The 143,420-nt window shown below is 40.4% G+C and overlaps 1 protein-coding gene across 1 annotated transcript; it reads left to right on the forward strand.

Moving 5' to 3' along the window:
* The first annotated feature begins 52,130 nt into the window (after window positions 1–52,130).
* LOC132822983 (DNA topoisomerase 1-like) lies at window positions 52,131–121,567 on the forward strand. Its single transcript, XM_060836479.1, has 21 exons — window positions 52,131–52,269; window positions 52,455–52,479; window positions 64,559–64,697; window positions 79,763–79,889; window positions 82,803–82,867; window positions 83,468–83,560; window positions 84,311–84,380; window positions 88,162–88,250; window positions 94,332–94,447; window positions 101,120–101,241; window positions 102,099–102,221; window positions 102,566–102,753; window positions 104,128–104,272; window positions 104,961–105,104; window positions 105,966–106,151; window positions 107,625–107,693; window positions 109,279–109,393; window positions 112,292–112,419; window positions 115,198–115,292; window positions 116,651–116,800; window positions 120,245–121,567. Exons 1-21 carry the CDS (start codon window positions 52,246–52,248, stop codon window positions 120,345–120,347), a joined length of 2,316 nt encoding a protein of 771 aa, XP_060692462.1. The 5' UTR covers window positions 52,131–52,245; the 3' UTR covers window positions 120,348–121,567.
* The last annotated feature ends 21,853 nt before the right edge of the window (window positions 121,568–143,420 follow it).

Consider the following 143,420-nt stretch of genomic DNA (forward strand, 5'->3'; position numbering starts at 1 on the left):
TGAGAGATCGTCTCTTGCAGCAGGAGCACCTCGATAGAATTTTACTCCCTTTGTCCAGTAGCAAAGGCGTCAAGATGACAACATCAGTCATGTCCATCTCTGATTCAGAGGACTCAGCAACGCTCGACAGAGAGGGTGCTCCATGGGTTCCAGCAGCCCTTCCAACTGTCCCAAGGGGCAGGATACATTTTCTCTCACACTGTTTGTGAATTCGGGGCTTTCATGTGATCCAAATGCTTGTTCAGGACTGTCGCACCTACCCAAACTTTATACATCACTGTCCTGATCTCACTTCAGCCATGCCTCTTAGCATTTCCGTGATTGCTACACCAAACCTTGTCCACTGTATCAAATTGTCCCTCTTGCTTAGTGGAGACTTGAGTCCAGCAGTAGGGTTCCTGATGTCATTTTGCCCTCCCTCCCCAGGCCCGAGATGATCAGACTTAATCTGGTATGGAATCTTTCACCCATTAGCAAGTATATTGGTGCTACCCTTGTGGTTGCATGTGGGTTGGATCCTATTATCAAATAAGACCATTGACATATTGGTATTTAACAAAGATGTTGGTTGTTTCTTCAAGTTTGGACAGCTCTTTCTGCCAGCCTACTGGATGATGGGTGGAATGGATCTGTCATTTTTTGTTTAATACCCAAATTCCCTGCTGGTAAACAATGGTCCATTATCTGTGACCAGCACTTCTGGGAGTCTGCGTGTTGAAAAATATGCACAGTGTTTCTGTCGTTGTCCCCATGTTTGATGAATGGACTCTCTGCACATCCAATCACTTTGAGTGGATGTCTACAATGACTAAGAATGTTATGCCCATGAAAGTACCTGCAAAGTCGATGTGCAACTGAGTCCAAAGTTTAGCTGGCCATTCTCACAGATATGGGAAATCTGCTGGCAGTAATTTTTTGCCATTGCTGGCATTTTGGGTACTGCCCCACTAACACAGCTATGTCTGCATCAGGCTTAGCTACCAGACCCCTGCCCCAGGGTCGACATGGCAGCTGAGTGGTTAGCACTGCTGCATCACAGTACCAGGTTCCCAGGTTCGATTCTAGTCTCGGGTGACTGTCTGTGTGGAATTTATACATTCTCCCCATGTCTGCATGGGTTTCCTCCCACAATCCAAAGATGTGCAGGTCAAGTGAATTTGCCATGCTAAATTGCTCATAATGTTAGGTGCATTAGTCAGAGGGAAATGGGTCTGGGTGGGTTACTCTTCAGAGGGTTGGTATGGACTGGTTGGGCCAAAGGGCCTGTTTCCACATTGTAGGGAATCTAATCTAATAACTTCCCACCAACTTTTTTGTTTTGGAGAACCTTGGAAGGCTCTTGTGGAGGTCAGCCAATATTTGGCAGTGACCTTTCTTTAGGCCAATCACTCTTGCTGCCCATAACAATGTGCCAACCTCTACTTCTCTCCGGGTCCAAAAGGCTTTCAATTCTGGCTGTGAATGCATTTTTTCTGGAATGTGCTTTACTCCTTTTGCCACTAAAATCCTCCAAATAGGCTGGTTTCCCATCACCAAGTCACCCTTTCCTTCTTATTCATTCATGGAATGTGGGCGTCACTAGCTAGGCCAGCAGTGCCCATCCCTAATTGCTGAGAAGGCAGTGAAAAGCCAACCACATTGCTGTTGGTCTGGAGTCACATGTAGGCCAGACCAGGTAAGGATGATAGCTTTGCTTCCCTCAAGGGCATTACTGAACCAGATGCGTATCTTTCCCAACAAATGGCAATGGTGTCATGATTATCATTACACTCTTAATTCCAGATTTTTTACTGAATTCAAATTTCACCATCGGCCATGTCAGATTTGAGGCGGTGTCCCCAGAAGATTACCTTGTTCTCATGATTAATCTTCTGGTGATAATACCACCAGGCCATTGTCTCCCTCTTAATTTACACATGAACAATCCTTGACTTTGTACTGCCTCTACAGAGTCAGGTATCAGTGTGCCAAATCTCTCTCACTCCTCTTTTGATCCATGAGTCAGGGCTCCCTGACTGGTCCAGATTAACAGCCCCAATCAGGGGACATGTATTCTTAGAGATCCGGATGGCTAATCTTGTTACAATCACTACACCGTCCACTGGAGTGCAGGTTTGTGGTCATCAGAACCAAACAAGAATCATACCAGACTCAGACTATTAATTCTGGTTCTCTCTCCACAGATGCTGTTGGATTTATTGAGTTTCTCCAGTACTTTCTGTTTTCATTCAGGATCTGGGATGCATTGGTTGAGTATGTGAGGGATGCAGATTCAAGCATGGCTTTTGTAAGAGCGTTTAATCATTATCTACAAAGAAAGGTTTGCAAAGCTAAGGGCAAAAGGCTTGGGAGAGTAGGACTGGGTGAGTTGATCTTAAAGAGAGCCAGCACAAACTTGACAGGCCAAATGGCTGTAGAGACAAGCTTTCAAGGAGCCATTGGAGGGTGCTGTGATATAACAGTGACCACAGCAGTCATGTGGAAAAGGCTGTAAGAAAGTTGAAACTAGAATAGTTTAGGAGAGAGACATCAACTACAATGCCATCAAATATATCATGTACATAAGGGCTGCTTGAGGAAACATGCTGAAATTTGGTCTGAGCTTATCTGAACAGTCAAACAACAACCAAACCAATGACCTCCTCCGTGAACTGTAACCAGTCCATGATTTTACGGTTCCTCATTTGGTTAAGATTACTTAAGAATACCAAAGTGTCCAGGTTCAAATCTCACCTGCCCTCGATGTATGCATTTACACATCCATGCACAGAAAACAGAACCAGGCATTGGCCATTCAGCCCACTTCGCAAGTGTAACCTCAATCCCTGAAGTGGTTTGTACTCACCACCCTGGCAGTTAGATGGATGGCAATTATAAATAATTCATCAATAACCAGTCAATCTAAGGGCACAGCAAGTGATCTGAGTCATGACTGACCAACTTGCTGACCATTAACCTATTATCAGTGGGTGAAATGTCAGAACTAGCTGTGTAGAAGCTGTTACAATGTGAATAACTGGTTCGAATCAGTGGGTGGCTTTGTGATGAGTATTTCTAAAGTCTCTAAAGTCGCTTCTTAATGTAACCAGCATGTGGGTGTTCTGAGAGGATAGGGAGGGCGTATGTAGAAGATGCTTCTATGTTTAACAGCCCACAGCCATCTGATTTTGATTATAATTAAAAGGGAATTATAACTGTTCTGAACAGGAATTTAGAGATAGAGCTGTGGTGCAAGAAGCGAATGCAAGAGATCAAACAGTAAAAGTTTGAAGTAGGGAAGGGGGGAAACCTTCTTTACACAGAGGCTGTGGAATGTACTGCTGAATCTAGTAATTCAGACTGTGACCATACATCATCTTTTCAGAATATTTTAGATAAATGTTTGAAGGAAAGCTTATTCACAGTGTGAAGGATAGGAATAGGTACATGAGATTCAAACCACTGCTTGTGTGGAGGGTACAAAATTAACATATGCTGATGGAGACAAACTGCCTGTCTTCATTTTGTCATTTTGATGAAATTTTATATCTGTGGGGAAAGGTTGCCTCCTATATTCAGGAGCTGTGTGTATGGTCTGTGCTGACACAGAATGTGCTCTTTAGTGTAAGTAACAAACACACATTAAACTCTTCTGTCCATTATTTTAATGGAGGCATTAACTTGAAACGTTTGTTAAAAAAGCACGGAGAGCAGTTTTACTTCAGTGCATTAATTCATTTGTTACTATATCACTCAGAATGATTTCAACTGGAACAAGGATCCTAATATAATATTCCATTTACTCATGTGCTGCTGAAGTGGGTGTGTTTCTACGCTAGCTGAGACACGGGTGAAGTTTAATATGTAAAACAACAGAAAATTATGCAAAATTAAGAAATATGGTCCAAATGCAATAAAGACTGAATGATTAATTACTCTGATTTGGAGAAGCCCTCAGAGCCTTTTATGATATAATTAGCATTTTCAATTATTTAATCTCAACCTATCTTCCATGCACAATTCAGAATTCTTCAAAAGTATTCTCTGCAATGTTAATTTCCTCTTGGAGTTTAATGCACATTTTTATGACATGGGGGAGAGGTTTTCAACACCCATAATTAATGTCACACATTTGGTGTCAGACAATTAAGAACACTTCCTGGCTTCTGCCAAAATCGTTCTTTCTTTTAACAGCAAGAATATGGTAGAAATTTTACTGTAATGCATTTATTGCATAGCACTGAATTCACAAGAAATTTCTTTTGTAACTTTCCCATTGCAACACTTTCCATCATTTGGATCCATTGTTATTAACAAAGTGATACAGCAAACTCAGTTACAAATCCATTGTATTATAAAACACTTGTAAGAAACTATTTTAAAACATGTTTTAAGTATCACAACTGAGTGTTTCTGCTTATCAAGAAAGATTTACAGGCTGTACTGGGAAATCAAATGATGACAGGTCAGTGTTTAACGAGGTTGATATAGTGTATGTTAAGAAAATGTTGCCAAGACCAAAACTAGTGTTCAAAACTGTGATAGTCATTAACAAATCCAGTAGGGAATTCAGTAGAATCTACACAGAGTGTGTTTAAGATGTGGAACTCACTATTATAAAGGATAGGACCGGAGAGTAGTATTTAAGAGAGACCTAGATAATTAAATTATGCAGAAAGGCATAGGAGGGAGTTTAGATGAAGAGGAGTGAAAAGAGACTTATGTGCAGCATAAACAATGGCATTAATCTGATGGGATGAATGGTCAATGTCTGTGACGTACAGTATCTGTCAGGGCTTGGAACAGCTTTTTCACTTTAACACCATGCATTATCTCAAGAGTCTTTCTTTGAAAATGAAAACCACTGTTTTTTGGAAGCATTTCTTCTCACAGTTCCCCATTTATTGGAGAGTGGGCAGTTGTCCATGCAGACCCAGTTTGATTCCTGAGTCTGCTAATCGAGAACAATTCCAACTGGTAGCATGGATTAAGGATTAAGAATTCAGGAAGGCAATAAATAGTTCTATGTCCCATTGATAATTACTTTCCAATAACCACTGCAGGAACAGTGCATGCACTCCCTTCTACAGCCAAAGAGTCTACTGACATTCATTGTGAAGGATGGCCACTTGGTCAAAGTGCCAGAAGTTCCAGAGGGACCTGCCGTCATACTGATTGGAGGGAGAGAAAATGAGCTGAAAAAGAGAGAGAAGTGTTAAAAGTCACTCCTATATCTCATTGGCACAGGCAATATATTTGCAAACTGAAAGCCACCAATTCTTCTCACATTTATAAATGGCAAATCTAACTGAAGCTCAGTTTCTTTTTTTACCTATTTGTGAATGCATCAAACATGTGAATGTGAAAGGTCAAAGACAAGAACAGAGCAGCTGACAGATTAATTAAACCTGCCTCATACTTAAGATGGCCAGAGAATTCCACTTAATTAAAGCTCCACCAACCTCTAATCACCACCAGCCAAGTAACCTCCTTCGAAGCATTAATGAAAAGGGAAAGCTCTGAAAACCTTTCCCTAATACTGGGAGAGATCGATGTGGAATAGACAAAAACAGAAGTGACTGGAAAAGCTCAGCAGATCTGGCAGCATCTGTGGAGAGAAATGAGAGTTAACGTTTCAGGTCGCGTGTCCCTTTCTCTGAAGCCTGGCTTGACCTGCTAAGCTTTTCCAGTCATTTCTGTTTTTGTTTCTGATTTACACAGTTCTCTTGGTTTTCAGTATCTATGTGTTAATAAGTTCTGCAGTCGATTCTACTCCACCCTACATAGCCTGTCAGAATAATTAGCACTAAATTACCAATTTGATTTCAGAGATCATCAGGATGGCCTGTGCAGGCAAACTTTGAATAAGTCATCATAAAGTGGGACAGGGAAGAGTATCTCCATGTCACTCAGCCAACAATGTAAGCTATTCGAGTAGATTTTGTTTTGAAACCTGGATACAGATAGTACCTTACAGAACAACAATAATGCTTTATAGCCAATGGAGCACAAAATATAATCACAGCTGCCAATTTGTGCACAGACAGCTCTCACAAACACTGATGTAATAATGACGAGAGAACCTGTTTTAGTTACATTGAAAAAGACAGGGAGAGTCCTGGACAATATTTATCCTGTAATCAAAGTAATGCCACAGAGAAGGCAGACAGGGTCTCAATTTAATTTCTCATCTGAACAACAGTACCTTTGACCATATAGGAGACAGTGAGGACTGCAAATGCTGGAGATACCATAGTTGATCATCTTTGACCATTTAGCATTCCTTCAAAATTGCACTAGAATGTCAGCCACACAAGTCTATGGAGTGGGACCTAAATCCAGATGCCAGTGTACTCCTGAAAAAACCCCAGCAATCACAAAGATCACTTGAGTCCCTAAGAGTTCCAGTACATCCATGTTGCCCCAACATTTTTATGCAAGACGTAAAAGTGAACTTCTACTCTATCTCCATTTTTTGACACAATTCCTTGCCATATAAACAAAGAGGTGCTGGGATCTACCTGGAGTTTATGTTGCGTTCAGGCAGTGACATTTGCATTTACTATGTAACTGCATATTGTGAACCTAAATTCAGGAATCTCGTCATTGTGTCAGACTTTGAATGTGCTTATCAGCTTTTGACAGCTTTGCAAGTTACTGAGTGGTTCTGTGGCTAGGACATGAAGGCATACTTTTCAGATCCAGATCCAGGAATCCACAAGTATTGGAGGAAGTCAAAAGTATCTTCATTCCAAGTACTGATCTCTGTAAGATTGACTCTAACAGACCCATGGGACCAAAAGAATAAAAACAGAAAGTGCTGGAGAAACACAGCAGCTTCTGTGGAGGGAAAAAAACAGAGTTATCGTTTCAAGTTACCTTTCTTTTCAATTACTGGATTGATAAAATGACTGCATTTCCCATTCTCTGCTGCTGTGGAAATTAAAGGAGATATGAGGCACAATTAAAGATTCTTTTCACTCTGAATAACAAAACTATTAAATGGCAACAGAATTTATTTTTAATCTGAGCATGGAAGTGTTATAACTGTACTATCAGTGATGAAGGATTAATGGCAAATGCTGTATTGCAACCTTCATCTCACTGAGAAACCTAAAGCCAGATACAAAAGATTTTCCAGGTTTTGAAGACACATTTTAAATCACACATTAACGTTACTTGTAAACAGATTAGTTCACCATTAAAGCTCAAGGAGAGAGAGAGGCTATTGATCATTGCGTGACAACAATACATCTAGTTGAATCTTGTGAGTTTGGACAGCTGTAAACTAATCTCAGAGATTGGATTGTCTCAAGTTTAAGAGATCCTGGGTTGAGAGCATGTTTATTAATGGAGGAGAAACATACACTCAAGTAAGCTATTGGTATGTGCAGAAGCTCTGAGATTGGCAATCATCAGCTAAGGCATATTAATGACAGAAGTAGTGAGGTTTTGCATTAATGATGAAGCATGTTCCAGCCTGAGTGAGAACAACATATTAGAGAATAGGAATAAATATTTGCAGAGAAACCAGCGGGAAAAAAACAAGCCCAAGGAGTTGTATCATACAAAAGAAAGGAAACCATGTCTAGAATGGGAACGGCAGTGTTCTAAGTGCAAGAAGCATGAATTACTTTGTACACAAATGCTAAGCTAAATGTTTATGTCTATTGGAATGATAAATGCAAACGAGAGCATCAAGTGAATGTGAAGTATCAGTTAGAGACTGGTTCTTCACACAACATGTAGTTTTGCAGATCTGCAGAATTTCCTGTTTGTTTCAGATTTCCAGCATTCATTGTATTTTGTTTTTATCCTATTATTTCTTCTCAGTCAAGCCCTGCCTTGATGCCAAGGGCAATCCCTCTCACCTTACCTCTGGACCTCAGTACTTGGAATTAGACCAGTCAATAACTACCAATGACTTCATTTAAAACAAGTTTGGAAGCCTAGTTTTTGAATGGGAGGGTTTTTTTGTGAGTATTGACAGGGTTTTATGACAAAGCAAGATAAACAAGCTCCAGTTTAGATCAATTGCAAACTTTTTAAGTTTAAGGGGAACACTAATAGCTCAGAGAACAATGAAGCTTCTTTTCATCTTATCTTGAAATTTGTGCACTTCTATCAACTCCTGGCTGAAGGTGCCTGTATAGACCAACAATTCTGAGAAGAGAAGCATATAGTGCGCCATACCTTAGAATAAATAGTGTTATTTCCAAATCATAATTGTTGGGATAAAACCCTGAAGAGGTTAGTTAGGGCTATAATAAACTAAAGTGTATTATAGCTCCAGGAAGAAGTTATCAGCATTTCCAGTTGAGGGGTTAAAGTCACAGTTAAACCTATTGAGGGATTAGAGACAGAGACTCTGGTGCGACCATGGTATGAGTGGTGATTTTGTGTTTTGGGGTGCTGTATCAGTGATATATTTTAGGTAATATACAAATGCATGTCTTATTTTCCTTTTCAATTTATTGAGGACTGTTTATGATTAATGGGATTATGCCGACTGTGTGTTTAAAACTCTTTGGATTTAAATTATAAGTGGTTTGGTTTATCCTATTTTATCTTTTTTTGTTAATAAACTCTATTTTGTTGTTAAAGAAAAATGGGCAGCATGTGTTTCAGTGAAAGACCATTGTGTTGAAACCAAAATAAATCAAACTATGATCTATCAAGCCAGATTTCTGTCTAAGAACTGACTTGTTCAGAGATGGCATCATCTGGAGTCACAATAATGTGAATAATCAGATATATCACAGCAGTTGCAGATATCCACTTACAATAAAGAAGCTGTCCCTTGACTCTAGGCAGCAGACCAAGAAGAAGTGATCTCAGCACCTGCACAGAGTACAGCGTGGCCTTCACACCCAGAGGTCCACTGTCCCCCAGCAAAGAAATGGTTTAGCAACAATGGTTACCAACATTACAGCATTCACCACAGCAATGATATATCCGGGGAAGGAACATTGTGCTAGGAATGAACAGATACCAAAAGAACAGCCAGTGACAATGTTCAAACCTGTCATTAGGAGACTAGCATGCTTTAAAGAGTATGTATGCAATACATTTGCAGACACAAACAAAAGAACTGACTAGTGTTAACATTCTGTTTTCTAATGAATGGTAATTTTCTTTCTGACCATGTATGATGAGCAATGTGAATAATTTGTATTTGCAAATTATAGTGGGTTTTTTCGATATGGAATCAGGATGTTTGAAGAAATGCAATTGTACCTTTATTGTACTGATTGGCATGCTACAGTCACCTTTGCTATAAGTACCTGTATATGCAGTCTGCGACAGCCATTAAGCACATATCACATAAAATACTTATCAAATACGAAGCCTTCTCCAGCCTTGGTATAAAAAAAGCAAATTACATTTAAGCTTGAATATTGTAATATAATTTACTTTGTTACTAAAATGGCCTGTGAACAGGAGGGCGATGCAAATGAGGGTTTTCATCTGGCAGAAATTGGAGGAGTATGGACCTTAGAAGTTAATAAGGCTGTTGGAGATATTAGACATAGGAAGGGTTGAGGTGATAAAGCAATTTGAATACAAGAATGATCATATCAAAAATTAAGGCATTGCCTATTGGAAGCTGATGCAGGTCAGTGAAACAACCTCTCCACTCACCCTTCACTTATCAGCAACCCCGAACCTGAGCTCCCCAGAAACCCAGCAATAGACAGAGACCAACTTTATTTTGACCTGCACTTAGAATAGATATTTTATCCTGGTCCATAAAGGTTGGCTTGATGATCTTCATCCCCGGTAAACCTTTTCTCATAATTAGGATTATGCATACAGCAATGACCACTGATCTGAATTATTAATCAGTGTTTTCTTTATTAACAAATCAGAGCAACTCCCTGGGGTATTTAGCGAGGACAAGCTGTGATAATTAAGTGGCATGAAGAGAAACACTGCAAGGCCATTTAAATATTTATTAAATGTCATAACAAACAAAGCACACAACACCATCCAAAATTATGAGGTTACACTCTCACCAATTTGCAGGACTCCATCAGCATTGCCTAAAATACTCTGGAATATACAAAGTCCAGACTGGAAAGGGAGAGATTTTCATCATGTACAATAAACAGGGGATAAAAATGAAATTGAGCATTAGGTTCACAACAAAAGAGCATCACCAAAACAGCTTTTAAAAGGATTCCCATTTGGAAGGTTATGCATCCTTGTTGACTTTCTTGAAGTAGCAGGGATTATCCTGTGTGTTCTTTCAGAAGCTGGTTGATATTGCCGGCCTTTCTAGTTTTATATTTTTCAACCATGATGATGTCAAATGGAAGGACAAACAGCAACAGGATGGACACCAGTATAGATGTGATAGGTATAGCCAGTTCCTGGTCTGTAAATTCTATGTAATTGTTTAGGTCATCATTTATTTCTCGCACACTAACACAGATGATCTGATTATCTCCATGCTGTAGTTTGCCATTCTATAGTTCCAACATTAATTCAAAATCAATGATGTTATGTGTATAACCTTACCAGATTAAGTCATAGAACAAGTACAAAGGACTTTGGAGGAGGGGAAACTTGTCCTCAGCAACATCTGCGAAATGTTGTGAGGAATTAAAATGTTAACAAAAGACTAGAGTACATAGTCAAAACTTTTGAATGAGGTTATGCTGAGGCTGTGCCATGCATTGACTAGACAACAATTGGAGTATTGTGTATAGCTTTGGTTACCACTCTCTAAAAGACAGCAGAAGGAAGCAACAGTGAAGAATAGCAAGAATGATTCCAAATGTAGAGGGGGATGAGCTATAAGGAAAAGGTTAGGACAGCTCCACCTCGATACCAGCAAAATCATTGATAGTTCCACGATGAAAATGATTCATGTATCTCAGTAAAATAAATAAAACATTAGCAGATACTTAAGATCATTCTTAAATATTGATTTAAAAAGAGATAGGAAAATCAAACCAGTGGAAAAGAATATGGAAGATATAGACTGCAGGGAAATAGATGGTGACACTTTGCAAAATGTCCAGATTTACAGAGGAGAAAGTGCTGGATGTCTTGAAACGGGTAAAGGTGGATAAATCCCCAGGACCTGATCAGGTGTACCCAAGAACTCTGTGGGAAGCTAGAGAAGTGATTGTTGGGCCTCTTGCTGAGATATTTGTATCGTCAATAGTCACAGGTGAGTTGCCAGATGACTGGAGGTTGGCTAACGTGGTGCCATTGTTTAAGAAGGGTGGTAAGGACAAGCCAAGGAACTATAGACCAGTGGGCCTGACCTTAGTGGTGGACAAGTTGTTGGAGAGAATCCTGAGGGACAGGATGTGCACGTATTTGGAAAGGCAAGGACTGATTTGGGATAGTCAACATGGCTTTGTGTGTGGGAAATCATGTCTCACAAACTTGATTGAGTTTTTTGAACAAGTAACAAAGAGGATTGATGAGGCAGAGCAGTAGATGTGATCTATATGGACTTCAATTAGGCGTTCGACAAGGTTCCCCATGGGAGACTGATTAGCAAGGTTAGATCGCATGGAATACAGGGAGAACTAGCCATTTGGATACAGAACTGGCTCAAAGGTAGAAGACAGAGGGTGGTGGTGGAGGGTTGTTTTTCAGACTGGAGGCCTGTGACCAGTGGAGTGCCACAAGGATTGGTGCTGGGCCCTCTACTTTTTGTCATTTACATAAATGGTTTGGATGTGAGCATAAGAGGTACAGTTAGTAAGTTTTCAGATGACACCAAAATTGGAGGTGCAGTGAAGTGGACAGTGAAGAGGGTTACCTCAGATTACAACAGGATCTGGACCAGATGAGTCAATGGGCTGAGAAGTGGCAGATGAAGTTTAATTCAGACAAATGTGAGGTGCTGCATTTTGGGAAAGCAAATCTTAACAGGACTTATATACTTAATGGTAAGGTCCTCGGGAGTGTTGCTGAACAAAGAGACCTTGGAGTGCAGGTTCATAGTTCCTTGAAAGTGGAGTCGCTGGTAGATAGGATAGTGAAGGAGGCATTTGGAATGCTTTCTTTTATTGGTCAGAGTATTGAGTACAGGAGTTGGGAGGTCATGTTGCAGCTGTACAGGGCATTGGTTAGGCCACTGTTGAAATATTACGTGCAATTCTGGTTTCTTTCCTATCGGAAGGATGTTGTGAAACTTGAAAGGGTTCAGAAAAGATTTACAAGGATGTTGCCAGGGTAGGAGGATTTGAGCTACAGGGAGAGGCTGAGCAGGCTGACGCTGTTTTCCCTGGAGCGTCGGAGGCTGAAGGGTGACCTTATAGAGGTTTACAAAATCATGAGGGGCTTGGATAGGATAAATAGGCAAAGTCTTTTCCCTGGGGAGGGGGAGTCCAGAACTAGAAGGCATAGGTTTAGGGTGAGAGGGAAAAGATATAAAAGAGACCTAAGGGGCAACTTTTTCACACAGAGGGTGTTACGGGTATGGAATGAGCTGCCAGAGGATGTGGTGGAGGCTGGTACAATTGCAACATTTAAGAGGCATTTGGATGGGTATATGAATAGGAAGGGTTTGGAGGGATATGGGCCAGGTGCTGGCAGTGGGATTAGATTGGGTTGGATATCTGGTCGGCATGGACGGGTTGGACTAAAGGGTCTGTTTCCATGCTGTATATCTCTATGACTCTAAGTCACAAAAGTAAACTAGCAAAATATACATTTGGAACAAATAGAAGAAAGTTTTATCATAAAAGTTGAGGAAAGGTCACTGGATCCAAAACATCAACTCTGATTTCTCTCCACAGATGCTGCCAGACCTGCTGAACTTTTCCAGTGACTTCTACTTTTGTTTCTATATGGGAGTGCCAGGCTGCAAGTAATTTTATGCTTAGACCTCGATGAAGGGTCTTGTCCAAAAGACTGGATAACCTGGGCGTTCTATCTCCATCTTGCAAAGTAAAGGCCCAGGGACATGATACCCACTGCATATCAGTCAATGCATAAATGGCCAGTGGAATTAACACTCATTCAACCATCATGTACTCGAGCAAACTGGATCCACTACATACCTCATACCTGTGAGACCACTCAACAACAATGAACCACGTCAGATGTGTGTCTACAGCTTATCTGGCTATGAGGGACTATAGCAAACAATCCCAATTTTATTCTAAACATTTCTCTAATTAAACTGTGTCAGAAACGTTATGACACATCTCTGGAACAGATGGGACCTGACCCTGGGTATGCCTGATGAAGGCTTATGCCTGAAAACTTGATTCTCCTGCTCCTCAGATACTGTCTAGCCAGCTGTGCTTTTCCAGGACCACACTCTTCGACTCCTAGCTCAGAAGTGAAGACACTACCACTGTGCCACAAGAGCCCTCTCCATTCTATTCTATCTGAATACAGGAGTTACATGATAGTAATTGAGGCTCCCTTTAGCTTAAGCAGCTCTGATTTCTGTTGTTTTTTTCCCAAATACCACCATGAGCTAACTCATTATTCCAAAGGAACTGAATTTAACTCGGCAGCTTTGTCCGGTTCACTTCCACAATGAATGATGCTTTCGTCACCTGAGCCATTGGGAATGTTATATGTTTAACCACTACTACACTCCCAGTCAACACAGAGCCACATGCATTCACTCTCAGAGTATAGCTCTACGCCGGAGAGACAATGGAGTCTTTCAATTGTATAGTAATGAACTCCTTTAACCTCAATCTGTTCTCTATTACATGTCCCGGCAGAGGTACCCAGCATTGGCACAATTACAAAAATGTGCTGTGCATTTGGGCAAATCAGTCCCATCCCACTAATAAACAGTACTGGCTTTACACTCTAAAAGCTAGGTTGTTGTTGGATTAGTTTCTTTGAAGCAATTTTTCAGTTTATCGTCTTAAGTATTAAAGGCCCATTCATTTTGGCCAACTGCTTTATTATGGTCTGCTCACCCAACTCTACTACATTGATCTGGTGAGGACCAGAGAATGACATTTCAATTGAAGGCCTTTGGGCCCTGAATTGTAATCTCCTGGTCATATCCTGAAGAGGCTGCTTCTAAGTGAACCCTGCTGTTATGCCTGGAACTATTCCAGAACAATCACTACGCTGCTACTCAAAAAGCTAAGGTATCCAAGACAACACAGAAGCTGTCATTAGAATTCAAATAGAGTGAGTAGGACTGACAGGACCAATCTTCATTCAGTCAGCAGTATTGCTGCTGAGCCACTCTTGATGGTGGACATTGTAACCTCCACCCAGAGTGTGTTTTGCGCTCTTGTTACCTTCAGTGCTTCCTCCAAGTGTTGTTCAACATAGAGGAGTACTGTTTCATCAGCCAATGGAGGAAGGTACGTGTTAATCAGCAGGAGGCTTCCTTGCCCAGCTTCACATTGAAGTCATGAGACTTCATGAGGTCCAGAGTCAATGTTGAGGTCTCTTAGGGCAAATCCCTTGCAACTGTATACCACTGTGCTGTGCTAGCTCTGTTGGGATTGTCCTGCCAGTGGGACAGGACATATCCAGGAATGGTGATAGGGGTCTGGGAAATAGTAAGGTATGATTCTGTGGGTATGACTACAGGCTGTTGTTTGACTAATCCATGAAACACATGTTCCAATTTTGGCACTGGCCCCCAGATGTTAATAAAGAGGACTGACAGAGCTGTTCTGCCATTGTCTTTTCCAGACCCAAGGTCAATGCCAGGTGGTCCATCCGGTTTCATTTCTTTGTTGAGACTTTGCAGTGATTGACAGAACTGAATGGTTTGATAGGCCATTTCAGAGGACAGTTGAGAGTCAACACATTGTTGCAGGTCTGGAGTCACATGTAGGCCAGACCAGGTAAGAATGGCAGATTTCCTGCCTTGGAAGTCATTAGTGTGCCTCGTGATTCTTGAAAATTTGCTTTGTCTGTTTAGAAATCTGGCTGCAGACCCAAGGCCCTATGCTGGATGCTACTAACCTTGAAGGAAATGTACGATCAATCTGTACCAGATTGAAGAAGGTCCGAGGCACCATGCTTGATTTCAGACCTTTCGGGGTTAGGTAATGAAAAGCTAACCAGGTTTCCTGCCTGATTACAGGTCATTCTGCTATAATGTGTGTTTCGTCAATGCGAATTCGCTGTACCGCAATTAATGAATTGGGGACACGGTTTCTAAAGCAGGATCATTTAAAGCACGTGCTGGTAATAATGCAATTCCGGCCCCATTATTTTCAATGGTGCTGCTATTACACAATTTTCTTATAAGACAGGTTTGCACGAGAATTATCGCATTATGGCAGAGCCAACTGTACCTCCTTCTAGACTCAGAGAAGCCCAAATAATATCATTCCTCGAACGTGAAGGTGTCGGTGCTGGACAAAGTTAAAAATGTCAAAAACACTTAACACCAGGTTATAGTCTAACAGGTTTATTTGGAAGTTCAAGCTTTAGGAGCGCTGTTCCTTCATCAGATAACAGCATTTCAAAAGCTTGTATTTTCAAATAAACCTGTTGGACTATAACCTGATGTTGTGTGATTTTTAACTTGTCCACCCCAGTCCAACACTGGCACCTCCAAATCAAAGTTAAAAATCACACAATACCAAGTTATAGTTTAACAGGTTTATTTGAAAATACAAACTTTTGGAGCACTGCTCCTTACTATTCCCAAAGCTCAGTCACTGGTGAATGGGTCTTCTCCTAGCCTTGATGGCAGTCCAGAGAAGATGCAGTAGGTTGGTCCAGGATATGTTGGGATTTTCTTATGAGAAGAGGTTAAGTAAGTTGGGCTTATTCTTTGAATTTAGGAGAGTGACAGGAGACCTTAATAAACATATAAAATTTTAAGGGAGTTTGATAGGGCAGAAAGGTTGTTTCCCCTTTTTTGGTGAGTCTCGGATCAGAGGGCAAAATCTCAGAATAAGGAGTCACCTGTTTAAGATAGAGATGAGAAGGACATTTTTTTGCTCTTAAAGGACAGTGAACCTGTGGAATTCTTTACTGCAGAGGGCTGTTGAGTCAAAAAGTGTGGTGCTGGGAAAGCACAGCTGGATGGGTAGCACCCCAGGAGCAGGAGAGTCAGTGTTTACGCATAAGCTCTTCATCAGGAGCAGAGGGCTGTTGAGACTAGGTCAATGAGTATATTCAAGACTGAAATAGACAGGTTATCAATCAGTAAGAGAATCGAGGATTATAATGAACAGGTTGGAAAGTGGAGTTGAGGATTATCATATCAGACATGAACTTATTGAAAGATACAGCAGATTCAGTGATCGAATGGCACACGTCTGCTCCTGTGATTCATGATGTGCTGAGCCATCACTCCAGGGTCTCCTGGTTACAGTACCCTGACATAGCTTATCCCAACTGGTAGACAGAAGAGCTGATAATGAGATGCAGTGTTCCCAGCCTTGCCAAATTCTTTAGCCATTTCCAGCAACCTCCACATGGTTTCAGTATGTATCAAATCCTATGATTCTATGACGCCAAGAATCCAGTATGATTTACTGCAGTGCATTCATCAATTTGTCAAGGCACACTTAAATGTTTCTTAAATCCACCTCCCACCCCACTCATTCCCCCTCCCAGTCTTGGAACCTTCTATGCTCGAGGCCGTGGGGACTCAGTAATTATGTTGAAGATTGATAAATTCAATTCCTTTGGAATGATGAATGAGCTGATGGTGGTGTTTGGGAAGAAGGAACAGAAATCAGAGCCACTTAAGCTCTAGATAGATATGGGGATAACATGGGAAACAGCACTGAAGTGGATGATCAACCATAGCATGGTTAAACACTTACTGTATGGCCTACTCCTGCTTTTATGTTTCTCTGCCTCCTTTAAAATTGTGATGTTTAGTGCATCAGAACATAGGGACAGGAGTAGGCCATTCAGTCCACCAAGCCTGCCCCATCAATCAATACAATCATGAAGATCAAACACTTCAATGAGTTTATCCATTCCATTCCCATAACTCTGTACAATACTGATAATCAGAAATCCATAATTTCTCCCTTAAACATATTCAAAGACTGAGACTCCACAGACCTTTGTGGTAGAGAATTTCAAAGGTTCACAAGCCTTTGAATAAGAACATTTCTTCTCATTTCAGGTCTATGTGGCATCACTTTATTGTTAAATTGTGTCCCTTGGTGCTAGACTCCCCAAACAGAGGAAACATCTTCCCTGCACCTACAATGACTATCCCTTTAAGCATTTTGCAAGTTTCAATTAGAACACCTCTCATTCTTTGAAACTCTAAAGAATACAGGTCCAGTTTGCCCAATTTCTCTTCATTGGACATTCCCACCGTCAAGAACAAGTTTGGTGAACCTTCATTGCATTTACTCTATGGCAATAATTTCATTAAGATAAGGAGACCACAACTGCACACAGTAATCCAAGGTGCAGTCTAACCCATCTAGACAGAGGAAACATATTACTTTTTAGAAATCTGCATTTCAAAGTACATCTCTTCATATATATAATTCTATCTGCGGTGTGTTTGTCCATTCTCTTCTGTGGGCTCCTCAAGTCTCTTAAGATTCTTGGGCCTATACCCCTATTTCCAAAAGAAACTTTTATGCTTGAGTAAGTTCTATTTTTAAACAGAACAAAGCACTGTATCACGAAACCTATTGTGTCATTTGAGTCAGATGTGATTGTGACAAGAGTGGGAGCATGGCTGCTATTGCTTGAAGACAAAAATAACTTCTGACACATGCTCTCTCACAAGAATGACTACTCACAGCCGTCACTTGTAGAATTACCGCCTACTGAAACCATCAAGCTGGTTGATCAGCTCTCCGGTATGGAATGCCGCCCCCAGAATCAGATGAGAGAAACTATAATCCATCACATTGTTCCCCACAGACAACCCTCTCACAAGAGGATGTATCTGGGTCACTATCCAATGCCACACTCATGTCCACTGACTGTAAGTGGCACTCGTCATCCTCCAGATTTCTTCCCATTTCCCCGTCCACTCCCTTCCCAGCGAATGAGTTGGAAGTTTATAAAAGGCTCCCAGTGAGTGGGATTCACATGGTGAGCAGTTGATTCGGCAGAGACGAAGTGAAATCAGACTGCAAAATGTTTCATTTCCTTATTCTTTAACAGACAAGGGAATAGGAAATCTGTTAAGCATCACAATTGCCAGGAGGTGGTGCTGTAACACACAGAGTCGTGGCTGACCCATACAAAGTGTAAAATTAGAGAGTTACGCTGAGGCAGTTTCAGCTTCACCATCAGAAACTGGCTTCCTATTGACCTCAGAGCACCCTGTTTGAAGCAATCAGGATTTGTGATGTGAGGGAACATCAGGTTGGGCATGAGCTGTATCACAGGAAATCGGCGAGAACAAGAGCTAAAGCATTGCACCTGGCCTGTCACATTTTTAACGTCCCTGGTATCTCAAAAACAGTCAATGACACTTTCTGATTGACTCAAATTTCCGTTAAAACTTATCGTCTAACACAAACAGTTGTGTAAATTTTAGTCAATCGGTAAGACACATTGTCTATTTGGTTTGGCTCAGATTCAATGAGAAAGGAACGAAATAGCACTCTTCCAAACCACAGGACATCACAAAGTGCCTTGTCGGCATTGAAATACTTGTGCAGAGACCTCTTGTACTGCAAAAAGCATTGTGCCAAATTTGTGCATACACCCAAGCTCCCACTGTGGTAATGATCACACTTGCGGTGAATGCGTGGCTCAAAGATTAGTGAGAGGTTGGGTGAATTGGCCATGCTAAATTGCACGTAGTGTTCAGGGATGTGTAGGTTAGATGCATTAGTCAGGGGTAAATGCAGACTATTGGGGAATGGGTTTGAGTGGGATATTCGTTGGAGGAAAGGCGTGGACTTGTTGTGCAAACAGCCTGTTTCCACACTGTAGGGATTTTATGATCTATGATCTATAGAGAAATAGGTTTGAATTCGTGGGACATTAACACGAGTTCTGAGGAAGGAGGGAACTGTTCCGATGGCTCAGACTCCTTCTGAATCTTTCTGAGACCAGACCCTGGCAAGTTGCATTACGAGTTGAGAGTGTGTTGCTGGAAAAGCACAACAGGTCAGGCAGCATCCCAGGAGCAGGAGAATCAGCTATTCTTGACGAAGAGCTTATGCCCAAAACATCAATTCTCCTGCTCCTCAGATGCTGCCTGACCTGCTGAGTTTTTCCAGCATTACACTCTCCACTCTGATCTCCAACATCTGCAGTCCTCACTTTCTCGAAGTTGTATTACTAGGGCTGCGGATACGGCGTTAAACTAAATAGTGGAGGGGTTGGGGGAATGGGTTCCAGTTGCATGGAAAATTATGAAACAAGTTAAAGGGGGAGAGGGTTCAGCGGAGGGCTCACCAGAGAAGACAGAACAGAGAGCATGGAAAAAGTCAGCAATCTAACTTCAGGCCCAGCAATTCAAGGTATAACCATGAGAAGGGGGGAATAGTCAATGCAGACTGAGGATGTTGTACTTATATGCCTGCAAAATATGAGCTTGTAGCACAGATTGAAATTGGTGGGTACAATGTGGCTATCACAGATGTGACTGAACTAAACATCCAAGGATACACATTCTATCAAAAGGATGGGCAGATGAGCAGAGGGTCTGCAAATGGCTTTGTTACTAAGAAATGAAATTATATTAGTAGCAGAAAGTGAGATAGAGTCAGAAGGCATAGAATCTGTATGGGTAGATTTGAGAAATCGCAAAGGAAGAAAGACCCTGATGAAACTTGTGTGCAGGTCTCGTAGCAGTAATTGGGATGTAGGGCAGAGAATAAATCAAGAGGTAGAAAAGACATGCAAGAAAAGCACAATTACAATAATCATGGGGGACATCAATATGCAAGTCGACTGGGAAAATCAGGTTGGTGTCAAATATCAAGAAAAGGATTTGGTGGGATGTCTATGAGATTTTTTTTGGAGCAGCTTGTGGAGCAGCTTGGGCCCACTAGGGAACAGGTAATGCTGGATTTGCTGATGTGTAATGAGGTAGAGTTGATTAGGTAGCATCAGGTAAAGGAACCCCTTGGGAACAGTGATCAGAATATGATAGAATTCACTCTGCAATTTGAGAAGGAGAAGCTGAAAAATGATATTACAATTGAGTAAAGGCAACTACAGAGACACGAGGGAGGAGTTGGACAGAGTTGATTGGAAGGTGAGCTGAGTAGGGAAAATAGAGGAGCAGCAATGGCAAGAGTTTCTGGGGATAATTCAGGAGACACAACAGCAATTCATCCCAAGGAAGAAGAAACATGCTTTGAGGGGACAAGGCAGCCATGGCTGACAATGGAAGTCAGGGACAGCTTAAAAGCAAAAGAAATAGCATACAATGTGGCGAAGATTAGTGGAAAGCCAGAGAGTTGGGAAGCCTTTAAAAACCAACAGAGGATAACTAAAAAAAACAGTAATGTGTAAGAGAGGAAATATGACAGCAAGTTAATTAATACTAATACTATAAAAGAAGATTGCAAGAATTTTTTTAGATACTTGAAAGACGCAAGAGTGGAAATTAGACTACTCGTAAATGAAGCTGGAGAAGTAGTAATGGCGAACGAAGAAATGGCAGCAGAACTGAATAGATATATTGCAACAGCCTTCATGGTGGAAGACACCAATAGCATACCCCACTTTCAAGAAAGTCAGGGGGCAGAGGTGAGTGTAATGGCCATCACTAAGGAGAAGGTACTGGGGAAGCTGAAAGGTCTGAAGGTGAATGAATCACCAGAACTGGGTGAACTATCTCCCCCAAGGTGTGAGGTGGATAGCTGAGAAGATTGTAGAGGCATTGATGGTGATCATTCAGGAATCACTGGAGTTAGGGGAGGGTCCCAGAGAACTAGAAAATGGGTAATGTAATACTTCTGTCTAAGAAGTAAGGGAGACAGAAAACAGAAAACGAATAGCCTGACCTTGATCATGGTAAGATTTTAGAGTCCATTTTTAAGGGTGAGATTGTGGATTACTTGCAAATGCATGGTAAAATAGGCCCGAGTCACCACAGCTCCATCAAGGGGAGGTCACGCGTGACAAACCTATTAGAATTCTTTGAGGAGGCAACAAGCAAGTTTGACAAAGAAGAACAGATGGACATGATCTATTTAAACATCCAGAAGGCTTTTGACAAGGTGCTGCACAGAAGGCTGCTAAATAAGATAATAACCCATTGATTAGGGACAAGATACTGGTAAGGTTAGAGGATTGGCTGATTGGCAAAGGCAGAGAGTAGGGATAAAGGGGTCTGTCTCAGGATAGCAGCTGGTGACTAGTAGAGTTTTACGGAAGTCAGTGTTGAGGTCACAACTATTCACATTATATATTCACAATCTCGAGAAAGGAACTGAGGATGCTGTTGCTAAGTTTCCCGATGACATAAAGGTAAATGGAGGGACAAGTGGTATTGAGGAAGCAGGAAGGCTATAGAATAACTTGGACAGGCTAGGAGAGTTGGCAAAGAAGTGACAGATGGAACACAATGTTGGAAAGTATGGGGCTGTGCACTTTGGTGGGAAGAACGGAGGCCAGGCTATAGTCGAAACGAGGAAATACTTTGGAAATCAGAAGTACTAAGAGACTTGGGAGTCCTAGTTCAGGATTCTCTTAGGGTTAATATGCAAGTTCAGTTGGCAGTTAGGAAGTCAAATGCAATGTTAACATTAATTTCAAGAGGGCTAGAATACAAGAGCGAAGATGTACAGTTGAGACTGTATAACCTTCTGGTCAGACAGCATTTGGAATATTGAGAGTAATTTTAGGCCCCTACCTAAGGAAGGATGTGCTGACATTGGAGGGGGTCTGGAGGAGGTTTACAAGAATGATGCCGGGGATGAAGGACTTGTCATATGAGGAGCAGTTGATGACTCTCAATGGAGTTTAGAAGGATGAAAGGGGATCAGATTGAAACAGAATACGGAGAGACCTGCATAGAATAGATGTTTCCATGAATAGGAGAGACTACAACCTAAGGGCACAGCCTCAGAGTGAAGGGACAACCCTTTAGAACTGAGACAAGGAGGAATATCACCAGCCAGAGGGAGGTTAATCTGTGGAACTCACAGCCACAGAAGGTGTGGAAACCAAGCCATTTCAGACAGAAATGGATAGTTGTTGATTAATAAGGGGATCAAGGGTTACAGGGAGAAAGCAACAGAATGGGTTTAAGAACCACATCATCCATGATTGAATGGCAGAGTAGATTGATGGGTTGAATGGCCTAATTCTGTTCCTATGTCTTATGGCTTAACAGTCTACATTATCTATTTTTATAATGTTGATTGAGGGGTAAATACAGATCCATGTATTTGGCAAAAGTCATAGATTTCAGGCCCTACTGTGAATTCTGGATAATTACCATTGATTCCACACATCCCTCTCCCAACATTTGCCCTTAGTCTGGCCAGTATATTCAACTCCTGATGAAGGGCTCTGGCCCGAAACGTCGAATTTCCTGTTCCTTGGATGCTGCCTAACCTGCTGTGATTTAACCAGCAACACATTTTCAGTTCTGATCTCCAGCATCTGCAGACCTCACTTTTTACCAGTATATTCAATCTAAATCTAAAATGTAACCCTCATTTCCTATCCAATGTCAATTACTTCCAGTTCTACAATGTTGCCACATTCCCACCCACTTTTCAAACACTTTATTATTTCCTACTGCCCTTCAGTCTTTCCTCACCCATTTTCTCCACATTGCACTGTCTCACATACATGTCCAAAACAACACTCTGCTCATCCATCCACCCTGGTCCTCATGGCTGCTTCAATGCATTAAGTTTAAATCCTTTCATTTTTAGATAGTTCCATGAACTTTTCCTGCATACCTATACTATTCTGGCCAATACTTGTCCCTCCCCTAACTCTTAGAAACGGATTCTCTGCTCATTGCTTCTTTGCTACTTGTGGGAGCTTGCCGTGCATTTGGCTGCTGGGTTGTCTACATTCCAACAATGACATCACTCCAATAGCATCCCATTGGCTTTGGATACATTAAGATAGTGAATGGCAAGACATCAATGCAATGTTGTTTCTGTCACTTCTTCTTTTTCCTTTTTCTCTTTTACCATAATATTGGGGCAGTCTTCAGCCACCTAGGAACCCTCTCATGGAACCTCTGGTGATTTTAAACCTTTAAGATCTTTTTTGAAAACCATGTCTATAATATAACGTTTAATCTCTCTCATCCTCTCCCATCTGCACTCCACACACACACACACACACACACACACACACACACACACACACACACACACACACACACACACACACACACACACACACACACACAACCCTCTCCTGCCCAACATCCAAATCTCTCATATACGAGATTGTCATTCACTTGTTTTATATCCTGCCAGTGTTTCTTTATGTTAAAGACATTGTGCAAATAATGTTACTTTACTGGGTCTCTTTATCCTCTTAGAAACTATATCCTGCATTCACTGCTTCCTATGACATAGCTTCTGTGAGTGTATTATGTCAGTTACTAATGAATGTCTTGAGACAATATTTTCTACTATTCAGAACTACAGTGTGGAAATATCAATTAAATTGACACCTCAGAGTACATCTTGTGGCACAAGTGAACATGTGGAAGAACTGGCAACTGTGCTTTTTACATGGACAGTGGAGGATGCCAAACCACAGTTTTATCACCTTTTGCCCACCTCTCCCCCAGAGAGATTGTTAGTGACTGTCACTCCCAGGAACTTGATGGTCTCTATCATCTCCACCTCAGCACCATTGATGCAGACAGGGGTGTGACCTCTACTCTGCTTCCTGAAGTCAATGACCAGCTCCTTCATTTTGCTGACGTTGATGGAGAGATTTTTGTCTTTACACTACATCATTAAGCACTCAATCACTTTCCTGTATTCTGTTTCGTCGTTGTTTGAGATTCGACCTACAATGGCAGCGTCGTCAGCAAACTTGTAAAGGAGTTGGGGCATAATTTGGCCACTGAGTTTGTAATCTCACCTTCGAGTTGATAATTAATGCAATGACTGCACTGGGTCTGATAGTCTTGTCTCTTTATTTCAAAATAGAAAACTGCTACAGCAGATTAACTTTAAAAATGGTCAAATTTATATTAGTATCAAATTGCGAAATAGCAAGGCACTCAGATTCTGAACTGGGCCAGAACGCAAGATGGTGTTCAATAAAAGTGATCTCAGCTAATATGGTCTCCACAATAACTATTGTCCAAGTATCACTCATGATCTCCTTGGTAGGACAACTTTAGCTGATTCAGAAGGCTAACCTTAACGCCAGCCTGAACCCTAATCCTAAATTGCACTCCTCTGAGTTGAGCCTAAAATCTATGCTGAAGGAGCACTGTATTATCTGATCTGTCAACTTTCTAACGTGAAGTTAAACTATGGAGTTATCAAACAGACATTACAGAAAATAACAGATTTTTCTTGTGCAGTATGCAGACCCACAACAGATGAATCGCTAGGTAAAGAGACAATGTTGTATATGCACACAGCACAGTGTCCTTAAAGTGAGTCCATAAAGGTGAGCACTTTTAAAAGCAAAGCTACCTATTCGTCAACATTGCGATCCTGAAGTACCTGTTCGCTTAGATATGGATTTAAACACCAGTGACCTCACCAATGTGCTTGCCAATATTTAACTATCTATCAAAGTGAATATCCCATAAATAGATTGTGCTCTGATTGCTGTTTGGAGATCATGCTACGCAGAAATTCCATTTCCTCCATTAGAACGGTGACTATACCTGGAGTTAGGGAAATGTATTATATAAATCAGGTTGGAACTTTATTCCTGGTCTACTAGAGATTTATACAGATTTATATTTTAAAATGTCAACATTTCAACTTTGGTCAGAGGAACTCAATGTCCTGTGATATGATTTTAAGAGGAAGTTTTGCACCAATGTGTTATAATTAATATTTTATTATATTATTAATAATTGTCAGGGCTGTAAAGTGACTACCATTAAGAGTATTATGAGAATATTTTACTTCAGGGGAAGACTGGAAAACTTTATTTTCTACTTATTGTCTAGAATATTCGGGAGTTTTGAAATTCCACCTTGACTAGCTAAGAAGCTTTCAACCTTTTAATTTGTGTAGTTTGCGACCTATTCATTAACGGCCAGTTAACTTCATAATTCACCTAAACAATAATTTGTTTATTTATGAAAATGAACAACAGATTGCCTTGGAGTATTCAACAATCATCTTGTTCCTGCCCTTGCCTGACATCAAGACACTCATACTTCTCGGCAGAATGCATGAAGTAAGAGACCGATGCTTTTACTGTTCTTAACAAGTTTCAACCCTGCCATCAGCAGAGTTAGAAGTCACACATCACCAGATGGAAAGTCTAACAGGTTTACTTGAAATCACAAGCTTTTGGATTACTGCCCCTTTGTCAAGTGAAGTGAAGAAAAGCACACAGGCACACAATTTATAGGCAGAGAGACCAATAGATCATACAAATGATATGAGTGGAATTTCCACAGACTGAATAACAAGTCTCTGCAGGTGATCAAAATTGTCAGTGGTATGAGTAAAGTGTTAATAGCTGAGTAGCAAGTAATGGGTTGTCCTATGATCCAATTAATTGAAAAAGAGAAATAATTACAAAAAAATTAAAAATATGATGAGGCTGGAGACAACCAAATGGCTGGAATAACACTATAGGTATAAGAGTCGCTTGTCGAGGGTCTAACTGAAGCAGAATTAGCATTATAAATTCAAATATTATCCCAAAAATATACAAGATAAAAGATACTGCCTAATATCACACTGTCTGGTCTGTGCTCGTGGTAGAATTAGGATGATATGATTGATTTTAATGAGGGAGGAAGGAAGGGAGGGAGGTGAGGGGTGAAAGAAAGGAGGGAAGAGTGGGAGGAAATTGTGGTCTCAAAGAGCATAGCACTCAATAAAGTACCATTTAAACTGTAGTCATTGTTGCAATATAGGAATTGTGATGGCTAACTTGCAAGCAGCAACTCCAATAAACTGCAATCAGAGAATGAACAGGTCACTTTTTGGTGATGTCAGTTAAGAAACAAACATAGCTCGGGATCTTATACAACTGAGCAACTAGACAGGACCTCACTTTAATTCCTCAATTGGAGGGTGGTGCCTCCACCTCAGGACCAGTGTCAACTACAGCATGTTCCTGAGGCAATGTGGTGATTCTGGCAGCTTTAATTGTGCTGAGGCATCTAAAACAATGAATAACCAGTGGTGCAGTGGCCCAGTGGTTAGCACTGCTACCTCACAGCACCAGGGATCCAGGTTCAATTCCAGCCTCAGGTGACTGTCTGTGTGGAGTTTGAGTGTTGTCGGCGTGGGTTTCCTCCAGGTGCTCCAGTTTCCTCTCACAGTCCAAAGATAAGCAGGTTATGTGAATTGGCCAAGCTAAATTTCCCATAGTGTTCAGGGATGTGTACATTTGGTGCATTAGTCAAGGGAAATGTAAAATAAATAGGGTAGGAGAATAAATCTGGGTGGCATATTCTTCAGGGGGTTAGTGTGGACTTGTTTGGTCAAATGGCCTGTTCCCACACTGTAGGGATTCTTTACCTCCTAGATTGGCTTCTATTATCAGGGTCATGTAACGCTGAAGATCTTCAACTCTCAGACTAGATTGTCTTGCAGTTAGGGGCAGCATCACAACAAGGAGATGATCTTCAAAAATGTAGTGACCCTTCAGCACTATCTAACTCTGACTCACGAAACTAGGATTAAGATGAAAAGCCAACTCGCTTTCGTACTCTCACTTATTATTCTGCAAATGAGGTCAATGCGTACAGTGAAAGAAATGTATTGTCGCCCTACAACATGTCAGCATCTTCTAGGAAGGAGAGAAAATGGCCACAGAATTACCCACTTCAACCATCATTAAAATAAGCAGTACTGTGGAACAATTCCAGCAGCCAGCTTTCTCAGGATTGAGAGATAAGAGTTTGTTTAGACACACTGTGTTTCCAAGGATGAAATCCATCTTGATTACCAATAATTCTTACTGTTTGTCAAGGACTGCAAATTCAAGGAAGCTGCAACTTTTTGGAAAGCATAAGGGCATTAAAATAGTTGTGAGATGTGCAGAAAGCAAGTCTTTCAGGTTGTGTAGTATATGCGCATAAAAGAGATATGTATAACTTCTGTACCAAGTTCAGAAGAGCTGAAGTCAGTACGTCAAGCATGTTGCATCCTGCTCAATGCTCTGGCTCACTGAGATGGAAATCACTGCCACAATGAGCATTATATTGAGCAATCATTCTCCTTGACACATGGTCCTATGGTGTTTATCCTGATGCCAATCAAGTGTATTCCTTTAAATGCAATTCCTGCTGCACAAGACTAGCTTTCTCAAAGTTTCTAAATTTAAATTGCAGTTACAAAGATAAACATTCTACTAACTCAAGGCAACTGGCAGAAGTATCATGACATTCCTATTATCACATTACGCCACCAAACACCAGGCTAATGTTCCAATCAAACTAAAACAGGAAGTGCTGTAGAAACTCAGCAAGACTGACAGCTTCTGTGAACAGAGAAACAGAATTAATGTTGTGAATCTGGTCTGACTCTTTTGTCTGAACTGGGAGTTCTGGAGAAGAGTCATACTGGACTTGAAAGTGGATCAAGGGGACATTACAAATAATGCAACTCTTTTCAAGGAATAATGAACATTTCCTGCAATGATCAAGCAAGGGTTTCCGAGTCATGCAGCTAACAGCGAAGGAACTAACTGCTCAGCTACAGACCAGAATGAATCATTATACTAGGGGTATAAGCAAAGTTGTCTGAGAGATAATGGGGGAAATGAAAAAGCAAGGAGCCAGTTGTAATGGTACTGCTGTGTTCCTAATGATAACCACATGTCGCTTCTATTTATGACTTGATCGTTTACAGATGAAAATATCCCTTGAAGTAGCCCTTCCAGAATCTAGTGCCACTGGCTCCCAGGTGCATATTTATAAGTTTTACAAAACATGAGGCTTCTTAAAGGGTGAAATGCAAGGACAGAACACAACTTAGGAGTGTGGGTCCAGAGAGGTTCCTGAACAATCTGTTTACATTGGTGTATGTGCAACAATATACATATAAAGTGTCTTTAATTATGGTAAAACAGCTCAAGGAGTTTCTCAGGGGTGTCATAAAACAACAATTGACACCAAATCACAAAAGGATGTTTGAGGACAAAAACTTGATCAAAGGGAAACATGTTGTGGAGTGCTTTGAAGGAGAGAGGTGGAGTGGCATAATTCCACTTGAAGTGCTTGGCCACCAAGAATAATACACCTTAAAACAGATAATGTTATGATCCCAGCTGATGGTAATACCAGATAAGTCAGATATCAAAATGAAATATGGGTTAATAAATTGTAAGGTTAATTTCTGCACATGATTATATGACAGTTATTCAGTGCACTTATGCACATGAGGCTGCCAATGTCTCTTTAACACAACAGCATATGATTATTAGACCAAAGAAAAGAAAACAAACAAAGCTATACGAATGTAAGTCAATTTGAAAAGATCTTAGCATTAAAAAAATGTGCTGATGTACAATTCGGCTGCTGTTGATGGTCCACAGTGTCTCATGGATAACCTGTCTTGAGTTGCTAGAACTGTTTGAAGTCTGTCCCATTTAGCACGGGGACAGTGCCACACAACATGAATGGAAGTTATTCTCAATGTGAAAGCGGGACGACATCTCCACAAGGACTCTGCAGTGGTCGCTCTTACCAAAACTGTCATGGACAGATGTATCTGCAGCTGGCAGATTGGCAAGGATGAGGTCAAATATATTTTTCCCTCTTGTTGGTTCCCTCACCACCTGCTGCAGGGGCAGTCCAGCAGCTATGTCCTTCAGGACCCGACCAGCTCAAGCAGTCATACTGCCGCAGAGCCACTCTTCATGGTGGACATTGAAACCCTCCCAGAGTGTATATTTTGTGCCTTTGCCATCCTCAGTGCTTCTTCCATGTGTTCTTCAATATGGAAGAGTATTGAATCATCAGCTGAGGGAGAAAGACACATCGTAATCAGAAGGAGATTTCCTTGCTTATATTTAAGCCATGAGACTTTATGGGATCCTGAGTCAATGGTTCAGGACTCCCAGGGCAACTCCCTCCTGACTGTATCCCACTGTGCCACCATCTCTGCAAGGTCTGTCCTGCCGAGGGGATAGGACATATCCAGGGATGGTGATGATGGTGATTGGGACATTTTCTGTAAGGTATGAATTCATCAGTATGACTATGTCAGGCTGTTGCTTGACAAATCTGTGAGACAGCTCTCCCGATTTTGACATCAGCCCCCAGATGTTAGTGAGGAGGACTTTGCAGAGTTGACAGGGCTGTTTCTGCCATTGGCTTTTCCAATGCCTAGGTTGATGCCAGGTGATCCCTCCAGTTTTATTTCTTTGAAATTTTGTAGTGATGAATACAACTGAATGGCTTGTTAGGTCATTTTGGAGGCAATTGGAAGTTAACCACATTGCTGTGGCTCTGGACTCACATGTAAGCCAGACCAGGTAAGGATGGCAGATTTCCTTCTATGAAGGACATTAGTGAACCAGATGAGTTTTTGCGACAGTCAACAATAATTTCATGGTCATCAATAGATTCTTTATTCAAGATTTTTTTTAAAATTGAATGTAAATTCCATGGCAGGATTTGAAGCCAGCTCCCCAGAACATTACCTGGGGTCTCTGGATTATTACTTTGGCAATAATGCCCACTAAGCCATCACCTTCCCTAAATATAAAATAATCTGAAAGATATGTAGTGACTTCACCTTCACAACACTTTGTGGTTTTGAACTCCATTGTTTCATTATCCTCTGAGTGGAGATTTTTCTCCTCATCTCAGTCTGGATGTTTCTGTGTTCTGGACTACAAACTGCACCAGCCCCCTGCCCGCACCCCCCAGCATCCAGCCAGGAATCATCATCCCTGCATCCAGTCTATTCAGCTATCAGAATGTTATACATTTCAATTAAATCCCCTTTCATGTTTCTGAAGTCCAAAAAATGCAGGCCCAGTCAACTCAATCCCTCCTCATACGATAAACCTGTAATCTCAAGAATCAGTTTGGTGAACATTCCCTGCATTTTCTCTATGGCAAGTAATTATTTTCTTAAGTAAGGAGACCAAAACTACACACAACATTCCTGATGTGGTCACACCAAGGCCCTGTAAGGCTTCCTTGCTTGCACACTCAATCCTTCTTGCAATAAATACGAACATAGCAATTGCCTTCCTACTGGTTTGTTGCTCCTACATGCTTGCTTTCAATAACCAGTATTCAAGGATACAAGGGTCCCTCTTTACATTGACATTTCACAATTAATGGCCATTTAACTGATACACCAAAGTGCAGCTTCACACTTATCCATGTTGTATTGCATCTAACATGCATTTGTCCACCCATTCAACTTATCTAAATTGAGGCTTCATTATATCCTCATCATCACTCAGAATTCCAGTTTGTATTGCCAGAGAACTTGGGAATATCACTTTCCCCCTACTAAATCATTGATGTATGTTGTGAATAACTGGGGCCAAGCACTGATTCTTGTGCTACATCACTTATCACCACTTCCACTCTAAAAAAGATTCATTTCCTCCTATTGTTGTTTTATATCTGCTACCTAATTCTCAATCTATCACCAATAGAAAAATACAGTGCAGTACAGGCCCTTTGGCCCTCGATGTTGCGCCGATCCAAGCCCACACCTACACTAGCCCACTATCCTCCATATGTCTATCCAATGCCTGTTTAAATGCCCATAAAGAGGGAGAGTCCACCACTGTTACTGGCAGGGCATTCCATGAACTCATGACTCGCCGAGTAAAGAATCTACCCCTAACCTCTGTCCTATACCTACCACCCCTTAATTTAAAGCTATGCCCCCTCGTAATAGCTGACTCCATATGTGGAAAAAAGGTTCTCATGGTCAACTCTGTCTAAACTCCTAATCATCTTGTACACCTCTATCAAGTCACCCCTAAACCTTCTTTTCTCCAATGAAAACAGCCCCAAGTGCCTCAGCCTTTCCTCATACGATCTTCCTACCATACCAGGCAACATCCTGGTAAACCTCCCCTGCACCCGTTCCAGTGTCTCCACATCCTTCCTATAGTATGGTGACCAAAATTGCACACAATACTCCAGATGCGGCCACACCAGAGTCTTATACAACTGCAACATGACCTCAGGACTCCGGAACTCAATTCCTCTATCAATAAAAGCCAATATGCCATATGCCTTCTTCACAGCACTATTTACCTGGGTGGCAACTTTCAGAGATTTGTGTACATGGACACCAAGATCCCTCTGCTCATCCACACTACCAAGTATCTGACCATTAGCCCAGTACCCCATCTTCTTGTTACTCTTACCAAAGTGAATCACTTCACACTTACCTACATTGAACTCCATTTGCCACCTTTCTGCCCAGCTCTGCAGCTTATCTACATCCCGCTGTAACCTGCTACATCCTTCCTCACTGTCAACAACCCCACCGACTTTCGTATCATCCGCAAACTTGCTCACCCAACCTTCTAGCCCCTCCTCCAGGTCATTTATAAAAATGACAAACAGCAATAGTCCCAAAACAGATCCTTGCGGAACACCACTAGTAACTGCACTCCAAGATGAACCTTTACCATCAACTACTACCCTTTGTCTTCTTCCAGCCAGCCAATTCCTAATCCAAACCTCCAATTCACCCTCAATGCCATACCTCCATAAATACTATGTACTTTGATTTTGCACATTAACCTCTTATGTGGGACCTTATTAAAAGCTTTCTGAAAATCCAAATATCATCTATTCTATTTGTTTTGTCCCCAAAATCTCCAGTAGGTGTGTTTCCATGCTGTATGACTCGATGACTCTAGTTATAATAATGCTTGCTTGCGCAAAATATCAGTTTTATCCTTTTTTTTGCTCCTCAGGCAAGAACTTTATTTTTACATGCCATGTTTTTCACCCTTTCTTAGAGGATTCACACCAGGAGTTTGATATTGATAACTTTTATCTTTTATTCATTCATGAGCTTTCCTGGTTGGGCCCAAGAATTTATTGCCTGTCCCTAGTCACCCTTAAGAAAGTGATGGTGAGCTGCCTTCTTGAACCACTAGTGGTCTATTTGCATTCTCGGGCTATGATTTGGATTTCTACCTTTAAAGCATTGGTAAGACAGTGTTTGGTCTTCACCAGCTTTCTCAAATACGTTTCTTTGATTCAAGGTGATTTGACCTTTTAGAGGCAAGCTTCATTTTGCTTTAGCTCCTGCAGCCTTTTACTGCAGGCTTCCACTTTCACAAAAGCTGACTAACTCTGTATGTTTTTAAACTGCTGAAATTTAAAGATAGAGACAGTTTTCTGACTGGGATTTTCATCTTCTTTCTTGAAGTTGTGTACAGTGATGCTGAATGAAAACTTCATATCCCCACTCATTAGACCATAAGACCATAATATATAGGAGCAGAATTAGGCCCTTTGGTCCTTCAAGCCTGCTCCACCATTCAATCAAGACTGACAAGTTTCTCATCACCATTCTCCTGCCTTTGCTCCTTAACCTTTGATCCCCTGAACAAACAAGAACCTATTTCTGTCTTAAATACTTTTAATGACTTGGCTTCACAGCCCTTTGCAGCAATGGGTTCCACAGATTAAACACCCTCTGGCTGAAGAAATGCCTCCTCATCTCAGTTCGAAAGGGTCGTCCCTTCACCCTCAGGCCCTGCCCTTGAGTCCTAGTCTCTCTAACTAGTGGAAACATTTTCTCCACATTCTCTCAATCCAGGCCTCTCAGTATTCTGTAAGTTTCATTCAGATAACCCTTCATCCTTCTAAACTGCATTGAATACAGACCCAGAATTCTCAACCGCTCCTCATATGACAAACTCTTCATCCCCAGGGTCATTCTTATAAACCTCCTGTGGACCTCCAAGGCCAGCACATCCTTCCTTACAGGAGATACAGGACTCAAAACTGCTCACAGTATCCCAAATGTAGACTAACCAGAGCCTTAGAAGTACATCTCTGTTCTTATATTCTAATCATAGAGCCATAGATTCATAGAAATGTACAGCATGGTAACAGACTCTTCGGTCCAATCCGTCCATGCTGACCAGATATCCCAACTCAATCTAGTCCCACCTGCCGGCACCCAGCCCATATCCCTCCAAACCCTTCCTATTCTTTTTAAATGTTGCAGTTGTACCAACCTCCACCACTTCCTCTGGCAGCTCATTCCATACGTATAGTCCTCTTGAAATGAACGCTAATATTGTGTTTGCTTCCTAACTGCCAACTGAACCTGCTTGTTAACCTTAAGAAAGTCCTGAGCTAGGACCTCCACATCCCTTTATGCTTCAGATTTCCCTGTTTAATAGTCTATGCCTCTATTCTTGCTACCAAAGTGCATAACCTATGTTTTCCCAAATTGTATTCCATCTGCCAATTCTTTCCCCACATTCCTAGCCTATCCAAGTCCTTCTGCAGCCTCCCTGCTTCTTCAACACTACCTGGCCCTCCAACTAGCTTTGTGTCATCTGCAAAATTAGCAACAATGTTCTCAGTTCCTTTGTCCACAGCGAGAAGGTATAGTGTGAATAGTTGTGATCCCAACACTGACTTGTGCAGAATTTTACTAGTCACCGGCTGCTATCCTGAGTTAGACCCTATTATCTCTACTCTCTGCCTTTGTCAATCAGCCAACTCTCTATCCATGCCAGTACTTGCCTTTAACACTACAGGTTATTATTTAGTTTAGCAGTCTCCGATGTGGGACTTTGTCAAAGGCCTTCTGGAAATTTAAATAGATTATGCTCCCTGGTCTTCCTTTGTCAAATGTGTTTGTTGCTTCCCTAAAGAACTGTAATAGGTTTGTCACAGATGTCTCCCCTTGATGAAGCTGTGCTGACTCAACTCTATTTTACCAAATGCTTCCACAATCTCATCCTTAATAATGGACTATAAAATCTTACTAATGACCAAAGTCAGGCTAACCAGCCTATATCTTTCTGCTTTCTGCCTCCCTCCCTTCTGAAATGGGGGTGTTACTTGATAAATGTTAGATTTTCTCTTAATTTTACCCAGTAGCTAGTTACATTGCATCTGAGATACCTGTTTGTTTCTTGTGATATGTCAAAAATCAACCTAAGAGTAAATATACATTACCACTTTCGCTACATGCTCCTAACAATAAGGACAATCACAGGAACAGTATACACATTCTGGTGACCACGTGGAGAATTCTCAATGGAGTACTCCTTTGGACGCTGGTTAGCTTGCCTCAGAAACAGTGGGCTATCGATATTCACTAATCAGAGACATTATTGCATACGTCTGGACCAGGTAAGAGCTCAACCTAGGTCTCGTGGCTCAAGATAGCTAGGGCTTGTCTTGTGATGTCAGTTAATCCTTTTATTAAATCCGTTTTTTTTAATTTGCTCTCAGGACATGGGCATCATTGGGCATACCTATCCCTAATTTCCCACAGGGCAGTTAAAATTCAACCACATCCCTATGGTCTGAAGTCATGTTGGCCAGACCAGGTAAGTATGGTAGGTTTCCATCTGTAACTTAGTGAACCAGATGGGCTTTTGACCATTGACAATGGTTTCATGGTTATGAGTCCTAGAATCATAGAATCCCTATAGTGTGGAAACAGGCCATTCAGCCCATTCAGCCCGTCCAAAGAGCATCCCACTCATACCCAACCCCTACCTGAACCCTGTAACCCCACATTTCCCATAGCAAGCCTGCACACAACTCTGGGCACTATGTAAAATTTAGCATGGCCAATCCACTTAACCTGCAATCTTTGGACTGTGGGGGAACATCAGAGCACCAGGAGGAAACCCAGACAGATATGGGGAGAATGTGCAAACTCCGCATAGACATTCACCCGAAGGTAATTGTAGGTTCTTATTAAATTCATTGGTATCATCTGTCTTGGCAGGATTTGAACTAGGTATAAACAATGACTGCAGATGCTGGAAACCAGATTCTAGATTAGATGGTGCTGGAAAAGCTGATGAAGGGCTTTTGCCTCAATTTTCCTGCTCCTCAGATGCTGTCTGAACTGCTGTGCTTTTCCAGCATAACTCTAATCTAGAATCTCTTGGCAGGATTTGAACCCAATCCCCAGAATATGACCTGGATCTCTGAATTAATTGTCTAACGATAGCAACACTAGGCCATCACTTTCCTAATTGTCACCTTCTAACTGTCATTTAGAAAAGGCTCATCTGGAGCAGTTGGCCTGTTTTTGTGCTTTACTTTATAATATTTTGCTAGGTGGCTCTGTATATGCTTGGTTAATTCTGATGAATAGTGTATTGCCTGCAATGAGGTTGTTGACAATTACACAGGCAGACTAGAGCAAGTTCATACCTGCAAACACAAGATCATCTCAATATACTCTCTACAGTCAGCTTTGTGTTTGCTATGGCAGACAATAAGTTACTGGGACTGTTTGTAAGTGGGATGGCTTTCTTGGTCATGACGTATGAGTCTGTTGTTTTATTTGTCTCAGATTTCCTTTACTTCCTGTTAGCACAGCACTGCTGCTTCCATTTTCTCTTTCTCTTTGATTGATATTAAGTTAATTGTTTGAGTCTAATTTGGGGAGAAAACTGGCTGAAATAGTGAAAATAAAATATAAAATGAAAGTATGAGAACACTTGCTCCAAAAACAGGTAGACTTTAATGCAACTTGAGATGTCTCCTGGTTCAAATTACAAAGCTCTGAGCATTTTCTATTTTTAAAACTATACAGAGGAATAGGATTTTCTTTTGAAAGAGCTGGTTGCATGATCATTTTACATTAAAATTCTCATAACTACCTGCTGAAAACTGTGCCGTGCTCTCTTTAAGAGACACTAAATTGTATGGTATGATAATTGGTCAGTTATGGAACTGCTGGAACAGATTTGCTTGGTTGCTGCACTCCGTGAACTCAAACAAACAATCAATTTTCAGCCACAAAAATCTGTGACAAAGGACCTTTGCCTCTTTTGCATTGCTCCGCGATGGCTCCCTAAAAGGACCAAGCTCCAGACTGTGGCCATGATCCATGGTCTACACTGATGATCATTGCTGGATTCCTGAAGATTGAGGAATTGGACAGGAAAAAAGCAAGGAATTGAAGAGAGGGAATGTCAGATGCAAGGGCAAGGCTGTTGTTATGTTCAGAGTTATCCTGTACATCCTGAGACCAGGCCTCTTGATCGAGAGGAAAGCCTACAAGGTTGAAGACCACCTTGACAGGCATTGAGGGATGGAAATCAGGAGCCAAGAGAGACCAGTGCAAATCCCTGAGCTACCACTAAATTCCCATGAGCACAGAGATAAATGACTTCAAGTGGCTCATTGTGAGCACTAATGGTGAGAGTTTATTATGTAAAAATTGGTAATGTAGGAGAAAGAAAATAGAATCATCTATAGTGTACTCTTGTGGTACAGTGCTATAATGCCGACCTCTGAGCCTGGGTTCAGGTCTCACCTACTCCAAAGGTGTTTGAAAACATATCTGAACAGGTTGATTAGTTAAATATTGATTTTTAAAAAATGAAGTTTTCAACACGATTTCTTTGGGGCTGCAAGCTTTGTCTAATTCTTCTCGAATGAATTCACTTTTTTTTCCTCTGCTCTCCTTAGAAAAAAAATGTGATTACATTTACATAGCACCTTTCACAACTTCAAATTGTCCAAATGCACTTTACAGCCAATGGAGAACATTTGAAGTGTAATCATTATTATGATGCCACAGCCAATCCATGCACAGCAAGTTCCAACAAACAGCAGTGTCACAATGACCGGAAAATGTGATTTAGTGATGTTGTTTGAAGGATCAGTGTGAGCTAGAATATCAGAGAGAATGGTCTTGTCTGTGTGTGAACATGCCCTGGAAATTATTTTCATTTAACTGAGAGAGGAAAGACTGCGTGGCTGACAGTGCGGCACTCAGCACAACATTGGAGTGTCAGCCTAGATTATGTACTCAACTCTCTAAAGTGACAATTGACCCCTTGACCGATGCATTATAATACGAAGACAGGGTTCCATCGATGACAGCACCTCTGACACTTCACAAATTTGAGAAGGGACGATTAATGGCATCAATGTAACAAACCCAGTTGCTTCCTGTTCATGACCAGCAGCAGTCACTGGGTGGCAACCATGAACGGATGCTGGGAGATGTTTTATCTATTCCTCCTCAAGCCAGTACATCAAAGACCAATTTTAACAGCTTTTATCACGCTGGTGATGACTATTCCAAATAAACCTGTTGGACTATAACCTGGTGTTGTGTGATTTTTAACTATGAAGACCTGAAATGTTCTGAAAATGTGAGACACAGTGAACAACATGTATTGTGTTTAGCTACTGAGCTAATTGATATGTCAGATGGAGAAAATTCTTGAACTTTTTTTTATTCTTTGGATTTGTTTTGTGCTGCATCGTTTGGGCTAATGGTTATTATAATGTGTCTCTATGGTCAGCAGGTTTCCCCAGAAAGCTAGTTTTATTTAACTATGTATTTGTAATTGTAAATTTTGTTTCACAGCTTGACTCTTCTAGGAACTGCTTCTGAAAGTTTCTAGGATTTAAGTGCTGTTCTCAACTAGGTTAATTGTATACAGTAATACATCTCAAGGACGTATTGTCTATAAGTTGAAACAAGTTATTTAAAACCTGTATAGATCATTGAGTGCTGGAGGAGAAAAGATTCATGGATTTTGCTCAGTTTTTTAACCTTCATTTCTTCCAAGGGGAAGAAAGAGTATTACAAACTAGAGTGATGACAAGAGTTGTCAGTTGGAAGAGACTTGTGCAGTGGAGAGGCAACTGCTTTCAGACAATCCTAGCTGCCACGCCACCAATAGGCATGGTCAGGTTTACCAAAATAATTACAGGAACTGTTTAATTCATCCATTCAGGATCTTTTCCAGGTACCCCAATATTCAATGCAGCACCTCTTAGCTAGAAATCTATGTCATGTGTTACTCACTCAAAGAAGAAAATGTCTTGATATCATTCTTAATTTATACTTTACTAACTCAAACTTGCCTCCTAACCCTGACCCCATCTTATGTTTGCATTTATTTGAAAGTGAATTTTGAGATTTGTATTTTCCATTCTCTTAACTATCTGCAACAGCTTTCGGATTATCTCTCATCTACAGTCCCATGTTTCCTTTCCTTGTCATCTGGAATCAGGTGTATTGGCTCCTCTCTTCACTTCTTTTGGCACTTGAAAGTCTCTCTTGTTTCTGGGTGACCAGAACTGAACAGGTGTGCATTGCCTTGAATATAGAATGACCATCTCCAATAACAGACAATCTAACCATTGCCCCTTGACATTCAATGGCATCACCGACTATCACTATCACTGAATCCTCCACTATCAATGTTCTTGGATTTCAAAAATTTCTATTCTACAAAGTTATAACATAATAAAAAGTTATATTTTTGTTTCAGGTTTTCAGCATCCACAATTCTGTAATTCTCTCTAATTTTGTAATCAAGCCTACCAACGAGGGTAAAACTAGGTAAAGGGCTTTTACCCAAAACGTCGATTTTACTGCTCCTTGGATGCTGCCTGAACTGCTGTGCTTTTCCAGCCCCACTCCACTCCAGAATACCCCCCTTACCAACAGGGGTAGTGCTGTTGTCGCCTGGTGTCCCGACTTGTACATTGCAGAGGCTGAGCATCAGCTCTCGGACACCTCCTTCTATCTTTCATGGACCATGACAACACCATCAAACATCAAGTTATTGTTTCCTCAATGGTCACTAATCACATTTCATCATGTGATCTCCAACCCACTACCTCCAGGCTAATAGACCCCCAACCCCACATTGCTGGCTTTTACCTCCTTCCCAAAATCCACAAACAGGACTGCCTTGGCAAGCCCATTGTTTCTGCCTGCTCTTGCCCCATAGAACTCATCTCTTCCTATCTCAACTTGATTTGTTCTCTCCTTGTCCAGTCCTTTCCCATTTACATCTGCATACACTTCCTGGAGCAGTAATGCATTTGCACATGATATTACACATAAAGTCTACATGATGACATCAGTGCTTGAAGCCAAGCATTCCCCAATGAGTGCATATGCTTAGTTGCCTGCAGTTGCTGGGGTCAGAAAGCACTCCTGTACTTTCTTATTTTACAGTCATGACTACACTTCAAAAATACTTCAACGACTGTAAAGTACTTGGGATATGCAGTGCTCTATAAGTGCAAACATTTCTTCTCCTTTTTCAGTGCTCCTTTTAGCATTTGCACATATGATTACTTTGCATTGAGTTTTTGAATCCAAGTCATTGATATAAATTACAAACAGTAGTGGTCCCAGGATTGAGCCCTTGGGCACCAACTGCCTCGTTCTCCCATCTGGTGACAATCAGATAGCTTGCTCCCTCTCTATCTCAGCAAATTGTAATTATGGAAATGCTGCATTTTAAAAATCCCATCAAGAATAAAGAAGAGTGTCTAGAATTCCCAACTAAACTCCTGCCAACCAGCCCAACCCCCACTTCTCATTCTCTACAACCCTGCTCAAGACACGTTTTAAACTCACTTCCTCAATCCACCTTTCCTCATATCACTTTCTTTATTTGGTTATCCAATTTATTTGAGTACAACAAAGTGATATGGCTTTGAGTTTTTTCTTTAATTAAGGCCATTCTTGTTCTCTTCTATTAGCAAATCTTGTTTATGTGTTTGTTTTCTCAATTTTCTTCAGTGATGAGAGGAATAGAAAATATTTTCACTGTGCTGTAATGTCTGTAATTTCTTTCCAAAAGATATTGTGAAAGTTTTCTCAAGACAACATTGGTAATTTCAATATACTCTTCTTTTTGATGTTATGTATCTAAGAGGCCCAATAAAATCTTCTACCAGCTGCACCTTGACCAGTTGGATGACAGAAGATGCTACATGAACTCTTTTTGCAAACACAAGATTGCTGAAGTCAAGACATGCATGGAAACATGAGAAGTATTGCTTGCAAATTCCATGCACATTTTCAACTTTCTTATGCTCTTTGTGTTATAGCTTCCCTTGCTCTTACGAATTACTCTACTTGTGCCCTGTAGTTTCATGTCTGTGGGCAGTAAATTTAGATTCTTCAGCCATGTTATTTGAACAGATAGGACAGTAACACTTACAACTGCCTCAAGATACAGATCACATGACACCAGGTTATAGTCCAATAGGTTTAATTGGAAGTACAAGCTTTCAGATTGTTGCTCCTTCGTCAGCAACCTCCAAAAGCTAGTACTTCCAAATAAACCTTTTCGACTATAATCTGGTGCTGTGTGATTTTTTAAATTCTATTCACTCCAGTCCAACACTGGCATCTCCACATCAAGATTAAGATTCATGGAAAAGAAGTTCTGTCAAATTTGAAACAGTTGGATCACCAATTTCTCCAAGGCATCGCTTCCAATGGAGGTCCATCTTTTCTAAAGGAGAAGGTTCTACCACTTTGACCTTCTGATATGAATTAACTCTAACTGTTCTGAAACTGTGTTCCGACTTCTGCATGTTTTCCTATTGTGACCTAAACCTTCATAGATGTGGCATTTTTCAGGCTTTTGTCAGTGAAACTTTGTTCCTCCACAGTACTGAAGCTGACTGTAATTATCTGCTGTTTGGCCTCCTCTTGATATTGACTTATCACAAATGCCTGGAGAGGGTTTATGCCTTAGAAAGTGGCTGGCTTCTGTTGGCTGCATGTACCGAGGTTATTCTTCTCCTCTCAGGATATATCTGTAAGATCACTTGGTTTCTGGTACAGACAATTTGCTGCCTCACAGCACTAGGGTCCCAGGTTCAATTCCAGCCTCACTTGACTATCTGTGAGGTTTTCCTCTGGGTGCTTCAGTTTCCTCCCACAGTCCAAAGATGTGCACGTCAGGTGAATTGGCCATGCTAAATTGCCCATAGTGTTAGGTGCATTAGTCAGAGGGAAATGAGTCTGGGTGGGTTACTCTTCGGAGGGTCGGTGTGGACCTGTTGGGCCAAAAAGGGCCTGTTTCCATGCTGTAGAGGGATCTAATGATTGCATTTGGCAATGAATGCCTCATTCTTGGTTTAAAGAGTTATGACTAAATTCTTTTATTTGGCTTTTTTGTGTCTAATTTATATTTGTGTGCCCTTTATTTTACATTTACCACAATTGAAACAATCTCTCCATGTGCACTTTATTGAATTCATTCCACCATTATAAACACTTCCTGTGAGTGTCCTCAATCTTGTTTTTCCAAAAGGTTTCTGCAGACCATTCAATTTGTTGCTGAATCGGATATCGGTCTTTACGATTCTGGCAATATTCTTGTAAATCTCTGCTCCAGTGCTTCAATATCATCTTTGTAATGTAGAGACTAGAACTATACACAATATTCTAAGTATGATTAAAACAAAGTTCTATGTATAGTTAAAATTACTTGCTGTGCAATCGTATTCTGGCCATCGGAAATGAATGTCAGTACTTTGTACACTTTATGGTCTTATCAACTTGTGCTGCTCATTTTAATGAGTTATCTATCTTTATTCTCAAACCTTTTTTATTACTCTACCCTGATTAATTTCTTACCCTCAGGAAAAAGTGATCCTTAATCCCACTCCTAAAACTAGTCAACTTATGCCCCATTTGATGCTCATCTGCTACTCTGATAATCTATTTATTTTTTCCTATACTTTGCACAGTCCTCATCATTATTAATCGTATTGTCCTTCTTTCTCCCCGCTCAGCCCCACCAACAATTCAGGATCAACTGTAAATTTGAACACCATACCTCCAATTTATTAGATTTGATCATTTATGTGCACACAAGTAATAATGGTCCCAGCACAGGAGCCTGTGAGTCTCAGAGAATTCATCTTCTATTTGCTGTTATCTTTAAATCCATGCTGCTACCTGCCCCGACTCCACATGCTCTGACCTTTGCAAAGAATCTCTTAATTGACACCTTGTAAATAACCCTCTGAAAGTCTATGTGTATTGCTTTTACTACAGTGGCGTTGTCTACCCTATCTGTTACTGATTCAGAAAATTCAATAAGGTTAATAAGCTTGACCCTCCTTTTAGCTCTCCATGCTGATTATTTCATTATATTCCATCTCTAGATTTTTCAACATCATGTCTTCTAGCAAAGATTCTAATATTTTTCCTTTCACTACTATTAAGCTAACAGGTCTATAATTATAATTATTTTGGGTTAATTCTATCTTTTCACAGTTACAAATTAGATCTGTTTCAGCTGATCCTCCAGTTTGAATGACTTTTTTATAGAATTTTACAAATGCACACTTTTTTTAAAATTTCCTGCATACCCTCTTCGAGTATTCATGGATGCAATCTGTCTTCACCCTTCTACTAATCTGCAATTTTTCCTGCTATCTTCCTTTGAATCCTTTGAGCTATCATTAAAAAAAGTCCACATTGAAATTATATTATGATGATCATGATGTGGAAGTGCCAGTGTTGGACTGGGGTTCACAAAGTTAAAAAAAAATCACACAACACCAGACCATATCTGTTGCACTATAACCTGGTGTTGAGTGATTCTTAATTATGATGATCATCAGAGATCAATGATCTAATTATATCTTGTACATTGAAAAGCATAAATTAGGATTTAATCTGACTCATCTTGAACAAATCTGTGTATTATTTAATATATATTGAACAAGACCATTTCAAATTGATCTACTCTATGTTATTTTTTGTTTGAAAATGTAGATTAGGGTATGTGATGTATTAAATCTGTACCTGTGGAGTCTCCAAAGTATTTATCCACACTCCCTTCTTGCTTATCTACAGTACAACTCTCAGCATTATCATTCAAAATCACACTGATTGTTTGCAAGCTCATTGTCGTATTTCACTCTCAGATGAGTTTCTGATTCTACATACTCCTCTTTCTCAAGACAGTTGACTTTGACCTTTGTAATATCACTCATCCCCAGCTTTGCCTCAACCCATATTCTGCTAAAAGTGCCATTCAATGCTGTCCAGACCACTCTGCTATCGTGGATGAACATGAGCTCATCAAAGCTTGTCTCCCTACATCATCACTCACACGGTCACATTTTACACATTGTGCTTATATTTGCTAACTTCATTCAAGGTTGTTTTACTTATAGACTTAACAATTCCAAAGTACTCCTGGCTGGTCGCCCACATTTTAGCCTTTGTAACCTTAAAGCCATCTGAAACTTGCTATTTAATTCGCACCAGTTCCTATACCCCGATTGTCCCTGTTCTCACTGACCTTCAATTGCTCCCAATCAAACAATGCATTGATCTTAAAATTTTTTTTCTCTATTCCCTCCCTGGCCTTGCCACTCCCTGTCTCAGCAGTTTCCTTTAGCCTCACAACCTTCTGCGATCCTTGAGTTCTTCTAACTTTAGGCCCTTGTACTTCTTAAATTTTAATCTTTCCACCAATGTTAGCCGTGCCTCCAGTTGTCTCCAGGTCTGGAATCCCCTCCCTACACTTTTTCCTTCCCTCATATTTTTTCCTTTAAGACACTCTTTAAAATCTACTTCTTTGAATAATTTACAGGTCATTTGACCTAAAATATCCCACCTGGCTTTGTATCATAGTTTGTTTTGTAATGCAAAGCACATTGAGACAATTTATTCTATTTGATTTAGACTTTCCTGCATCTAGAGATATGAGGCAGAAAATACCCATCCCTACATCTATTTTTATAGCTTGTTTCTCCTGGAGTAAGCCTGATCGATTCAAAAATTGATTGAAATATAGCTTGATTGATGAAATTCTGCATTAAGTATAATTGATCAGGAGCCTTGCTGTTGTAGGTGTAAGAGAAGGATTTTCAGGTTGACAATCGACCTGTTTGACTGCAGTTCAAATTCTGTGGTCTGAGGACTATAATAGCACTTGATGCTGAAGTTTCTGGCCCAGAAGTAGGTGTTCTTTGCACTGTGCACATGAGACCTCCTTTTCTTTGACATTAACAATGTGACAAAGGATCTGTTTCCGTGCTGTACGTCTCTATGACTCTATGACTCTACAAGTTGTAATTGTTGACCCATATTTAAAATGCCCATCCTCCTGGTTGAATTTGCATGATTTCATCTCGCCCAATTTCTGTAACCTACTCAGTTCAAGAACTGGGGAATCCATCAGAATTTTTGACTAGGTTGAGACAACTGACAGAGACATGTGACAACTGGCAGAGACCCTTAATGAGATGCTGAGAGACCATTTAGTATGTGGAATTAATGATACATCCACACAAAAGCACCTACTAGCTGAAGCCCAACAACTTCAGGCAGGCACTACAACTGACTTTAACATTAGAAATTTTGGCGAGTGAAGTATATGAGTTAACGTGTACTGATGGAAGTAGACACCCTTGTCAGGCCAACTGACCTTGGGGGACACCACATGAGAGAAAGAATCTTCTGAACAGAGGGAGTCTAGGTCAATCCACAGCAAAACTCCAAAGCAAAGCCAAGTCTCGGTTAAATAGTTAACATTTTGATTTGATTTGATTTTATGTATTTATTGTCACGTGTATTTTGTTACAAAATACAGTGAAAGGTGTTGTATAGTGTCACCACTCTCGGCGCCATCTTATAACACAGGAAATAAACCAAAACATAAAATATAAAGGCAAAAGAATAAAGAAAGAAATAAAAAATGTTCATGTTTACAATTCTTCTTGTTGTGTGCTCTGCCATGGGCCATGGTCCTGGTAGCCAGGTACAAGTCCCTTTGCTATGCCACTGCTGGAATGAAAGTCACCACTCTTTGGTGCCATCACACTTCACCACTGTGACTCCTCAATGGACCTCACCAAAGCAAACACCACCCATGCCATTGGATACCGCCCCAATCCAAACTCAAGTCCACCACTGCCATGAGTTCACTCTGGGTCCACTTTGCAATGCAGCCGCTGCAGATGCCTTGGAGTTTTGTACAGGGCCCAAACTCACCTCCACCACCACCTCCATGAATCTGCGCTGGATGCACATGCTTGCTGGGAACCTGACTTGCCCTTTACCTAGCAGAAAAGAGAGTCAATGCTAGGACTACCTCATCAAACTTAGTTTTATGAAAACACTTGCAAGTTAAAGAAAATCTCACACAACAAATTGTTAACTTTTCTCCAAACTGGGCTGACTACCTGAAAAACGCATATATTACCTGCTCTGGTGAACTTGTTGGGGCTGCTGGATTCTGTTCACTGAACTCCATTGGCAGGGCACCCAGGATCTTCTTAGTGAAAAGGTGGGTCTCACACAGAGTCTTCACCGGCCAAACCTTCAGGACTTCCTTCAAGATCTGAGCCAGAAAGCCATTGTAGTTGCTGTGGACTTGATTCAGCAAAAGAGTCCCATTAGGCCTGAACTGAGGAAGAGAACTCATTGGCCAAGATCTAGGAAAGTGCAAACCCTGGAAAGTCCACCTACATCTGGTTTGGAACAATTAAATTGCTTAACAACATCCAAAACAGAACCAATCAAAGTAAACATCTGGTTAAATGGTCACCTGGTTCTAATGAAGGCTGATACTGGCGCTTCAGTGATTGCGGAATTAGTCTTTTACAAAATCTGCTCTGGACTCGAACCCTTAAGTTTATGTAAGACCTCAACTAGATGGAGAACCTATACCAGGGAACCTTTGCAGATTAAGGTAAATTTTGGCTCCGGTCTCATATGAAAAGCACCTGGTTCAGTTTCACTGATTGTAGTAAAAGGCTCATGCCCAAGCCATGATGGAGCAAAATAGATTGAGTAAGATTCACCTTGATTGGTTTAATATTTTTCAAATAGAAAATGGCTGCCGGAGTGAAGTCATAATTAAATACACTGAGGTTTTTCAGGAGCCAAGGCCACCTTGGATGTTCACCAGGAAACCACTCCATGATTCTGCAAGCCACACCCAATATCATTTGCCTTATGGGCAAAAGTAGAGGTGGAAATCCTGAGGCTGGAAAGCAAAGGAATCATCAAACGAGTCCAGTTTGCAGAACGGCATCATCAATCATACTGATTGTGAAGCCCGGTGGATCAGTGCACCTTTATGGGGATTTTAAACAAACGATGAACTATTTTGTGCAGCTGGATTAATACCCAATCCCTCGCATAGAGGACTTCTGTGCAAAGCTTGCAGGGGAGCTGTCCTTCATGAAGCTGGACATGAGCCACGTGTACCCACAATTGCAGTTAGATGAGGATCCATACAAGCATGCAACAATTAATACCCATAAGGGTTTGTACCAATGTACAAGACTGCCATCTGGGGTGTCATCAGGCTGTACCCCATTTTTCAGTGCACAATGAAGAACATTTTATAAGGTCTACCCCAGGTCACCATTTATCTGGATGATGGACTAATAATAGAATAATAGAATAATATAGGGGCGACATGGTGCCTCAGTGGTTAGCACAGTTGCCTCACAGCAACATGGTGGCTCAGTGGTTAGCACGGTTGCCTCACAGCAACATGGTGGCTCAGTGGTTAGCACAGTTGCCTCACAGCGGCAGAGACCCGGGTTCGATTCCAGCCTTGGGCGACTGTCTGTGTGGAGTTTGCACATTCTCCCTGTGTCTGTGCGGGTTTCCTCCGGGTGCTCCGGCTTCCTCCCGCAGGCTAGGTAACTTGGTTATGCTAAGTTGCCCATAGTGTTAGATGCTTTAGTTAGAGGGAGATGGGTCTGGGTGGGTTACTCTTAGGAGGGTCGGTGTGGACTTGTTAGGCCAAAGCACCTGTTTCCACACTGTAGAGATTCTAATAATTGGGTAGACCAAACAAGAGCATGTGGAGAACTTGGACATTCTTGGCAGAAGAAACCTTAGAAATGAAAAATGTGTGTTCCAGGCACACCAAGTGACCTACTTTGGTTAGAGTCGACAAAACTGGATTACACCAGTTGGAAGATAAAATTGGACAATCAAAGATGCCCCGGTTCCAATATCTGTATCAGAGCTTAGGTCTTTCCTTAGATTGGTGAATTATTACGGAGAGTTCACACATAACCTGGCCTCCATCCTAGCACACTATTGAAAAACGTCAGCCTTGGAAATGGTCTTGTCACCAAGACATACCCATTAGGGAAATGGAAATGTAGTTATCATAATTTAAGGCATTGAAATACTACAATCACAAGCGAGATCTGGTGATGTCATGCGATACCTCCCCATGTGGTATCAAAGTAGTGTTGGCTCACAGATGACCCAATGGAGAGGAATGCCCAATAGTGTGTACTTCCCGGACTTTGGATGATGCAGAGCATAAATACGCCCAGGTAGAGAAGGAAAGTTCCACCGATCACTTTACAAACATAAATTTGTAATAGTAACTGACCGCTACCCCTGCTAGGGCTACTCAAAGAGGAAAAGGCCATGCCACCCATAGTTTAAGGTTGAATTCAGTATTGGGCTTTCATTCAAGAGCATACAAGTTGGAACACTATCTGAGAAGCCAAGTAGCAAATGCAGATTCCTTGAGCCGCTTCTCACTGAAAGATACACCACTGGTGGAGTCACCACTGGAAGGGTCCGTTCAGGTTTTAAACTTTCCCGACACCCTTCCAGTCACCACTCACAACATCAGAATGTGGATGCAAAATGATCTGGACCTGGCAAAACTCAAACAATTGGTAGTAATGTGGGATAAACAAAGGCCTCAAAACCAGTTTTGAAACCTGGATCCAGCGAGACCAGATCACCATAGAGGAATACACGTTACTATGGGGAGCAAGAGTGTTTGACCTGAGCAAATGTTGCAGTCAGATACTGGCTGAACTCCACTAGGATCATCTAGCGGTGTCCAAAATGAAGATTTCGGTGAGGCGTTATGTCTAGTGGCCAGGAGTGGATGCAGACATAGCCATGTTGGAGCAGTGCCCAGTGCCCAGACAAAAATTATCCCTAGCAGCTTGCCCACATTTCTCAGAATGGCCGGGTAAATGTTAACTATTCTGGCCCTTCTATGGGCTCAAAGTTCTTCGTCATTGTGAATGTTCACTCAAAGTGGTCGGACATAATTAAGTTCATTCGTCAAACATGGGGACAATGAAAGGAAAGCTGCGGGCATATTTTGTAATACATGGTGTCCCAGAAACACTAATGACAGGCAATATTTACCAATAGGGAATTTGAGTTTGGTCAGTAAGTTTGTAGATGACACCAAAACCAGTGATATAATGGACAATGAAGAAGGTTGTCTAAGGTTATAACAAAATCTTGATCAATTGAATCAGTTGGCTGAAGAATGGCAGATAGATTTTAATTTGGATAAATGTGAGGTATTGCATTTTGGTAAAACAAACAAGGGCAGGACCTACACAGTTAGAAGTAGGGCCTTGGGTAGTGTTGTAGAACAGAGAGACTTAGGGGTTCAGGTACATAATTCTTTGAACTTTGCAACACATATAGGGAAGATCATTAAAAAGGCATTTAGCACACTTGCTTTCATTGCTCAGACATTTGAGTATAGAAGTTAGGACATTATTTTAAGGTTGTACAGAATATTAGTGAGGCTTCTTCTGAAATACTGGGTCTAGTTCTGATAACTGTGCTGTAAGAAGGATATTATTTGGCTGGAGAGGGTTCAGAAAAGATTTACTAGGATGTTGCCGGGAACGGAAGGTTTGGGTTATGGCGAGAGACTGGACAGGTTGGGACTTTTTTCACTGGAGTAGGAGTTTGAGGTATGATCTTTATAGAGGTTTATAAAATCATGAGGGGCATAGATAAGGTGAATGGCAGGTGCCTTTTCCCTAGGATGGGGAATTTCAAGACTAGGAAGCATATTTTTAAGGTGAGAGGAGAAAAATTTTAAAAAGACACAAGGACAATTTTTTTACACTGAGAGTACTTTGTGTGTGCAATTAACTTCCAGAAGAAGTTGTGGATGTGAGTACAGTTATAATATTTAAACATTTCAATAAGTACGTGAATAAAAAAATGTTTGGAGGGAAAGGGACAAGCGAAGGCAGGTAGGACTTGTTTAGTTTGGGATTATGTTTGGCATGGACTGTTTTGACCAAAGTTCAATTTCTGTGCTGTATAACTCTATGACTCCATCAGTATTTCCTAAACTGGAATGGCATTCAGCATTTAGCTCCATAACATCCATTGTCCAATGGTCTGGGAGAAAGAGCAGTCCAAAATTTGAAGGTAGCCTTAAAGAACAGCATACAGCTTAACTTGATGCCAAACTGTCCCAGTTTTTATTTGATTATCAGACCACCCCTCATGCAACTACAGGGATAGTTCCAGCAGAGTTGCAAATGTGGAAAAAACTCCACACCAGGTTGAAGCTGATCTTCCTGGATTGGGGAGAGGTGAAATGCATCAGGGACACCAAGCAAGAGAGACAGTTTACTTTGGGGACAAAGTATATTGTAGGATCCACAGAAAAGGCCCTGCATGGATAAGAGTTTAGATCAGAGTGGTGCTGGAAAAGCACAGCAGGTCAGGTGGCATCCGAGGAGCAGGAAAATCGACGTTTCGGGCAAAAGCCCTTCGTCGATTTTTCTGCTCCTCGGATGCGGCCTGACCTGTTATGATTTTCCAGCACCACTCTGATCTAAACTCTGGTTTCCAGCATCTGCAGTCCTCACTTTTGCCTGCATGGATAAGAGGCAATGGTCGACACAAGGTCAGGTCCTATGATACACAAAGTTCAGGTAGGTGAGGTGGTACTGAACAAACACTTGAATAACATGAAAGCAACAAAATTGCAACGGTGCAGAAGCAAAATATACCCAGCTTCTCAGAACCACTGGAAAGGCTGTCAGAACCTGTAGGTTCTCCCTCTCCATCTAGTGCCAAAGAAACACCTTTGATGGACGTAGCAGATGTTGCAACTTTGATGCCTTTACCACCTGAAGAAGAGGATGAATTTCTTCCAAGAAGCTCTGCGCTCAATTGGAGGGAAACAATCTGGTACACGCCACTTGTATCAGAGGCTGAATTAGAGGAACTGGATCCAGTGGGAAAACAGCCCAGGGGAAGCTACATGAAAAAGAACAGGTCTTTGATCCTGGACTTCAAGTAGGAGGGATGTAATGATTGTAATGTGGTGAGCCCAGTGGACCTCACAGTATATGAATTCAGTGATTGGACCAGGTTTACAGCCCCAATCAGGAAGACCTGACTGACCGATGTAAACAGGAATGTCAGAGTTAAAAATCACACAACACCAGGTTATAGTCCAACATGTTTAATTGGAAGCACACTAGCTTTCGGAGTGACGCTCCTTCATCAGGTGATTGTGATGATCACCTGATGAAGGAGCGTCGCTCCGAAAGCTAGTGTGCTTCCATTTAAACCTGTTGGACTATAACCTGGTGTTGTGTGATTTTTAACTTTGTACACCCCAGTCCAAACCGGCATCTCCAAATCAGGAATGTCAGAGGTTCTGTTCACTCTGACAGCTGGCTCTGAGGAAACCGGACACGTTTCAAATACTAGGCACATGTAAATAAAGGGTAACTTGATGACAGAGTACCAGCCTCTATGGAGTTATTTCAGTATGTTTGTCTGTCAAGGACTGAAGGTCTGGAAGGTCTATAGAATAATCGGGCGGCACGGTGGCAAAGTGGTTAGCACTGCTGCCTCACAGCGCCAGGGACCTGGGTTCAATTCCCGCCTCAGGCAACTGACTGTGTGGAGCTTGCATGTTCTCCCCGTGTCTGTGTGGGTTGCTCCGGTTTCCTCCCACAGTCCAAAGATGTGCGGGTCAGGTGAATTGGCCATGCTAAATTGCCCGTAGTGTTAGGTAAGGGATATAAGTAGGGGTATGGGTGGGTTGCGCTTCGGCGGGTTGGTGTGGACTTGTTGTGGTTCTGCTCGCCGAGCTGGAAGTTTTTGCTGCAAACGTTTCGTTCCCTGGCTAGGGAACATCATCAGTGCAGTGGGAGCCTCGTGTGAAGCGCTGCTTTGATGTTTCTTCCGGTATTTATATTGGTTTGTTCTTGCCGCTTCCGGGTGTCAGTTTCAGCTGCAGTGATTTGTATGTGGGGTCCAGACACATCGACCTGGACCCCAGATACAAATCACTGCAGCTGAAACTGACACCCGGAAGCGGCAAGAACAAACCAATATAAATACCGGAAGAAACATCAAAGCAGCGCTTCACACGAGGCTCCCACCGCACTGATGATGTTCCCTAGCCAGGGAACGAAACGTTTGCAGCAAAAACTTCCAGCTCGGCGAGCAGAACCACAACAACGGATACCCGAGCTACAAATCTTCAATCAGATTTTAAACACTTATGGGTGTGGACTTGTTGGGCCGAAGGGCCTGTTTCCATACTGTAAGTAATCTAATCTAAAAAAAAATCTCCCAAATGGTCTCTGTTTCTTTCTCTCCTCTTCCAAGCCATTCCTTAAAACTTAGGAACATGGCTACGCTTTTGATCAGCTGTCCTCATTAAGTGGCATGGTATTAACTTGGTGTACAAATGTTGCTGTATAAGTTTGTGGATTGTGTCCCAAAGGTGCCACAGAAACAGAAGTTGTTGTTCATTCCTTCCACTTGATAACGTCCCTGCAAAGTGCATTTGGACTATTTGCAAATTCAAAGGTGCCACATCAATTAATGTAAGTTGTTGCAAAAGCTCTGGAGTAATTTGATCTGCTGCTATCATGGTGAAACCCTGACATCAGCAGGAACCACTATGACATCATTTGGCTTGGTGGGTGGTGTTAACTTTTCTATAGTAGATGGCCCAATGAATTTTTGAAAAGGGTGGGGGGTGGGGAGGTGTGTTCATTAGGTGAAGTCTGTGTTAGAGGTGGGTGTGGGAGAGGAAGGGTGGGTGTGTGTGTATGTGGGGGAGGGGGGGTGGGTGCTCAGCTTCTGTTGAGAGGAATTGCCTTAACTTTCCAACAAGTTGCAAAGCAAGAGAAAAGTTTATCCCCTCTCTCACTGGGAGGAAGTAGTCTGATGCCCCCAGAGAAAGGTACTCAGGGGGGCTGATCATAGAGAGTGCTTGGGTGGATTGGGGAGAATGTGGGCAAAGAAGGGGGCGTGTCTGCGCTATTTAAATCAGCGCTTTGGTGCAGCTGAAGCCACCAATTGTGAGGGAAAGGCAATTGAAATGTAAATTCGCCTCTAAGTTGAATCCAAGTGCATGCGCAGTACGTCGAAACTGGGACTTAGACGTTGCACAGGGGGCTGGAGCAGCTCAAACTGAGGCAGGTCTTTGGTGTGGATAGAACTCTAGTAAGTCCACACACACAGTCACACAAAAAAAATCTATAGAATAATCAGGAGAGAGACATCCTCGAAAATGAGCGTTGATCACCTCACCCAGGTAGGTGGAACGAGCATGCAGATCGTGAAATCCTGTGTCCTTTTAACCCCCATCCCTAAAAAAACCCATAAATTTGGTGATTTGAAACTTGTGTAAAATTTCCATCTGTCTGATGGTTCATGGCCCTTTTGGTTGGAAAGGAAGCAAAGTACTAACGTAGATTTTTTTCCCCCTTGTGTTCACAGCTCAATACGGATTCCCGCTTGAACGGTGAGTATTTTGAGGTGAATTATTATTATTATTTGTTGAAATTTGTCAGGGTTTGTCGCCCCTCTCCCTGTCTCTCTCCCTCTCTGAGGGAAGAACAAGAGGATCAGACATGGCGTCCAGAGACTAAGTCCCGTCTACGTGCCCACAAGCCCTATTGTTCAAATCAGCCTCGGAAATAACCGCCTTACCCGCTCCCCTGCGAGCCCTGACCCCCGCCGAGCGCCGCCGCTATCCGCGGAGTCTGGCGCGCGGCTGCCCGATGGCCGTTGGGGGCTTCGGGCGGGCGGGCAGCGCGAGCGAAAAGCCGGCTTTTCGGCCGTTAGGACTTAGTCTCTGCGCCATTTTATTTTCCTGACTCTGTGTGTGTGTGTCGGTTGCTTCGTGCATGTTGTAGGAGCGAGGCACCCTTCACACTCTCTCTCTCTCTCTTTCCCCTTTTTTAAAAAATATGCTTTAAATCAATGTGTTAAAACAGAGGGCAGGAGGAATAAAGGTTTAAATCCTGGATTTGAGGTGGCAAACAAAAGAGGTGGTGCAACTTGTTTTTTTAAATGCAGTTTGCATTTTTTTATATTTGATGGAGTAGCAATGCCTCCACTCACATGGCGGCAGCACCGTGAAGATTATGATGTATTTTTATAGATTTTTTAAAAAAAACTTGCAATATTTTCAAGGTTCCCTCTTATTTTTAAGTTTGCATTGCATGTTATATTTTTTCCTCTCTCTCTGTTCTTGCCTGCCCCAAGTTTTTTTAAAAATGACGACTTTACCGGTTTGCATGATATTTTTTTCTCTTTTAGGTTTGTTCGTAGGCTCAGGTTTTCGATATTTCTAGAAGGTGTTTTTTTTTGTAAGGAAAATATGGGTTATATGCGTAATCTTTTTGAAAAGAAATCGGTGCTGGGATTGTGATTGTCATGTCACCAAACATGATTGTTCTGTGGTGACATTGTTTAAGAAACATTCCATACTTTTAAGTTGTTTATTGTATATTTTTTAAAAAGCACTAATCTTTCCCAAAGTCTGGTGAGACTTAAGGGGCATAACTGGGTTGGTTGGAGGAAGGTAATTCATAAATAACTTTATGATCAATTATCAGCCATGATTGAATGGCGGAATGGACTCGATGGGCCGAATGGCCTTACTTCCACTCCTATGTCTTATGGTCTTATGTTCCATTTTGCAACTCTAATCTACAGACATGGGTGTAGATCTTTTCTGAATGAGGCTTAAAACTGCAATGATTTCAGGTATTGATCCAGTTAAAAGTTTTCTCTTTGGAAAGATTTGCTTTCATTAGAACTGCAGATGATGATACAGGATGCAAAAATGAAAACTTGTATGTAATTTGAAGTAACTTAACGTTAGTAGAAATCCCCAAATTTTAAGTATTCCCTGCCATTCAGAATGATCTGCAAAATCCAACTGATTTTATATTATCGTTTTGCATATTTGAAGCATAAAAGGATCTATCAAATGTGCATCGGAGTATGACATCTTCCTTTTTAAGATTCAAATTGCCCAATAGCAACTACATTTTAATTTGTTTCAACATGTTGATGCCATTCTGTCAAATGACAAGCTCCTGTGCTAGCACGCATGATTGAATGCTTCAAAAGGAAATGAGGTTTTGAGGAGGTGGAGTATTTCTGAATTAAGTTTAGTTTGAAGAAACTGTACTGCACTTAATGTGTTTAAAATGAACGGAGAGTGGAATTGTGCTATTAGATTTTTCTTGGTGAGTTCTGTTGTAGGATATTAGTAAAGATTCAAACTAGAATACATTTTCAGAAAGAAACACAAGGTTTAATTCTGCAGATCAGTGGGGTACTGTATCTCAGTGATGCATTGGATTTTACTCCAGATTTCATTTTAAGAACAAGGTGTAGTTTAAGAAGCTGCTTCTCTGAATGTGGATATCACTCTAATAAATTGGGAGTTAGCATCCCAGCTCAAGACTACTCTCAAATATTCTTGTTAAAGCTGTAACTCGTAATATGGCTTCATATTTCTGATGCTTTTTAGCATTTAAATGTGGCCATTCAGGCATTTACCTTGGGCAAGATCTAATCTAGTACGAGGGGAAGGCCCATTCAGTCTTTTCTTGGGGGCAAGTTTGAGCGGATCAGGGAGATCAGAAGCAGAAACTCTGACCTCTTTTCTCCCAAACTGAGCACTGGCTGTGGGATGAATTTAGTCTGTCCAGCATCCATTCTTTCTTTACCACAACGATCATGGGTGACTCGTTTTTCTGGTTTTAACTGGAATTCCTTTGTGATGTTGTGTTCACTGACCAATAATCTGCAGTGCCAAAATCATTGTGAAAGCTGAGGAAATGTGGTTCTTTTATCTGTTAACCTTCAAATTATTCTTCTACATTCTCGATCCTTTTTCCTGGAGCCCACCTCACTGATAGTGTATGTGCTCAACAGGTGGAAAACAGAACCATGTACTGCAACTAACTTTTTCCAATACTTTAACTGTATTTTGAAGGGCTTTTTTCTTCATGGAGTTGCAGGCTCATGTCGAGTTGTGAGGTCATGGGGATTTACACTCAAGTGGCCATTCTTCATGAATGAGCCTGTATTCTTGGGAAGTGCACAGCAAAGACTGATCTGACCAGAGTAACCTCTCAATTCGAATCACTGAATAATAAGCTGTGCAGTCTGTCCAGATTTAGCCCTTGGGAAAATAAATGTTGGTTATAATATTCGGAGTAGTTCTGGTTCAGTCCAGCTAACTGAGCAAGCGCCAAAGATCAGAGCTGCGATCTACTGTGTTGGCTTTGGTACAGTTCCTGCCAGGTTGTCAACTTGGAAACCATACTAAAGAATGAACTAACATATCATAAAAGTTTATTCAGTTTGTCTTTTAAATCAGTGAGTCATATCTTGACATGATTCCAATGACGCTATAGTCTTCCACTACCATCCTGAAGAGGCTGTTTTTGCCCCACAAGCCTGGACTGCTAAATCATCATAATAACATACAGTCTTTGCACATGCACAGTTTCCAAACAGGGGTCACTGACAATTATTCTGTGTTGAGAAATGGGATGAATCTACTTTGCTCAGGTGAAATCAACCCAGTGTAAGGGCAGAAATCAAATTCGGAACATTATTTAATTTTTTTTCAAGAAAAATATTTAATTTGGTGTTAAGTGACTCTATTTGTATTGGTGAAGTTGGTCAATTACCTAAGAATGCTTGAGCATCTATTGTAAATTCCACAGAGGAAACTCAGGGGGTGATAGAATTGCTGGCCTAACGTCAGGAAATTGCTAACCTACAATTAAGCAGAGCGTCAATGAACACCTTTTTTAAAATTTTCAGCTGATCAAAGAACTAGAATACACCTGTAAAGATGGTAGCATGTCTGCTATGAAGTAATGAAAATCATGCACAGAGTAATGTCTATGCGTATTATCTACTACAGGCTTCCAGAACAGTTTTGATTTATAAAGTCCCTCATAAGAGATGTTCGTTAAAGTTGAAGCCCGTGAAACTGAGCACAATATATTGACACAGGAGATTGTCTCTTTCTGCTCAGCCAAAATAGAGATATGGGCTTGTGCTCTTAATTGATAGGATATGACCTTCAAGGATCTGTATTAGGGCCTGAACTATTTGCCATAGCAACTTCACTGATGGGATGCAAAGCTATATGACTACATTTTGCAATGTCCCAAGACAGGAAGCACTTTTTAAGCAGTGTAGGTGAAAATGTAAAATTTTAGATTGGTAAAGTGAATGGGTAAAACTCCTCTGGAAAATTGATATTTAATGTGCAGTCATCCACTGATGAAATGGGGTACATGTTAGATGCTGAAACACTACAAAGGTGATAGTCCAAATAGATTTGGTAACAAAGTGAAAAGAACAAACATTTTCCCTGAGCATCGGAGGCTGAGGGGTGACCTTTATAAAATCACGAGGCGGTATGGATAAAGTAAATAGACAAGGTCATTTCCTTCAGGTGGAGGAGTCCAGAACTGGAGGGCATAGGTTTAAGGTGATAGGGGAAAGATTTAAAAGGGACCTAGGGGGCCACTGTTTCACACAGGGTGGTGTATGAAAACAGCTGCCAGAGGAAGTGGTGGAACCTGGTACAAGAACAACATTTGAAAGGCATCTGAATGGGTATATGAATAGGAAGGATTTAGAGGAATATGGGACGAGAATAGTTTTGGACATCTGGTTGGCTTTGAGGAGTTGGACCAAAGGGTCTGTTTAAATACATAAAATAATCTATTGCATAGGTAACACTATCTCCTTTTTTGGATCTGGAGGATAAGAATACAAGGGGGTAGGAGTCCAACTTCAACTCTACATAGCATTGGTTAGCTACCACTTGGAGTATTGAGACGTTCTAGATATCTAGGTCATTGCAGAGTTCAAAACATTTTGAGCCAGTCTCTCCAAAAGTGAAATTAGTGGGTGTTGGTACATATTTGGAATTCTACTCTGCAAAGAGCAGTTTTATTCCAAATAGCTGGTACTTTTCAAAGTGATATTTAAGAAAGATTGTTAACCAAACATTTAAAAGGATCTGGGTCACAAATCATGATCTCATTCAGTGATGGGACATGCTCGAGGGATTACATGGCTTGCTTTTGTTCCTATATTTCCTTGCTTGAGCTGTTTTTTTTCCATATTGATTTGGTGAACATGCTCAGTTTGTGACAGTCTTCTTCAGAGAAGAGTGACTTGAATATAAATAGAATCCTTCCTTTACACTCACTGATTCTGCTATTGGTACTTTCCATAAGGATGGCCCTTTTTTTATGTGGTCTTGCTGAAGCAGCGTCAAACTGTAATTGGGAATAGAGCAGGCCAACATCATTCATACCTCAATGAATTCAGGGAACCAGATTATTGGTCTCCTGTTTGCTGGTGCCTTGACAGCAGGCAGCTCTGCTCATATGGGTTGAGGGTGTTCCACTGGATATTTAGAGATTCAAGAATTCTCGTCTCTTTTTCGCACAGTGTTTTGTGTTTGTGGATTGTCATCCAGGTTTATGTGCAATTTCATTGATAGTTTGGATTGGTAGCAAGCTTGATCTAGTTGGGTTTGGTATCAGTATTTAAGTTAAGCCTATATAACTAATATCTTGCGTCACTAGAGCAATGAACAATTATGTTTGTTAATGCACCTACATATTATTGTCTAGGTGTGGTGCTGTACAGAGAACAATACTAGCCAATGTAATTGTCTTAAAGCCTAGCTTGATATCAAGTTTTCACATGATGCAGTGCATTGCTCTCCCTCGCTTCTAATGTGATCTGTTTGTTTTCCAGCTATTGACATTAAGTAGATGATTAGTGCTCAAGGAGAAAGTGAGGACTGCAGATGCTGGAGATCAGAGCTGAAAATATATTGCTGGAAAAGCACAGCAGGTCAGGCAGCATCCAAGGAGCAGGAGAATCGACGTTTCGGGCATGAGCCCTCATGCCCGAAACGTCGATTCTCCTGCTCCTTGGATGCTGCCTGACCTGCTGTGCTTTTCCAGCAACACATTTTCAGATTAGTGCTCGAGGCAATGTTTAAATTTAGGGGAGGTGTGTGAGACTATTGGGCCAGCTGGAGCATCATTACAGTGTGGGCTGACTTCTCAATGTTGGGAAAATGATGCTGTGATTTGTGGAAGTGTTACCTTGAGGACTGCAGCAGTTAACTGCCAAGCCTCTGCCTGTCAGACTGCATTTCCCAACCAATTAGCGCACTCCCCTTGTTTTTATTCATTTTATGAGATGTGGGCATAACTGCTTAGGGCAGCTAGCAGTGATTGTCCATCCCTAATTGCCCAGGGGCCAGCTAAGAGTCAACCTTATTGCAGTGTCTGGAGTCACATGTAGGCTAGACCAGTTAGGGATGGCAGATTTCCTTCCCTAAAGGACATTAGTGAATCAGGTGAGTTTTTTTTGACAATCAGCAATGACTTCATGGTTGCTATCAGAATCGCTTTTCCAGATTATTATTGAATTCAACTTCTGCCATCTGTTGTGGCAGGATACAAACCCAGGTCCCAGAATATTTCACGTGTCTCTGGATTAATAGCCTGTTCATAATACTAATAGGCCATTGCTTATCCCTTTTTCTTTGTTTTCCCTTTGTTTAGTATCGATTGTGAATTGTGCTGAAGAGTGAAAGATGTCCCTTTTTTTTGGTAACATTCAAGTTCTGTACTACCAAAGATGAATTGCAGTGATTGACATTGAAATGAGATCCTGATGGCTTTTTGCAGAATCCTCTGCTAAATTCTTGATTTTTTTTTACATAGTTTATACCTTTTAGGTGCTTTTTTAAATGACAAGAAACTGAAATTATGAAATTTGAGGACTTAAATTGTTCTGATTGTCAATAAGATTGAAATTTTTGAACTTGTATAGTAATGAGTGAGCAGTTCGCTCTTTGAAGTTTGAGAAATATGAAATTACATTGGTTTACTTCAAATGTCTATATATCAGTATGGACTTGGGAGTCAACTTGGAGAATTGATTTACTAAAAGATTGGCTAATGATTTGAAAGCAGACTTCTGTAGTTACTATATATCTGAAATTTAAAAAATGATGGAAATAGTCGCCGGGATAGGCAGCACTTATGGAGGGGCATACATTAGTTCTTTCTCTCAGCACAGATGGTGCATGAACTGTTGAGTATTTTCTGTTCTTGTTTCAGGAGTTTGGTTGTGTATCTTGCCTGCTCTATGTACTTTGAAGTTTCAGTGATCTGGGTAAACTTGATTTATGATTTATTCTGTAATCCTCTACACTATCTGCCCTGATTAGTCACTTTCGGATGCTTTGCTTCCTGTTCTGGGCATTTCAAGACCATAAGACCTAGGAGCAGAAGAAGTCTATTTAGCCCATTGAGTCTGCTCTGCCATTTATTGAGATCATGATTGATCTGATGATACTCCGCTCCAATTTTCTACCCTTATTCCTATAAACCAGTGATTCCCTTAATGCTTAAAAAATCTGTCTCTTGGCTTTTGAATATACTTAAGGAGAATTCCAATGATTCACTATCCTGAGGAGAAATTCCACCACTTTGCTTATCAAATATAAAGGCCCAGGTACATAAATGCCAAGTAAGAACAACCACTGGAGACACTTTGAAAGGCGAAATTGGACATTATTGCATTTTCCCTTGCTGTGACAGACTGGCTAGATAGATGTGGTGCCACTTTTGTAACTGGTTTATTTGTTTGTTGAGTTAGGGGCTTTGATTGTCATCATTATCCTAACTGAAGACATGGAGTTGCCACATTTAGTACAAGTCTTTGGGGGAAGAGGAATGAATTGTCTTTAAGTGGAGTCCAGTCACTGGTTAGATAACGTGAAGTTCTGTGCTTAGATCTTTGATTTATTTGTACTTCATCAGATTGTAGTTTAATGATTCTGTATTTCTTAATGGAACCTTAAAATTAGAGAGGGTCAATTTAGAACAGAAAGGAAGAGACCATTCTTCAGCCAGTGAGTGGTGGGCCTGTGGAATTCATTGCCACGGAGTGCAGTGGAAACCCGGATGTTTAATGTCTTCAAGGCAGAGACTGATTAACTCTTGATTTTGCAAGGACTTAAGGGCTAAGGGGAATGTGTGTTCAGGTAGAGCTGAAATGCCCATCAGCCATGGGCAGAATGGGCTCGATGGGCTGAATGGCCTTCCACTCCTATGTCTTATGGGCTCAGCAAAGCGATTTGTAGTCAGTTTTAGCTGGTCAAACTGAGTTCTCTTATCTCTGTGTGTGGAATTTTGAATAGAACCTGAGGATCATCAAATCAGGGTTGTTCTTATCACTCGTTTGTACGTAGATTACAGAATGATAAACTGTTGCAGCACAAAAGTGGGCCATTTAGCCTGTTGTCTATGCCAATGATGAGTTAATAACTTTAAAACTGAAAGATAGGGCGTAATAAATTGGCCCTTTTAACAAACAAGGATGTGGAAGGGAGTATGTGGAAGTGAGAGCTGTGAACCCCTATCTTTGCTCTTTGTTGAAATGAGCTGGTATAGGAACACATTCACTACCCTTGGTTTTTCTTTCAACTCTTGGGTGGAAAATTGTACGCTAGAACAAACTTATGTATTGTATGCTCAATTTCTGTCCCTGTTCCTTTCTCTGTTGCATTTCTGACTAGATGAACAGTGATTGCTGGCAATTCTGACTGAAGGGTTTCTCTCTTTCTTCCTCCTTTCTCTTTAAAAGGATTATCTCTTAAACATTTCCTACCACGTATCGCCGAATTCTATAAGTGGACGCCAGCAGTGGTTGAGCAAAATCCTGTTTTGACAATTTATTAATTCCTGCATTTAAAAATGAAAACTAAATGCAAAATTTGAGACCATCTAAAGTTTGTGACGCTAATTTTTCATTATCAATTCTGTTTAGTTTGTCCTTATGTTTTTTTTTTGTCCAGTTTTTCGAATGACTTAAGACTTGCAATGGTTGAGGTTTAATCATAGAACTTTTTTTTCTTCTTGTTCCCCCACAACCTCCAATTTCTTGGCCCAGCACAGAAAGCCCCAAAAGTTAGGTGGACCAGACCACACAGCTTAGTTTCTCACAGGTTGGTGCAAGTTTTTCTCATGAGGCCAGCATTTAGGCAGTGACAGTTACATCCTCTGGGTATTTGGAACTTTGATCTGGGCTGGCTATAAATGACTAGACTATTCCTGAAAATCTACAAGCTTTGACCAGTAGATCATGCTTTTCTTTAAATTCCTTTTATAAAAAAAAATTAATGGAAGCAGACAAACTAGTTTCATTGTTGTGGTTCTGTTCGCCGAGCTGGGAGTTTTTGTTGCAAACGTTTCGTCCCCTTTCTAGGTGACATCTTCAGTGCTTGGGAGCCTCCTGTGAAGTGCTTCTGTGCTGATTCCTCCGGCATTTATACTGGTTTGAATCTGCCGCTTCTGGTTGTCAGTTGCTGTCCGCTGCAGTGGCCGGTATATAGGGTCTAGGTCGATGTGTCTGTTGATAGAATTTGTGGATGAGTGCCATGCCTCTAGGAATTCCCTGGCTGTTCTGTTTGGCCTACCCTATACTAGTGGTGTTGTCCCAATCGAATTCGTGTTGTTTGTCATCTGAGTGTATGGCTACTAGGGTTAGCTGGTCGTGTCGTTTCGTGGCTAGTTGGTGTTCATGGATGCGGGTTGTTAGCTGTCTTCCTGTTTGTCCTATGTAGTGTTTTGTGCAGTCCTTGCGTGGGATTTTGTACACTACGTTGGTTTTGCTCATGCTGGGTATCGGGTCCTTTGTCCTGGTGAGTTGTTGTCTGAGAGTGGCTGTTGGTTTGTGTGCTGTTATGAGTCCTAGTGGTAGCAGCAGTCTGGCTGTCAGTTCAGAAATGCTCCTGATGTATGGGAGTGTGGCCAGTCCTTTGGATTGTGGCATGTCCTCATTTCGTTGTCTTTCCCTAAGGCATCTGTTAATGAAATTGCGCGGGTATCCGTTTTTGGTGAATACCTTGTATAGGTGTTCTTCTTCCTCTTTTTGTAGTTCAGGTGTGCTGCAGTGTGTTGTGGCCCTTTTGAATAATGTCCTGATGCAACTTCATTTGTGTGTGTTGGGGTGGTTGCTTTCATAGTTCAGGACTTGGTCTGTGTGTGGCTTTTCTGTATACCTTCGTGGTGAATTCTCCGTTCGGTGTTCTTTGTAGCATCACGTCTAGGAATGGGAGCTGGTTGTCCTTTTCTTCCTCTCTCGTGAATCGGATTCCTGTGAGTGTGGCGTTGACGATCCGGTGTGTGTTCTCTATTTCTGTGTTTTTAATGATTACAAAGGTGTCGTCCACGTATCTAACCCAGAGTTTGGGTTGTAATTGCGTTAAAACTGTTTTTTCTAACCTTTGTATTACTGCTTCTGCTATAAGTCCGGAGATCGGTGAGCCCATGGGTGTTCCATTGATTTGTTCGTATATCTGGTTGTTGAATGTGAAGTGTGTTGTGAGGCACAGGTCCAGTAGTTTAAATATGCCGTCTTTGTTAATAGGTTCAGTGTCCTGTTGTCTGTTGTGTACTACTACAGTTTCTGTTGTAGATCTTTAGCCAGTTTGTGTGATGGTGTTCCTGGTAGTGATACTATGGGTCTGAGTGGGATGTCTGGTTTGTCTGGTAGGACTCATAACAGCACACAAACCAACAGCCACTCTCAGACAACAACTCACCAGGACAAAGGACCCGATACCCAGCATGAGCAAAACCAACGTAGTGTACAAAATCCCATGCAAGGACTGCACAAAACACTACATAGGACAAACAGGAAGACAGCTAACAACCCACATCCATGAACACCAACTAGCCACGAAACGACACAACCAGCTATCCCTAGTAGCCATACACTCAGATGACAAACAAAACGAATTCGATTGGGACAACACCACTATTATAGGGCAGGCCAAACAGAACAGCCAGGGAATTCCTAGAGGCATGGCACTCATCCACAAATTCTATCAACAGACACATCGACCTAGACCCTATATACCGGCCACTGCAGCGGACAGCAACTGACAACCGGAAGCGGCAGATTCAAACCAGTATAAATGCCGGAGGAATCAGCACAGAAGCGCTTCACAGGAGGCTCCCAAGCACTGAAGATGTCACCTAGAAAGGGGACGAAACGTTTGCAACAAAAACTCCCAGCTCGGCGAACAGAACCACAACAACGAGCACCCGAGCTACAAATCTTCTCACAAACTTTGAAAACTAGTTTCATTTCAGTCTGTGTTTAAAGCGAGTGCCACACTGCAAAGACTGCCACAGTAAAATTTTAAAATACGAACGAGGAGCACAATGCATGTGGTGAGATTATTTTGTGACCATAATTCCTGCCTTATTTGAATAAAGCCTTTTTGTGTGCTTGCAACAAAATGGTACTGACCTTGATTTGACCTGATTTCACTCTCTTGTGATGCAAAGATTGATTTAATCAGGAATGGTTTCTGAATTCAGGAGAATATATTTGGTCTGGATCTGCTGTGTGAATTACTTGTGTAGTTTTCCCTCCTAGTCCTGTGCTTTGATACATAAAAGGCGAGTTGATGTTTTCTTTCAGTGCTTGCCAGTTTCAATCTCCCTTTTTCTCCATAGTGCAATGAGCAATGGGAATAAGACTTGTTTTTACAGTTGGAATGGGATGATATGTAAACGTTGTGCAAGATGTTGACTATAGGTATAGTAAGTTGGGTTGAGAAGGTTTCCTGAGTCAATTTGATGTCCTCTGTATAGTGTCTAGACTATGTCGCCTTTAGTTAACCCTGGACTCAATTTAACGGTTTCCTTTCCTCCATAACTCCAAGCACAGTCTAGCAAAGAACCTACTGCGTTAGATGGTGACCACCTGAAAACCAGAATCTACAAACAAAGAAGACCATTTCAGTTAGTTTTTACGCTTATCTATTTTGAAAATTCCCCAGATCCCTTCAGCAATTTGATTCCAAGAATTTTTAATCTCCCTAATCCGAGCATGAAGAGCTTCCCTATGTCCGGCCTAAACTTGCCCTTTACTGGTTTGAATGATTGTTTATTTCTCCTTTTATTTTATTGCTCTGCTTCTTTCTAGATCTATCCTTTCTGTATTAAATTGTGTTTTACATGTGAGTGCCTCTTCTCATGGTTAAAAAGCTCAATAATTGCCCTTTGTTGTCATTCCATCGACTGTGTTGCTATTATCTGTAAAAAAAAAAGCTTTTTTTAATTCTTACGATGGCTTCAATCACTAATTGTATTGATTTAACAGCTTTCCATACATGAGCTACAATGGTCACAGAAGGAAACTGATGGCTGCTGAATCCGGCTGAAAGTGTGACAGCCTGTGCAAAAGCTGATACCTTTTGGAGGAGCAGTAATCATATTGGTGTGACAGCTATTTAGATTGTGGCAAGGCCAGAATATATAATGTCAAAAATGCATCGCCATAGTTTAGCATGGTATGTTTTTAAAGTAAGAGAATTATAAAAATCACTCTTTGTCTGATCTTCAATTTGTGTTGAAGTTCCAAGATTGATAACATCATTGATGTAGAAGAAAGGGAAAGAAATGATACCAGATGATTGTTTCTTGTCTGTATACTTCCAGATTCCCATAAGTCCAGTAAAAATGAAGAGAAACACAAACCTAAAGAGCACAAACACAAGGAGCACAAGTCAAAAGATCGAGACAAGGATCGTGAGAAATCCAAGCACAGCTCCTCCAGTTCCAAGAATCATAGCAACAGGTAATGTTGATAATTTCTGCATTTTTCTTTTCAGTCTGTTGTGAAGTAGTACTTGTTTGTGGACCTGAATTGAAATTCTAGTGTGACATGTTTGAGTCAACACTTGCCTCACTTTGGTAATGTATTGAAAGACCTAGAAATAAGTTGACTGAGAGTATAGAGGTGTCTCATGGGTACTGTTTTCTTCCCCAAAATTGAATGTTCAACTTGTTGCGTTGCATTGCATAGAATATTCTAGATTGATGCACAGCCGCATTTACATGTATCTTTAATGTACCATTGCTTCTTGAATGACCAACAGCTTTGTTTCTTTTGAGCGTAAGTTGGCTCGTTTGGTGGCTACCCACAGTATTGTCATTGGCAAGTGACACTTGCACCTTATTTTCCTCTCCTTCCTGTCTCTCATGTCAGTGCCTGACCAAAGTTATAGAAGAGGCCATTTGGCCTATCAAATGGCCAGTGTTAACGTTATATGGTGTCAACAAATATCTGCAGAATGTAAGCTATAAGAATTGCTGTTAGTCTGATTTTTGTCTTTGTTCAATAATGACATCATTGCTCTCTGGTTTGTGTTGTCTTGTGTTTTTTCTTTGTTTCCTTCCTGCTTTAAGGGCAGCTGGGAGTAATAATGCTTCCACTACCAATTTGGCACATGGTACAGAATAGGACTCATCAGGCTTCTATATTGTTTAAGCAACAGTCAGTGCCTTATTAAATGGAAGACACTTTGCCATCAGTGTGTTTACAAGTAATGAGAAGGAATTTGCTTTGAGGATTGAAAATCTTTAGAGCTCTCCAGAGTGCTGTGGCAGTAGGGTACTGAATATTTTTATTTGGCAGATTAATTCTCTCTTGTCAAAGGTTATGAGGGGTAAATGAGGAGGTAATGTTGAAAACACAATTACACCAGCTGCAACCCTGTTGAATGATGCTGAGTGGTCTACTCTTAATTTGTATGTTTGTGTATAATTGAGTTGAGGGAAAAGATAAGGCTGAGGAAGGAGTAATTTTGAAGGGCAGAAGTTTGTTCCTCAACATCTGAAAAGAAATGCAAAGAAAACTCAATCCAAGCACTGAATATATTTTCTTTCTTTGTGCAATGAATGTTGGAATGCCATTTTGAGATCTCAGCCGGTTTTGTCTTCCCTTAACTAATAACTATTAACATATAAGGGTCCTTGAATGACAATTAACAAAAAAAAATGGTGCCTGGCTTTTTTTTTGTTTTTGACACTGTCTAAAGGCTGCAATCGTACATTTTGTGAACTGGCAGTTGAATAGGTCTTGGTTGTTATGGCCTCCCCAGTTGAATAGGTAATTGCATGCCTACGTGAATTTGCAAAGAAATAGGGATGTCTTTGGGGTTGAGTGGAGTATGACAATTTGAAATATGCTTTGTAGTTATACTTAGACATATTGTTTTGTTACTTACAAGATAACTATTGATTAACTATTTACATGCTTTCAGATGTGCACCTTCTTACTGCCAAAGATTGGCAAAGGGTTTATGGTTCAGGGGAAATTTTGTGTAATGTTTGGAATTTGGCAGAGTGCCCATGTAACTTCCACCATTTAGTTTGGGTGGAAAGTTTCTATAATGCTCTAAACCTAGAATTCCTATATGAAATGCACACACATTTCAAAATTGTTTCTTATTGTTTGTTTGGGGGTAGTGGCTTAGAATGAAACCAATTGCAAGCTGTGTTCTAGTCAGGGAAATGAAAAAAGTGGTAATTTTAAAATGCTTTCTGTAGACCAAACTGTTGCCTTAAACTTGTCGTAGAAGGAAATGAGGGTGGAGGAAATATGTGCAAGAAGCTTATGAAATTCTTTGATACGAAGATATTCCGATTTAACTGCATTTGCCATATCTCCTCTTCTGCCAGACCAACTGATGAAACCAATTTTTTAATGGTTTTCCCTGCTACTCCTGATCTTTTTTTGTCTTTCTCTTTTTCTCTATTATCTCTCTTCAGTCCACTTCGCAAGCCAATCCATGAGCACCATCCTCTGCTCACTCGATCCTATTGTCACTAAACCACTGACAACCTAACATTTACCTCTGATCCCCATCCTAGCAATATTGTTAGTGGCTCTATTTCTCCAGGTGTTGTCCCTTTCTTGTCTTTTAGATCCTCTGTCATCACCTCTCAATTCCTTGACAATATTTTATCTATCTTTTGTTTTATAAATTCTTCTAAATGCTGCTTCAATCTGTACACATCTTGCCCATAACTCTCTTGATAGAATCCCTCTTATTATACTGTTACAGCACTGAGCCTGGTCTTCTCCAAACTCTCAAATATCATTCTATGTAAACTGTGAGGAGCGTAGTCTGGAACTTCAAAAGGACATAAAACAAGTTATTGGAGTAGGTTCGTAAGCTGTACAATGCAAACAGAGTGAGTTAATACATTTTGGCAGGTAGAATGTAGAGCAGCAATTTAAAATAGAGTACAATTTGAAAGGGGTGCAGAATCTGAGGGTCCTAGCTATATATGTGCACAAGTCATTAAACAGGACAGTTGAGAACAGTTAATTAAGCATACAATATTCTGAGCTTTATCAATAGGGCATAGAGAGCGAGAGCAAAGTAGTTAATGTTCAACTTATGTAAGGTGCTAATTCAGCCTTAGCTATTATCACTTTCTGTATTTGGATGGCGCACACTGGGAAGGATGTGAAGGCATTGGAGAAAGTACAGGTTTCTGAGATTAGTTCCAGGTATGAGAGCTGTCAGTTTTGAAAATAGATTAGAGAACATGGGACTGTTTTCTTGCAGAAGGGAAGGCTCACAGGATCTAACTGAAGTGTTCAAAATCATGAAAGGCTATTTGGAGTAAATGGGAATAAAAGGTTCCCACACATGAGGATTTTAAATGAGAGAGCATAGATTATTTTTTAGTAAAAGAAGCAAAATGGGCATGAAGAAAACGTTTGCATGATTAGTACCTGGAGTGCAGTGCTTGAGTGCTTGAAGGCAGGCTCAAAATGGAGTTACACTCATCCTTTTCAGATGACCATGTGCAGAGTTAAAGGCAGGAGAGTAGAACTTAGTGGTAACAATGATTTGGAGAGCTTGCAAATATAATGAACTAAATGGCTTTTCTGTGTTGTGACAAGTAAACATGCCCTCCTCATCCACCTCAACCTATATTGTCTTTGTGGGTGATCATGGCAGGCTCCTCCCCTTCCAGCATCATCCAACTGGATGAAGCTAATCTTCTGTATTGTCGCCAGAGTATTATTTACAACTGCATCTATTCCTGTGCATTCTTTCAGTCCATTTCTGTTTCTCATCTACATGCTGCCACTTAGTGTCGCCTTCTGAAGAACAGCATTAGTTTTCACATGCATTTTTCTAGCTCTGTCTGGCATTGTTCCTCTCCTGACCCATCCACTTTTGCTGAATTATCAGAATCTTTATCCAGCATCCAGTACTGGATAAAGAGAAATTATCTTCTATTATCAATAGGACGGTCTGTTTCTTTTGATCCCAAGGCTAAACCAGATTCTCCAGCTGTTGGCTCCATGGCACTGTCTGGTGCTAAACTAAACTGTTCACAACCTTCATGTTTATTTGATGAGTTTCCAACCACACGTTCATTCTATCATTAAGGTTTGATTGAAAAATAGGAGATGCTAAAAGATCTTGATAGGCTAGATATGGAGAAGACATGTCTTATGGGTGAATCTTGAAGCAGGGATCATTTTCTCTTAAAAGAAATATGCAAAAATTGCTCATTTAAAACTTCTTTCTTCTCATATATATGGTCTTTGTATATTTTTAAGGTCGAAATGGGTAGTTTCTAAATATGCAATGGGGTGATATCAGGACTAGGCAGAAATATTGGTTTGAGGTTACAATCTGATTGACTGTTATCTTACTAAATGGCAGAGCAGGCTCAAAGCCAGTGGGCTACTTCTTCCTGATCCATGTTCATGTGTACCTGTTTACCTCTGAAGAATTGCCTGTCTTTGTCCCTACATCAGTCTATCTTTTGAAGCCTCATTTGAAGCCTTTTTCGTACTTGAATATTTCCGAAGTGGTGTTGGCTGGTCTGTTGCATTTGATCCTCTACATTTGAGACAGGCCACAGGCAGAGCTATGACTGAGGTGCACAAAGTCCCTTTTGTCTATCATCCTGGTGTTTTCTACTCTCTCTCTATTTGGTTTCTTATCAAGCTATTCCTCCATTTTAGAATACTCAGTTTTGTCAAATCCCTCTGGCCATTCCCCTCAATATCTCTGTAATCTTCTGCTCCACAGCCCTCCAATATCTGTGCTTCCCTGATTCTGCCTCGTTGAGCATTCCTGATTTGTTTGTTGTTGGGTTTATTTTTTGCTTCACTATCAGTTGCCTTCTCTCCAGATGCCAATCTGGAATCTCTACGTTTTTCATGTTTGGTTTGATCATCTGCCGTAACCCTGTGTGATGCTCATTTCATTTTATGATGCTCTGGGGAAGCACCTTGAGATGTTATATTATGCTAAAATGCTCAATAACTAACTATAAGATAGTCGTTTATGCTGAAGTTAGACCAGTTGGTCCCACTGCACATTTTTACAGTTGTGGTTATAATGGCCTATAATCTCAAAGTCTGATAATCCAGTTGTAGCAAATGATTCCCAAAGCTGCTAAGTTCTCCTGATGACTAGCTGAAAGACGCTGCCTATGGGGAGGAACTACACTTAATATTTTGTGTAAGTGCGTTCTAAGCAATGCCTGCAATTGTCTCTTGTCTCCTGTGCACATCAATAATCAGCATTTCTAAGCAATTTAAATCCACTTGTTGTTTTACCCCTGTTTTTTTGTATACCCATTTATAGCCTGAATTTGATCGTCAAAACTCTTGATGGTCTAATTGTTAAAACATCAGCTCACTGCAGGGTAATGAATTATTCTCCTCTGATTTCCTGTACATGCCAGGTCTTATCAGGGTATGCTTTTGTGGGCAAACTGACAGCTCTGTTACTTCATATGGGCCACACATCATGTTAGTGAATGCCCATCAGCTATTTAGCATGTGAGCAGGAAAGCCAAGTGTAATCCAATCTGCAGTTGATCACTGTGGTGGGGGTTATTGCTGCTTTTCCTTAATCCTGTCATTCATAAACACCAAGGTAAATTGAAATAGCTCTACTGCTGATGAGATGCGTTAACACAGCACAAACTGAGAATTGAGTCTGTAGTTCTTGTCAGCATGCTATCCCCTTCAGAACACTGAAATCAACAGCAGTCTACATTTGAAGTGTTTGTTGTTTTTCTGTCAGAGAATACTTGGTACCAGGAAGTCCTAACTTTGAAATTTATACTGTCATTCATTCTCAAGCATTCGTAATGGTCGTTGGAAAGTCACAAAGCTTTCCCCTTGAGGTGAATGTACTACCTTTAGATTTATAATGATCCCAGTTGCACCAATATCCTCTTGACAGCAAAGGAAACTCCATTTATTACACCACTTGGGTTGTGTGAAGAGCTGTATGCCCATTTCCTTTCAAACTGGCTAATTGAGAGAGTGATATGTATCCAAAGTTCAGACAGTTAACTTGATTGTAATGTGAAATTAATAAAGCTAATACGCATTGTAGCTTGCATCATTATTGAAGTGTTTTGGTGATTGGCAAAGAAGGCTTTAGAATATAAGTTATCCTGACAGAAAAAAATGGTGACTGCAAAATAGAGAATGAGAAACTGATTGAAATTTACTTTTTGAGTGTGTGTGTGTGTGTGTGTAGTTCCAGTTGAGGCTCCCTTACTGTGTGCTGTGTAGAAATGCAATTGTTAACATCGATTATTCGGACTATGGTGCTGGGGTTGCAGTTTTAAGAAACCGCTGTTCTTAAATTCTGTCTAGGAAGAGGATGTGGTATACTGGGAAATAATAGTTTTGTTTTATGGGTGAATAAACCACTTTATGCCTTGGGTAAGGGGTTAAATTGTGCATAGACTGAGTTTGTAATTCCATGAATGAAAATGGTTACAGAATAATCTAATTATGGTGTTTGAGATGATTAAAAGAAATTGACGTAGGTCAAAAAAATTGTTTTCTCTGGGGGCAAACCTTAAAATTAGAGTAGTATTGTTCATGTGTGCTGTCATAAGGAACATCAGAATATCGGAGCCAGAATAGGTATTTGGCCCGTTAAGTCTGCTTTACCATTCAACCAGAGCATGGCTGATCCTCTGTCAGAAATAATTCAAAGTGAAATCAGGAATCTCTTCTGCCTAAAAGCTGTATATTTTGTAAATAGAGACAAATCAACAAGCTTTTTAACAAAAATATTGGAAAAGGTGGGTCAGGCAGCACCTGGAAAGAAATGGAGTTAACATTTCAAGTAGATTACGTTCATCAAAGCTGAATATTGATGAGAGTTCTGAGCCAGTGAAAAGAATGCATGAAAAACAATACAAGTCTTTGATATGGTGGAGGTCAGGGAAGATTTCATGATGCAACAACTATAATGAAGAAACAAAAGATTGTGCCTGAAGGAGGCATTAAATTCTTCTTTTTAAACTGAATGCAACGTTTAAATGGGAACACTGACCCAGCAAAAGGAAAGAAAGAACACCTAGAACAAGATGGAGGCAGGGGTTATAATCTAAAGTTGTTATATATCATGTTGAGTCTGTAAGCAGGTTAATGATCAGTAAGATCACTGAATAGAATAGCAAACATTGAATAGAAAGGTCAGTATGTGAGCAAGATGAAGTATTAAAATAATGTGTGACCCCACACTTTAGGTGGTACTTGTAATCTTAGCAGAATTGTTGCACAATGCTGGCACCTCTCTGCTTGGCCTCCCCAATGTAGAGCAGATCACACTGAGCATTCATACAGACCTTGCTCCTTTTTTCTTATTTCAGATTTACAGCATCTATAATATTTTTTTATTTGTTAACTGTAAAATGTATTTGTTAGGCAAGAGTATTCAGAGTCACAGGTTACCATTCTGTGGTGTTGATATTTGCTATATATCTGCCCCTCAATCTCAAGGTTTAGTAGAACTAGCTGGGTTTTTTTTATAGAAAGGCTAAGAGGTGTTAGATTTTACCATTGGACATCGATTCAGTTCTTCTTAAAATGTGTCCCAGAGTTCTTAAGAAATTAACTTCCTTACTTCACTATGGTTTTCAATTTGCAAAGACTTACATTGTATTATTTTCTGAATGTTTATGACAGAGGGGCAGGCAATAAGTGAAGTAGCCCCAATAATGACTCCGTTTGCTTGTCTCTAGCTTATGTAGTGGCTGGATCCACTTTAAAAGGTTTAAGGTAGCAGGTTCCCAACATGGATGTTCAAATTCAGCTTCCTGTTCTTTCCCTCAGCCTTCAAAGCATGTATGTGTTTGATTGTAATTTGGTACCATGACTAAATCTGTACTGGTTGGAGAGAGCAAGACTCTAGTGGTTTATCCTGTAGTTTGCTCACAATCCAAATTTCCCACTTGTACATTAATATCATTCTTTAAAAAAAAACTTGTCTAACTTCTTCCAAGGTTTGAATAGTAGCAAAGTAGTTGCCTAAGTAAGGGAAGTACTTCACTGTGATTGCTTCATTAGCTGGATAGCTCTGAGCTTTGCTGTGGACTAACTTACCTCTTTCTCCTAAACTTGAATAGCTTGCTGGCTATATATACAGTCTGTTGTTATTCTTGTAGAAATGGCCACTTGGATGAGGTATGAAAAGATGGCAGTGCCTAAGAAACAGGCCAGCTATTGCTTGGGTAATCAGAAAAGTTCTTTCAACAATTTTCAGGTTAACACAACAAAATTAGAAGTATAATGTATTTATTGAATGATGGGTATTTTAAAATCCATACCTTTTCCTTAAGTAGAGGAAGCGATGATGTTTCTCACTGTGGTGACCTCTTTTTTTTAATGTAGTGCTACTCGGATTAAAAATAAAACACGTTGAATACTGTTTAAACAGAGTATGCCATATGGTGTGTTAAAGTCCTTGATTTACTCAGGAAGTGAGGCATCCCTGATAGCTTGGATGGAAATATTCTGTATTCTTTAAATACATCCAATGTATAAGGAAAGTTTCTTAACTTCCAAAGTCCTCTGTAGGACTTGATTTGATCAGTGATAGGAATCTATGAATGTTCCTTCTCATGCAGCTCATCTCTAAGGTAATTTTAAATGAAGTATTATTCATTCCAGAAGGAAGTTAGCTCAGAAGTGCAAATAGTGCGCAAGGCCAACTTACCTGCCGTCATGCCGAAACTAAACTATTTGAGTTTTGTCTGTTTATTTGTCAACTGAGTTGAGACCGCTACTACTTCTGATCCTCCCATATAACTGTTGGCACCAAGTGCTCAAAACCAGATTTACCAAACACCCAATTGTCATTTCCGTCTACTCTTTCAATTAAACTGATCTAAAGTCAGCTTTACTAGAACTGACAGGGGAATGGAGGGGGTGGGGGTTGCTTTGAAAATTAAAGGGTTACCATGGGGGTAAGGGTTGTAGTTTGATTGCTGTGACTTCCTTGGGCTGAATGGAAAATAACACTCTTCATTTTCAGTTTTCACTGATTTAATTCTTTTAGGCTTGTCGAAAATTGGTTATGGCATTTGAGCCTTGCTTCTCCTAGACTTCAAATAACGATGAATACTGTAAAGAGCTGGGCCAGTAAGCTGTGGACTCTGCTCCCAATTTTTTGTTGTTGTTGTTTAGTAATAACTGAAAATTGGATATCTGTCAGAATAGTGAAGTGAAAGGTGTTTTCTGCTGTTGCATTTCAAATAACAATCTTCATTTTTATGAAAGTTTATTTCTTTTTCATCTATTATATCCTTCTTCGGCTCCACTTAAAAGTACAGCCAAGAGTGTAGGCAGGTATGCTGATGTAGACGTGCTAATTTTAGCTCCACATTGGCTCATTATGCGATGAGAAGACGGTATAATTTCATCAGTGATTCATGTGTATCCATCATGTAGCCCACGCTACAGTATTTCTCTGCTTACTCTTTGGCATGCTACTTTTGGGAAAGGCATTTGGTGGTACAGTTATACTTCAGGTGAAGTAAGGAGATGGCAATGGGCGTAGAATGGAAGATTGCTGAACCCCACCGAGTACTTTTTTTCTACACAGTCTTTGATATCCAGTCAATAAGTATTTGTTCTTTGTTTTGCGATACTAAGTATGTGCTGATTCTCTGGTATCTAAAGTTCTTATACCAATATATTGTATGCAGTTGTGTCTGGACTTGTGATTCTTCTTCCTCAGCTGCATCTGCTAGTTTCGATGACCTACACAGATGCCATTGCTTTGCAGGCTTGTGAAAATGTGGTTCCAAGCATCTGTTGTCGAATTCAGTTGTTCAAACTGAATAAAGATGCATTCACATCAGTAATTCATTTCTTGTATCAAACAGTGAACAGCAGAACACTTGTCCAAATTTGTACTGAATGTTTAACGTTTTGCCATGTATAATTTGAATATGTGAATACATCCTAGAATAGTACCCCGTGAGACATTGCTACTAGCTTTGAGTAATTGGGAGAGATTGTCCCTGACTCTAATTTGTTCCACTCCTCTTCTAATCACTTTTAATCCAATTTACAACTGCGTTCAGTTTATTCCATCTTAATTCTTAATTTTGTTTCCTGTATCTTGGCTCTATCAGTGATTTGGGTGAATATCCCCACATCATTGCATTGTCCTTTTCATTATTTCTATATTGAGATAATTAACTCATCTTATTGAAAGACTCCTATGACTAACTTGTAAACTGCTGTTGTCCATATCAGTTCTGTTATCTTTTCATGTTGCTGAACAGAGACCTTGAGGTGCAGGTTCATAATTCTCTGAATGTGGAGTTGCAGGAAGACAGTAGTAAAGTGGGCATTTGGTATGCTTGCCTTTATCTGTCAGAATACGGAGTATGGGAGGTCACGTAGTGGCTGCAGGCCATTAGTTCAGCCACTTGTAGAATACTGCATTCAATTCTGGTCCCCCTGCTACAGGAAAAAAAATTGTCAATCTTGAAAGGGTTCAGAAAAGATTTGCAAGGACGTTTCCAGGGTCGGAGAGTTTGAAATATAAGGAGAGGCTGAATAGGCTGAGGCTGTTTTTCCTGGAGCATCTGAGGCTGAAGGGTGACCTTTTATCGAGGTTTATAAAATCATGATGGGCATGGACATGATAAAAAGGCAAGGTTTTTTTCCCCCAGAGTAGGGGAGCCCAAAATTAGAGGGCATTGATTTAAGGTGAGGGGGAAAGCTTTTAAAAGGAATCTAATGGGCAATCCTTTCATGCAATGGGTGGTGCATGTATGGAATGAGCTGCCAGAGAAGGTAATGGAGGCTGGTATAATTCCAACATTTAAAAGGCATCTGGATAAGTACATGAATAAGAAGGGTTGAGGGACATGGAGTAAATTGTGGCAAAAGGGAATAGATTCGTATAGGATATCTCGTCAGTATGAATGAGTTGGACGAAAGGGTCTGTTTCTGTACTGTACAACTCTGATTGTGACTAAATGGATAGTGCATTGACTAATGTTCAAACTTTGAGCATACCTCCGCTATCATTGGAACCCTAACCAATAATTGCTCTGCCATCTCATGTTTGTGCTTTCTTCTCCATCTCTCCACCCCATTGCTGGATTTTTCATGTGCCCCAGTATTCTCCTTCTTCAACTTAACTGTATTCACGAAGGAAATTTCTTTCTCCTGAAGGATAGCAATCTGAAGTACATGCAGCCAGGCCTGTTGAGTATTTTCAGCAATGCTTTGAGTTCTTATTTTCCAGAATCTCTAAAGTACTTTTCTTTTAATTTTTCCTTTTAATTTCCTGTTCCATTTGATTTTGCCAATGGTACTTATTTCACACTTGATTTTTTTTGAAGAAACAAAAAACACAATTTTTGCTCGTTTTTAAGATTTCTTTCAAGTGCAGCAGTGCATCTGGTGAACAGCAGGTGCCAAAGGTTCAATGGGGATCAGTGAGTATGGTTTTCTAATCTGAGTACTCATTTGCAGTTTTTCCCCCTCATGACAATGTTACAGATTGTCCCACTTGTCCTACTTACTCTCCTTTGGAAATTAACTCTACCCAGTGTTTGGCTGTGCATCTAAATAAACCTTTCATTTATATAGCACCCTTTATATCCACCAGACAGCTCTGAAGTTGTTTTAGAGCCATGATAATGCAAGCAGCTAAATTTGCTTGCAACAAGTACCCTATCTTTTGTATCCATTGAGCAGGCTGATGGGATGCTCATGTTGGGGTGAAATGTTACACTGTGTACATATGATAGTACAGTGTTACCTCAGTATTTCATGGGGAATGTCAGCCATAATTTTTTGTGAACTGCAACTTGAACTTGGAATTTTTGAAACTGTAGCGGTGAAAGGGTAACCAACTAAGCCAAATGGTGTTGCTAGGTAACCTCCTCAAACAGGCCGTAGAAATCCAAAATCATAAAAATATTTAGGCCAAATCATATCAAAATATCAAACGATGTCAGGAAGGTAAATGTGTTTTGCTACTGGAGAACAGAATCAAAATATGAATGTCAGCTAGGAAAATGTAACCTTGAAAAGGATGGCTTAATTCTTTAATCATGTGAATAAATATTTGGAACAACTTTAACGGACAGAATGCTAAAGGTGATAACATTGATTCTGCTGAAATGAGGATGTCCGATAAGATAGTTGAAATTAAAGGAGTGCTAGTTTTTATCAGCTGAAAGGTTTCCTTATTGCCAGCATTTTTATAGTGTCTTTTTGAGGTTTCGGGACCTAACCAGTTTTTTTTCTTTCTGGATGTAAGTTTGATAGGCAATCTTTTATGACAGTTATGTGGATTCTGGGAGGGTAGTGGAATGTCAATGAGACACTGTTTTCATAGTTTGGACTCTTGGCAACAAGCTGACTGAGCTGGCAACAAAATAGTCTGCCAACGAGGCTGAAATCTTAGATGAATTTGTGAAATGGGAATAATGGCACCCAGCCTGAGATCACTGCTCAAACGTTGAGGCCACCTTTTCTTGGTGCAAAGTTAACAAGACAGTCTGCCTTTTTTCTGGCTAGGGCTTGCGTGCTTTAACCCATTCAGAGTTTGATTTTAAACTCACAAGCTGCACCACTTTTCAATCTTGCTGTGAAGTTCTTTATAAAACCAGTATCTTCTATAGATTATTGTCTTTGATGAAATTTTGGGGCCACAAAAATACTTTGATCAGTTAATTTACATACCTTTGAATTCAGGTACTTAGCAGTGAGGGCATTGCCTTGTGTGAAACTTGTCAGCAGCATGCCGAATGAGTATTAGGTATCCTTTTTTGAAAGCTTGATTCAGTATTTGAACTTTTAAACATCAATGAAGTTTGACTAAGCGGGTCTTTATGATGCTGATAGACAGACAGCCACACCATGTACAATTAGAGCATTTTTAATTGAAATGAGGACAGAGGTTCAAGAAATGCTGAATGCCAAAGAAAGCTTTTCTGTTTTTTTTTCAGTCGTTTCTCTTCCCCCCCCCCCCTCCCTTCAAATTTTTCCTCGCCTTCCCTATTACCCCACTGCCAATGGTCTAGTTATTTCCAGCCTTATGAATTTGGTTGCATACTCATTTCAACAACGAGTTTTTCACTCTACCTCTACCTCTAATGGTGTGAATTGCTACCGCTGCAGTTAAGTTGCAAATACAATTCTTGAATCACTCATGAAAGAGATTAAGTATTATTCAACAGTTGCTGCAGAACCACACACAGGTTTGGGTAACTAAAAAACTAAATCAGTGTCACAAACAGTTCTGTTGCCTGTTCTCTTGACTGGGGAAAGTCTATTTTGAAAAGATTTTAATTTGTTTTTTTTTTGTTCAGGTTGTGTTCATGAGTGTCCAATGTTAGGCAACCTCTGTTAAATGCATTAGATCTGGCATTCTATCAATAATCTAGTAAATCACCTCTTGCATTGAATGACAATTAACACCAGTGACTCCAAGAGATCCTTGTGGACCCCTGCTAACAACTAAAACCCAAAGCCCTAATCTATTCCACTTGTTAACAAGCGCTGTGCTGATGGACAGTTTTTAAACTTTTTTTTAACCTATCCAGTGTAGCTGCCTTGAATTCTATTCTAAATCTTCTTGGAGGTAAGCGCAATGAGTAAACCAATATCTTGGTACTCATTAGTGGAGAAGGTGACTTTCTTTTTGAATTGCTGCAGATCATATGGCACTGAGTGGGGTATTGGACAATGTCTGTCTGATTTGAAGAATTTTTAATTCTCTGATCCAATTTGGAATAATTTAGCTTGGAGCAATTGAGGACTCTGTGTGTATACTCGCTCTAAGTTTCAACGAGACCCATAATGTTGAGAGCCCTAGATAGAGCCCACATGGAGAAGCTGATTCCACTAGAGGAGAGAGTAGGACCCGAGAGCATGACCTCAGTGTGAAGGGATGACCCCTTAGAACAGAGATGAGGGTGTATTTCATTAGCCATTGTTGTGAATCTTTGGAAGGGCATCAAGGGTTAGAAGCCCTCCAGTGTGGAAATAGGCACTTTGACCCAACAAGTCTACAACAACCCTCTGAAGAGTAACCCATCCAGACCCATTCCCTCACTGTATATTTTGCCTAATGCACCTAACCTACACATCCCTGAACACTATGGCAGTTTAGTATGATCAATTCACCTAACCTGCACATCTTTGCATTGTGGGAGGATACCGGAGGACACTCAACGTAGACGTGGGGAGAATGTGTAAACTCCACACAATCATCTGAGTCTGTGAATTGAACCCAGGTCCGTGGTGCTGTGAGGCATCAATACTAAGCACTGAGCCACTGTAGGGCAAAAGCGGAGAAACACCAACCACGATGTGCTGAATCGCCTACTTCTCTCCTATACCTTATGGGAAGGATGGTATTTCCATGCCCCTGTTGCCTTTGTACTGCGTGGTAGTGGTTATAGCGATGCTGCTGAGTAGGCATTGGGGAAAGTGGAGTGGTATATATTGTAGGTTATATACTTTAGTAGCATCAAGGTACAGTTGTATTTTTATAATTGTATATGTTTGTTTTATCTCAAGTTGAACCTTGTGGAAATGAGCTAATGTGTGGACTTTGACAATTTTGTTTCTCCAAGAAGTAGCAAATTGGTGCTGGGTTATATTCCCAGGTAACTGCTGACTAAGCTGAGTTAATCCTGAATTTATGCTGCTACCATTGACCCACTAAAAAAATATGACTGCTGTTCTCTTAAGCAGTTCTCCACGTGGACTGCAGCAGGTTATCTGGGCCACAAAGCAATGTAATATGGAGCTTAAATGCCAATTGTGGCTAACATGATTAAATAGCTGGGTGTACTGCAGTAACAGAAATGGTTATTCAGCTTGTTGAGACACTTGCACCCTTCCGAGCCCTTGCCTTTGCTTCCTCTCCCTTCATACCTTTTTAAAACAAAATTTGATATAGCATCAGTTGCTGTCATAGATTAGTATTCTAAACTTTTTTACTATTCAGTGGATATCTATTCTATCTGTTCTAACCTAACTTCATTTCTGAAAGCTGTGCTCTCTTCTTCAGGCTCTGTCCACTTCATTTGTTCCGCTTGATCATTTGAGCACTTCAACTAAGTCTATCCCAACCCTTTTTTTAAAACTGAAAGTATTACAACACTAGTTTGTTTAATCCGTTGTTCTTTTGTTTTAGCCCTAGTAGAGCAGTTAATGTGAATCCCTCCAAGGCCAGTATATTCCTTCGTGCAGTGCTGAGACGCCCTAACAGTCTTTTGCCTATGTGATCCATGGGCTCTCTTGTGATGTTTGTTTGAAGAGTAAACTTGGGTTAATTCCCTAGCACTTTCTCAGAATAGTGGTAGGGGACCTCTTGCATCCACCTGAGCAGGCAGGCGCAACTCAGGTACACAGTGTGTTCCTAATGGCATTTTTGATTATCTGTATCCTTTCTGAGAGCTATGGGTTTTAATGACTCTTTAGTGGAGGAGAAGAGGGAGAAAGTTGTTAGAAGCAATGCACCTTCTATAACATGCAGACCTTTTGTGAGGTTTCTATCTGTCACAGGCTTCTCTCTCTTGCAGTGAGCACAAAGATTCTTCGGAGAAGAAACACAAAGATAAGGAAAGGGAAAAAGACAAAGTAAAACATAGAGATGGGAGCTCTGACAAACACAAACATAAGGACAAGGAGAAAAGGAAGGAGGAGAAGGTATTGAAATTGGCGGTAGCTGGCCATCAGCCAATTACATTTATTTCAAGCTACTTTTTTTTCGATACTTTTTATTTGAAGTTAAACTCCCCAGTCTTCCTGTCGCACATCTGTCCTTGATAGTAATAGTAGCAGTATCATTATGAAGAGACACTCTGACACTTGCTACCATCTGTCATTAGGATATGTGGTACTTGTCCAGAGTGAGAACAGACATTGCACCCTTAAATCTGGGCATCCATAAGGAACTGTGGGTTATCAACTACCATGTTCCACCAATTTTTGTCCTCCAGATATGGCAAATACCTGACACAGACCTCACCTTTAAATTAGAGGATTAAACAGAGGTTAATGAGGAGTCTCTGAGAGCTTTCCAGGGCGGCATCAGCCCACATTAAAAAATGAGGTGCCACTCTAGCTAGGATGAGCAGCAATTCCACAACTGATAGGTCAGATCAAAGTTCTACCGTACTGCCACTCCAATCATCAATATTGAACAATTAAAACCAGTAACAAAATGAGGGCCCCTAAACTTCCCCCACCTTCAGTGATGAAAAAGTTTGGCACAAATCCAAAATATGATGCGAAGGAAGTTGGAAGCTGGAAGTGCCGTGTTGATGCCCCATTATGGTAGCCTTCCAAACTCTCCAAGTTCAGTTTTCTGCATGTCATGTGATGTGATGTCCAGGCACCACTGCCAGTGCACGCAGTTTTATAGCTGCGCATTGAAGGCTTGTGCTCTTGCCTCTATGTTCCAGTCCACTTGCATTTTGGTATTTAAGCACCAAGACTGAAAGGTGCCCAGTCCACAAAAAGTAGAACAAGTCCAAACTGGCAAATCATTGCTCAGTCAGTCATTATCTCCATTATCAACCAAGTGCCAGAAGTCAATCATTACTGGTGTTAAGTGGCATTTGCTTAGTAATACTCTAGAGTCTTTGCCTAATATTCTAGACACATCTGTTCAAATCCTACTATGAGAAATGGTAAAAATTTGAATTCAATTAAAAATCTAGAATAAAATGCTAACTCTTTGACCATATATGCACTATTGATTTGTTCTAAGAATCCATCTAGTTTACTAATGTTTTTGGGAAGTAAATCTGCTATTGTAGCCTGAGCTGGCCTGTGTGAAATTTCTGATCCATAGCAATGTGAATCATAGAATCCTGACCGTGTGGAAGCTGGCCATTAGACCTATTGAGACCATGCCAACCCTCCGAACATCCCACCCAGTCCCACCCCCTAACCTGTTTCTCTAACCCTGCATTTCCCCTGGCTAATCCACCTAGCCTGCACACCTTGGACACTATGAGCAAGCTTAACATGTACCACTAACCTGTAGATCTTTCGACTAGAGCATCTGGAGAAAACCCATGTAGATACAAGTGGCATGTGCAAACTCCACAGAGAGTCGCATGATGGTGGAATCAAACCCAGGTCTGCGGTGCTGTGAAGTAGCAGTGTGACCCACTGAGCCACCGTGCTACCCCTTGGGCAATTAGAGAAGTAATAAATGCTAGCCTAACCATCCCATAAACAAATCCAAAAACAAAACTTTTCATTGGAAATTTTGTTCATCAAGACATCCAACCAAATTACAGCTTTGAGCCATGTGGATGAAAACCCCAGGCAGTATTTAAAAATGTGTGTTATCACAGTGTTTTTGAATCAATCAAATCATTAGGAAAACCTTCCACGAGTGAATGAATAACTATGCATGGCTTGACGAGTGCCAAACCAATGTGCTGCTTTGTCAGTGATAGTATCAAGCTTAGAGTGTTGTTGTACAGTCATTTAGTCGAGTGGAGGTGGATGACTCTGGGAAGTACCAACCTCTCATCTGGTTTTGTAGTTTCAGTATTTTCAGTCCATGGTGACTCTCGATTGTTAATGGGTGAGATTCACTGATGGTATTGCCATTGATAAAGGAATGCCTGGTAGATACTTTGGTTGGGTCTCATCACTTTAACACATGTTATACAAATATCACTTGCTTTTTATCAGCCCATGCTTAATTTTGTCCAGTACTTAGCATATCAGCACAGAGTGCTTTGCCACCTGAGGAATTGATATCTGCCATGAAGGATTGCTGGCTGTCATTGTTGGAGACCAATCATCACCTCTCCAAAATGTTGCTATTACTGGAGTTCTTCAGGGTAGTGTCCTATACTCAACCTGCCTCATTGGTGATCATCTTTGTGGTAAAGTCAAAAGTGGAAACTGTTCCATACTGTTAACCATGCTAACAGCCAAGCGTTCTGCACTTGTATACAGCAAGTTTAAGACAAAATTAGGATGACTAATGATGTTCACAACACATATCAACCACTGATCGTTTCCAACCAAGTATCTATATCACCTGTCAACAATCATGACGTTGCCATTGTTGAATTTCACCCATCAAAATGCATTGGATCACCACTGATTCAAAACTAGATAGAACCAGCCACAAATATTGACATGACAGACTGGGTGTTTCTGTGGGTCAGTCTTCTCTTGCATTCATTCAGACAAATGGCAAGCAGTGCCTGCAACACTAAAGCTTGACCCAATCACAGACAAAGCAGTGTGCCTGATTTAGCACTCCTTCCATCACCAATTGCAATTTTCCACCCCCTCTACAGTGGTAGCATTATATTTATCTACAGGATTTATTGCACCAGTCACCAAAGCAACTCAACATCTCCCATTCTGTGATTTGTACCAGCTAGAATCCCAGCACCTTTAAACTGTGCCCCCAATGTACAGTCCGCAAGCAACCTGTGTGCGTACAGCAAAAATTAAGGTATCAGATTGCATTAAGGGATGAACAATAAGTGATGACTTTACGAGTGGCCAAATTCTGTCAGTAATATTTATGAACAATTGCAGTAACCTGTGCACTTTGTAATGGTTTTCTTTCTTTAAAAGGATAAGATCCATTCTTCAAGTAGTGGTTCTGGAGATAGAATAAAGAAGGAGAATGGTTTCACAAGGTAATGATGCCTTTTATCTGTCAGGCATTACTCATGGGAAAAGTGTTTGGCTTGAGCATTTTGGAATGCATGTTCACTGCTAAATGTGCTTTGCTTAAAGAAGGCAGAAATCCTTGGAAACTCTTTTGAAATAATGAGTGAGTTGCAAAGAGCAACTATTTGCAGTTGATGATGAGCAATGAAGAGTTAGCAATCTCATTCAACATTGTTTTATTTAATTCCTACTTTTTGGATTCTACCCTCCAAAAATAAGATTGTGTAGTTGAAGAAAGCCTTGTTCCATTTGATAATGGATATGCTCCAAGGATGTCTAAACTGTACATTTTGTTCTCATTTATTCTGGGCTCTCCTGGTTGAGTGCCATATAACTGCCAGTGAATGTCCTGTACTGGAGCCTTCTGGAATTATGGAATTACACTAGGTTAAATGAGATTCCTATGAATTCCAGTGCTTTATCGCCTACATTTTTAGGAACTGCCTGTCATGTTTCTCAAGGGTGGGCTGTTACTTAAGGCAATGGATTCTATCAAATCCACCACTCAGTTGTACAACTGAAAGTTTTTAAAATTTTTTTTTTCTTTACTCCCACTCCTGCTTTAGCCCTCCTCGTATAAAGCAAGAGCCAGACGATGATTATATCCCATCCATTAAAGTGGAAAACAAGCCAATGAAGAGGCCCCGTGAAGATGATGAGTAAGCTCTTTCTTCCCCAAGACCTGCTATTCTTTACAACAAATGTTATATTTGCTAGCGAGTCGATGTTTGCTGTCAGTCATGAGTAGCCATGAACAATTGTGAAAGTTACTGTGTAGACTGCTCATGGGTTTTCCCTTTCACGATACTATGTGCAGCCAATGAAATTTGAAGTTAAGTACTGCGTAGGAAATTTAAAAGGGTTAATATAGCTAATGGGGTGGTCAGGAAGGGGAGTCATTGGGAGAAATGTAAAAGCCCCAATGGGTGGGGATAGAATCAGAGCATTTGGTATGATGCTCATTTCATCTGTGTTGGAAGAATATAAGTCACAGTCAGATTGTTACGAAGAAATACAGGTGCAAACCTGAAGAACTTTGTGTGTAGCAATAAATAAGAGGAATGGCTGTTTTTACACACAGGTGGCAAGAAAGAGCAGAGCATGTACACAAGACAAAACATCTGGAGATGAATTACATCTCACCTGATTCTTCACAGTATTTAGAATAGTTGCGCTATGTATAAATTGACGCAGTATTTTGGACTATGGTAGTACAATGTAAGCTGCACATTAGAATAAGAATGGTAGCTTTACCCTGCCTAGCAAATAGGGCACTACATAAATATATAGGATAGAAATTTCATTTTGTTGCATTGTCACCTTGAGCTTTATTGCTAAGCCTATACTGCAGTTAGTAGTAGCGAAATACAAATATGTTTCCTTGAATTTAATCTGTCTGTCTGCCTTAGTGTTGATTTCAAACCGAAGAAGATCAAATCAGAAGATGAAAAGAAAGCCAAAAAAAGAAAATCTGAAATGGTAAGATAACTTGATTTCTTAATTTCATGGAGAGACAGTGGTGAAGGGGTGGGGGGTGGTATCAGGTAGCAGAAGAAGGTAAAAGCAGAAACATTTCCTTTCAAGTGTTGGAAAGGTTTTACAGGTTCTGATGAATTCTTGCACTTGTGAATGAGATAGTAACTTCAAATCTTTGGTTTCTGGTTTGGGATTAAGGAAATGAAGATACTAGTATTGATTAGAGAATAAAATAATCAAACTTGTTTCAATCTGTTCAAAGATGTTATCACACATCTCTGAAGCTGATGGTACTTGAACCTGGGCTTCGACTGCAGACAAAACAGTACACTTGACAGCATTCCACATAGGAGAAAATTCCCTTTGATTTTAAAGAATTTACTACATTGATCATTCAGACAACAGCAACATTGTGGGGATCCTGATGTTTGATTGGAAGTAATATTAGTTAGTTCTTGGGAATAAGCATGTATATGTGTAAAAATGACTTAAGATTTTGATTTAGCACCAAGAATGCATGAATGAAGTGAGAATTTTAAGAGTACGGTTTACACATGTTAATAAAATTGGGTTTTTAATGGAGGATTTTTTTTGGATTACTTTTGAATTGACAGTAATTGTTTCCAATCTTATGGTCTACATAGTAATACAGCCTTTATTGGAGGAAACAGTTGCTGGAGGTCAGTTTGCTCACAAAAAATGCTGTGTTCCTTCATTTCTTTCTAAAGTAATAGAGTATCCCTTCACCTTTCATAACTTTTTGTTTGAAAAGTTATCATGGAATGTTTGTTTTATTTTTAAAGCAAATCAGCTGGTGATGCATATTGCCATGCAGCCAGCTTGGTATGGTTATTAACTGAGAGAGAGTGGATTAAAGTCTTGTTCCCTGACTTGAGCAGTATTTTGAGTTTGATTCTTAGCGAGTTTTGAGAAGATTTGTACCTCAGGTTGAGGTTCTGGATGTAGGTTTGCTCACTGAGCTTGGAGGTTTATTTCCAGACATTTCGTCACCATACTAAGTAATATCTTTAGTGGGCCTCCAGTGAAGCTTCGCCTGACGCTCACTAAAGATTTTACCAAGTAGGGTGACGAAACGTCTGGAAATAAACCTTCCAGCTCAGTGAGGAAACCTACATCCTTGAGTTTGATTCCTCATCAGTACAGTCGTCTCTCAGTTTTGTGCTGGAATTTCTACTTTCTAGGGGCCTGTCTATTGATCTTGGCATTGATGGTCATTGTCATTAATCAGAAGAAGAATACCTGATTGTTAGATGTTTTTTCACCTGTTCTTCCTTAAGTTACGCAACCAAAGTCACTACCACTTGTTGAGACCTGTGCTTGGAATGGTGCAGCACAGAGGAAAGCCAGTTGGCCTTTCATGCATTTTTTTTGAAAGAGTGTTTTAGTTTGTCTCATCCCCTGCTTTCCTGAAATCCTTCAAAATTCCTATATATATATCCAAGTTTTATTATTGAATTTCTTGTCACCATTTCTTTCAGCGCACTCCATATGCTTTTGGGTAGCTTTTTTTATCCCCCTCTTGTCACATCTGACTCTTCTTTGCTAATTCCTTTTTTAAAACATGTCAGCTTCCAATTGAATCCGAACCTTTTAGAGGGATATAGGCCAATTGTTGGCAAATGAGACTAGATCAGATTGGGATATCTGGTTGGCATGGAAAAATTGGACTGAAGGATATGTTACCGTGCTGTATGACTCTGACTACTGCCTTTGAATGTGTATCCTTATTCCAAGCATCATCTATCAAAACTACTTAACTCTTATCAAAAGCAGAAAATGTGTTGCTGGAAAGGCGCAGCAGGTCAGGCAGCATCCATGGAATAGGAGAATCGACGTTTCGGGCATGAGCCCTTCTTCAGGAATCCTGAATTCCTGAAGAAGGGCTCATGGCCGAAACGTTGATTCTCCTGCTCCATGGATGCTGCCTGACCCGTGCCTTTCCAGCAACACATTTACAGCTCTGATCTCCAGCATCTGCAGTCCTCACTTTCTCTTATCAAAAGCAAACAATTCTAGTTTGTCACCACAGATACCATGCCTGTAAATCCATTCCACCTCTTCACCACTCCATCCCCAAACTTAATCCGTTCAAACGACTGGTTTTCAGAGCTGACTAGTGCTCCAGCGTGGCCAGAATTTTTGCACTTTCCATTCTTGTTTTCCATCCACAACCACTAGTTTGTATGCTTCTGATCCTAAGTATTGCTGTATATTTGTCTATGTAAATTCTCTACAATATTTTTAGTTTTGGTTTTACTGTGACATTGGTAGAATCCTTTTCCCAGCGAAGACCGATCATCCCCCTAGTTTTTTTTTTGCTCCTGCATGGACCTCGCAGAAGTGAAAGCTGTAATCGGTGTTAGTAGGTGGAACCTTGTGGTGGCTGTGTGAACATAGCTTGGAGGGAAATCTGGGGGATGACTTGTGCAAAGAATTTACTTTTGTAACTTGCCCCATCTTCCACCACAAGAGGGCATTCTTCTGGTATGTAATAGGATTGTGACCAATCTTGATTATTACCTACTAATCTCTGCATTCTCCCCCACCCCACTCCCCCCTTCATGTGGGGTGGGGGAAGGAAGAATGAGACTCCAATAAACACTATATACTACAGGTGCTTGAAAACTGAAATAACAATGAAAGTTCTGAGAAACAACCATGAGTTGTATCAGACTCCAAACATAATTCTTTCTCTGTCCACGGATCTGGAGAGATCTGAATTTCTCCAAGTTTATTTGTTTTTCCATCATCTGGAGTATTTTCATTTTATTCAAATATTGGAGAAACTTCAGGCTGGCAGGATCTGTGGAGGGGGAGAGAGAGAGAGAGTGAGGAAAAGTTAACATCTCTGGCCTGGTATGACTCTTCACAATTGGTGCTGGTGATACTTCATATATTTTCCAACTGACTTTACACATCATTCCCTAAAACTAGGTACTTCCTCATCACTCCATTAGAAATTGATTGTTTGAAGAGATCATCTGAACACTTTCAGGAATTCCTTCTGCTTTCCATTCACACAGTTGCTATGTGTGTGTGTTTGGAAATAATTGAAGAGCCCAATTATTACTATTCTAAATTTCCTTTTGTCTTTCTGAAATTTTCCAACAGATCTGCATCTATTTTTCTTCTATTGGTGATCTATAGTACTCATCAAATTACAATAGCTCCTTTGCCATTTATCAATTCTAACCAAATTTACTACAGTACATCATCCTTTTCTTATGCCAGACAATAGTATCTAATGTCCTCTTCCCTTCTTCCCACCCCCATTTTTCCCTTACACTTTTTATAGCTTAAGAATGTGAAATATTCATTTATTTCACCCACATCTTTCATCATTCAACGTGTCCACTTATGCCTGTATTACTTATTGGGCATGTATGCACATTCACTCTAAACACCTTTTTTAGTCTTGCCTCTCCTTGATCCCTTCAGACCTGAACTAGTGTTCACTGCAATGAAGAAGCAAATAACATTTATCCTAGCAACAGATTCTGCACTTCAAATAATCCATTGTAAGTTTCAAAAATTGTCATTCTCAGGATATCAGTGAAACACTATGTTTGACACTTTTCTTGCTGTATTGTATAATAAGTGGCTGTGGTTTCCCACTTCAGGTACTGAAGTTTCCACTATGCTACAGATGTTTATCATAAGCCACAGTCGGAGATGTTGGAATTTATGATTCTGCACATATATGTTAACAGTATATTTCTGGGAGTGTAATGGCATAACTGAATCTCTTCTATTTTCTTGATAGGATATAAAGAACAAAAAATCCAAAGTTAAAGTGGAAAGTTCTGGGCCGGGAAAAAAGAAGAAGAAAGAGGAGGAGGACAAATGGAAATGGTGAGGTTACCTAGAACATTGTTTTAAACTCGTGTGGATTGTTGAATTATGCTTCTGCTGTTTTCCTCCTTGCCCCTTTAATCAAACAAGGATGAATGGCCAACCAATCCAGTTTTTTTTTCTCTTATGACTGGATGCTTGATGAGGAAATTCTGAAATAACTGAAGAGGCAAATCGCATTGCTATCAAATATTACGACTCCACTCTGATTCTGTGCTTACCCATTTTCTTTGGCTAAGCAAAGATCATTTATAGGAATATGCAATCAGTTGAAGTTGTTGCGGTGGATATAGTTATTGGAAAGTTGGAAGTGTTTTCATTTTGCCATTGTTTTTAAAACAAAATCTCAACTATGAAAAGAATGAAATCAAAAGCAAGCTGGCTATTCATTATTGAGACTTGTTCTTTATTGTTGTTTATGTTGTGTCTAGTTCATGGTCCATGTATTCTAGTTGGAACACAACTTTAGCTTTTAAGAATTAAATAGCAGAAAAGCAATTGAAGTCTGTTACATTAAATAAGTTGAGATCATATTTCTTTTAAGAAGTTAACAGCTAGAAACGTAGGATCCGAAACAGCTGTTGTCTTCGAGAGCTGGAGATGTGATATCTACACTATCTGCTGCAATGACAGTCTGGAAAATTCTGTTTTAGAAGCTGAAGTTAAATCCGTTTAAAAAGCATTCAGTGAATGCTAAAAGACTGGAACCTATTAGTTTTAATCTGATGAAGTCACATATTGTAAATGAGGGGCACTAAACACAAACATTGGATTAAGGATTGCTCACTACGTTGCCATTAGCAATGGGTTGAGCTTGAAAAACTAATGTGGCTTCAATTTATCTGTTTTCTGTGTGCAATATGATGCTGGTATTGCAATCTCAAGGCCATTAGAGCTTGGAAAATTCCCAAAGGAGTGGTGGCAGCGTGCTGTGGGAATAGTATTTGGGCTAAAGACTGGGATACATTAGATTGTTGAGTGCAACTGATATTGGGATGGAAGAAGGCCACAACAGTATTTACTTGATGCAAGTGAGAAGAATTGAGCTTAGAAAGATTCCTTGGAAACAAGTTGTTTGATAAAGGCTGAAATTGTGATGGTGACAGGATACCAGAAGCTACTGCAGGAGCCCTGCTTTGGGGGGAAAAAAGAGAACTACCAAAATGTTTACAGTGGATGAGGCAGTCTGAGTTGCAGCGCTTTTGAGTTTGAAAGGTTGGAACTTCAGCGAAGAATTAGAATCCTTTGCAATGGAGACAGATTTGATGACCCGTAGTGCCAATGTCTGATTGGGATCAAATCTGACTGCATCATCCACTTAAAGTGCAGTTTTTGTGGGTGGAGTTCAACCACAGTTTGTTAACTTGTACATTTACCTAGGCATATTCTGCACTTAAGATGGTGCTGTAAGTGGCAACTTGTAAATTTTTCAGTCTACTTTTGAGTGCGTGACAATAAACAAAATATGGATGCCAGCATTCAGGATTAATATATGTGTTGTGTACATGTTTTAGGATCCTATAACATACCTGTTTATGAATCTCTTTAATGATCGTTGGGTTTGTTTTGTTCCAAGTTTTGGTTTTTTGGCGTTCCAATTCAATCCTGGAATCGGCTTCTTTTTCTTACTCTTGATTCTTGGAATTCTATTCTTCACAAGATTATAGCCCATTGAACGGATCGCAACAAATGTCTGGTGTGTTCAATTTATTCTCACAATTGGGATCAGTATGTTATCTCTCATACTCTGTAGTAATAGGAACCAGTTTAGAAATACAGTGAAGCTTTCCTGGGTCTCAATATTAATCAGGGCTTCCTTAGTTTCAGATTTGGTGGTCAGGATTCTTCACTTGTCTTCCATGCAGTTTCATCACATGCCAGTTCTGATCCAGTGTTTTATTTATTCTATAAACAAAACTGCATCTTATGTTGCACCAAGGCCTGCTAACTGATGGCTTCCAGTATGGTTGCATTTTTAAAATCACGTTTTATTCAATCTGTCCTTAGCCTCATTCCGTCCAATTTTTTTTATTTGTTGGATGTGGGTGTCATTGGCTAGGCCAGCATTTGTTGCAGTTTAGAGGGCAGTTTAGAATCAGCCATACTGTTGTGGATCAGGAGTCACGTGTAGCTAGAGTCATAGAGATGTACAGCATGGAAACAGACCCTTCGGTCCAACCTGTCCACGCCGACCAGATATCCCAACCTAATCTAGTCCCACCTGCCAGCACCCGGTCCATATCCGTCCAAACCCTTCCTATTCATACACCCATCCAAATGCCTCTCAAATGTTGCAATTGTACCAGCCTCCACCACATCTTCTGGCAGCTCGTTCCATACACGTACCACCCTCTGCGTGAAAATGTTGTCCCTTTAGGTCTCTCTTATATCTTTCCCCTCTTACCCTAAACCTGTGCCCTCTAGTTCTGGACTCCCCGATCCCAAGGAAAAGACTTTGTCTATTTATCCTAACTATATCCCTCATAATTTTGTAGACCTCTATAAGGTCACCCCTCAACCTCCGACTCTCCAGGGAAAACAGCCCTAGCCTGTTCAGCTTCTCCCTATATCTCAGATCCTCCAACCCTGGCAGCATCCTTGTAAATCTTTTCTGAACCCTTTTCAAGTTTCACAACATCCATCTGATAGGAAAGAAACCAGAATTGCACGTAATATTTCACCAGTGGCCTAACCAATGTCCTGTGCAGCCGCAACATGACCTCCCAACTTTGTACTCCATATTCTGACCAATATAGCAAAGCATACCAAATGCCACCTTCACTATCCTATCTACCTGCGACCCCAATTTCAAGGAGCTATGAACCTGCATTCCCAGGTCTCTTTGTTCAGCAGCACTCCCAAGGACCTTACCATTAAGTGTATAAGTCCTGCTAAGATTTGCTTTCCCAAAATGCAGCACCTCGCATTTATCTGAATTAAACTCCATCTGCCACTTCTCGACCCATTGGCCCATCTGGTCAAGATCCTGTTGTAATCTGAGGTAACCCTCTTCGCTGTCCACAACACCTCCAATTTTGGTGTCAGCTGCAAACTTGCTAACTGTACCTCTTATTCTCGCATCCAAATCATTTATGTAAATGACAAAAAGTAGAGGACCCAGCACCGATCCTTGTGGCACTCCACTGGTCACAGGCCTTCCGTCTGAAAAAGAACCCTCCACCACCACCCTCAGTCTTCTACCTTTGAGCCAGTTCTGTATCCAAATGGCTAGTTCTCCCTGTATTCCATGACATCTAACCTTGCTAATCAGTCTCCCATGGGGAACCTTGTCGAATGCCTTACTGAAGTCCATATATATATATATCACGTCTACTCTGCCCTCATCAATCCTCTTTGTTACTTCTTCAAAAAACTCAATCAAGTTTGTGAGACATGATTTCCACACACAAAGCCTCGTTGACTATCCCTAATCAGCTAGACAGACCTATGAAGGGAAACGAGGTTAGGACATTACTGAACCAGCTGTTTTTTAAAATAACAATTGACAATGTGGTCATGGTATCATTTGATTGTTAATTCTAGATTTCATTGCAAGATTCAAACCTGGGTCTCTACTGATAATACCACTAGGTGATCACCTCTCCAAATTGTCTGTCTTTCGATAGTTTGACATTCCTTCAGTTCTGAATCTGTACATCTCTTGCCTGTTATTTATAGCTGTATTTTTAATTTTACATTCTGGGTTCAAAACTTTTGAGTGTCCTCCCTAAAGACCCCTCTCAGTATGATTGTCTCTTATCTCCCTTCTGAAGAAGTCGCTCAGTGGAAATCTATAAAGTGACTCAATACCATAGTTTCTGGGGAAATTGGGAATGGGCAGATCAATGCTGTTTACATCCAGAAAATAACTAGAAGAAACTGTTCCCTTTTTAAGAAACTCCTTGAAAACAAATGAGCTCTGAATCACCTGCCTTTTTGCCTCCTCCTTTGGACTCCGCTGTTGTTATTGTTTAAGTTCCTGTGAAAGGCCTTGGGACATTTTACCTCTACTGAAGGCTCCCATTTATAATCACACCTCTTGTTTTGTTTTCGTTTACTGAACCATTTGTGGTGTGATTATCCCATGAACAGGAGGAAGTAGCTTGGCTTTAGTATTTAAAAAGACACAACTAGACTTCAGTTTGCTTTTGGAGCTGAGGGGATGGGGGGGAACGGTGGCATTTAAATGTTTGAGTGCTAGCTCTTTAGAACTGAGGTCACTGTTCTGTTTAGCTATGTTGGTGACCTCTTTCTGCGTTGATACACTAGGCATTGCTATTAGCCTTCTGATGTGATCCCATCATCTTGCTGCTTTAATCTTGGGAGGCATCTACATGAGGGAAGCTTTTGCCACATTAAAATGGTCCATTTTATCAGTTTTAACTTCCCCAGCTTATTTTTGGTGACCAACGTGAGGGATATGAATGTTGAGAAATATTTAGGCTTTCCACACTTTGTGAATAGAATTGCATTAAGCTGATTTATTCTGTGTGCCAATTTTGTGGCCACTTGCCAATTTTCAAGGGAAATGTTTCTAAAAGGTTTATTAAAGCTTTACCTTGCCTTACTTGCAGTTTAGGTCTCCTTAAGGAAAAATATTATTTTGTTGGACGTAGTTCAAAGAAGGCTTATTAGGATGATTCCCGAAATGGAGGGATTTGTGTTGTGAACGAAGGTTAAATAGGTTGTGACTCTACTCCCTGGAGTTTAGAAGAGTGAATGACCTCATTGAAACATAAAGGCTTCCTGAGTGACTTGGCCATGTAAATGCTAAGGATGTTTCCCTTCGTGGAAGTGTCAGACCACTGGACATAGTCTCAGAATAAAGGGATGCCAAGTTAAGACTGAGATGGAGGAATTTTCTTTTGAGCATTGAGTCTTTTTGGGATCCTCGCCACAGAGCTATAAGAACAAATTTTTTTTCGTATTATTAAAGCTGAGAGATTATGAGGAATTGAGGGTTATGAGTAAAGAGCTGGAAAGTGTATGAGAGGAGTGTCAGATCAGTTATGATCTTATTGAATAGCAGAGCAGGCTCATGGTATTGAGTGGCCTGCTCCTATTTATTTTATAGTCTGTATTAATCTAATGCCACTACAGTTGGAATTAAGGCTGGTGTTATGAATCTACTGATGTTACATTGGTGTTACATTGATATTTTGCAATCTTCACTCTGATGTCAAATGGATAAAAGGGCATGCTTTTGAAATTTTTTAAATCCCTGTACAATGGTTTAAGTTGGCTTTCTGCCAGTATCTCTAATGCATCTGTTGAGCATATCTCTGCTTGTGCTTGATTGTAGGTCTGTCAAGAGTTCTTCTGCTCCAAGCTGCATTTGAGATCTTGAAAGGTCTTCCAGTTTGTTTTTTGGAGAATGCAAATACAACATCTTGACAGTAAAACAAGCTGCCACTGCATTAGAGTCATAGAATTATGCAACCCAGAAGGCGACTTTTCTGACTTCTGGCTGTACTGGCTTTTTAAGCTTTCCGATTGGACAGTAGCCCTGTCGTCACCTTATTGATATAATTCCACGAAATTTTTAATTTTGTCATCTGTGTGGCTGCTTTCCAATTTTTATGGAAAGCCAACTAAACCATTAATCTAATGTCTCCTCCATCAGAATTATGGCAGCTTTTTGCCTTTCCCATGAAAGTTATTGAATTTCACCACTTTGTCAGTCAGTGCATTATGGGTCACTTTTTTATCTTTTAAATTGTCACCCTGTCGCGATCTTCTATTCCACCTTCTTAAATCTAAAATCTTAACGAATAAATTAAGAAAAATTCATCCGAGTTAACTTGGTAAGGGGAAGAATGATGTGTGTTTTGTTTCTGACCACATTTGAGTTTAAAGTGTTTTATCTCACAGCTGGAGAGTATTGCAAGGACTGAGTGTAGGACTGTGAAAGGAGGCTAACTATAATTTCTTTACCAACCGCAATTTTGTACTGGTCCTTTTCAGTGAATGAAATAGAATTAGATTGCGAGTTAACTGTTGCTTCATGTAGGACTGCTAGATGGGGTCTGCCATGCTGGATAGATCACGTGCTTGATTCTGATTTTTCTCTCCCTAATGCAGGTGGGAGGAAGAACGTTATACCGATGGTGTGAAATGGAAATTCCTGGAACATAAAGGACCTGTATTTGCTCCACCCTATGAGCCACTCCCAGATAATGTTCATTTCTATTATGATGGTAAGCTTGCAGTTTTGTACATACTGGCACCTCTCTAAATGAGGATGAAGGAGTGGCTAAGAAGCAACAAAATGAGTTTAAGCAAAAGTGTCACTAATTCAGTTGGTGATAACGTTACAACCATGCTTGATTTTCAACTTATAAAACTTCAATTCACAGTATATTTGGTTGTAACCGCCCCTGTGTTTTAGTTCTAAATAATGCCCATACCCTTTCTTTCTAGAATAATGACTGGATAGTAATTGAAGCTTCAAAGAGCATTGTTTCGTTTACAGGTAATGGTTGATTTTTGACTCCTCTCGTGACTTAGTCTGTTGATTATCTCTCCTATCCCATGGGTAGTGTTGGCCACTATCTTTGTTCATCAAGAACACCACCTTTTTTTTATATTGCTTATGTCTGTTTTAAATGATGGTGCTTTTTTTTCAAGCATCATCCCCTCTCCTGGCCTTTAATTCTGATGCAGCTTCCAAATGAGGATGTCAAGGTAGTGCCAAAACCTAGTTGAAAGAATAACTCGGCTTCATTTTTGCATAGCCGAGCAATCACTTTTGTTCATTCCATTACTGTCATCTGTGAACTCATTCACTAGATGTACCGGAGCCTTGAAGCGCACCTGAAGCATCCTAACGTTGACAATAGGATATGTATTGAGGCCCCATGTTGTATTTAATGTCAAACAGTATGGATGTCTCTCATTGTGGACTTACTGTTCAGAGTCCATGATCAGCACGTGTGACTTGTCTGAGCTTTTCAGAAAATATATCCTAATTGAGAAATCTTTTACAGTGAAATTAATAAACATTTGAGCAGTTTTGGCTCGTGGAACTAAATGAAAATGCAGTGGCTGCACTTGAAGGGAATTGAGAAACTTGTTGGTTTTGAAAGTCTCTATCTTTGGATAGACAGCAGTGTTGCATTCCTATTGGTAGCTAGTTTAATACCTCGCTCAGTATATGGTCTGGTTCTAACAGCATCGCACCCATTCTTTTTTAAAGGTAAGAGACATTCGGATGGATACATGAATAGGAAAGGTTTGGAGGGATATGGGCCGGGGCAAGCAGGTGGGTCTAGTTTAGTGTGGGATGGCTGGTTGGACTGAAGGGTCTGTTTCTGTTTCTGTGCTGTATGACTCTTGTTTTTGTTCTGAAGGCAGTTGTACTTGCAGCAGCCATAGGTGATTCCTCGGTGTTACTTGGTTCCCAGCTTCTTGTTTATGTTGCTCTGCATGTGAAGTTATAAACCACAAAGTAGGAGGAGCACACTGGGACCTTGCAGGCATGTTATTGTCACATTACATGCAGTTGCGGCCCTGTAGTCGCAGTACAGCTGCAATAAACTTGACTATCTGACTCATGGAACCCTATTGTTGGGCTGAAATCTTCATTTTTGCTTGGTTGGTACATTGAGGTTTGTTGCACGTTCCCACCTAATTCCCATGGAGGTTTAAAGAGACATTAAAAGTTATAGCCTTTCAGGAAGGAGCCACAACTGCACTTTAAAGAGAAATCCACAGTCTTGAGTGGGGAAGAACTTCATGTTCACTTTTTCAAAGTTGAGTATTTTTTTTAAAAAAAGGTAATTTCATGAGCAGATAATGATCTTGGTAATGGGAAACAATTAACCCAAGATAATTGCTTGATTTTAAATTGAAACCTCAATTTGGGTTAAACGAATCATGGTCCAAAAGGCAAGATGCTGAGTAGCAGCTGAACACTTCAAAATGATTTGGCCTGAAGTTTCCTAAATGAATATTACTACAGGTGGTTCTCCTATAATGTGGTAGTTGCTTTCCCATGCAACACAGTGTTACAGAAAATTGTGCAATATAAATAATGGGACCTGTGGGAATAACATGGTTGGGGTGAATCACCAAATATAACAAATTGAAACAAAAATAGTAGTTAGCCTAACACAAAGGATAGCACAATCTAAGTAAATCTTTCAATCATGTTTTAATGAAATAATGCAGTAAATTTAACGCTTCAACACAGTTCACTGACTACAGCACTATACCTTTCACAAAGCTCTTCAGAAATGCTGCTCACGTGAAGCCGATATGGAAGTCCAGTCCTCTTTGAGATTCTCCCCCGGTTTGGAAAATAAAGTTCCTTCTAAATGGTAGACTACAGTTCCTGGTGTCAAGGCTTGCAGAACTGATTGCATTTCTGATTTTGGCTGCACACACTGAATTTGCATTTTGCTAACACAAGATCATGAGGCTGGGTTTTGCTATTCAGCTAGTGCAGGATGCAATTGCATAATAGCAAACAGTTAGGAGGTCATGTTGCAGCTGTACAGGACATTGGTTAGGCCACTTTTGGAATTTTCCATGCAATTCTGGTCTCCTTCCTTGAAAGGGTTCAGAAAAGATTTACAAGGATGTTGCCAGGGCTGGAGGATTTGAGTTATAAGAAGTTAGATAGGCTGGGGCTGTTTTCCCTTGAGTGTCGGAGGCTGAGTAGTGACCTTACAGGTTTATAAAATCATGAGGGGCATGGATAGGATATATGTTTGGAATGAGCTTACAGAGGAAGTGGTGGAAGCTAGTACGATAGCAGCATTGAAAGGGCATTTGGATGGGTTATGAATAGGAAGGGTTTTGAGTGATTTGGGCCGGGTGCTGGCAGGTGGGACTAGATTCGGTTGGAATATCAGGTCGGCGTGGACTGGTTGGTCCAAAGAGTCTGCTTCCGTGCTGTACATCTCTGACTCTTATGAGGAGTTCTCATTATATTTTAAAAAGTCTGTAATTCACAAATCATGTTACAACCAAATTGTGTTTAATAAACATTGTGTAATGGGAGAATAACCTGTAGTTAGACAAATCACTGCTGGGATTTAATATTGAGGTCACAGGTTGTACCATCTACTCTAATTCAGTACTCACCTATGTCAGACTCTGCCTTGTTCCCAACACTAATTTATCTGAATTGTTTCATGTCATGTTCATGGAAAGGCCTGATTTGGTGAGTCACTCTATCAATGAGCACAAAGTATAGCAGTTGCTGTAGGGTGTATGAATCAACCTTTATCTGTTGAAAGGTGTGTCACTTTCATGTGGTAAGCTAATATTCAACTCTGTTTCCTGCACTTTGCAATATTTTTAAACCATTTCATTACCATTTATCAAGAAGCATTCTTCCATTTCTCTTATCCCTTTTCTCCTCTGTTCCAGTGCCCACCCTGCACAACTCTCGAGCATCTTTAAAACATGGTGAATGCACAGCGATTTGTGCCATTCTACTAAAATTGGGAAATGAGGGGGGGGTGGGAGGTGGATCGTGCATAGTTTTGACATTGCTTGTGGGAAAGTTTATCACTCAGGCACCATATGTTGCTCGTGTGCATTCCTGCTTCTTGGCATGAGCTGGCTGATATGTAACTCGGACTTGCTGAATGCCATTGGTTTGTTTTTATCATAATGCGACAAATTTCACTTGCATAGCTGCCCTTCATACAGAATAAAATGCCTCAGTGATTTTAAAATAGTCCAAGGCAGAGGGGTTGTGATTGTAGTGAAACTATTCAATTTGGAATGTGGAATTATTTTCCCCAGAAGGTTAAATCTATTGGAATTTTCAACATTACTCCATCTTAATTTATTGTTGGGCAAGAATATCCAGGAATTTGGAGCTAAGGTGGATAGATGCTGTTAAGGTTCAAATCAGCTATAATCGAATTGAATGATGGGTTCAATGAATGGCCTGTTTCTGTCTCTATGGCACAAGAAGGAAACTGCAATGGATATAGTGAATACCTGAAATTCTTCCAACAGTAGGAGGAGTTAGTGAATAGTGGGAGTAATTGAGAGTGCATACATATTCAGTTTGAGGTAGCCTGCTGATTGACATGTTTGAAGTTGACTCAATTCATTGGGGTGAGTGAGGCCAATGGAGATGGAGACATGGCAAGCTGATGAAAGCATTAGAAATTTGTCAGTGATATAAACCTGTATTCTAGCAGTAGAGAAAGTATCCAGGCACAAGTACAAAACACATAAGGATTTGTTCTGTGAGTGAGTAGGGGCGGGTGGCCACTTTGGAATAAAGACTGAAAAAGGTAACCTCGTCTTGGAGTGGAATAAAATTAATGTTTGTTACTTTGTTTGAATTGGCAGGTTAGCAGGTTGCTTTTGAATTCCTTGGACTTCTAAAACAATTCCGAATCTTTTGTGCACATTATTTTATCTCGTCATGCACAACTTGCCATACTGATTTTTGAATCTGTGACCTTGCTGATTTGGTGGTGCAGTGCCATAAACCAGAACCTTTTTTTTTGGTTGCCTGTCAGATATATCTTCATTCCAAATGTTAAATCTACACCATGGAACTTGGCAAAGTAATACCTAGAGGATTGGACATAAACTATACTGTTTAAAAAAAAGATTATCATTACTACCTTCTTAGCTTTGCCCATTCGTACAAACCCAGTTCATTGAGTGGCCATGACTGAGGGATGGAAAATTCTTCTTTCAAACCCAGGGCAGTAGCTCTTCCTGTGCTTTGGATCCTGTCCCCAGGGCCAAGAGGTACTGATGACCTGTGCTAGTATATCAATTTGACGCTGAGAGGTGACCTTCTAGAAGTTTATAAGATCGTGAGGGGCTGGACAGGATGAATAGCAGAGGTCTTTTTCTCAGGAAAGGCGAGCTAAAAGCAGAGGGCATAGGTTTATGGTGACAGGGGAAACCTATTTGTAAAAGGTACCTGAGGGGCAACGTTTTCGTGAGCGGGTGGTGTGTGTATGGAATGAGTTGCCAGAGGAAGTGGAAGAGACTGGTATACTTACAAAATTTAAAAGGCATCTTGTGTTTTATAAGCAGGAAGGGTTTAGAGGCCAAATGCTGGCAAATGGGACTAGATTAATTTAGAATATCTGGACAAGTTGGAGCAAAAGGTCTATTTACTTGCTGTACATCTGAAAGTTTCTGCCAAGCAGTATAGTTCTGCTTTTGGGAAAGTTTCTTTTAACATGTTAATGCACTTGGGGAACATTAACTAAAAATGCTGAAATACCTTGTAATAAATATTCTCTTGGTGAATTTAAAGCAGTATCCCGCACATGAATATTGTAGAAGGTTATAGCATCTGTAGTCAACTAGATATAAAGGTTTTTTACAGCTTGTAAGACGAGATTTACATCCGCTTATGTTTTTCTGTTGCTGTAAATTGATAGCCCATCATTTGAGCGCAAACTTGATTTCACGATACAGTAAACTTATTACCTCAACGCTTTTGAACAGAAGGTAAGGTTCCCTCGACACCATCCCCATTCAGACACTCCTGCCATGGGAGCAGTATAAGGTGAATACAGAGGAAAGACGACACCTACTTTTTTAAAACGCTAAAATTGCTTTTGACACCGATCCTTATTGCTTCATTGCTGCTCTATGCTCTACATGTGAACCACATTAAAGCAAATTTAAGGCAGCTAGACTTTTTTCTTCTTTTGTCTTTTTTTCTTCTCCCATCTGCCCATGGACATGTTATTGTACTTCCTGAACTCCCCTTTTCACATCTGGTGTGCACATGTATGTGCTCTGACAGGAAGAATAAGAAGGTGAGTGCTGTGTAGAAGCTGTACTGATGTTGGAATACCTTTTTACAAAGATTCAAGTTGAAATTGTGCACTGATTTGTGTAAAGGCTTATAGAGTATTAATTGTGAAGGGAATTCTTAATTGTAATGGGGTCGTCACCTCTAGACCTTCCAACCAAAGCAGCAGGGACGCGAGTCTTTTTTCTTATTTCTGAATATATGGTTCTATAGCAAACAAGCTTTGGGCATAAGCAATCCTGTTCATACCAGGTAGGAGTCTACATAAGAAAGCTTCCTCCAATTTCTTGCCTCTCTGTGCGGCAACCAAAAATACTAGAGTGTTTGTGAACCACTTTTTTTGTTACCTTCAGAGCAAGATATTGACAAAACTTCTATTAAATAGATGCATTACATGAATGTGATCAAAACAAAATATTTGCACCATATGGTACAAGGAGATGAGGTGACGATGACAAAAAGCTTAGTTAAAGTGGTGAGCTTGAAGGACCATCTTAAAGATGAAAACAGATGAAGAAGTTTAAGCATGTAGTTCCAAAATTGGTCTTAAGCAATTGAAAGTTGTGGGCAGTTGCAAATGGTGGAGTATCTAAAATTAGAATTGTTTAAGGGGCCATTACTGGAAGAGAACTGAACCGACCTTTGGGGCTGTAGATTGGAAGTGATTAAAAATCTTGTAGGTGAAAGGACAGGGTGATGAGTGTTGAGGTCAGGGGATGTGAAAGATAGTTGTAATTTTTTTTTAAAAACCCTAATTGCAAGTATTGCTTACACAGATCCCTATGGTTTTGAAAGTGAAGTGCTGGTCTAGTCTGCAGATGAGACGGGCATATTGAAACAACGTGGCCCATCTTTTTAATCTGCATCTAGTTATTCTAAATGTAACCTTCAAGTGTACATGGTACTGATTCAGGCACCTCAGCAACGCTCTCCTTTGTTTCAGTGCAGATTGAATGTCCTGTTTTTTATGTCATGAGGTTTCAATTTTTGTGGTTAAAACCACACATTTCAAGATACTAAGCTTGAGAATGATTTGGAGCAGTGTTTAAAATATATTAACAGTTGGATTCATCCTCCCAGTCTTTTGGTGTATAATTTCAACATTTCTTCTTAGGGAAACCTATGAAGCTGAGCCCTCAGTCTGAAGAGGTTGCCACATTCTTTGGTAAAATGCTTGATCATGAGTATACTACGAAAGACATCTTTAGGAAGAATTTCTTCAAAGACTGGCGGAAGGTATGTTCAAAAGGGCTAGCTTTGGATTTTGGGCGATATTTATTAAAAGCAGTCTTGGAGTATTGAAATCCTAGATTTTAGCATCTGGCTGTGCTTACATCTAAGCTGTAGATGTGGCTTTAGGTTAAAATGCAATCTGAAAAATGGCAGTGCAACAGTCCCAAAGTGCTGCACTGGCATATCGGTCTATGTTTGTGTTTTTTTTTGTGTGCTCAAGTTCCTGATTTGACACTTGAATTTACAACCTTCTGATTCAGTTGACTGCTACCTGCAGCCGCAGCTGACCCCCAGTTTGGCTAGAGTTTCAACAGAGGAGTTTTGAATTATTTTTCTACTTAGAGATTATACGTTATAAGTAGAACTCTTTTTCTGACACCAAATATGTTATCTTAGCCTGCTGGAAACCTCCTCCCTACCTTTTATCTTAGCCTGCTGAACACACTTTCCTGATTCCTGATGAAGGGCTTATGCCCGGAACATCGAATTTCCTGTTCCTTGGATGCTGCCTGACCTGCTGCGCTTTTCCAGCAACACATTTTCAGCACCAAATATTTTGGTCAAGATCAGGATTCAACAAAGTAGAAGTTACCTAAGGAGTACCAGTTGACATCCTGTTTGGAATGGGTTTGGTCCGCCGTGGTGGTTGATGCTTAGACTGGAGCCTAGTTAGAAATGCTGCTTGAAGTTTGTGCTGCTTATTAGATTGGTGTGTATCACCTTGGCACACTTCAAATCTGCCAAGGTGAATCTGGCATTTTTGATTAGTTTTTTTTATGGATTTTGATATTTGAAAACTTTTTTTTATTTCGCTTGTTCCACAAATTTGTTTCTCATTTAAAGTTTCTGCTTTGATCTAGGAAATGAAACCTGAAGAAAAGGCAATCATAACGGATCTCAACAAGTGCAACTTTGAAGAAATAAACCAATATTTCAAGGCCCAGTCTGAGGCTCGAAAGCAGATGTCCAAAGAAGAGAAACAGGTTTGTTAGAGGAGATGAGTTGAGTTCTGGTGTGTGGCATGCTACCATGCTGAATTCCCCTTGGTGTTAGACAATTTCATGGAGTGCTAGTAGGACAGCCGTAATTAATTTCAGCTCTGCTTTAAGGAAGAGAGATGTGCACCATGGATTTGCCTTCCTGCTTAAAGAGTAATGCTGGAAAGTATACAGTTTTTTGTGTCGATGATTTTGGACTTCACCATGGTACCTTCAACTGGTCTATCTTGACCATTGTTGTTCTTCTTCAAATATAAAGAATTGCCTTGTTCAGGAAAAGACAAGTAAAGAAATGTAGCATTAGTATTAATCTCGCAATTGTTTTCTAGAAACTAAAAGAAGAAAATGAAAAGCTTCTACAAGAGTACGGGTTTTGTATAATGGACAACCACAAAGAGCGGATTGCGAACTTCAGGATTGAGCCACCAGGACTCTTCCGTGGCCGTGGTAACCACCCAAAGATGGGCATGCTGAAAAGAAGGATAAGGCCGCAGGACATAATCATCAACTGTAGTAAGTGAGTATCTGAGTGGAAGCCTGAGCATGTACTGTTGTGACAGGACTTCACTGCTCATCCAAAAGATATGGTTCGAGCCCAATTGAGGCTGAACCATACAGATCAACAGAGTATATGAATCAATCCTGTTCTGTGCTGAGTTAACTACCCTTGACTGAAGCATCATTACCTGCACTAGGGGACAGATTGAATCTGGCAGTGTTTTCTTTCTTAAATTCAATTCACTTCCTGCTGCTGTGAAACTTGGATTCTGGTTGAGAACACAATGATCTGTTGTGTCATCAACAATTGCTTTCTAGCCTTGTACATGTCAGATGACCACAGGCACGATTCAAAGTCTTTAGGAATGGACAACAAATGCTGGCCACGCCAGAGAGACTCTCAAACTGTGAAAGAATTTTAAAATGTACAAGATGGAACTGTGAGGGGATATTTCTGAGTTTTGGTTAGAATATAACTAAATTCACTTCTGTTAGAGAGTGATCTCATTTATTTAACAGCAACATTTATGTAACTTTATGGAAAAGATCAGACCAAGAATTTGTTGTACAAACCCAAGGCTGAGTCATTTTTTAAGGCATAGTTGGTTGGTTAATGGGCAGAAATACAACATTTCTCACTTGGACTAAGAGGTAAACACCCCCTTTTATAGAGTAGGGCAAAGAGGGCTACATTAATAAAATGGACTATTCATTTCTGAATATTGCATATTATGTAATTTTCCAAGACTGGTCTTAGCATTTCAGATCAGCCTTTGTGCTAACTGTTGAACTGATTCTCCTGAGAGAGCGGTCATTGAAAAGCTCGGTGGGTATTCCTGGCTAGTTCTGGTTGCCAATCATAATTCTCCCAGATAGAAAGACACTGGCTAGCTTCTTGCTGCTTGCAGTGAAAAGACCCTCCACAGTCTTTACTTGCTGTATAAATGTTGATGCTTCCCTCCAGTGGTGAAGAACACATAATACAGCAGAAAACAACATCACGTTTTGAATCCTTGACCAAATTTGAGATTTTCACCATTTTTTAATATATTGTTTTGGAAATACTGCTCTGGATTGCAGAGAACAGGAATTTAAATCCATAAAAGTATGCAGGTAAAGTCATTGAGGGGCTGAGCTGCCCTGCTGCAGAATAAGATGGGGGAAGTTAATGGCTGAATTTAGGAGAAATGACTGTAGTTGTCAGCCTAAAAGCATCATTTTTTTGCTTATGTTATTATTAAAAGCATTTTTACTAACACCCCAATACATGAATTAATAGAGATAATGGTAATTTTTAACATGCAGTAAGATAATTATGGCAGCAGTTTGTTGACAAGTAACTGAGTGGTCTAAACACCCCACTTCCAACCTCTTTCTTTTTTTTAATCTCCAGGGACTCCAAGATTCCATCACCCCCTGCAGGCCAGAAGTGGAAGGAGGTACGACATGACAACAAAGTGACTTGGCTAGTGTCATGGACTGAGAACATCCAGGGCTCCATCAAATACATCATGTTGAACCCCAGCTCCAGAATTAAGGTATCACAAGCACATGAGACTGGGAGCAATGATTAACTCTTGTATTAGGTGATTCTTTTAAGAGTTATATTTTTGCAGAGCTTCCACAAGACTAAATTCATGAATGCTGAGGCAAGCTTTCCTCATCTTGTAAATATCAATGCCACGAACTGGAAAATATTGCTGCTGAACTGTGAAGCTGGCTAGTAATGATAGGTGATGGGCATGTCGGCATTTTGCAAGACAAACAACTCCTGTAGAAATATGAACAGCAAGTGCAGATAGCTTGTTTTGTCTTTTGTTGGCCATTATACTTCTGGTACACTCCACTTAATTTATCCTTGCAACAAGTGTTGTTGTCATAGTGTGAAGGTCTTTTGTCAGCAAGCAAAAAGACAGTGGATTCAAAAGTAAATCTGTTGAAATTTAAATTTCAAAATGTTAATCCAAATCATTTCCTGCCTTGTCATATGTAGTGGCAGTATGTAATCTGGGTAGAAGGCATTTCCATTAGATGAATAGCCTGTTTTGAAGCCACACTGTTGCCATTGCTTTTTGTTAGCATGCCATTTAATTATAGTTTGAGCAGTTTTTCCACTACTTGGTATCACTGTCCAGGGCCTAGGTCCTTGTATATCAATCAGTAGCCAATGAGCCATCGCTTGTCACCACAGTTTTCAAAAACTGCCTGATTGTTCTGCATAAATAGGGTGAGAAGGATTGGCAAAAATATGAAACTGCTCGGACGTTAAAGAAGTTAGTGGACAAGATACGTGCGCAGTACAGGGAGGACTGGAAGTCAAAAGAGATGAAGGTCCGGCAGCGTGCTGTTGCACTTTATTTTATTGACAAGGTGAGTATAGAATATTTTTGTTAGATGAGCTTTGTAGAAAGAGTTCTTGTGTATCTAACTAGTAAGAGCTTGTGCATCACCAGCATAGGCCTCTTAAACCGAACTCATGCTATTTGTTCTTTTTAACAAAAGCACATGCAAGTATTTGATTATTGTCCACAAACTGCATATAATTAAATAAAATTGACAGTGAGATTCTTGCATGCCTGGTTCCAATTCTTATGGAGGTGGAATTGGGTAGTAGGGATGGAGGGCGTGTGAACCACAACTTGATGCTTTAATTTTAGATTCCTGCATACTGCATCATCGCTCTATTCAAAAGAAATATCAATCTGTACACCTGAATTTAATGGACAGAAAGACAAAGTTAAATTTGCCTCTCTGGTTAATGGCTTGATATGACATTGCTACAAATAACCGTGGAAGAAAGGGCAAAGTTTAATGGGGCTGCCATTGTAACCATTGTTCAGTCTACCTCTGTTCAGTTGTCAGCTTAGCTTACTGATCTTGTCTATCTGCAATGTCTCTAATACCAAGCCCTTCTTTCCCCCTTAGACCTCTGTATATGAAGTGTTACGTGCTATCTCAGAATTAGTTTATATTCAATACTTTAGAAAGGTGAAAGGAAGAAGTTGTATTTGCATATTGTTTTCACAATTTCAGGATGTTCCAGTGCTATGGTACACCACTGAAGCACATTTTCAAAGTGTAGTCTGTCATAAAGAAACATTTTGGATGTTTTCTCATAATCATTCATAACTGCAGAATCATTGTATATGAGGTGGGGTCCAGGAACATTTTTATGTATCATTAACTGTCATTCTGTTGCTGTGCTCTTTTTGTTTTCTCCTCACTTCATAGCTAGCTCTGAGAGCTGGGAATGAGAAAGAAGAAGGTGAGACTGCAGACACCGTGGGTTGCTGCTCGCTTCGAGTAGAGCACATAAACCTGCACGTTGAGCTTGATGGTCAGGAATATGTAGTTGAATTTGACTTCTTGGGTAAAGACTCCATTCGATATTACAACAAAGTGCCAGTGGAGAAAAGGGTAAGGTTTGGTGCTGTTGTATATTTTCTTCCCAATTTACTTTCACTATATGCTCACTGTCAGTGACAGTGTGTAACTGAGCCAGGCTCAGCCAGGTCCCAAGGTTCATCCATCCACCATGCCTGAGTTTGTGCCAAATTAACTGATTTGTGGTGAGGTGGCTGTATGGGTACCAGAACTAGGCTCCCACTCTTAATGGCTGTCCAGCATTCCCAAGTGGAACTTTGGAATACTGGGTGAGAAATAAGATTACACTCCATTGTGAGGCCTTTGATAATTAAATGGCCCACTGCTACTCAATTATCACATTTGGCCGTCTTCATGCAATACTGCTGACACAAGGAGCCGGGCTTGGGGGTGCGGCAAAGGGCCATTTGTGAAAGCATTCTTTTCTTATTTAAACGATTGTACACCATCTGTAGTTTCAAGATTATACAACTTGGGGCTGAATTTAAGTGATCCCTGGTTATATTATTGCAATGACTTGATATCTATAGGCGTTCAGACATTTGCATATGGATGGAATGTCTTCATCAGCTAGGTTGGTATGGAGCTATTTTCTGCAAATTGCCCCTTAGACATATCCTTTGACTCTCAGTGGTTCAGGTTTAGCACTCTCCATGCCAAATTAGTGGCATAAATCAATTCTCTGAAAGTGGTTCTCTAGACTGTTCTATGATGAAGCTGAAATTCTTTTTTGAACCGAAAGAACTGCAAATGTTGGAAATCGGAAATTAGAAACAAAACCATTAAATTACTGGGAAAGCTCAGCAGGTCTGGTAGCATCTGTGGAGAGAAATCAGAAAAATTATTTTTAGTTTGGTTTCATTTTAGGCTGAAGGAAGCTTATTTGTCGTTCACTGTTGGTCTTGATTTTGTGTGTTTCAATATTTGGTATGTATCTTGTACGTACCTACAAGTATTACGTAAGCTTTAAAGCCAGTTAAAAGGGTTGTTGACCTGACTACGTCTGGTTGATCTTTCTAGTGTTGTCAGTCTGTTTTAAAGCAAACTTGTAGCCCTGAAGGTTTGGCTTTCATGTTTGTTTACCCACCTCCATAGTACACCCAGTGCTGCAGTGCACCGTACAGTCTGTACTTAATTAATTTCTGCCATGGCACTTTGGCTGGTGTTGCATAACTTGAAATGAACTTCTGTGATTTTTCTCCTGAAATTTGCTGTGTGGGATGCATGTTGCGTATGATTATTACTGTATGGAATTATAAACTGTGTTACCTAAATGCAAAATCTACCATATCAAAGCTAGTGTCGCACATTATCAATTTATATGAATTTGAAGAATCCTGTAAAGTTTACTTTAGTCACTTACTTTACAGGATTAATTAAGAAAGCATAGAAAGGAAAGTGTGCCAACAAGGCATGGTTTCCGAGGGAGCTGATCTAGCAAGTTTTGATTTTTGAAATGAATTGGTTCGGTGGGAAAGTGCAATGCCTCATTCTTGTCCCTTTTAGGTGTTCAAGAATCTTCAGTTATTTATGGAGAATAAGCAACCTGAAGATGACCTTTTTGACCGACTCAATGTAAGTAGTACTGCTGAGATGGCTGATGCTCGCAAGGGAAAACATAAATTGGTGAATTGCATATTTTGCTTTGTTTTTCCCCTCATTCTACTGGCTTACACAATTTCTTATGCAGTGTAACGTAACAGAAATGTAGCTCTTTCTACAGAGAAGGGTCTGTTGTCCCTTCATTACAAGGTTAATAGGATCGTTAAGGCATACAGGACATTGTCTTTATCAGTTGAGGTGCAGATTAAGAACAGGGAACTTATGTTGGAGCTGTACAGGACTTCAGTTGGGCCGTAGTTTGGAGTACTGTGCTGTTCTGGTTCTGATAATGTAGGAAGTATGTGATTGTACTGGAGGGGATGCAGAGGAGATTCACCAGGATGTTGTCTGACTGGATAAGCTGGATTGTTTTCTTTAGGGCAGAGAAGATTGAGAGGGATCTGATTAAGAGCATGGGTAATGTGGATAGCAGCTGTTGCCCCTAGTTGAAGGGTAAATAACATAGGGTGTGCTTTAAGGTGAAAGGCCAGGAGGTTTAGAGGGAACTTTGAAGAAAATGTTTTCATAAAGGGTGGTGGGAGTCTGCAGTGCACTGACTGGGAGGTAGTTCAGCCATGTAAGCCTGCAACCTTTTTAAAAGTACTTAGATGAGCACTTTGAAATGTCAAAGCATTGAAGACCATAGGAGTTTTATAGCTTTGGCAGTACAGGCTCAATTACTGAAGGGCTTCTTCAGCATCACATGATTCTAAATCCAGAACTACTGCTTCAGCTGCAGAGAATGGAGGTCTTGTGGTGCAGACTTAAAAGGAGGAAGAAAGTTATACGTTTTCAGATCAGGTTGATGGATTTCGAATGAGAATTTTAATACGAAAGCAATAATTGCCACTGGTCAAGAAAACAACTTTGGTGTAGTTGGTGACCTCTTTATGAGAAATACTAGTCGTAAACTGCCTTTTCCTACTTTAAAGCTGTTCCAACTCACTTTACAACCAATAAAATACTTTCAAATTATAGTCACTGCAGTAATGCAGGAACGAAGTATAAGTGTGGCCAGGAGAGAAGGATCTATTTGTTGTTTGTTCCCTTTCTGATGTCCAGTTGAAGTTTAGTGGTGCAATTGGCAGTTGTTTGAAATGCACCTAGTCTCTCATTTCTCCTTAAGGAAAAATATATGGGCTGCATTTGGTGCTTTCACTGATCTGGGCTTCAGTAATATTCTATTAAGCAGATTTTCTGATCATAATCAATGACATAGCTAGCAGTTGAAAAGTACAAATGTACCCAATTTGTCGTCATCTAGAAACTTTGTTAGATATACATGCTGAACTTTTTATCCAGAGTGTTCACTTTTTTTGTTTTAAATGTTCAATTCCTCTATTTTCCACAGTATACAGATTTAAGCACCTTCCTGGCTGTGATGGGACGTGGTTTTCAAGTTGCTCTTGCTAGAGTGGCAAAATTCTAGAAATTTTCTGAAATCACTTTGAGAAGTGGAGGTTGTCGCTGGAGTTCGTAATGGTTGTGCAAATAGTTCTGAGTAATATGTTATTGTATACTTGTTACTGACTCCTATATTGTTTTTCTTTTTGTATAGACTTCAATCCTCAACAAACATCTCCAGGAACTAATGGACGGACTTACAGCTAAAGTATTCCGTACCTACAATGCTTCTATCACCCTGCAGCAGCAACTGAAGGAACTGACCAACCGTAAGTATAAGTTGCATTGTCATCTGTGCTGACACCATGCCAGAGGTCAGAGTTGCTCACTACGTCCTGACCCATTCTATCTAGTTCAGTAATGTTGCTGTTAGAATTGGGAAGGGGAGAAAATGATTTGCTGTTGGTTTTAACCTAAAGTGACTAAACCAGGTTCAAATGTTGTCTGGTCAAATATGGGTGGTGGTGTTTAACATGTAGAATAGTGAATTTTTTAAAATGATGCCAGATTAGTAATCTTGCAGAGGAATCAAGTGATCTAAATTGCAAAAGCACAGCTTGGTTATTTAATCCAAGGATGAGAAATTTCCATTTGATAAACTCCTGTTTTTAAATACGGAATTTACTACCTTTTTTTTTGTTTTCTCCCTGACTTTTTGCCATCTCTGCTTCAGTACTTTGAGAAGAAGGAGACAAGACCTCCACCTGGATAATGTCCTCCAGTAAAGTACTGGGAGCATGTCGCAAGGGAGATGCCACTCTGCTTTGTGCCAACCTTTAATTTAACTGTAATTCCTCATTTCATTAGGAAAGCAGGATCTATTACAAGAGGGTTCAGGGGGGATGGGGCACCAGTGGAGAGATTCAGGTGACTTGGAACAGGATAGAGGAGTGGAGCACAAATCTTAGCATGGCTTGGTTTTGCTAGGGGTCAAGAGGAGGGTCTGCTGTTTGACTTGGGTGTCAGGAGAAGAGTGGAGGGTTGAATAGAAAATCTGTTATGTGAGGATTTGGGAAGAGAAAATGCTGAATGATGACATTGCAGATGTAGTTGATAATGGCAGCTGCAAAGTAAGTATGTTGGGTGGAGGTGATTTGGGAAGAGTGACTGTGATGCTGGGGAGAGGAGCTTCACTGAATCTCCTGTCATCAGGGAATATGGGGAATCTGACTGTAATATAAATGAGTGAATTAAAATGATAGTTGAAAAGTACTTCAAACACCAGATTTTAGTATTTTTTTTAGGTCTTCAACCAATCAAGTGGCAGTTTTGTTCACTAGTGTCTAAATAGAGTCCTGGAGTGGCATTCATTCCATGGCACTCCTGACTGGTACCTTTTTTTTTAGATGATGGACAGGCTTCAGGGGGAGCAGGGTAAGAATTAGACATTGCAAGATTCTTCTTAACTGAGCTGCTCTTCTGTTGATGTGGTTGTTCCACTTCCATTAATGGTAACAGTGTTGATAGGAGAGACTTCAATATTGGTAATGCTATTGAATGTGAAGGGTAATGTTTAGATTCTCTTGTATGAGGTGGCCATTGCCTACTGTTTGTGTGAAATGAATATTATGACTACTTCTCAGCCAAGTTTCTTGTCTAGGCCCTATTTCAGTGTCTGAGGAGTTGCAAATTGTTCAGTGCTATGTACTATAATTGGAGGGAAGATCATAGATGAAAGTAGCTCAAAATGGTTAGACCTGGGGCCTCTTGTGGCACAACAGTAACATCCCTACCTCTAAGCCAGGAGGCCTCAGTTCAAGTTCCACTTGCTCCAGGGGTGTGTAATAAAATCTGAACCAGTTGATATGGAAAATTCTTGTGGTACAGTGATGGTGTCCTGCCTGTGAGTGAGGAGATCTGGATTCAACTTCCACCTGTTCCAGTAGTATATATACTTTTCTGATTGGATTGATAAGGAAACAAATCTCCCCTTGTGTAAGTGAAGGAGAGTCCAGAGGAATATTTATCCTGAGAAACGTTTGCAGAGATGTCCTTAAGCTGAGAAGATTGACCTCAAACAACCACAGCCATTTCCTTTTTGTGCTTGGTCCGATTCCAGACAGTGAATAGTTTTCTCCTTGATTCACATTGACGCCAGTTTTGCTAGGGCTCAGAAACCACATGTTGAGGGCAGTTACTCTCCCCTCTCTTCTGGATTTCAGCTGTGGTGTTCCTATAATTGAACAAAAGCTGTTATGGGGTTGAGGGCTGTATGGTCCTTATAGAACCCAGACTGACTGTCAGTGAGCAGGTTATTGCTAAGCAATGATCCATTCATTACTGATGGTCCAGAATAGACTTGGGTGACAGTTGGCCAGGTTGAATTTGTCTTGTGTTTTGTGTACAGGTTCACCTGGGCAATTTTTCACATTGTCAGGTAAATGCCGTTGTTACAGCTGTACCAGACCAGCTTGGCATTTTCAGTACCCTTGTCAGAATATTGTCAGTACACTCAGCCTTTGCAGCTCCTTCAATGGGTCCTAGAGGAGAACAAAGGAGGTTCTGTCTTCAGACCACTAAGAGTTCATGGAAAGTGAGCATCCTGGCTAAGTCAGCATCTGATGTCAAATTGGCCTTGCAGGTAGCAGTGAATTAAATATAGTGTTGAATTGAATAATGGTTTGTGAAACATTGTTATAGTCCATTGCTTTTCTTTGCATGTACATAACTGAAGTCATGTACTTTGCAAGCATTAAAAAAAATTTAAGTTCACATTGTGTTAGATGTTAGTTTGTGCAAACATAAAAACTAATGTCTATCCACTTGAAATCTAATAATTTTACCTGTTTTTTTTAAAATGACACAAAGCCATTTTCTTTTAATGAGAGATCATGAAAATTGTTAAACTGTGTAACATTGTCTCACTTTTCAGACCTTTGTTGTATTTTGCCGCTCAGCCCAAGTTAAACCCAAAGTTGATTAAACAAGTCCGTGTGTGGGAGAAGTGGCTCAGCTATTGCCGTAGTATTATTGTTGAGTATTTTGTTGTCGCTGCCATGTACTTCTGTAACACATAACCAAAGTTGAAAGGGACCCAGACTAATTGAATTGAGATAAAAGTGACTGTAGACAATTTTTTTTTAATATATTGCACTGTAGTAGCAACATTCTTGCTTCTACATTGTAGTGACTGCACAGCAACTAATATCCAAATTCTCTGTTTATAGCGGATGAAAATGTTGCAGCGAAAATACTTTCTTATAATCGTGCCAACAGAGCAGTTGCTATTCTTTGTAACCATCAGCGGGCACCTCCAAAAACATTTGAAAAGTCCATGCAAAACCTGCAGACCAAAGTGAGTATGAGCTTTTATTTTCCCATACCAAACCTTGTGCAAATAACAAAGTAGGTATTCAAAGATCTTGCTTTCCAGCTGGAGTTTTGTAAAGCCATAAGGTTTGATTTCACCCTTTACTGTTAACCGACCTTACTTCATACCACGATAGACTCTCTAGCTGGTCAAGAAAGAAGAAAGCAGTCTTGTTCCTATCAGTATCCCAGTAATTCACTGTGTTGATGTCTGGTGAGAACTGATTCTTGTCAGTTGGTGGCCAAACAATACAATGATGTGCATATCAAGAATCAGGATGATGTACTTAATATTCCTGGAACTGTACATAAGAGCATATGATTTAGAAGTAGGTATAGGCCACTCAGCTATTGACCTTGCTCAGTACTCCATAGGATCATGGTTGAATTAATTAACTTCATATTCGTGTGTTCATGATAATCTTTTATCCCCTTGCTTATCAAGAATCTGCCTCGGTATTTTGAAAGGCTCTGGTTCCACTGTCTTTTGAGAAAGAGCATTCTGAACATCTTCAGCCTTCTGTGAAAAAACATATATTTGTATGGCAGATTCTCCAAGGATATACATCTTTCCATGTCATTCTTAAGGATGTAATGTTGTAATCAAGTCACCACCTGTTTTTCTGTATTGCAGTGGATACAAGCCTAGACTATCCAATCTTGTTCTTGTTAGATAATCCATACATTCAATATACCTTTCTTTGAATTGATTCCCATTCAGTTGCTTTCCTTTCAAATAAGGAAACCAGTACTCCACACAGGAATCAGTGCCCTGTACAATTAAAAGATAATCTCCTTACTTACGTATTCAGTGTCCCTCATAGTAAATGATCACAGTAATTTGCCTAATGCTTGCTGTACCCATATATTAATCTTTTGCAAATCACATATGAGCATACCCAGATCCTCCTGCATTGTGGAGTTCTGCCGTTTCTGGCCATTTTAGAGGTTTTTAAAAATTCTTCTTGCCAAAATGTACAATTTTACATTTTTCCACATTGTCCTAAATTTGCCAAATTGTTGTCCAATTGCATTTTGCTTCATAGCTCCCATGTTATGACTTACTGTGAGCTTTTATTTTCTGCAATAGCCTTTGTGGCACACTATCCTATAGCTTTTTGCAATCCAATACAGTACATCCTCTGTTTTTCCCCATATCTCAACCTTATGTTACTACTTTGAAGAACTTCAATAAATTGGTTAACTATGATTTCCCTTTCAAAATGGTATTGACTCTGCCTGTTTAAGTTCTTTTTATTTCTAAGTGCCCTGCTACAGTTTCTTAGTTTCTAACACTTGCCCTGCAACATGTTTAAGCTAACTGGCTTGGAGCTACTTTCTGTCTCCCTCCCCTTTTTGAATAAAGGAGTTACATTTGCTATTTTCAACTTGAGTGGAACCATATTTAAATTAAAGAATTTTGGAAAATTAAAACTAATGTATCAATTTTCTCTCTGGCCACTAATGCTACCTGTACACACTCTACACCTGAGAAAATTGTTGGATACTTTGAGAGTTCCTTTCCCTTCCACTTCCAGATTTGTAGGTATTTCTGTGATATTATTTGTATCCTCTAAGGTGAAGACCATTTCAAAATGTTTGTTCAATTCAAGTCTTTGATTTTTCATTGTTTTCTATAAAACTAAGGAGGGAATTTAACAATGTTTAATCTGACTTTTTAGAATGTTCATAGAAACTGATAGTTATTTTCTTGGAAGTGGCTGTTTTTCTTTTAATTTTTCTCTTCTTATTAATCTTTACTTCGTTTTTTTTTATCTTGTCCATTCTTCTGACCTGTCACCAGTTTTTGCGTAATTATAAGCCTTCAGCCTAAGACCAACTTTGTAACATTTTTGGTAAAGCATGAGTGATATTTCCTTGAAATTTTTTCTTTTCTGTTGGAACTTAACCAATTGTATTCTGAAATATCCATTTAACTGTCTGCTACCACAGCTCTATTGACCTATCCTTTCATCCATTTTGGCTAGCTTTGGCTAACTTTGCTTTAATGTTTTCATACATGCACTGATTTAAGTTTTAAAATGCTAGTCATGAGCCTGCTTCTTTTCGCTCTCAAAATGAATGCAAAATTTACTCGTTGTGTTCACTAAACTGAGAGGTCTTCACTGAGATCACTGGTTCCAGGATGTGCTATTCTATGAACTCTGATCTAGGCTACCTTCACCCATCTGACTTTTCTCGTGTATTAAACTCTCCTTTTGGTGTACATTTCTGAAGAGTTCTTATTCTTTGTTTAACAATCTAATAGTGTATACTGTTAATGGGTCTACATGATGTGTCGCGCACGTGCCTGGTAGGCTGAATGGCTTTTTGGCTTGATGACAGCATCACATCAGTGGAGAATACCGCTCATGTTGCTGCTGTATTGTCACAGTTTGAAAGGGCTTGACTCGTTCTTTTTTTAGACACCTTGCCCTTCCAGGGTAATCTGAGTTAGATTGTGTGCATTTTTCAGGTCTGAAAATAGTAGATTTAAGCCACTCATGAAATTAACCAAACTCTGTTGCAACATCCCTTACAAAGTAAAATTTGTTTTCCAACCAGTCAGCACTCTCTTCTCATGCAATATGAATTATTATTCTGTTCAGGATTTGGTATTCTTGTCATACAGTCCTGATGAGTGTAGAATGAAAAGCATTTACAGTGTCCCTTTATCCACATACTTTGTCAATTCTTTGATTTTATTTCAGAAATCAATTTTTGGTTTTCAAATTCATATTTTCTCTTTTATTTTGTTTTTTAGATCGATGCAAAGAAAGAACAAATTGGACTAGCCAGGAGAGAGCTGAAGGGTGCCAAAGCTGACTATAAAGTTAGAAAAGATGAAAAATGTAGAAAGTAAGCAGTCTATACAATTTTATTTTTCATGAAGGGTGAAGCTGAATTAGCTGCCATTGTCAGGTTGTAACTCTGATTACTCCATTGAGCCTCATTTGATCCTAGGTATAAAACGAGGTCTTGCATCCCATTTTAGCCTATGCCACCACTGGAACAATTTCAGTCCATCCCATTGTGCCACTGTATCTTCTATATAAATTTTATCTCTCTTGCATGCCCCTCCGATTTACCTCTTGAAATAATTTGTTTCTCTTTCTGCCACTCTTAGCAGAAAATTCCATTTCATTACCACTTACTGTGCTAAGGTTCTTTCTTTGATCTCTGCCATAAACTTAAATCCATGTCCTGTAGACATTTGCACCATTAGCTAATGGAAAGGCAGACTTGCTATATATGCATTTTATCCAAATCTGTCCTAATCTTATACACCTCTCAAATCTCCTTTGCTGTGAGGCCAAACTCCAGCTTCTCCAGCCCTATCTCTGTAGCTAATCCCTCAACCCAGGAGCCACTGGTGAATTTCCTCTGCACTCTCTTCAAAAAGGCTGGCCCATTGTCCTTGACTAGAACTGAATGCAATACACTCGTGGTGGCCTAATTAGTTTTAAAACAATTTCAGCTGAGTCTCCTTACTGGTGCCTGTATGAAGCCCAAGGTCCCATGTGCTATGTGAACCACTCTCTACATTTGTCTTGACACTTAAAGCTAATAAAAGGTAAACTGTTTCAGTATCTAACATCTAAATCAATTGTCCACAGTATGTCATTACAGCATAAATTATCTAAGCATTCATTGTCCTACTATTACAACAGGCATAATCAATTTAAGGTATCCAGGCTTCCGTTTTTCGTGTCATGTAATTTAATCCATAATGTCTTACAGGTCATGCAGAATCATTAAAAAAATACTTACATTTATGTAGAGCCGTTCATGATCTTGGGATATGTTAACAATTTATTTCCCAAAGCACCCAACTAATGTTATGCAATTAAATTCCTATTGGGGTGCCCTTTCTACTAAACCACAGATGGGTTTAGATGGTTTTCATCTCTTTTCAAGTTGAACTCCGGACAATTCAGTCATCAGGCAGGTTATGAAATGTGAAAATGCAGACTCTTAGATGGCCTTTGCTCTGCAATTTTGATGGCCCGCCATTAAAATAGCAGCCCATAAATTACTGGAGTGTGTGTGTATCTGTTCCATCATTTCAGGCTGTGCTGCTGAATTCTAAAATGTGAGAGTTACTTTCTGGCCTTTTAATACAGCAAAAACATAACTCTACTACTGTTATTTTTTCTCATGAAGTCTTGTTAGAGAATCCCTTGTAAACATGAATATTACTTCATTTCTCTACATAGATCTGTGGAAAGTAAGAAGAAGGCTCTCCAGCGGCTTGAAGATCAGTTAATGAAATTGGAAGTTCAGGCTACTGACCGAGAAGAAAATAAGCAGATAGCTCTTGGGACTTCCAAACTCAATTACCTGGATCCTAGGATCAGCATTGCCTGGTAAGTGAGATTCTGTTTCATACTTGACTCACTTGGGCTCTCCCAAGTGAAGCTTCCATAACAACACAAGATTTTATTTGTCTTTAAGTACAGGGTGAAATTAAATGAAGGGTGTGGTAAGAGAGCAGAGCGTAAATAGTTGTCTATCCACTTTAAACAAACATATGGACATTGTTAATTAACAATTAAAGGATAAAGAATTATCTCCTCAATCAGCTCTCACTTGCTGATGATCTTGGAAAAGTCTTGAAGCTAACCTTTATTACCCAGGGAGATTTGGTAGTTCCTTATTTAAGACAAAATCTAAAGTACCCAAAGTAACCTTTTCTTCAATTGCAACTTTTTCTTTAATTCCCCAAGGAGAATTTCTCCATCTTTCCAAAGTTGTAAAGCATTCAAAATTCAAATAAGGAAAATGTTTCTGGAATATTGCTGTTTTTAAAAATTCACAGCCACGAGTCTGCATGTGCTTTGTCTACCAGTCATTATTTTAAGACTCTTCTGAGACCCTGAAATTCCAATTCTTGTGCTTTCCTTCAGAACTCCTCCTCAGTCAGGGATGGTTAAATCCCCTGACTGTTATACCATGCATGAGAATTTAAATTTTGGTTCTAGACAAGGAATTGGTCACCAGTATACAACAATGTTAATGAGTTGGAGGCATTCAGAAGAGATGTATTAGATTGATAGTTGGAATATGGGGGGTTGCCTTGTGAGACTAGGAGGGATAGGTTGGGATAGTTTCCACTGGAGTTCAGAAAAGTGAGGGTGACTTGATTGAAGAATACAAGATCCTGAACAGTCTTAAGGTGCATGTGAAAAGGATATTTCCTCGGTCAGTGCCCAGTTCTATGGGACGCTTAAAGTTAGGATTTGATCTTTTAGAACAGAGATGAGGACCAGTGTGAATGGAAGGAATGGAACTTAATTAATCTAATGCCAACAACGCTTCTGAAGACGTCACGATTATAGAGGGCAAACGTTGAGATGCTTAATTAGAGAACATTGTAATAATTGTCCACAGAATATCAAAAGCTCATCAGGAAATTTGAGTCATTGATTAAAGAACAAACTCCCGAATAGAGTGAAAATGGAAACCCAAACTTGTTGAGAAACTAGGGGTTGGTAAAAGGCCTAAAAGGGGTTTTATTGAAGGTGAAAAATAATAAAAGGCTGTTGCCCCCAACTTAAACTGATTTGTGTTTCTTATTTCCCTTGGCTCTGGCTAGACTGCAGGTAATTTTGTCTTAACAATTAAAACTCAATTGCTTAGATAAGGTGAATAGCAGTGGTCTTTTCTCTAGAATGGGGGAATCCAAAACTAGAGGGCATAGGTTTAAGGTGAGAGGAGAATGGTGTAAAGAGACCTGAGAGGCAACATGCATCTGCACCGCCTCAAAGGCTTGTTGTGCACCTGGGGAAGCACTGTCAGTTAAGAGCTATTCTGGAGTTATAATAGATATGGAATGCAGTCTACCTCAGCCTTAAAAATTATTCAGTGGTTCTGCCTCTAGTGCAGAATTCCAAAGTGGTACAATCCTCGGCAAAAAAAAATCCTCATCTCGGTCCTAAAAGATAAATCCTAATTTTAAGTGTCCCGTAGAACTGGGCACTGACCAGAGGAAATACCCTTTTCATATGTACTTTGTGATTGTTCAGGATCTTGTATTCTGCAATCCAGTCACCCCGCACTCTTCTGAACTCCAGTGGGAACAAGTCCAACCTATCCCACCTAGTCTCACAAGGCAACCCACATTTCAGGTATCAATCTAGTGAATCTCTTCTGAATGCCTCCAACTCACTAACATTGTTGTTTAAATAAGGAGAGCAAAACTCTCCACAGTATTGAAGAGGTACTGTACAACTGAAGCATAATCCTTTTTATGTTAAATTCCTTTCATAGTCAAGGATGGCATTCCATTGGTCTTCTGAATTACTTGCTTGGGCTTTATGCCAACTTCTTGTGACTCTCACTGGAGACACCTGGAACATCTAAAGCTCTTTCTTTATTCTTATCAAAGTGAATAATTTTACATTTATTCTCCCACATACTCCATTTGCCAGAGTTTTGTCCACTCACTCAACCCTTCTATTCTTCTGCCTTATTCTTCTTCACAGCTTACCTTACCTATCTTTCTTGTCAACTGCAAAAGTTGCTACTATTGCCCCCGCCCCAAAAATTCACATCCAAGCACGGATCCCAGGAAGGCCATTGACACAGCCTTAAAATCAAGCATAAACCCTGTTCTGTCTGTCAGTCTTCTGTCTGTACTAATGTTATTTCCTACTATATGAGCTCCTGCTTTTGTGTAATTACCTTCTATGGAATACCGTATCAAATGCCTTCTGAAAATCCAGGTAGGGTGTCAATGGGCTCCCATTTATTTACAGTGCATGTTACGCTGTGTCAGGACTCTTAAAACCATCTTGTCCACAAAAGCACCTTATGACAAGGTTGCTCTAGATATCTTAATTGATATTGATTTATAATTTCCTCAATCTTGATCAAGATACATCAACAGGCAGAACTTTGGATTTAAACCAGGCGTTTGACTGTGCAGCAGTCTTTCTTTCTTCCTTCTCAGTACTGCCGTAATTATCTGAAGTTCCATACCAGGACCAAAGCTCCCCAACCTATATAGATAAGAGAAGAATAATTTGGATTTTGAGTTAGTGGCATATGAGTTGTGTATGAAGGGATTTAATGATTAAATTGGCAGCTTTCCTAGTAAAAAAAAACTTTTAAGCTAGTGTGCAAAAGAGTGAACTCCTGGAGTGAAAAAGGGCAATTTGTTTGCATTAAGAGTTTTATGATTGAAGAAAGCAAAAATTGAAAAGCATTAGTTCGTTTTTGGTTTGGAAGAACAGGGAATTGAATTGCTTTTTAAAAAAACGAAATTACAGCAAACATTGGAAATCAGAAACAAAAACAGGTTGCAGGAAAAGCTCAGCAATTCTGGCAGTGTCTGTGGAGAGAAATCAAACTTAACTTTTCAGGTCTAGTGACCCTTCCGAAGGAATTGAATGTTTTAAATTTGGGCATAGAACCCATGGATTAAAAAGCTTTTGTTCAGAGTGTATTATCTTCCAAAAGATAACTGTCTTTAAACAGAATTCAAATCCACACTTTGTGAGAACAGTATTCCAGTTTGCCACACTGAAATTCTCAGCCTACTGATATTTATATACTCAATGTTTATAGAAGCAATTCAAACCCAATTAACTCTTTAATATATCCATTACCTGTTCCTTCATTCTATTAGATCTTAAGCATTCCTTCAGACTGTATTGGGTGACAATCAATATCCTGGTTGAAATTAAATGGTTAAATGCAGGGGGTGAAATAGGTTGACTTAGAACTGATGGGTATCTGTTCCAGTGTTTGTTGACTGTTCTACTTGTGTATTTTTCCTTTTCCATTTTTTTTTAATTTAAAAAATATAGGTGTAAGAAATGGGGCATCCCAATCGAGAAGATCTACAATAAAACCCAACGTGAGAAGTTTGCCTGGGCCATTGATATGGCCGATGAAGACTTTGAATTTTAACTATTGGTGTGGCTGAAGCTGAGTGAGACCCGGCCTAAGCCACTTTGAGCTGGAGAAGATACATTTTTATCTAATGAGGAAAAAGGAAAAACTGTGGTTCCATAGCTACTGTTTTAAGAGGAAGAAAAGCAAAACAAATATATATATATATTCGCACTGATTAGATTGGTGCATTTATACTGTTAGAACCTTGCAATAACTTTTTTTAAATTGAGAGCTGCAGTCCTGTTTTAAAAATAAAATCAGAGTACACCTGCTTCAAAACTGGTCACTGCTGAACCATGGGGAAGAATCGGGTGACTGTTCAGCCTGAACTAGAGACTGCTCACTATCTTGTGTTTCTCTGGGGTTTTTTGTTTTTATCTTTTAACATTTGTCACTGACCTCTGGTCTCAACCAACAAACTGGAATGTGAATCCAGGTCGAACAAATGGTTTGGTTTGATTTTAACTGAGAAATGATTGTATACGTGGGTTTAACATGAGAAAGGTTTTTAATTTTAACAAAGGATTCTTTACATAAAAGATGTATTTCATTTGAAAGGAGCAGTGGCAGAGCTGGCATCAAATGTTTATGGTTTGGGATGAAATGAATTAAATTCCAGAATTTGGTTGATTCAACTAATTGAAGTTGAAGAGCTCTCCACTGGCAACTACCCTTCTGCCCCTGTTTAAGGGATATATCTGGCTTCCTTATGAGGGCATAGACAATGTTGTGAGCGGAAGACAGTTGAGAACTGAGGGCTATGGGAAGCATTGCATTCATGGCTTGAGCTGGTGAATGTTGCCTTGGCTTGATCTGGAGGCAAAACCAAGAACTGCGTAGATTTGCAGACCAGTCAGACGAAGTACCCAGTTTGTCCTCCACAGTTGCATTGAGCAACACACACTGTATAAAATGGTGGGTGGCCCCTTTCTGCACCTAACTTGCTCTGCCACTGGGAATGTGTATTGCATTCTCTCCCTCACTACTGTAAATTAATTATGAATTTTTTTAAAAATTGCTTGTGATCCCTTTAAATGTCTTTGCTGAAATTTGTTTTTAAAATTCACTTTTAATTGTTTGTTTTGAATGGGTCCTGCTTGCAGGTAATAAAATGTTATCAGATGGGGATTAAGAAATTGAGCCTGCAAGAACTCCCACTGGAATAAATTTTGGATCACTAGCTAGAAGATCGACTGAAACGCAAAGATTTTTTTTATATATTTTAAACTTTGTAGGGGGGTGGGTGGGTGGGAGGGAATGAGTGCTCCAGTTGCTGTATGACTAGTGCCTTGCGAGCCATGTGTTTTGAATAGTTATGGTCTTTCAATCTCCAGTTATTGCCCTGCAAGTTTTAAATGTGGTTTATTTTAGTGGAATGTAGCAGGAGAGAGATGTTTGTCATGGCTACTATTGGCTTGGTTCCATTTGGTCTTTGAGCATTTAATTGGTCAAAAGCAATTTTAAAATGTTAACCTTTTTTCTGTTTCTAAATTTTGAAGTATGTAAATGGACCATCAAGATTTTTTTTAAAAAGACATTCCTTTTTTTGAGGGAGGGAGGGGAAGCAAGAACTCCCCCAAAGCACTACTTGAAAACTGTGAAACTGTACTTATGTCATTGATTTTCTGCACCTCTCATGCTAGAGTAGCTAGCAGACAAAACAAAATGGCTGGGGTACTGGATAGAGCTTCCAGAGCATTTGATGAGCAGTGACCTTTTTTCTTTGGTCTGGTGTGTGCTTGTTTCTTGACCCTTTTTTAAAAAAAGTGGTTTCCTTTTCTGTGACTGAGATGAAATCCTTTTTAGACAGAGTTATTGGATAGTAACTAACATCCAACAGCAACTTCAAGCCCTTTGGGGCCCATGTAGTTGTAAGCTGTAGGTTTCATTTTCTTTTAGACCTTTTATCGATGAGGAAGTATCTACAGCTTGTTTTTAATTAACAATTGTAATTAATTTAAAAGGTGTGCTGTTAAATTAGTACTTTCTTCCTTGTCGTGCATTTAAAAGGCTCCTTGCACTCCATCAAGTAACTATTTGAGTTATCTCTAAATTATATCTGATGTTTGGAACCATTTTGAGAAAAGGACATCTTATGAGGCCTTTATTGCTGTGAATATGTATTTTGTTGTATTTATAAAATTAAAAAAAACATTTCAGCTTGACTTGGGGAAACAGGAGTAGACAAGTTAACTCGAGTTTAGAGGCCCTGTCACCAAAGAGTAAGGGGACTTGATTTAAATGTGTCCACTGGTTTAAGTTGAATTTTTTTTTCCTTTTTAACTGTGAATGGTTTTCCTTTTTTTTGTTTTTATGAAACATGCAACTTTTTAATGCTTCAACTCAGGTTAGAGTGCACGCGCGAGAGAGAGAGAGAGAAAGGGTACCAGAATGAACTTGCCTACAATTCCAGTATTTGTGACTTTTCCATTTTTAAAAACTCTACATCATTATAGCCTAACTGGACAGCTGACCCAGTAACTGACACAGAATTGAGGTCCTTATTTATTTTTATTCCTCTGAAATTATGGCAATGTAACTTCTCTTTAATTGGGCAGGGAGGATTGGTCAAAGCCAGAAGGTTTAAAAATGTCTACATAAGGTGGTGCTTGTTCAACTTTTGAGATCAACAGAAGCAAAAGAAAACTAACTAGCTGACTACACCTATCATGTGTTCTGTAGATTTCTTCCATTTGGTCACCCAGCTCTCTCCATACATCTTTCTCTAGCAAGTGTTCACTGTCACTTTGTGAGCTTTCTACCGATGTGGGTTCCTGATGTCTGTGGTAGCAGGTGTGGTGTCACATCTATGAGGTATTGGATTTCGACATTTTCATATTTCAAAATTTTAGAAGTGTTTCATCTGCCCAATTTAAAAATACTGGGTGTTTTTAAAGCTGAGCTTTAATAGAGCCTTTTTTTTCTACAGGTTTAGCAGCTTTTTATACAGAATTACTTGCACACGATGGCTTTAAAGAGGTTTTGAGTTGAGAAATTAGCTAGGGCAGAAGGGGTGCAGATAGGTCAAGCATACAATTTAAGATGACTGCCTTTTTACATAGCTCATGAATTAGGAGCAAGAGTAGGCCCCTCAAACTTTCTCTCTCATTCGATAAGATCGTGGCTGTCTGGACCTGAGCTCAGGCCAATCCTGGACTGATGGGACAAAAGTTTGTTTTCAATCTTGAGAGCCTCGTGAAGTAAATTTGGGACAGGTTGAACCAGCTCCCTGCTGGACAAACAGTCTCCGCTGCCAAATGACTCCTAGTTCTGCACTGATAGCTAACCTCACTGAAAGGCCATGAGAATAGCTTGTGTGGAGAAAACAATCTATGCGGGTGGGGACACTGATGATCTTTTGGGTTCGAGGTAAAGCACAATTATTTTGGAGTACTGTAGAGAAAGCTGTAGTTTGCATCTTCATTTATGGTATTTGTGAACTAACGATACTTGAAGCTGACACTGGATGGAAGTGTTAATTGCTCAGGACCAAGACTCTAGATAATCCAACAACATTTTGAACTGTAACACAGGAGTAGGAATTATGTGGGCTTTGCTAATGTACATCACTACGATCTGCACCAACGCTATAAAGCCATGCATTTGCTTATCAAGACATAGTGAACATCTTCTAACTAATCTGAATTACCATTAAACCTAAGCAGTGAAATTGAAACTGAATTGAACTATAGATGCCCTTTCTTTACCTTGTTACCTTTCCTTTTCCCTACTATTATCCACTGATAGGGAACAAATACTACTGGGGATACAGCTCCACGCATGCAACCTGGGTTATATTTGGCTCATGGTGACAATGAATCTTGTTTATTTACTAAGATATTTTCTTTTGGGAACAATGCCCCATAACTTGAATTCTTAAAGAGTACCTAAAGCAGTGACCGCTTTTTTCGTTGGAGATGTTTTTTTGGAAAAGCCTGAAATTTGAGTTACCCAATTTGTGGTGTGTGATTTTCTTTCACTGCCTACTTGATGTAGATGGGAAGCAGGAAGTTTTGTTAAATCACCATCCACTTCTTTCAACAGAGGCCAAGCAACTAGTTGGAGCAAAGTAGGTATAGGAACACACCATAATTTTTAGAAAACTGTTTACAAAATTTAATGCATTTGCAACAAGGTTATCCTCTGCTTTACAATCTCTGCCTGTCCTACTTCAGGACTCCTTATCTAATGAATTGTGGGTTAACCTGTATCATGCTGTATCTCATTGACCATCTGCTTCCATTTTAAACTCTTTCTGAAAACTGATGCAATATTATCTGCCCTTTTTTTTATTTCTCCCACTGACATGCTTGCCCAAAATGTAACTCGTAATTATAGTAGGAAAAGGGTGGTGGTAACAAAATATTCCTCTCTTATAGGAGATGAAATGTTAAAAGGTATCATGGCTTATAGGTCTGATTGGGTAAGGGGATGGGAAGATGGGTTGCTGTTTTGATCTGATCTGTCTTAGCAGTATAGTTATTGAGCCAATCGTGAACTCAGCTGCTTGGTTTAAGAATGCGGGCTTTTTAATTTACAATTTAAACTGGAGTTCCTTTTAGTGTTTACACAGTGTGCCACTGTGTTGACGACCTGTTTGGACGCCAATCCTAGCACGTTCCTGTGCTTCAGCTATCCAGTTAGGTATTCCCGTTCCATGTCTATGAATCATTGTTGAACTGTTGTAGCACATTTATCATGTACTTGTGAAACTGGCCAACATTATATATAAATATATATAAATATATATTAAAAGATGCTTATTCAGTCTGAATTGTAATGGAGAAATTTTACATTTTTTTTCCCTCCTGCCTAAAATACTATTTAGTATGTGCTTTAACTGATGGGCTAGTATTCACAGACTGATGTGTACCAGGTTTCTTTTTTTTTACAGATTATTTCTGTAAATTTAACATACTGCAATGAACTGTGCTCGTTTGTATTTTTAAATAAACACATTGTACACTATGAACATGGCAGAGCCTGGTGTGACCACATCTGTCTGTCAGAGAAAGTTTTTAGATTTTTGAAATGACTAATATTTCTCAACTATTTTTTCTCAACATGTGTTCAGCTTAGTGAAAGTATTTGGGAGTAGGAATTAGTGCCCCCACACACAACAACAAATGCGGCCACTGCTAAATTACCAAGAAAGCTTTTGAAGTCCCCAGGATAACAAAAATGCAAGAAACTGAAGAGAGAATGGGGGTGGTGTTTGTGATCAGTCACCAAAGGCACATGCGCTGGACAAAATCAGCTTTCCATGACGATAGAATACATTGGGCTGAATCTGAGCACTGGGCTATGGTGAGATTTGTGGAAGAATTACACAAGAAGTCCCAAGGTCGAACTCTGTTGGGAGGATCTCGCTTTATGTACAACTTTGAATTGCCAATTAAGGGATATTATTGCTTGTAAAACTCATTGATTGCTTAACTCACCTCATTAATACTCCACTTTCAATCTTACTAAGCGCACTAAATGAGATGGACATTGAGAAATTTTGACACAGAAACCAGAGCAGGTATGTAACAAATTCACCAGCACCAACATCTCAAAACACAGTCCATGGCCATACCTTCGTCAGTAGGTATTGGTATCCACCATGTGGCACCTCAGAATCCACTCGACACATTCCAATCCACTTGCAGTGCACTTCTGCCTGAAGTGCAGCAAAGTACAGCAGTAACTATCAGAGAAAAGCCAAAGCGAGAACAGTACACAGACTTCTGTCAGCTTTGACAAAGGGTCAGTTAGACTCAAAACGTCAGCTCTTTTCTCTCCTTACAGATGCTGCCAGATCTACTGAGATTTTCCAGCATTTTCTCTTTTGGTTTCACATGTCCACTTCATTGGAGTAAGCTCATCATTTGCTGTCATTTCACTCACTTTGAATCCACCACGGAGCTCATAACGCAGGGATGCTATGTTTTTTTTTTGTCCCTTTACAGACCAGGCTCTCATTATTTCTGGCTTGCCCTGCCATTTAATGAGAAATGAAGGAAGGAAGCTTGTCAAAGACATCAGTAGGCCTCAAGTCAAGCCTTTGTTTGGCATATCCCAGCACAGTAAGTTAAGGGCAACCTTCAAACCAGTCCAGGGCTTAGGCACAAGTCGACCATGAGGCTCCCCACATGTGGGGAGAAGAGCTGAATGCTGAACAGCCTACTACCCATCTCAAATCTTTCTGCCCTATTGTGGATTGTACCTCCTGGAATATGAGAGGAGTAGACGTTGAGGGAAAGGAAAGTGGGTGACACAGTTATTACTTTTGGTGCAGATGGGGAGGTGAGTGATTAGGCACCAATGCAGGTTTAGTGTTGTAGAGGAATGGAGTGGGTGACTGAGGGGAAAATGTTGCAGGTAAGAATGAGTGATAAAAGCATGAGCCTCAGTGGGGGAATGGGCACAATAGAAGTATCAGAGTAAAAATGGCATTTATACTGGCAGACCGATCTGCCTTCCTACAGTGTTAGGCAAACCTCCAGATAGCTGGGACTACATACAGCAAGATGCTGATTTTAACTTGCACCCCAAAAACTGCCCTGTCTGGAACAAATATCAAACTTAATATAGGACAGTTCAAGGCTCATAGTGTTTGTATAGATGTAAAACATGCTTCCAAAGATAGTGCAGTTGCAAAGAATGTTGGTGAATTCCCAGCTATCGTTCCAGGAGTGGTGGATTTTAAAATAGAAATGGAATCAAACATGATAGACGTTATAAAGAGACAGGACAGGTAGTTAATGAGTTTTCTCCCTTATACAAATGCAGGCCTCCTGGAGATCCCTCCAAAACAACTTGTATCTACAGCAATTACTTTTAACCTTACTTTGTCTAGGGTGTGAAAGGCTTTGTTCATGTACATATTGTCAAGGTGTACAAAATGCAATTCAGGAGTTACATTTTTTGACTATGTTTTAGCTCATTGAATTTTAATTTCCAAAAATGAGCGTGAAAAACTTGGAAACGTATAGTTTTCTTTTTATAGATGCAGAATATTGCATGTTATTTCCCAAACCCAACAGAAATTAACTAATCTAGACCATGAGTGACTGAAAACTATGCTACTAATTTTGTGTATGCTGGGTATGACTCTCATTCAAATGTTTTTAAATTATGCACAATAAAAAGGTATACAGCTGACTAATCCATTCGAGCACAATATGACTGAATTAGGGCTCTTGTTGCATTGTGGCAGTGTTCCAATTTCAGGGCCAGAAGACCTGAATGCAAGTCCCAATTGCTCCTGAGGTAAGTCATAAAATGTTTGAATAAGTTAACTTCAAAGTTATCAATAAGAAATTCAATCAGATATAAGCCAGTTTTTATAATTTTAAATGAGCTTTCATTTTGCCATCACTTTTGACCATTCAAATGCGTTCTGTTTAAGGTTAGTAGCCACTTGAGTGTGGTGACTCTGCCTATTTATACCTGTCTAGTTTAAGGCAAACTTTTTGGTGATTATTGACTTCCAATAATCTCCAGGGCTTCCCAAAATGAGGGTCTTGACTACCAGTGCTATCAGCAGCCAAAGTTTGTGTCATAGAGCAATGCCTGCTGGGAGCTCTGACAAAATGCTAACCCTGCCTAAAATCAGTTTTTAATCATGGGAGTGGTCTCATGATTGTGTAGGCCCGAATCCTTCCCTTTAAAAGCACCGAATGGGAAGAAAAGGAGTTCCCTTTCTTAAAAAATCCCATGGATGAAATGGCTTCAATCCCCTTTTTTGGCTTACTCCGTGACCCATACCTCATTCTGCTCGACTCCCCTTGCCTCCAGACCCCTCAACACCAAAACCCTCAACCCACCAAGGCATTTTTATTTTTTTCTCCTTGTGCTGCATCCTCTCATGAGCACCATTTCCTTTTGTGTCTTCCTGCCCCGCACTAACACACACACGCCCCCTGTAACCTCACAGGTCTCCAACATCAAGCGCCAAAGTGGAGTTGCAATAGGAAAAAAAATTAGGAAGCATTCCACTTAGACCTTTTAAGTGCCGACTTGCATTGTTACCAGTGTAATGTGACTGACAGAGTTGTACATGAAAGAGAAACACTGCTTCTAACAAATGCTTAATCTGTGTGGCTGTTTTTAAGGTGATTTTGGCAATGCTTAATCCACTCGTGATAGGGTGAAGAAAAACTGATCCACTAAACCGTTTCAGTTCAGATTAATAATACCATATTCCAACACTTTTCCCAATTGTGTCACTATCTCTTCTCAGTGAGACTGAGAACTTGTGTTGTGACATGACAATGACCATACGGTCCAGAAATGTGATTATAGATGACCCTGGTTTCATTATCGAATGTATTGATTTTGATTCAAGTCAAGTGAGTAACTCCTTGTGCCAAATCTGTGCTCCGCCTCAGTGAGTGACTTCCTATTCCTCTAATGGAGTGTGTTGATATTATTTGACACTGCCCCATAAAAACGGGTTTTTATACTTTTTAGAGAAAAAAAATCCATCTGTTTGTGATTGTGACTTCCTGAGATTGTAGAAAGTGCTAAATCCATGCAAACCCATCTGTGAATTTACTGCCAGAACTATATTGGAGCTCCGTTTCCCTCAGGAATTCTGAGTTGGAATACGGTCCGAGTGTTAAAGCATGGAAAGAGACCCAATGTGTCCATACTAGACACCAAGTACCCCTCTCTACGCTGCCAGTTCTTGACCCCATAGCCTTATATGCTATGAAGTTCAAGTGTTCATTTAAGTACAACTTAAATGTTATAATGGTTTCACCTCCTCCACTTTTTTTTAGGCTGACAGTTCCAGTTCCCAACACCCACTCAAGGGTTTTTTTAAAAAAGTATCTTTGTCCATATTTCTTAGAAAAAAATACATCCAACATTGATTTGAGAAGTTCTCCGTCTCTCTGTCTTCCCCTCCCAAGGTTGCAATTCCCAGTGAGGCCATTATGGGGAGCTGTTTGGTAATGAACAATGGATGAAATAACACATTTCATAAAAAGACAGCCTCCTCATTAACTTGAAACGTTTTCCATCAAATTTCAGATGAGCTGCATTTTCAGCAGAGGCTGCGGAGTCCCTGAAGGTTCAGTCTGTTCTGTCCCTATCTGTTCAAATGTAGGAATATAGACTATATTGAAGATAGGTGAGCTCCTTTATTTCTATTCATATTGAAAGTATTTTGCCTAAACTTGCCTTTTGGAGTAAATTCTACACTTCTGAAGAACAATGATTCACTAGCAGGCAGTGAAGTTTCACAGCTGACTGCCTCTGCTGTTTAGTTTAAAGTATATCTAGATATCGGAGTTCAGTCTAAGCAGAAGTTAATGCATGTATGAAATGAGCTGCGAGAGGGAATGATGGAGGCTGGTATAATTGCAGCATTTAAAAGGCATTTAAAAGGATGATATATGAACAGGAAGGGTTTAGAGGGATATGGGCCAGGTGCTGGCAAATGGTACTAGATTAATTTAGGATATCTAGTCAGCATGGAAAAGTTGGATGGACAGGTTTGTTTTCATGCTGTACATCTCTTGATGAGTACCAGAGATGAAAGATAAGGTGGGGAAAGAGTTCTTGGAACAAACCAGGTCAAAGTTTTATGAATGGCTTTCGTAGAGGAAACCAGGAAACATCCAAAATGAAGATAATCCACAACTGACTGACTGACTGGCACAAATTATATATGATTTGCTAACCTGGGAAAAGATATGGATTTTAAAATTAATTTGCATTATCAACTGGAATATACCTTAGTTCAGTATCAGTAAGATAATGACTCTACTCAGTGTCTACCTTAATTGTCCAAATTCAAACCAACCCAGATGTTGCTTAATTACTCAGGAGATGTAAGCATCGTTGGCTGGCCTGCATTTATTGAGAAGGTAGTGAGCTGCTCCCTTTAACTGCAACCTGTCCTTGTGCTGTAGGTGGACCCACAATGTCATTAGGGAGGGAATTCTATGACGTTTCTCCTGGATATATTTCCAGGTCAGGATGGTGAGTAGCCTTGAAGGGGAACTTGGAAGTGCTGGGTATTCCCATGTATTTGCTGCCCTTGAGCTTTTGTAGATGTAAAGTGCTGTCTAAGCATTTTTAAAATTTCTGCGGAGCATCTTGTGGATGGTACACTGCTGCTACTGAGCGTCAGTGGTGGAGGGAGTGGATACAGTGCCAATCAAGTGGGCTGCTTTATCCTAGGTGGTCTCAAGCTGCTTGAATGTTGCTGTATCTGCATCCCTCCAGGCAAGTGGTGAGTATTCCATCACACTCCTGACTTGTACCTTGTAGATGGCTTTGGGGATTTGGGAGGTGAGTTACTTATAGCAGTCTTCCTACCCTTCTGGCCTGTTCTTGTAGCTATTGTAGAGAGTCCAATTCAGTTTTTGGTCAGTTATAACCCCATCCCCTCACCTCAGTCTTACCCCTGTGGCAGAGGGAGTCTGCAGTTCCAGGAGTGGATGATTCAACCACCACAGGCACCACCCAACCTGAGTGAATGCAAGTTATCCTCAATCCTGGAGACTGCCAAAAAAGGAATTTTACTTATCTAATGGTGGACAGTTTCTTTCTTTCTGTTCCCCAACTTGCTCATTGTAGACCAACTAGCTTGGTCACTGTTGATGCAAATCACTTAAAGCCACATATAGCAACACTTTCAACTAGATTTGAACACCAAATCCTGATTGGCACTTTTTCCTTTTGTCAAGGAGTAAGCTTCAGTAGTGGATTTATCCCATTGCCTGTTTATTCCACTCCCAAAAGAAGAACCAGAAGGGGCAATGTCTTCTGTTTCATGCTGAGTGCAATACCTGAATGGGTGGCAGAAGCCAATTCAGTTGTACCACCTGAAAAGGAAGGATTTATGCATAATTTGGAGAGTTATAGATAAAGAAGTGCATCAAATGGTGTTATGGGTATAAGATCTGTTAGTTGTCACTAACGCATTTACAACACTAAAGGAATGTTTTCCAATGTTCAGACATCTACATGGCATCAGTTATTACTTTCATTATCCTAAATATTTTAATATTGAATCACTTGAAAGAAATTTTAACATTGCCATGTTACTAAACTTGTCTTTTACAGGCGGTGTGTGTATATTTGGGACTTGAGGTAATATTCCTCCAGTAAAGATTTTAGATTGTAAGTAATCTAATCTAATGTGGAAACAGGCCCTTCGGCCCAACAAGTCCACACCGACCCGCTGAAGCGCAACCCACCCATGCCCCTACATTTACCCCTTATCTAACACTACGGGCAATTTAGCATGGCCAATTCACCTGACCCGCACATCTTTGGACTGTGGGAGGAAACCGGAGTACCCGGAGGAAACCCACGCATACACGGGGAGAATGTGCAAACTCCACACAGTCTGTCGCCTGAATCGGGAATTGAACCCGGGTCTCCGGCGCTGTGAGGCAGCAGTGCTAACCACTGTGCCACCGTGCCGCCCACCTCTGTCTCTGTTTGTTGAAAGATTTGGTGGTGTCCTCAGCCAGATGTACATCAGCCTGGTTTAAACAGTTAATGCTGCTGTTTTGTCTTATAGCCACTAGCACTTGGCAATTGCAGATGTTTGCTAAAAATGCCTGTTGTCTCAGGCAGTACAACTGAAAGTCAAAACTACTTAAGGCAAGTTTTAGCTGGGATTTCACTTGTGGAAAACACAATCTCCTTCTGGGGGCGCTGTTGTCAATAATTTTGAGAAGGGAGTCCACTAAAACTGACCACTGATCTTGATCTGAATGCAGGCTCCAATATGGCCATGATATGGAGGTGCCAGTGTTGGGCTGGGATGGACAAAGTTCAAAATCACACAACACCAGGTTTTTTTTTTCTGAATGTTGAGTGTCTTTGTAACTTTTTGCCACAGAGTGCTATGGGGCAAAGTCCTTAAGGCTGTGATAGATTCTTAATCAGTCAAGAAATCGAGGGTTATAGAGAAATTGCAGGAGCATGAATATGAGGAACGTCTGATCAGCTGTGATCCTCTACAACTGGGGAGCAGGCTTGTGGGTGGAAAAGTTCAATCCCATTTACCACCCCCTGAGAGAAAAAAAACAAGAAATGACATCACCATAGGAATGATGTCGCAGCAGGAAATTACATCACCAACTCAAGAAAACTCAAACATATAAATCGAAAGCTGGCTATACCACCAGTGCTTCATTTGGCGGCTCACTGACTATGTTATCTAGTATGGTGACGAAATATCTGAAGATGAACCTTCAAGCTCTGAACAAACCTACAGCCACAACCTAATCCTATTCCTATTTCTTGTCTTATTAGGAAAGCATTAGAATCCATTATTAAGCCAGCAACTTAGAAGATTGTAATCAAGCTGAGTCAACATGGTTCTGTTGCTCTCAATGTGGTCTTCTCTACATTGGGCAGGCAGGACACCAACTCGCGAATGTTTCAGGGAACATCTCCGGGGTACATGCACCAAACAACCCCATCACCCTGTGCCCAACCACTTCAACTCCCCTTCTCACTGCGCCAAGGACATACAAGTTCTGGGCCTGCTCCACTGCCAAATCCAAGCCACCCGACGCCTGGAGGAAGAACGCCCCCTCTTCTGCCTTAGACCATTCAACCACACCAACATCGATGTTGATTTCACCAATTTCGTCATATCTCTCTCCTCTCCTCCCCCCCCCCCCCCCCAACACCACCCACACACACACACCCTCCAATTCGGCACCGCCCTCTTGAACTGTCCATCTTCCTTCCTACCTATCACCATCATCCCCTGACTTTCATCTACTTTATTGCCTTTCCAGCTACCATCGCCAGAACAAACAAGTCAAACAATCAGTGCAGGCAGGAACAAAGCAGAGAACAAGGCAACACTGATAAATCAAACTGCATTTATGTCAATGCAAGAGGCCTAACGTGGAAGGCCGATGAACTCAGGGCATGGTTAGGAATATGAGACTGGGATATCATAGCAATTACAGAAACATGGCTCAGGGATGGCCAGGGCTTAATGTTCCAGGATACAAATGCTATAGGAAAAATAGCAAAGGAAGCAAGAGAAAAGGATAATGGCGTTTTTGATAAGGGATAGCACTTTAGCTGTACTTAAGATATTCCCGGAAACCTATCCAGGGAAGTTATTAGAGTGGAACTGATAAATAAGAAAGGGATGATAAGACCATAAGACTAGGAGTGGAAGCAAGACCATTCGGCCCATTGAGTCCACTCTGCTATATAATCCATGACTGATGGGTGTTTCAATTCCACTTACCCACACTCTCCCGGTATCCCTTAATTCCTTGCAAAATCAAGAATTTATCAATCTCTGTCTTGAAGACATTTAGCGTCCTGGCCTCCACTGCACTCCGTGGCAATGAATTCCACAGGCCCACCACTTCTGGCTGAAGAAATGTCCTTATTTCTGTTCTAAGTTGACCCCCTCTAATTTTAAGGCTGTGTCCACGGGTCCTGTCTCCCTGCCTGATGGAAACAACTTCCCAGCATCACCCTTTCTAAACCGTGCATTATCTTGTAAGTTTCTATTAGATCTCCCCATAACCTTCTAAACTCTAATGAATACAATCCCAGGATCCTCAGCCAATCATCATATGTTAGACCTACCATTCCAGGGATCATCCCTGTGAATCTCTGCTGGACATGCTCCAGTGCCAGTACATCCTTCCTGAGGTGTGGGGCCCAAAATTGGACACCGTATTCTAAATGGGGCCTAACTAGAGCTTTATAAAGACTCAGAAGCACGTCGCTGCTTTTATATTCCAACTCTCTTGAGATAAATGATAACATTACATTTGATTTCTTAATCACGGACTCAACCTGCAAACCAACCTTTAGAATATCCTGGACTAGCACTCCCAGATCCTTTTGTACTTTGGCTTTATGAATTTTCTTACCATTTTTAAAAAATAGCCCATGCATGTATTCTTTTTTCCAAAGTGCAAGACCTCGTACTTGCTCACATTTGAATTTCATCAGCCGTTTCGTGGGTCACTCTCATAAACTGTCTAAATCTTTCTGCAGCCTCCCCACCTCCTCAGTACTTCCTGCCTGTCCATCGTATCATCGGTGAACTTCGCCAGAATGCCCCCATCCCTGCATCCAGGTCATTAATATATAAAGTGAACAGCTGCAGTCCCAACATTGAACCTTGCGGAACCCCACTTGTCACTGGCTGCCATTCCGAAAAAGAACCTTTATCCCAACTTTCTGCCTTCTGTCAGACAGCCAATCCCCAATCCATGCGAGTAGCTCACCTCGAATACCATGGGCCCTCACCTTACTCAGCTGTGTCCCATGAGGCACTTTATCAAAAGCCTTTTGAAAGTCTAGATAGATAATATCCATTGGGTCTAACCTACTTGTTACCTTTTGAAAGAATTCTAACAGGTTTGTCAGGCACGAGCTCCTCTTGATAAATCCATGCTGACTTGTTCTAATCTGACCCTGCACTTCCAAGACTTTAGAAATCTCATCTTTAATGATGGATTATAGAATTTTTGCCTACAATTGAGGTTAGGCTAATCGGCCTACAATTTTCCATCTATTGTCTTGATCTATTCTTCAACAAGGGGGTTACAACAGCAATTTTCCAATCATCTGGCTCCCTGACTCCAGTGATTTTTGAAAGATCACAGTCAGCACCTCCGCTTTTTCCTCAGCCACCTTTTTCGGAGCTCTAGGATGTAGCCCATCTGGACCAGGAGGTTTATCAATTTTTAGACCTTTTTAGTTTTTCTAGCACTTCCTCTTTTGTAAAGGCTACCATACTCAACTCTGTGCCCTGACTCTCCAGAATGATCACCTTATTGGAATTGTATTATAAACCCACTAATAGTCAGTGGGAAATTGAGAAACAAATTTGTAAGGAGATTTCTGTTATCTATGAGAATAATAGGGTGGTTATGGTAGGGGATTTTAACTTGTCAAACAGACTGGGACTGCCATAGTGTTAAGGGCTTAGATGGAGAGGAATTTGTTAAGAGTGTACAAGGGTTGGAGGATTTGACTTGTAGGGAGAGGCTGAACAGGCTGCGGCTGTTTTCCCTGGACCATCAAAGGCTGAGGGGTAGCCCTACAGAGGTTTATAACATCATGAGCGGCATGGATAGGATAAATAGACCTAGTTTTTTTTCCCCTGAGGTGGGGGAGTCCAGAACTACAGGGCATAGGTTTAGAGTGAGAGGAGAAAGATATGAGACCTAAGGGGCAACTTTTTCATGCAGAGGATGGTACGTGTATGGAATGAGCTGCCAGAAGAAGTGGTGGAGGCTAGTACAATTGCAACATTTAAAAGGCATTTGGATGGGTATATGAATAGGAAGGGTTTAGAGGGATATGGGGTGGGTGCTGGCAGGTGGGACTAGATTGTGTTGGGATATCTGGTCGGCATGGACTGGTTGGATTGAAGGGTCTGTTTCTGTGCTGTATATCTCTGTGACTCATAAGAAAATTTAGAGTCAGTATGTGGATGTACCTGTTGGAGAAGGTGCAAAACTTGACCTCCTTTTGGGAAATAAGGCAGGGCACGTGACTGAGGTGACAGTGGGGGAGCACTTTGGGGCCAGTGACCATAATTCTATTAGTTTTAAAGTAGTGATGGAAAAGGATATACCAAATCTAACAGTTGAAGTTCTAAATTAGCGGAAAGGTAATTTTGATTGGGTGCAGGTAAAGGGACAGCTGGAAAATGGGAAGTCTTCAGAAATGAGATAATGAGAATCCAAAGACAGTATATTCCTGTCAGGGTGAAAGGAAAGGTTGGTAGATGTAGGAAATGCTGGATGACATGAGAAATTGAGGTTTTAGTTAAGAAAAAGAAGGAAGCATATGTCAGGTGTAGACAGGCTTAAGACTGAGTGAATCCTTTGAGAATAAAGACAGTAGGAATATATTTAATGGGGACAACAGGGGGGCAAAAAGAGGACATGAGATAGCTTTGGCAAATGGGGTTAAGGAGAATCCAAAGGGTTATTACAAATACATTAAGGACAAAAGGGTAACTCAAATAGGGCTCCTCAAAGATCAGCAAGGCAGTCTTTGTGTGGAGCTGCAGGAGATGGGGGAGATACTAAATGAGTATTTTGCATCAGTGTTTACTGTGGAGAAGGATGTGGAGGACATGGAGTGTGGGGAAATAGATGGTGACATCTTGAAAAAATATCTGTATTACAGGGAAGGGAGTGCTGGATGTCTTGAAACACAAAGGTGGATAATTCCCAGGACCTGATCAGGTGTACCCGAGAACTCTGTGAGAAGCTAAAGAAGTGATTGCATTGCACCTTGCTGAGATATTTGTATCATCGATAGTCACGGGTGTGGTGGCAGAAAACTGGAGGTTGGCTAATAGGCGGCATGATGGCTCAGTGGTCATCACTGCTGTCTCAGTGCCAGGGACTCTGGTTCGATTCTGGTCTCAGGCAACTGTCTGTGTGGAATTTGCACATCCTCCCCATGTCTGCGTGGGTTTCCTCCTAGTGTTCCGGTTTCCTGCCACAATCCAAAGGTGTGCAGGTCAGGTGAATTGGCCATGCTCATTTGCCCATAGTGTTAGGTACATTAGATGGGGTAAATATAGATAGCGAAATGGGTCGGTGTGGACTTGTTGGGCCAAATGTCCTGTTCCCATATTGTAGGGAATCTAATCTAATGTGGTACCATTATTTAAGAAAGATGGTAAGGACAAACCAGGGAACTTTAGACCGGTGAGCCTGACATCAGTGGAGGGAATCCTGAGAGACAGGATTTACAAGAATTTGGAAAGGCAAAGACTGATTATTGATGGTCAGCATGGCTTTGTGCGTGGGAAATCACGACTCAGGAACTTGACTGAGTTTTTTGAAGAAGTAACAAAGAGGATTGATGAGGGCAGGGTGGTAGACGTGATCTTTATGGACTTCAGTAAGGTGTTGGACAAGGTACCCCTGGGAGACTGGTTAGCAAGGTTGGATCTCATGGATTACAGGGAGAACTGGCCAAATGGATACAGAACTGGCTCAAAGGTAGAAGACAGAGGGTGGTGGTGGAGGGTTGTTTTTCAGACTGGAGGCCTGTGACCAGTGGAGTGCCACAAGGATCGGTGCTGGGTCCACTACTTTTCGTCATTTATATAAATGAGTTGGATGTGAGCATAAGAGGTACAGTTAGTAAGTTTGCTGATAACATCAAAATTGGAGGTGTAGTGGACGGCGAAGAGGGTTACCTCAGATTACAACAGGATCTGGACCAGATGGGCCAATGGGCTGAGAAGTGGCAGATGGAGTTTAATTTAGATAAATGCGAGGTTTTGCATTTTGGGAAAGCAAATCTTAGCAGGACTTATACACTTAATGGTAAGGTCCTAGGGAGTGTTGCTGAACAAAGAGCCCTTGGGGTGCAGGTTGATCACTGCTTGAAAATAGAGTCGCAGGTAGATAGGATAGTGAAGAAGGCGTTTGGTATGCTTTCCTTTATTGGTCAGAGCATCGAATATAGGAGTTGGGAGGTCATGTTGCGGCTGTACAGGACATTGGCTGGGCCACTGTTGGAATATTGTGTGCACTTGTGGTCTCCTTCCTATTGGAAGGATGTACTGAAACTTGAAAGGGTTCAGAAAAGATTTACAAGGATGTTACCAGGCTTGGAGGATTTGAGGCTGAGGGGTGACCTTGCAGAGGTTTAAAAATTATTTGCATGGATAGGGTAAACAGACAGTCTTTTCCTTGGGATGGGTGAGTCCAGAACTAGAGGGCATAGGTTTAGGGTGAGAGGGAAAGGATATAAGAGACCTAAGGGACAACTTTTTCACACAGAGGATGGCATGTGGATGGAATGAGCTGCCAGTGGATGTGCTGGAGGTACAATTGCAGAATTTTAAAAGGCATCTATATGGGTCTATGAGTAGGAAGAGTTTGGAGGGATATGGGCCAAGTGCTGGCAAATGGGACTAGATTAGGTTGGTATATCTGGTCAGCTTGGACAAGTTGGGCCGAAGGGTCTGTTTCTGTGCTGTATATCTCTTTGACTCTTTAACTCAATCTCTCAGCCCTCCTTTCTAATACATTCCTGAAGAAGAGCTTATGCCCAAAACGTCGATTCTCCTCCTCCTTGGATGCTGCCTGACCTACTGTGCTTTTCCAGCACCACACGTTTCGGCAATGGTTTCATAATAAGGAACTCGTGAATTAGTGGTACGGCGACCTCAATATTTGTAGTCGATTTTAATTAAGTGAATGCAGACAGATTTCTGACTGACCAAGACCTGTAGGAAAGCAAGTTCTCCGAGTAGAGCCCATCTACAGTGAAGTGCTAACTCATTAATTGAAGCATGCCCTACCAGATATTTTTTATCATTAACTTGGTCATTCTTCCATGAGCCCCAGGACTCCCATGACGGTTTTTTTTTCTGTAAGGTTCTTAGATCTTTCTCTTTTATTTTCCATTTGCTACTTGTGCTGTATAGACAAGTGACTGAATACTGAAGATGAAGATTCTCTGTATTTTGAATGGGCATGCCAACTTATTAAACTCTAAGCAGTTGCTTTGCTGCTACTGACCTCTTGTAGGAAACTCCAGGCTTCTATGGTCTAACTTGGTGGAGGAAATCACTTCCTGTTCTAGCTAGGAGAGCCTCTTTATTTAGCACCGCATGCTCCATTGTGTATCAGTAATCACAGATTATTTTGATATGATGGACATTGTTCAAGACTTTGAGGAAGACCATTTCTTAGCTCTTGACCCTTCTCGATTCAAATCTGTGTGGCCCACAATTCAGTTTGACTTCATTACAATGGCTCGTGCTTATACCAATCCTCGGTATTAACCCTTTCAGACCCACATACATCTCTGACCCCTCCACCAAAAGCTGTTATCCTTGTAGTTATAGACATGTGTACAATATTCATATTCACCATCACTCCATTTCTCCCAGTGTCAGACTTTGCAAATTCAAGCAATTAAGAGGTTTTACTATTCTCTGTTGGACCTTGGATGGTGAGTAGTTTGCTGGGTGGAAGACCATTGACCCTGATTCTATTCCTGACAGTCTGAAGTCATTAGGTTCCTTTTTAAACTCTGGGGACCACAGATCCCCTTTGTGGAACATGTCTTTATTGTTGAATTTATTAGATTAGATTCTCTACAGTGTGGAAATGGGCCATTTGGCCCAACAAGCCGATGGTGGCCCTCCAAAGAGCAACTCACTCCGACCCATTCCCGTACATTTACCCCTGGCTAATGGCTAATTCACCTGACCTACACATCTTTGGATTGGGAAGAAACTGGAGCACCCAGAGAAAACCCACGCAGACACTGGGAGAATGTGCAACCTCCACACAGACAGTGGCCCGAGGCAGGAATCGAACCTGGGTCCGTGGCGCTGTGAGGTAGCAGTGCTAACCACTGAACCAAGTGGTGCTTTGAATCATCGGCTTATGACTTTCCCTTCCCAATGTTGACTTCCATGGAATTATCTGCACCACGTCTTCAGTCTGTGTCAGCAGATTTTATTCTCCATCTGCCTGCAGAATTATGCTGAAGAATGTAAACACCTTTTATTTCAAGTTGGAGGTTGATTTGGACTCCCTGGCAATTGCAGTATTGGTAAAAACCAATATATTCACTTCCTTAGTTCTGCTATTTTAGCATTGCTTCTGGCTTGGCATGGTGTGTTACAGTTCCTGAGGTTACTCCATGGGAAGACACAAACAAATATTTACATGAGCTTGCTCCTAACTTATGTTTGTATGCTGATGTATCTCGGCAGCAAGAGGAAACTACTGCACTATTCAGCAAGATCTGTATTGATAGTGGAAAGTATCTAATGGGTTCTTGATCAAAATTAATACGTTGCCATGATCAATTAACTCTTAACAATTAACCTGTATTGGCCTGGTTTGAAGGTGTCATTTTTAAGCCCGAGACTGCATAACTTCAATTGCGTATTTCCATCTACTCCTGCTAGCTTTTCATCCCCTTGCTTATTATGAATCTCTCTCTCCCTCTACCTTTTAAAAATATTTCAAGACTCTGTTCCTTAAAATACTGTGGAAGCAGGGTTCCCAAGTATCACAACCCTTTGAGAAAATACTTCCTTACATCTCAGTCTTTAAATGAGCAATCTTTATTCTGACCCTTTGATTTGGTTTCTCCCACATCTCTTCCGTGTTTGCCCTTTTTCAGGACAGCTCCAGATCTTTATTTTTCAATCGAGTTATCGACAATTTTTTTCAAAAGGATGCAGATCTGTCCAACCTTCTCCCAAGACAACGATGTATTGCAGGTATTCATCTCAAATGTCCTCTGAATTGTTTCCAATGTATTTACATCCTTCCTTAAATAAAGAGGCCAGCTCTAGGGATTGTACTCCCAAATGTGCTCTTACCAATGTCCTGTATAACTGAAGCATAACTACCTACTTTTACATTCAGATTCCCACCTCAATAAGCCATGATGTTTCATTAGTTTTCTGAATTACTTTTTATATTTGTAAACGACCCTTTTTGGTGGTTGATGCACAAGGACATCAAATTTCTCTGCAGTCTCTTTTAACATTTAGATTACTTTTTTTTATTGTTTTCAACGTGGACGAGTTCATATTCTCCCACATTATGCCCACTCGCTTACCTAAATATAATCTTGTATCTTCTCGACAGGGAGGTAACTAGCAAACTATCTTTGTGTCATGAATAACTTAGCAAATATGCCTTCAGTACCTTCATCTGAATCACTTGCATAAATTGCAAAAAGTTGTGGCCTTGGCACCAATCCTGTAGTCCACCATTCATTACATTGAGCTGAAAATGTGTTGCTGGTTAAAGCGCAGCAGGTCAGGCAGCATCCAAGGAACAGGAAATTCGACGTTTCGGGCATAAGCCCTTCATCAGGAATCCTGATGAAGGGCTTATGCCCGAAACGTCGAATTTCCTGTTCCTTGGATGCTGCCTGACCTGCTGCGCTTTAACCAGCAACACATTTTCAGCTCTGATCTCCAGCATCTGCAGACCTCACTTTTTACTCGAAGATTTATTACATTGAGCCAATCTGAAAATTACCCAGAGATGCTTACTCTTTCCTGTTAGCTCGCCAATTTCCTATTCGTGTCAATATTTTAAACCCCACCCACCCCCACAAACTTTTATTTTGTGCAATAACCTTTCTTAGCGATCTTTTATCAAATGCTTTCTAGAAATCTAAGTACAATGCATCCACTATTTTCCCTTGATCTAAACCATGTACTACGACAAAAGAATTTTAATCCACTGGTTGAACATGGGTTCCCTTTCTTGGAACCATATTGAATCCACCTGATAACCATGAACCACCAAAGTGCTCTCCTGTAAATTCTTTAACAATAGCTTCCAACATGTCCCCTCTGATTTGATGTAGGCTAACTGGCCTCTAGTTTGATGCTTGGTATCCCCCCAAACATTTTCCATCAAGGAGTTTGCTGGCTATTTTGCTATCAAATGAAATTTTCCCTGAATGTAGGGAATTTGCGAAAATTTAAAATTATCTGTCAGTATCTCACTCGCCACTTTCTTTTAAAGCCCCAGGTGAAATCTGTCAGGACCCACGGACTTGTTAGCTCATAGTTCCAACAATTTTCTCATCGACATTTCCCTCCCTCCCCAAAGTAATGATAAATCTGGAATGATAATTTGTATGAGGAAGAATCGTACTGCACTGGAAATCTTTGATTCTGTCTCTCCACAGAAGCTGCCAGACCTGCTGAGTTTCTCCATCATTTTTTATTTCAGATTTCCAGTATTAGCAGTATGTTGCTTTTTTGTTTAATTACTGGCTTTATGCTGTCCCTGGATCTTTTTAAAGTAATATTTATTTTGTGGCCATTTTATTTATGCTGTGTGCATGCTCACTATGGTGGTAATGCTCAATCTGAGCTCCAAGTTTTTTCAAAAATTTGTTTGGATTAGATTCCCTACAGTGTGAAAACAGGCCCTTCAGCCCAACAAGTCCACACCGACCCTCCGAAGAGTAACCCACCCAAACCCATTTCCCTCTGACTAATGCACCTAATATTATGGGCAATTTTGAATGGTCAGTTCACCTGACCTGCACATCTTTTGGACTGTGGGAGGAAACCGGAGCATCCAGAGGAAACCCACGCAAACTCCTTTATGCAGCCTAGATTACTGTGCTGGTTTCAAGTGTCCCCTGACTCACCAGGGATTTTAAGCTTTACTAACTGTCCCTCTAATCTCTGTTCATCTCATTGCTGAGTTTCATCTTGGGACATCACTGAACCACCTGCCTCCAAGATGCAGCCTGTATCTGCTATGAGATTACTAAATCTCCTACAGTAAGGAATTCCTAACTCTTCTGTTGCTGCACATCTTTTACTGAGTCTGAAATGTTTTTACCTTTAATAGTTACTCTGCTCTGCAGGAAAAGGTCATTCAGCCCATCATATCTGCACTGATCCTCAGAGCACCCACCCAGACCCAGTCCCTTGCCCTATCCTGTGTAACACTATTTTCCACGCCTAACCCGCCTTGTCACGATGGACAATTTAGCATAGCCAATCCTCTACATCTTCACGTTTGAGGACTGCAGAAGGAAACTGGAGGTAATCCACGCAGACAAGGCAAGAATGTGTAACCTCCACACAGTCACCCAAGGAGTTGAACTTGCATCCCTAGTGTGCTTAGGCAGCGGTGCTAACATGTTACCATATTGCCTGCTCCATTGACTGGTGTTGTCACCTTCCTCCTTGAGATTTACTGCTTAGATTTCTTCGGTAGCATCCTGAAATCTTCAGCCCTCTCTGCTGCTGATTGGGCTGTATGAGCAGGCAACTTTCAGCCAGGATCTGAAGATTTCACACTACTGCTGACCATGCAGCAAGGGCAAACAAACCAGATCAAATCTCCACTGCTATCTAGCAAGTTGCATAGGTGTTCCAGCTCTCTACATTGTCTGTCTGAGCCACTCCTCACAGTGAGGACTGTTGCTACCATAGGAAACTACAGGGCCTGTTCAATCTAGTGTGGTGGAGGGAAACCGTTTTCTACTTTTTTGTAGTTAGCAAGATATAGTGCATTACATGTTAGCACCTAGCATGGTGCACTTTGAGATGTTATTACAGAGGCTTTTTCAGAAGGACCCCTTGTTAAGTCT

Source organism: Hemiscyllium ocellatum, chromosome 15, assembly GCF_020745735.1.
Source record: "Hemiscyllium ocellatum isolate sHemOce1 chromosome 15, sHemOce1.pat.X.cur, whole genome shotgun sequence".
In the NCBI taxonomy this organism is placed as follows: domain Eukaryota; kingdom Metazoa; phylum Chordata; class Chondrichthyes; order Orectolobiformes; family Hemiscylliidae; genus Hemiscyllium; species Hemiscyllium ocellatum.

Bases quoted from the DNA above. Each gene is read 5' to 3' on its own strand.
- LOC132822983 (XM_060836479.1), top strand. From the start codon at position 52,246: ATGAGCGTTGATCACCTCACCCAG. The intron at 79,890-82,802 runs GTATTGAAATTG...TTTCTTTAAAAG, and splicing joins AGAAAAGGAAGGAGGAGAAG to GATAAGATCCATTCTTCAAG. The intron at 115,293-116,650 runs GTAAGCAGTCTA...TTCTCTACATAG, and splicing joins AAAGATGAAAAATGTAGAAA to ATCTGTGGAAAGTAAGAAGA.